Here is a 104,728-nt window from a genome sequence, read left to right as displayed (position 1 = left end):
CTGCATGGCGGCTGTGCTGCCGTGCTTCAACTTACAGCTCCAGCTCGCCTGCCTTGCTGAACAACCTTAGAAGAATGAATCGGATTTAGGAACAAAAAGAGTCACGTTACAAAGCACATTTATCTGGTATTAGTTCAGGCAAGGACAGAGGTTATTTTTTCAGCGGAGGAAGGGAAGCGGACAGCTTCCATGCTGACCGGGTAATTACACCTGGGCTCCTGAGAGCAGGTGGTTGCAGGGAAGTGAGTTGTATCTTCCCCCAGCCCAACACACTGGTGGGTTGATGAGGTTCCCAGACAGGCTGTGACTACAGGATCTGGTGAGCCTGGGAAGAAGAGGAGGTGTTGACAGCTTCTACATCCAAGGGCATCAGAAGAGGTCTCAGAGGAAGCAAGAAGACTGGGAAGAAGCTGCTCTGGGGAAGAGGGTTGTTTATTTTGGAATCGTGTGGTTTATCTGGATTTCTGCCACCGGCTCTCCATGAAGCATCTGAGATGCCTGAGAAGGAATCTCAGGGATTTTGTTAAATTTGGCCTTTGGCATGCTCGTTTTGCTGAAGAGGTAGTACCCTGAGGAAGCACAGCTCAATTTAACTGAAGAACCAAAAGCTAGCAACCCACAAAGTCTCCACAAATCCCTGTGGACCTAAAGGGAGGCACTGGAATTGAAAGAAGACCGTAAAACAGATAGCTTTAAGTTTAGTCTGGAGGCCTAGCCTTTTTGAGGACCTTGGACTAGAATTGTTCACAGATGTTGGGCAAGCTGAGCCCAGTCCTCCTGAAGATGTCAGTAGGAACTTCAGCTGACCACACAGCATCAATAAGAGACAAAGCAGCTTACCAAAAGCCTCACAAGAAGATTCACAGATCTCCGACACATGCCAAAAGCCATCCTAACACCAAAAGGGTGGCAGAGAAACTTGCTGGTTTGAGCAGTTCACCACCATCGCATGCGGGAATAGATGTCAACACACATTGCCTTTTCCTCCAAGGTTTGCCTCCTCCCAGATGAACCTTTCCAGCCACAAGTTTGACTTAATGCAGCTGAACTTCTTTGCAGAAATAGGCTGGAAAGCAGCAAGACAGCACCATGGTACATGTTTGCTGGCCAAATATTCAAGGCCCAGCAGCAGGAATGTAAAGCTCCCTACCTCTGTTTCTTTTTGCAGGCCACAAACAGCAGGATACCATCTCCAGTCTCAAATAACCTTATCAACTCGGTAGCTTAAGCGCGCACGTGTATATATGCCGTTTCCAACCCCTATCAGCTGAGCTACCAAATGCTGCTGTAAAATATAGATGCAGCTTGAGAAGAGAAAGCACCCGCTGTCTCAGTCATAGTTCAGACCTAAGGATATCCGTATCAGGACATCAGTAACATGGAAGGACATACAGACTGCATTATCTTAGAACAAGATTTTTGTTGCTGACTATGATAAATATTAGCAAGTTTTCGTGCTTCACTGCGTTTCTCAGTTTTAAGACTTTTTAAAAAGGTAACGGGAAACCAAACAGTTTGTAATTGTGCAGAATTCTAAACCAAGTGAGACTTCTCCAAAGATCTCCATGGTACAGGATTTGGGAAGTTTACATTAAAATCAGTTCCTCAGGCAGAAATAAACATTCACACAGTACCCCTTACCCCTTAACATCAAGAACAGCAATCAAACCAAGTCCATGGAAAGAGCCTGAGACATAGAAACAATGGCATTTGCTTGGGAGACAGCCTTCCGCTGTCAACGTGCTCTTGAACTCTCTCATCCCCTCTCCTCCTTTAAACAGCTGCGGGTTTGTTTGCCTTTTAAATTACTACCACCCCTTAAAAGCCATGTTTTGCCTTTTGAGCTGCTAGTCAATGTGGAATTTGGAATTTCGTCCAGCAGTCCCACACATTTTGGATTATTACCAACCATCAAAATTACTCCCAGCCCATCAGGTAAACATATCAAATGTATAGTTCAAATCACTGGGAAGACAGTATGCTTCTGAAGATCAGCAGGAAACTGGTGAAACACAAACTACTGTCATGCTGTACATCTTTGCTCCTAGATGATGTGAAGTAACTGTGTTTTGATGCTTCACAGGCCTGAAATATTTGGTTGGCAGGTCCTGCAAGATGCCTTGAAAAATGTAGATTTAAAATAGCCTATAGCTGCCACAGAGTTCTGTAGGGGTCCATACTGTCTGCATCTCTGGATATGCTTTATTCTGTGAAGGATCTCTCTCCTATCCTATTGCCACCAACTCCAGAACCGATACCAGCTTTGCCACACAGCATCTCCACATGAGAAGTGTGGTCGCCAAAGTTACGAAACTTCAAGGAGCGCGCGTTGCGCTCCCTGAGAGCAGCTGATATTCTTTTACAAGAAAGCCTATTTACATATATTTACTATTTACCATAAATACAGCCTCTGGCTTCCAAAATTATTCAGAAAGTTGGTATCCAGTCTAAAGCCTTGAGCTAGGTTCTCCTGACAACGGCAAGAGTTTGCTTGTCAGACCTTCCCTCGCCGTGGGGCCTCATCTGTACACCCACTTAGGTTGGGAACAGTCATGCTCCACCAGCAGCCCAGGTTTATCTGACAAATAAACTCAGACAAATGAATCCACCCTCTGTGCTACACTGGCAGTTTTTTAACCTTGCCATGGAAAACTAAGGGTTGTGACTGTGCCCCCTCTTCCCTGCTGCTTCAATAGCACAACTCCACTGCAGAGGAAAACTCACCATTTTCACTTGGCATGGACATACCAGAGACACTTGGATGTGGCGTCATCTTGTGAATGTTCCAGAAAGCAGGCTCCAAGGATGGGACTTTGCAGTGAGCAGAGCTCCCACCCAAGACCACTTACACAGTTCCCTTGTCCTAAAAGGTAACTGCACGAGCCCAACACCTGCAATATGGAAACCAGTAAGATTTTCCATGTGTTCCGTGTCATATTAATTAGCTGTCCTCCCACCGGTAAGCCATGAAGAAATTGGTGACTGTATAGCTCTGGGGCTAATGATTTCTCATTTGCATTTACTATTTAATTCTAATTGCAAGAAAAGTTAATGATGGGGAACCTACACAGTTTGGAAAGGAGAATGAAGCTGGCATTTGACGCCAAGGGTGTTCCCCGTTGCTGGCTCTGCACTGCTAAGCCAGCGCTTGCACTAAGAAAAGTCACTTTATTCCATGAAACTTTGGACTTGCAGATTGCAAAATCCAGGTTCAGACACCAATTGCTGGAACTCCTCTCCTTTCCCCTGCGTGCTGGGCACAGGTCTCCAGTGCACATCCCCTCTTCTCCGAGGCAGCTGGGCTCCATCTCACCAGTGCCACGCACTGACAGATGCTAGCGACTGCTTGGCTCCAATCTGGTCCTGTAACGAAGTGGGCAGACATTTTAAAGTGCTCGGCATCTCTTGTGAAAGTGTGGAAGTGACTTCACACTTCAAAACACGCTTCACTTCAAAATCTGAACCATGTCCAACAGGATAAAGTCTATGGCAGACGGAACTTCGTACCAGCCTACCTGGTGACAAGTAATACGCAGTAGGCACCTTCTACACCTTTTCAGTTATTTGAATACAGGATGAATCTCAGCAAACCTTTCTTCTGCCAGCTGAGGTCCTGGCCTCTTACATACCTCTTTTGGGGCTTGGCATGGCCCCTGATATTTGTTTCATTTCCTGGCTGCTTGCCATGAGGCGTATTTGTAGGACTTCCAGCTCCGTGGAGGCCCTGTTGCCCTGCCTCTGCCACCCAGCCACAACCCAGCTCGCGAGACGTGTCCTAGAGCTACAGATGCAGCTCGCTGGCTGATCCCGCCTGGATCAGGGTGAAGCGGGCTTGCTGTGGCCTTTCCATCCTCGAGGTGACAAAAAGATGCTGTGCTTCAGGAACACTGCGTTGTGGAAAGCAAGGGAGAAATGAGGTGAATTACCTTTGTGAGTTATTTTTACAGCTATGAAAGCAATCAATTGATAAAACACACCTTAAATACATTTTGTGTGGACAAAATGACTAGACAAACAGAGCTGTGTTTTTTCCTAGATAGATATTTCCTGCTGGTTTCAATCATTTCAGTACAGATTCTATACAAAACTTTTTAAAATATTTTGGTTTTCTTATCTTTACCTGCTTAAGGTATGTAACGGAGGGACCGTTCTGGACCCTAGCATAAATTTGGTTTGGCCACTTGTGTTTGGTATATTGCATAAGACCCAAACCACAATAAGCAGCCTGGAAGCTGCAACGTGTTTACTCCAAGGAGTATTAATGGAAAGGTTTGTTTGATTTACTCTGTTAAATCATATCAAAATAATTTTTGCAATGAATGGGTGCATGGTACACAATCACATTTCTTTTATCAGGAGAAACAGTTCCCTCTGGGTCTATTGAAGCCATGTAATATATCATGCCCACAGTTACGCTGTGGATCTATTCGATCTGCCCTGCTGTAACTGAAATTGAAAGCAGTAACATTCATGAGAGCTGGGTCTCTACAAAGTGTCACTTCGTTCTCTGGATCCACCCCCCTTTTTTTCTTTAAATTTTTCTGTGTGCTAGTTTCCTTTCGCCAACCACTGCTAAAGCTGTCCATACTGGCTTTTATTTCTCTTGTAATCAGAAAAGCTTGTCATTCAGAGCGCAGCAGCATACTTGCGTCGTTATAGTCTAGTTTTGCAAACAAGCAGAGCTTTTGGACTTCACTGAAATGACCATCCATCTTCCTCAGCACAACTCAACCTCCCCATGCAATTTATATCCGGATTTCATGCAGTACTATTCTGGTTCAAGAAACGTGTGATGTTTGCACATTTCAGCAACTCTCTATCCACTGTAATCCTCAGCCTCGAGCTAGCAATGTGCTGTACGTCACTGGCGGTGCTCCTGAGCTTGCTTTATGACACTCCAGGTCTGGATACTGCCTCTTCACCCTGCAAGTGAACTGGAGATAGAAGAAAACCACTGGTGATGTATGAGAATGTATATATATGACCCTCCACACCTGGGACCCGGTTCACTGGCTCAATGAAAAGGTATGAGGAGGTGAGAACAGTGGGCAAGTCAAAGGAAAGAAGGGGTCTCTCCTTTCCCATGAGCTGTGCTCCCCCCTTCTGCACTCAGGACTCCAAAGAAGAAGGGAGGGCTTCCCTCCCTTCTGTGACCACAGCCATTGCCAGCCCCAAGGTCTAGCTGGGAAACAGCCCAGGGCTGTTGTCCCTCGTCATTCAGGCAACAGAAGCGAGCACTACAGTTGCAAGTCCAAGTCCTGCTGGACCTTAAATACAGGCAAATGCTGTTTCTTCAAAAAGTGCCAAGGAGAGGCGTTGACACGAATGGGTGAGTAACCAAGCACTGGCAACACAGGGGATGCAATATTTCCAACTCTTCTAAAACCCCACTGTGACCTCCTGGGCCCATATAATACACTAAAGCCCACCCTATGGGACACCAGAAGGGGGTCCTCACAAGGAGCCCTTCTCTTACTCAGCTCAACAGAGCAGATAGAAACGAAGACCACAAGATCACTGTGTACAGAAGCAGAGCTAGGATTTCCTAACAGGCCAGTGGTTGGTTCCACAATGGAAATTATGGTCTTTTTCACTTGATACAGCAGAAGCTTTCCAAAGAGCTATCAACCCTCCATGGAAAGTCGGTGTTTAATTTCCTTAGAATTTATGATGGGAGAAGACCATGTCCTTAGGCCGTGACACAAGTCCTGTTTATCCCATAGAGTTATGCCTCTCATCCTTGCATGGCCCTCTCATTACGCTGCTGCGCCCTGTTACTGTGACATGGCTCAGTTCAGACCACGTTGTTTACATTGTGATTTCTTATCTTCTGTAATTTTTTTTTTTCTTACAGAAACGTGCTAAACCTCTTCTAAGTGCTGTGAATTCTGCACCACTCTCGGCGTGAAGGGCGTCAAGAGAGGTGTACGCATCTCCTCTGTATCTCTCAGTTTGACTCTAGGAGACTTCACCGTACCTGGAGACCCACAGTCCACCCCCAAGGAGCTAGGTGTGTCTAGCATAAACTCCGCATGAGTGCTTTCATAAATCAATATACCTTGATTAAAAACGTGCATGTTGCTGGGCTGATTGAAGAAAGCTTTTGTAACGAGGTTGTTCTGCGCCTTGGCGAGAGCAGGATATCCTGGAAGTTCAGCTGACGTCCGTACCCAGCTATTGTGCAAATACAGAGGCATAAAGAGACCTTGCCTTGCCTGGGCCGGAGGGGAGAGGCTGCAGCAAGGACACCCCCATTGAGGCGTCAGCAGGAGCTGCCAGGTGAGAGACCAGTTCCAAGAAAATGGCCCTTTATGGGACTGTCTTGTCTCTGAGGAGGACTGGGCATTCCTTTTCTGCCAGGGTACCTGCTCTTTGTGGCTGGGCTTTTGCTAGATGTGATTGCTGGTTATTACAGCACTGAACTCTACCCAAGTGAGGAGGACTGCCTGGCTAAAACAACTACCATGTGTAGAGATCTCACATGATGAAAGGGGCTGCTGATGGGACAGAGGGCACCTGCTGCCCCGTGGCTATTTCCGTCTGCATTTTCCGTGTCACCCACCAGGCTCTGAGTCCATTCAGGCCTTCAGATAGAGATGACCTGATCTGCATTGCTTCTCTGCCACCTTATCTCCCATCAAACCTAACGGGAGCTCTGGCTGATCCATGCTTGGCTGAAAATATAGACCACTTCATAGTGGATTGAGCAGCTTATCTCTGCATCTCAACGAGTGGTAGGAAACATGCAAACAAATGTGGGAATTCAGCTGCTAGGCAAGCTGCAGAGATAAGTGCAGACAGATACAGCTGGGTTTTCTTGATGAGCTCAAGCAGCGAGACAAACTCTCGGAGTCATTCCAAAGGCTCCCCAAGCTTCTGCTCAAGTGTCAGCCTTGAAGTCAGCCCATTTTTAGCAGGAGATAAATGTTTCATAGGCCTCTCTTTCCTTCACCTGAAGGGTTTTTTTCCTTCACCTGAAGGTTTTGGGTATTTGTCACATTCTGCCTGCCTGAGCTGACCCTTTCTCTCTCAGCTGTTGCCAGCTAGAAGCATGCACGCCTTTCCATTACTGTGTTTCCTCCTTCTCTGCAATGGTGTAATGCTGTCTACGCAGAAAAAGATCCAGAAGCTCCCTGATGAAGAGAAAGAAAGCCCTGCTCAGACACAGACTCTGCAGACTCTCTCTCGAGGTGAGTGAATGGGATGCTTATGGCAGTGCTGAAGCACCTGTATATCCCTCTGTCACAGCGACTAGTGTGCACCACCACACGTACATCCAGGCAGGGAAATGTCTGAGAGCAGCAGCTGGGAGATTCCTCCCCCGCCCCGTGTTCCCGTTCCGAAACAGAAGCCCAAACCTACCTTTCACAGGCGCCATTCCCACCGTGGCCAAGAGCACTAGTGCGTTCAGCAGGGGAGAATTCCTCACGCTCTCTGCTTGAGAACAGGTACAGGTGCTTTGCTCCAAACCCGGGCTGGGGACGGAGCCAAGAGCCAGGCTCTTACGCTGGCTGCTGATCAGCTGCTGGATCAGCTTTGCAGAGCCTGAGCGCAATAGGCAGCCCCACCAGCAGCCCCTACCCCTACAAAGGCACGCTCTGTATGCAGGAGACCATAGTCACGCAGCCAAGCTGCAGCTGGCTCAGCCCCTCTGCTGTCCAGTTTCCTGCCAGCATTGTAGGTCAGGCACGGGCAGCAGGCACATCCTCTTCCTCCCTGGGGTCTCCTTTGGGTGATGCAGGGCACGAGCAGGGTGCTGTAGCCATTGGAAGGGGCTCCAGACTCAGGTCCGAGCTTTGCTCCATCAAGTTCCAGGCACCTCACAACAAAAACACTCCTGCATCCCTACCCTCCCTACCCCCAGCCTGGCGAGCAATCCCTTATCGCAGGAAGCCATACGCAAGCAGCAAGCCTGGTTCGGCTCTTTGGGAGGGTGGACGAGTTCCGGGAGGAATCCTGGGCTCCAGCTTTCGAGTAGCTGGAAATACCTGTCTGGAATCTGAATCCACCACCTGAGCCCTAGCAAGGCTGGGGTTTCACCCCCCTTCCCTAGCAGCCATTTCTTTGCACCTTTCTGCTTGGGGCTCTCCTGGTACCCACAAATACCTTGAGGGTCTGGACACCCTGAGGGAAGGTGCCTAGTTTGTGCCACCCGATTACACGGGTGGCTCCAGCTCCCTGTTCAGCAGAACATCCTCATCCATACTGACCGGAAAATTAACTAAGGGTGCTCTCAACAGGCTGGGGAGATGACATTGAATGGGTGCAGACATATGAAGAAGGTTTAGCGCAATCAAAACACAGGTAATCCTCAATTCTTGCTATGCCAGTTCATATGTTTAACTGCACAGAACAGAGCTATGCTCTAACACAATGCTCAGACTGTGCCTTGTATCGATACAAGTTGTATTTTGCTGCATGGTACAGAGGCTGAACAAGATTTTGGTGAGAGCTCACCTTTTGGGAGATGAGCACATGCCCTTGCAGTGCCTCCAGTGTTGCCTTCTCAGCGATACGCCCCTCTGTACGTGACTGTGTCCACACCTCCCTACTAGCCCCATTGCTATTGCTCCTCACAACGTAAATATATCCCTGGAGCAACTCAGTGCCTTAACTCTTTGCAAGTGCTGTCCGTGAAAGGTCTTGAATTGCCTCCCCACTCCTTTCCTGCAATGTCGTTTCAGCAAGAAGCCACTGATGGTTATTCACCACTTGGAAGAGTGTCCTTACAGCCAAGGTGAGCAAAGCAAACCCTTCGAAACAACCTGGGGGATCCAAATCTGTCAGTGCTCATTCCTCACAAAGCATTTGAGCCCTTGGTGTGAAGCCTTTCCAGCACACACAGGGAAAGGTGGAGAGACAGAGAATCCACTGGGGACCCTTGAGAAGAGCTGGGGAATAAAGCAGGTGTAAAGTTCTTCTAGGCAGTAACGTGCTCTGGGTCAAAGCTTCCATGGCAGAGACACATGGCTACAAAACAAGCAGGTAGACACCAAGCTTTCCTCCTTTATCCTCTTCCCCACCCCGATCTCCTGTCAGTTCTCCTTCCTGCCTACTCCCAAGTCCAGTCCTGGGCCCCAGCAAGCATGGAAATCATCAGCTCACGTGATTAAAGCTTGGGGAAGTTGTATCCCCCCCAGAAAGAAGCCCTGGAAGTACACTGTGTCAAGCCAGCGAGGTTAGGCATCACGCTGCCTCTGTTGCATTGTTTTAAACCATGGCTTTCAAGTTATGGGTATCCTGCAAGCAGGGAGAGTCAGACACCGAGAAAATTATCTTTATAGCCTCGTATTCACCGATTCACAGGGACTGCAACATGCCTGTGGCAGCATATTTTCCTCTGCAGACAAGAACCTTAGAAGTGCAATAGTTTACAGCATTGGAAAGCTCAATCATCTTCTGGTATCTGCCACCATCTGGTTTATACACTTTCTTATGAGGCCTGCTGCCCGGGAGTGTGTCAGCCCACTCACTAGCACTCGATAACCTCCTCGGTTATCGAGAACAAAGTGAGGTTTGTCAGGGAAGTCTGGCCTCACCATTTCTTACGAAACTTCTGTAAGTATTTACTACCCCAAATGCCTGCAGCGTAAATCGTGCAGACAACTCCAGCGCTCTGTAGTGTGGGGCCACAGGTAGCCAAATAAAGCCAAGCCGTATGCATTCATGACCTGTTCTGCCATTGAGAAGGAAATACGTCTGTACACCGGCATTTCAGTTTCTCGAGAACTAAGCATCCTTTGCATTTTACTTTGCAAGAACCAAGTCCTCCAAACTTTGTGTGACGTGCACATCAGAAAGTAGTGCCCGTTGTTTACTGTTGGATTTAGGATCAATATAAGATGATGCAAAACCATGAAAAGCAGTGATGCAGATTTTTTTTCCCACCCAAATAATGCATTTCTCTTAGCTTTAAGGAAAGCATTTGCTTCTAGCCCAGAGATCCAGCAGATGGCTCAGGAGGACTTTATCATGCTCAATCTGGTGGTAAGTCTGAATTTTAAAATCTTAATTGAAATGTTTACCAGACAGTGGAATAAGCCACGTTAAAAGCAGAAATTGATTCACCTCACACAGTTTTGAAGTAGTACTTGAAATTCTCTTTTTTTTCCCACTTCTCTGGGGATGTACAACAGGGTTTGCAAAACACCAGCACAGTTCCTCCTTGGAGAGGGAGCAAGACTTGCCATACGTATACTTACTGGCACAGGAATACCATTTTGTATTCTCCAACAACAGGTCATATTCCGATACAATGAAAAATTACCCACTCATCGGGCTTTCTGAGTTACCTGCCTGGGGTGTCTGTCCTCATCCCCAAGCATCTAGCAGGGGACAACTTGGACAGAACAGGGAAACTGGGTATTTGATCACACCAGAATTGGTAGTTGTTGGTAGACGAGGCAAGCTCAGCTGATTCAGTCCATTTCTGGCGCTCGGACGGTGACCCGTCCCTAAGAGGCTATCTAACTCCGACAGCATTCCAGCAGCGATGACAACATGGCACCCGATGGCCATTACGTCCCTCGGATCCTCTTTGTGGGTGAGTCTCTGGGGTCAGGGGAATAATCAGGGCAGCGGTTTTTCTGTACGATCCCCATTGAATTAATGTTGCTCCAAGTAATAGCTCTTATTCTTTTGGGCACTAAAGCTGTAGGAATAACCCAGACTTTCAAAAGGAACAGCTTCAGCGGAAAAACCCAAATTGGGCCTTATTTCAGAGTACTTGTTTAGCAATCGGAGATTAAATCGGGCATCCAAAACCACCACCATCTTTTTAAAAACAGGACCGTGACAGTCTTATTCCACTAGTGGAAATGAACAGCATGTCACTGCTCTTAACTGCTAACATATATTCTCTAAGAGTTTGGTCCTGCCTGCGGGACACCATGCCACAACATCTGAATACAGCCTTTTACTCCAAGCCTGTCCTCAGATGAATGACAAACACTCTCTCCAAGGGCAGAGCAAAGGCCCATCACCGACCCTGACCAGCAACTCTGCAAAAGGCAAACTTACCATCAAACTGCAGGGTATGAAGGGGACGATGGGCAATAATCTTGAATCACCAGATGAGGCTTGTACGTAGAAGATCTACCCGTGATGGGTTTCACAAGTAGACTTCATTAACGTACAGCTGCTGAGAGCCTGGTGCTTCCAGATGCACCTTTCTGGCCAATCAACACCATTTTAAAAGGCTTTTATCCTCACAAAATTATTCACCATCGCCCCACTTCACAAAGCCGGAGTTGCTAATATCTTGTACTTTTTCCCCTCAAGATCCTTCAATGACAGTTCGAGCTGATCTAACTGGCAAATATGGGAACAGGATGTACACTTACGAACCAGACGATATTTCGACCTGTGAGTGAAATGGGCACTTTTCTGATCCCTTTTTAGCCATCTCAAGTTTATACAAGACAAATGTTGTTAAAGGAAGAGGGTGTAAGAGAATCTTGAGAAATGCTGGATCTATTTCTGCAGTAAGATCTGCTCAAAGCCCCTTATAAGCATGAATTAAGTAAATTTAGTGCAAGCGCCTTCTGGGGAAAAAACATTGCTGAATATTTCTGAAGAACTGGGCAGTAAAGTTGAGTTGTCCTCAGTGTCTGAACCCTGCTGGTGGAATTCCCAAACGCTGTGTAAGTTCGGCCCCAAAACCCCACCGCTTTGGTTCAAGGCATCTGCAGACTTGAGTGCACTGCTGCTCTGCTTCGTAATCCGAACTGCAGAAGTGGTTTCAATACCTCTCGCCCTAGGGGTAACCAGTGTTTAAAAAGACATATTCCGCAAGGACTGGAATTAATTGCTAAGGGTTGGTGTCTCTGCACTCCCTTCTCCTGGCTGCCCACTTTAATAACACTTAGAGAACTGTGTTTTCCTGAGGTCTCAATCCCCAGATCATAGCAAGTTGGGATGAGCCAGATTCAAAAGCTGTGGGTAACAGAACCACCCCCTTCCCACAGACGAGCAGGCTAACAACAATCCTGTGATTTGGGTTCACAGTCCTCTTTTCTAGTTTTTCCACTTCAGCAGCACACAGACTTTTGTCTGACGCTCAGACAAAGCTTCGAACCTCACGAGACGCCTGCAGAATGCAGGAAAGAGCACTTATACCACCTGTGAACTCCATCAGATGAACTCGGGTATTCTAATGGCACGCTGTCCCTGGAGTACCCATTAAAACACAGCGTTATATACGCCTGTGCCACCAACAGGAGTTAATAAAATAGTCCAAGAGAAAAGAAAAAAAAGAAAAAAAGAAACATTCTTCTCCCAAAGCAGCGGCTTAATATTTTCTAGAAGCCTATCGCTAATTCCAGTCAAAACCGGGTGCTGAAGTAAAATAACTAGTCAAAACTACTCATTAAAATTGGAAAAAAAATTTAAAACACCTTTTAAAAGTCTAGCTATCCAGAGTGGCTTTAATTTCTGACCTTAGGCTGTGTAGACGTAGGAATCTTCCTCATCATCTTTAGTATCTTCTTTCTTAGTATCTTCAGTGCTTTCTCCGCAGTGATTGCAAACATGAGACTGGCGAAGCTGCTCCTGCACCCAGAGCTCTGAGCAAGGGCCAGCACCGATCCACACACGCGGACCGAGACAACAGCCCCGGGAGTGCCGAGAGACACAGCACAGCACATGCGTGCCGTCCTTGCGCCTTCCCTCGCAGACCTCTTGCCAAGAAGCCACGGCCACCAGAACTCAGTGCTCCCCATGGTGCATTACATATCCGGGATGAGGCACTGCCCACTCAGCTTTAAGTAGCAGTTTGTCTTAATGACTTTATGATTATCATTAATAGAGAAGAATTTTCTTTGCTAGTGTTTACAAACTCTTCTTTACCCCAACTGGCGTCATTCTAAAAAGGATACTTAAGATTATAAACACATTTTTTAAGTTTGTCTTGTGTGTGCCTAGCTACCTTGTACTTGTTGCAATGATTTTTCCACAGCACAGTTGCTTCTTTTTTCTTTTTTTTTTTTAAGCCAAATCTTTTAGTTTGAAAGCCTTTTATAAAGTATAGTAAGAAGCAAAAGCATGCAACTATAGTCTATATTAAGATAGGTTTTGTATTTTTATTGCTTTGTGAATTGCCATGCTCACTAATGTGCATTTCAGAAAATGGTTTCATTATTACTCGTTAAAACTTTTGCTGTACAATTCAAACAACAAATATAAAGGACCAATCCATTTCCTTTCCAGATTCCCTTTCCTTGTTCTCCGCATTATTTTACATGCATGGCCATAATAAAAAAAATCAATACTCTGCAGAACTGAGCAAGTCCCTCTCATGACAAACCTGGCCGCTAAGCAAGTGCGGTCAGCCACCAGCCGTGCACGCTGAGTCTACGACAGGAAAATCAAGAATTTGTTAAATCACTGCAAGTAAATTCTGACTGAGGAATCTTTAATGGTGCTACACACCACCCCAAAGGAAGATACGCTCCATGTGTACCTTACAGCTGCAGCTCTATTCTTTCTGCAGCAATAATAAGTTTCTTAAGTTAATAACATGTTTATTATTAGACATTTATTAAGGCACAAACAGGTGTTAGCTTAACAGAAACGAGGGTGGCTGTACCTACTTACAATCCAAAACAACCACCAACAGCACAGCCTGTCCCTGTCAGGAGCATCCAATGGGAACAAACCAAACCACGCTAGCTATCAACTACCTTTCTCTTTAGGGGCAAAAGGGCTGGTGAGTGGGAGGGGGCTTAAGCTTCTTTAGGCGTCAAGAACACAGGTATCATTCACAGAAGTCGCCCGGGAGCTGTTCCAGAAGCGCAGGCTGCTGGCAGGGGCTGACAGTCAAAACGTGGCTCTGGCCAGCGATGGCAGCCAGAGGAGACGGGTGCGGCGGCAGAATTACACAGTGGTCTCGCCAGCTTCTGCACGAAGCACGGAAGACGGTGTGTGTTTAGAAGTGTTCAGCGATTCCCTGTGATCACCAGGAAAAAGGGGAATTAAAGAGGAATTTGATGACAAGACCTGCGGCAGATTGAGCCCCCGGAGAAGTTGCAGACGAGGCAAATAAAAGGGCAAATCAAGCGAGGGATCAGCTGTAGGGGAGAAGAGCAACCCTGGGGTTACCCAGCAGACAGGAGGGCTGGTACGAGCTCAGAGCAGAGGCGGGAGCAGTTCGGAAGCCACAGTGATGGGCTGAGCACTGCCACGGGCCGGGGCGCTGGGAGGGGAGCATCCTGGTGGGTACCCGCGTGAGGGAGGCTGCCAGCACAGAGGGGCAGCCGGCTCCTCAGAGCCCAGCCAGCAATGCCTGCCCAGGGCTCGGCTGCTACCCCAGGGTAAACGCACGCAGGAAATTAAATGCAGTTAATCCGTGGAACCAGGACCAGTTACTTAACTCCAGTAAAACGTGTCGGCAATGAAGCAAGCACAACGGCCTAAGGCCAGTTTTGTCTCCTTGTTTCTAAATATGTTTCTCCCCAGTGATTAGCAAGGACATTTTAGCAAAAGGTGGTGTTAAAGCCCTACCGACCACCGTCTGAATACAACCACCAGAATCAAAATCTGTTTGGGCTGCAGTTAAAGTTTATGGGAAAGCTTTGTCATGCAGGAATTTATAGATTTGTTAACCACGAAGCTGATACTCTCTTAGCAAGAAACCCAAGCAAGAAGATCAATGCTCTTACAAGGCACAAACGCCTAGATCAAACAGGAGCAGAAGCAGCGGTATTTGCAAACTCCATTCAATAAACACAGCTGATGGGCCTCCGCTGCCTGGCTGTAATAAAGATCCATGGACAGAGCTGTATCATTATCACGTCCTTCGCATTTATCTGCACACGGAGCTGCGCTGACCAAGGGTCAGCCAGAAAACAGAAAAATAAGAGTTTAGTAGTTAGCTTTCCAGCCACCGACTCGAGGGCTGGGAGCTCACACCCTCTTGGTCTCTCTAAGCTTGCTTGAAACTCAGCTTGGTATTGTTTCCTCCAGATGTGGTGGCCTTGGACACAGCAAGGACTGAAGATTAACTCCTCAATTACAGGCAAGTTTGGCAGAAGTATTGGCAAAATCCCAAGACCGCTGCTAACCACGCTGGAGGGCACCCCTGGCACCCCCTCCCCTCAGCTTCGGGGAAACAGCCAAAGCAGCCAGCGAGTCCCAGAACCACAGAGCTTCTCCCGAGCGCAGCCTGCAGCCTCTGTGCCATCGCTCGCCTGTCCACGCCATCGCTCCTCCTTCCTGGGGTTTGTACCTGCAACACCCTTCAGAACGTGACGGCTCTGTTCAGTGGCCGCTGGGGGAGAATTAAATCGAGCAAGAAGGACGTAAACTTTTTAAATGGGCCGCTTCCTCCTGCTCCGTAATCACTTCAGCAAACCGGAATGAGTTAGGAGGCAAACAAAAAGAAAACCCACCATTTTCTCATAATAAGATTCCCAGAGCTGAACACTTGCTCTTGCACAAGGACTGCACCAGGAGCAGATACAAGAGATGACCATTCCTTCGCAATCCGTGTTTCTTACTCTATGCAGAGCCACAGTCCTCTAGATGATTTATGCTAGTTCCCTTGAAAAATAGACCAGATTAATATATTTGTGCACAAATATGGACTTGAAGTAACGGGCGGTTAATACTAGACCATGCTTTCTGAAAGAGGAAAAACACAAGCTAAAAATCACTTTAACTTGCATCAAAATCCCAGTCCTCCAGCTGAAGCCAGGTCTTTGCACAGTGCAACCCCAGCCGGGTTGGGGAAGCTTCTCGCACAGAGATCTGAATGCTCTCTTAGGAACAGATTTGGAAATTAAAGCTTAACGAAGGTTGTGCCCCGTCCAATGTTAGAAACCAATTCGTGCCATTCCCAATCAATGTATCAGTGAGACATACATAGGCAAATCAAACAGACATACAGAAATGACTTTTTATTTTGTGAAGAACACTTGAAAAATAAAGATGAAAGCTTTTCCAGGCTTTGGAATATAACCATCATAAACTGTGGAATCACAAAGACTCCGTTTTAAAAAGGCGTTCCCTCTCCCCACCCCCATTTTTAATGAACTCTCTCATTGTGGAACGACGTACAATAGTTTTAAGGAAAAAATATGCATTTTGAGCCAACATTAGTAATAATCCAAGATTGGTTCAGTGCAGGCGCTGCTACATTACACTTTAACAAAGGCACATACTAAAATCCCCATGTTAGTACTTGTAATCCGTATTTCAATTTCTCCAAACTTTGTGTTTTCAAGAAGAGATTAAAGTTATTAAAGGTAGGTGGGAAGGCTGAGCTCAGGACAGCTGTCCAGCAAGGAACTGGAGGAATTAAAGTGCCAGCAAAGTGCGTGCAATGCGATGGAACAATCTGCAAACACAAACCTTTCTTGCCTACCTCGGTAATCAGCATGTGCGATCATTTCTGGCTCGCAAGAAGACTTGTTGATATGGAAGACGGCGATGCAAAATAAGATGGGGAAAGCAATTGGCTGCCCTCACCTCAGTGAGAAAAATCTATCCATAAAACCAGGATTTCAAGATTCGAGTAAAGCCTACCTACAACCGAAACAGTGAGAAAATTAAAATACCCCATTCTTGAATGAATCGGCCTAAGAAAGCACAGAAGCACCTGCTGAATTTTAAAGATATGCAAAGAAATAAACACTAATCATATGCTTCAAGGTGCTTTTGACTGTTTTTTGTTCTTTTTTTTTTTCTTTTCTTCTGATAGCTGAGAGCATCAGCTTTTGTCTTGAAGCTGTCTAAAATACCAGAATATTGTTAACCTACAAAAGGTAAATGAGAGATCTTCTCACATTAGCCAAAATTTTAGTAGTCTGCTGTACTGGCATCTTCTTTTACAGTATCTTCTACACGTACACAAAACAGGTTAAACAGTTACAGTAGCCCCCAAAAGTGACTTGTATTTTGTCCTCTCATTACCACAGTTCTAATTAAGTATACTTCAGGCTATGTTCAAAAGTTATTTTTGAACAATTGCTTTGCTCATTTCAGAACAGCTTTCCGGACATCCGTGCAGTTCAACAAGGCTCTGCAGTACGTTTGATAGCAGACTTCACTTGATACGGCAATCCGTTTGCACAGGTTCCCAGCCGTAAAAGGCAAACACATTAAATGCCACCAGCATGTGACTGCTGCACAGAAATGCTTGTGGGTTGTCTTCCACCGTTCCATTTTCACCTTATCATTCAAAACATGTTTAGAATTTGATTACAAACCATTAACTCCATTAAGAGTTTGGCTTAATTTGTCAGTACTAGCTGCGCTCAAAGAAAATTCTGAACCCGACGGGAAATTAAGTTGTGAATAGTCACGTACAGTGGGGGAAACACAGTTTCAGTATTGTAAGCGTTAGAAAAGTTTCGATAAAGATGCTGCAACGTCAGCTTCTGGTAAACCCCAGCCTCAGGGGTAAGAAAAATACGGTCTCGTCAGCTAGTTACACGTGTTCTCAGTCTTGAGATCCAATCTCACAAGCATTCAGTAAACATTTTACTTAAGAACCTTTGATACCAAGTTCAGCTGGTAGTCAGCCGCGTACATCCCCTTCTGTTACGGAGGCTGTAAATCAGCTTTGTGACACCAAGAGAAACTTCTTCTTTTTCTCAAATGCAACAAAGAATATTAGAACAATTGAAAAGATAAGAAATGAGGGAAAGTCCTCTGAATAAGAGTACTGAATATAAATACAAGCCTTTTTCCTGAGTACAATAAAACCCACTTAAGACCAAACATCAGATCTGCCAATTTTTTCTATCAGTTTTGTTTGTTCGTGAAGCTTATGGACAACAACAAAGCCCTAGAAACTTTAAAATATAAGGTTACTGCACTGTTGTTCCATATCACAAAAGGCCTTCAGGTTTTAGAGCTTGACAGATTCTGAACTTGCTCTTTTTTGAGCCCATTTGGTACACTTTGTCCAGACATTTCCACATTTCCTTCATTCCTGAAATCTGACTCGAGCTACTACAGACTTAGGTTATTATATAAAGGGACAAAAGCAAATTCTGGTATCGCTAGTAACTTCAGTGATCAGAGATGGAAAAAAAAAATTCTAAAGAGAGATGATTATGACTGCATTAAAAACCCAGCAAACTCTGTAGTGATGGTGCAAGACATCAGCATCTGACCAAAAAAAAAAGCATTTAGAGTGATTATAAAACAGTCACCAAAAGGTTATACAATATATTAATCAGTTTTCTCATGGATAAAGTGCATTTACTTAGCCTGAGAATAAGTACCACATTGATAAAGGGATGCTAAAGCACTTCCCCAAGAGACATTAGAAGAAAATCAGAGTTATCCTGAATCCTATATCCAGTTTGTCTCGGTGATTCTTGAAGACACTTCGGGAAAGACCCTCTTGCTGGTCCAGTTGAGGTACTCCACTCCCATCGAGTACATTGGTTGTATGGTCTGGTCAGCAAATCATCTCCTGGTGCTATCTGAAAACGCCCACATTGATAGAAAGAGCCACTTCTGGTTTACGGTGCTTAATATGCAGCTTCTCCTCAGAGAAAACATGGTCCTGTAAGCGTTGGGCTTGCCGACTATTACCAAAACAAAAATTAAGATGCCTAGTATTAGTGTTGAGCCTTAGCACCAACAGCAGCATGAACCTGGACTGGAACCCGATTTCCACTTAGTTGTAAGAACAACATTGCAAGCTCACACATACAAACTGTGCAGGGCCAGTGCAGCCAAGGAGTTCATTTTTCATCTCCAGAGGCAGTGACAAACGTTGCGGTGTATTGCAAGACAAAAAAACCTGAGGCTCGGTGTAGGAACATGGCACTTAAAGCCAGGAGTTTGAATTACCTGAGCACTTCCTTCAGGACTACGGGAATTGTGTGCTCTAAGAGCGCCCAGCTAGCAATGTCCCCAGAAATTATCCCGGTATTAAGGTAGTCTGAAAAGTGGCAAAGAACCATTTGCATATTTTAAAGAAAAATAATTGTAAATACTCAATACCTTTTCTTTTTTTCTAATGCAAGCTGCCTTTGTTTCTCTTTTCCAATGTCATCTCTCACTGTGCTGAAGTCCTTAGTGTCATCGAGGAGAAGATTCTGTTGTGAAAAAGGATTTGGCAGACAAAAATTATAAGCTCAAAACATATCCCACATGTTGCTCAGTTTACGCAGTTGATTTTCAGAGCATTTCCTCTAACTAGTTTTACAGCAATTAACTTCAAGTTAACTCAGTGGCAAAGCTTCAAAAAGGCAAAATAATTTTTTAGACTCCTCTGTTTAGTTTTTGTATTTAACAGTGAATTTCCCTTATTCAGAGATTTCTCTCCATAGTCTAAGGCATCAGGATAGGACACCAGACTTTTCACATACTGCTTTAAAACCATACAGCGAGTATGTTCTTTCAGAGGTCTCCTAAATAAGCCTTATTGCTAATTCAGAGCTCAATAGGCTGCTGTGTAATTCTTTTTTAAATTATGAAATAGATCGGTAATAATTCTTTGGAAAATCTAATGGGTTTAAATTTACAATATCATTTTTAAAGGGCACTGCTCTTGGATTTCACTCTGAGCTGGAAAAAAACAGCCAATAAAATTAGGGCAAGAAAAAACCCCGTTTCTTCTGGATAGTGTTCAAGCGTAGAGCAGAAACTGACTGCTTGCACTGGCTGAGAGCTGCACGAGAGCCTCTAAGGTATTGCCCTCTAGTGCCAGTACCGAGATCGAAGGGGAAAAGCATGAATTTTCCATCAGGTTGATAAAGAACAGGAGAAAAAGAAGAAAAAGCACCAGTAGCAAGAAATTTCCTATCCACACAACATACTGTCCAGGTTCACATACCAGTACTTTTATAGAGATGTAGCAGGGTGCAGGAAAACCAGGAAGAAATTCAGATACTGCAAAGGGGACAGTGTCTGAAGAATCCTTGTGCAAACAATTAAAGCCAAGTTAATTTACCTTCACCCCAATGATATCTCCATCTTTCAGGTGGTAAGGCGCCGACTGTAAACTCTCCTGTTTTTTCTTCCGTTTCCTCTTTGAAATTTGCTGTGTCTGAATAAAATCAAAGCAGAAGATTCGTACACGGCAGATTTCAGAAATCTGCTTAAATACGTATGCTCAAGAACTGCAGCACAAACCAACACATACTTCTCTCAAACAACTGTTGGATTCTGTCATTCCAGATCTTACCCAGCTAGAGATTGGCAGCCACTCAAATTTTTCAGGGAAGTATTTGGCTATTTCAATTTTATCTACAGGGAGACAATAGTGAGAAGCCACTCGTTGCCTCAGTGCCCAGGTTGTGCATTCTTTGGAGATATCCCACACCAAATCCATGGAGTCATAGTAGTCCCTCTCCCCTGGTATACCCATCTGGACTCGAAGCAGCAGTTCATGGGGGCTGTCATCAGGAAAAGAAAACAGACCGTTCTCCTGAGTCATGCTTTCAGAAACCAGAATTCCCAGTTTGCACTTCCTCCTGCCCTCCCTTATTTTTGTTTGTGGAAAAAAAAACCTAAGCTCCAAAGTATTCTCGCGTACTGACATCTGTAAACCTGACAGACAGTACTTAAGTTAGAAGCTGCTCAATTAAGCCTCATCTCAAATGCACTGCTGTAAGAAATAAGTATCTTGAGATCTTACCCCAAATGCTCTTCTTTTTGCAAAGGTTCAATGCAGATTTCCACTCTGGCACCCAGCTTATAGTCACTGAAAACAAAACAAAGATTATACACATTTCCAGTCATATATTCTAAGTTCCCGAGTAGAAAAATCACAGTTCTAGTCAAGTAGACCTGTGCTTATCTGGAAAACCAAAGCAAGAGGCTATCAGAACAAAAATGAAAAACTCAGAAAAGTACAAAAATTGCATTTAAAACCACCTAAAATAAAGCTTAGCAGAATAAGCATTGTATGATCTACTTATGCTCACACCTCCCCCTTCCACAGCTCTCGAGTTAAAAAAATGTGCTCGGCAAAAAATTGAAATAACTAGAAATGAGCTTTCTGTTGACATTCGGCTGAGCTGATTTATTTCTCCACCAATCCCTCCCACAATCTAGTCAACAGTCAGTCTGTTGCAACGCTACTTGCGCGTTCAGTAAGAAACCTACTTGAGTTGCTGCTTGTTGTTTCGTAAAAGCTTGCCTGGACGCTTACTGTCCACTGTCCACGCTCTGAGAAAGGAGGGCAGTGGGACAATCTGCTCCTGGCAGCATGGTAAGGTCATAGCCTGAAAAAAGAAACATTGCTTCAATAATTTTAGCAGCCAGTCTCCTTGGAAAAAAAGAAAACCACTTGATTAATTCTCAATGCAATACTGAAGCAATCAGAAATAGGGCAAAGTATTTAGATTTATTCCACACCAGCTGTTGCTTGTGACTTACAGGTAATGGCTATGATCGACATATTCGCTTTTCAACCTCAAAGCAAATTGACTTCACTCCCTCCCAACATTTCTCAACTTAACTTACATTTCAGAAGTACCAAATTTCTTTTTTTAACCAAAAATTGTATAACTGGGAGGGAATGAGGCTGACAGAATCATTGCCCCAATCTCTAGCCAAGTGCTGCGCCAGCTCCTTTAAGCCCTTATCAAGGACACGATACTCTTTCCATACTAAAACAATTCTCCTTGTTCACAAGATGAAAAAGGCCAGTTTTTCATAGCAATAGTTTGCTAGAGACTGAAACTGAAGTCATACCCAAAAGAGAAAGTGTTGGTATGGATCAGAATCTGATGAGATATCCTTCCCCATGCAATTTAAGTAGAACCACCAACTGGCTAAACAATAAAGAGCCTTATGATAGGATTGGTTTATGTCTTTTTGTGGTTTTGGGTGGGGGTTTTTTTGTTGTTTTTTGTTTTTTTTGTGTTTCGTTTGTTTGTTTGTTTGTTTGCTTTTGGGCTTTTTTTGTTTTGGTTTGGTTTTTTTTAGTGTATTAAAATCATACTTTTATGGTTAAAAAAAGCATGAAAAGGCACCTTAGTTTCTGGCGAAAGAAACTAAGCTATACCTTCCTGAATGACAAACATGACCTTCTGTGCATCGAAAGCAATTCTCTATTCATTAGATTCAACATACAAAAAAAAAAAAAGGACGCAGAAAACTAATACAGGAACAATGTGGAAATGGAAAGTGGCATTTTAGGAAGTGCTTGTATGTGTGCGCTTCTCATGAATAATTTTTACATTGTGAAATAAAGATAGGGCTGCAAGCCAAAGTTCCAGATGAAGTGCAACAAGGCCTTTGCAGGTCAGGACACATGACAGGTAGAATGGCAACTGCAGGGGACATACTAAGGAAGTCTCTGAGCTACATGCTCCAACTGCCTCTTGGTACTTACCACTGAACATGGCATATAAGCAAATGCCATATCAGAACATACTGGAGACAAGGGAAAAGGAAATAAAAAATAGGTATTAATAGAGCTCGATTAATCACAGTGTTGCTGTACATTTCCAATACAGGAGAACATCTAACCTGCATCTTCAGATCTTCCAAAGAAGCTTCTCCTGCTATTTCTATACTGCCAGCATAACAAAGATCCATGTCTGTGTGGATGTATTCTGGTGAATCTTTAGATGGGGGGGAGAGGGGGGAGGAAGAAAGAAACAACAGAAGAGTCAACATGACTTTGTTTATCGTCCTAAGAGGTAACAGTCACTTCAAGGTGAGATTTCACCTAGAGAGGGACCTGACCTCCTTTTTTTTTTTTGGAGGGCAGTTAAAGAAACAATATACAGTTGATAAAATACATTCTGTTAGTTGCCAAACAGGAAGAGTTCACATTGATCCTATACTGCATATTTTAAAACTAAGACCAGTTATTCATATTGGTAAATAGTCTTAATTATTGGTTATGACTCTGAAGTGTTGTTGAAGGAGCATGTTGCAAGGAAAGTTAAATATGCTCTTACCTATGCTACTGAAATCATCAGGGGAGAAAGTAAAACTCAGAAAAAGTTTGAGAGAAAAGGAGAGAAATGCAAATAAACGTTCTAAAAGGAGAGGGGTCCTGCTCTGCAACACAGCTCAGTAGCGAAGGAAGAATGTTATTTTTCCTGTAGCAAGGAAAATCGGTTTGTTTCCCATTTTCCAATTCACAGTTGTCGCCACTTCATTTTCTTCTTCCTTCTCAACCCTCACTTGATTTTCCTACCCTAGCTGGTTTTTGATTTGGATTTGACCTTTAGAAGAACAAATGCAGGGTAAAATACTGTATGTAACGTATTTTATTCTATGTAAGATTTACTCATCGCTTCTCAAAAAGCATCATAGCCTGAAATGAATTAAATGTGATATTAGCAGTCTGACATTTGAAGCCAATCACCTGTGTGCTCATTGAATAGATGCTTTACAATGCTGCCACTGCCTTGAGGTATGGAGAAGCCATTTTATTTACTGAGAAGTAAAGAGCCCCTGCTTCAAAATTTAGTGGAGGTCTTACCCTTGACCATATATAGCTAAGGAACATCAGAATAGTACCATCCAGCATTTGTGGCCTTGTCAAAAATTGAATCTGTCTCCCAAGTGGCTCCTTTCACCATAAACTTGCTGAAACGTGTACAGTCACTCATAGGTTTCAGAAGGATTTTAAGGCTTTGGATTAAAATGTTGGTTTTGACTCAAAGCCCTCAGTGCAATCACAATCAGGCCATACGATGCCTTTCAAAAACGGATCAAGCTCACCTCCTGCAGGAGACACCTGCAAGGCATCCATCTTGCAGGTCATCCCATTCACTTGGTCTTGTGCATTCTCTCCATGTTTCATATGACTTGAAGACTTGAACCACCAGATGGGTATTTTCAGGAAACCCTGCAAAGTGAACAGAAATTACTGGGTAGCTCACGTGTTCCAAAGTAGACAACGAACAATTTCACCTTCATCTCAGGAAGAAGGAAAAGACTAGTTCAAAACTGAGCTTTTGTAAAGGCACTAGCATTCATCTAAGATCACACATCATCAACTCTCACTTCCTACTTTTACAAGGACTAGAGTTTTATGTAATCCATACAGGGGGTAAAGATCAGATGCTTTAAGAGCAGTATTTGTGAAGAACCCCAAAATTTGCTGCATAAACTGGGAATCTTCTAACGCTGTGTCTCTGCAGAAAAGCTTTGGCATGAGAATCATGAAAGCACAATCTATGTGAAAACACAACTTCAGAGGGAAGGGGTTGATGGAAATGGAGACAGGCGTACCACAGCTGTCAAACTAGGTTCGGACTGTAGCTAGTCCTGCAACATGCCTACAGCAATAAGCAGTATCGGTGGCCTCCCATAACTCCCTCTACAACCATCCCTAGACGATACCTCTTGGCAATGCGCAACAGCTGAAGGTTGTCCTAGGACCTGACTGATGTTTGTGAAGACATTCACTTGCAAAGAATCCCTCCGACAGGCTCCTTGTGTCACGCCAGCACCACAGCCCTAAGGATGCCAGGCCCTCTCCTCCCCTCTCCCTTGGGGCTCAGTGCAGAAGAGATGGCACCTCTTCACGCTGCAGGGGCAGGGCCAGGGGACAGGGAAGAAGGGCCCATGCAACACTTGGCCATCGGCAATTCTTTTAGGGAGTGCTGGGAGACCTTGTGTAGGGCGGCTGCGCCTCCTTTTCCCGCCTGCGGGATCTCTGGATGCTTTGCCCCCTCTCAGCCGCTGTCGGGCACGGGGGGCTGTGCCACGTGCAGGGAGCCGGCTGGGCGGGGGCTCACTGAGGACCCCCGGCCCTCCTGGAACGCTGTTGCCACCATCTCATCCAGGGCACTCAGGCACGGGATGAGGAGGGGGCTGGAGCCCAGAGCACACAAGGCGAGGTGGAGGGCAGCCCCTGAGCCCAAGGGGCCACAGAACGGCCCAGGGGAGCCATCCCCAGGAAAGGGGCCCTCAGCTCCCCGGCCTCTCCTCCTTCTCCCACTTTAGGGCATCTTTCAGGCCACGGGCCCCCAACTCCCAAAACGGCCATGCTTGGCCACCCGCATCGCCATCACAGTGGCCTGCTGATGTCACAAGACACTGCCTTTGTTCTGGGCCCTGTAAATACAGGGACCCCAGCAGCCGGCCCACGATTCGCGCAGCTTCGAGGCCCTCTCATGCCAAGAATGCTTGGTGCCAAGAGGTCCCACAGCAGCAGGGCGGGCGGCTGCCCACCTCTGAGTCGGAGAGAACAGCGATGGCTGCAGGAGCCGTGGACGAAGAGGAGGCGGTGGCAGGGGGGAGGCACCATCAGCTGCGTGGTAGCGATGGCCGTCGCTCCCGCGGCTGATGGTGTGGAGCCCATGGAGGTGGATCCACCCAAAGACCAAGAAGAGCCGATGGAAGTGGATCCCCCTCCAGCACGGCTCCCCCGGCACCACTACACCGTGCCAGGGCTCCCCTCCGTGACACCGCGCCGACGCCAGCGCGGGAGCGCCCAGCCAGCGCCCTACCCTCGGCCCAGCCTCCGCGCCCGGCCTTAGCTGGGAGGCCCAGCCTCCGCGCCGGCCATCCTGCGGACTCTCCCATTCCACCTCCCGGCAATCGGCAATTATTTTGCCGATTGCCGCGGGCAGCGTGAGCCCTTCTCTCCCCCTCCCCTACCCCTCCTGAAGGGGTGCCACCTCCTCTGCTCTGAGCCCCAAGAAAAGGGGACCAGACGACATGGCTTCCGCCGGGCTGCTGTGCTGAGGCGACGGGAGTCCGCCCTCAGAGGGCCACCGAGGCCCTGGGGCCTGGAGGTGGGGTTTCTTCAGTCTGAGGACGAGGGTGGTTGAAGATGAAGCCAGACCCTCCGGGACGGCGCACAAAGATCAAGCAAAGAAGTTAGAGAGACAGCTGTTCCTCTGCAGAAGCGGAAGACCACGGGCCTGCCAGGAAGAAGTGCTGGCCTTCAGCACTGAAGTCCCTTCTAGCTGCCTCAATAGGAGCTCTTGGCAAGACTGTTTATTGCCTAATTTTAAAAAACCCAATAAAACAAGAAGAAGAACAGTAAAGATGCCTTCCTCCTCTCTTATCTGGTAACTGGGGCGACTGCGCCTGGACTCCTCTGTCCCCTCCTGGTCTCCCCAGCCCAGGATGGACCCTGATGGTGGGGTGTGGGCCCAGCCCAGGGCCTTGGAGACGGCGAGGGGCCAGGGCACACGAGGGCAGGCTGAGGGAACCGCCTCTGGCCGTGAAGGTGGTGAGACCCTGGAGCAGGTTGCCCAGAGAGGTTGTGGATGCCCCATCCCTGCAAGTGTTCAAGGTCAGGTTGGTCGGGGCTCTGAGCAACCTGATCTAGTGAAAGATCGGAACTGGGGGATCTTTGAAGGTCCCTTCCACCCCAAACTGTCCTATGACTGGAGAAAAGGAGGCTGAGGGGAGACCTCATCGCTCTCTACAACTGCCTGAAAGGAGGGTGTAGAGAGGTGGGGTCGGTCTCTTCTCCCAGGTAACAAGCCATAGGACAAGGGGAGATGGCCTCAAGTTGCGCCAGGGGAGGTTTAGACTGGATATCAGGGAATTTTACTTCGCTGAAGGGGTTGTCCAGCACTGGAACAGGCTGCCCAGGGAAGTGGCTGAGTCGCCATCCCTGGAGGTATTTAAAAGCCGTTTGGATGAGGTGCTTAGGGACATGGTGCAGTGGTGGGCTTGGCAGTGCTAGGTGAATGGCTGGACTCGATGATCTTAAAGGTCTTTTCCAAGCTATACGATTCTGTGATTCTGTGACATTGCTTGAGGTTTGTTAGCAAAGAATCCTTCCATTTGTATAACCATCGCTGACAAGAGGGTCTCCCAGCGGGGCCCTCCATTGTCAAACGCCATCCTCCATACAAATCTGAACTGAAGGCAAACACTGAAGTTCCTCTATTTTTATGCTTTTGTGAGGAAGTAGTAGCATAAGAGTTGTGCCTTCGCAAGAACCTTGCATGCCAGGAATACCGATTTCCTCCAGATCTGTTAACCTTAACACACTTCTAGGCAAAGAAGCTGCAATGGGCAAGCCTTTTACTACAGAAGTTGAAAGAAGAATAAATACAGACAGACTAAAAATATTACAAATGTTGGTTTAAATTTAAAAAGCTGTAAAACTACCACACAATCTCTCTCGGTTTACCTTTGGTGGAAGCTTTCCTTCACTTATAACCAGAGTATCTCCTCTGCAAACATTAAGTTCCTTCAGAGTGGCATTCTGCAGGAAGAGAAAGCACAGTATCCTTGTAAGGCTACATGTTCTTGCGCTTTGTTTCCTAAAGTATATGATGGTGGCTTTTTAAGCCATGCATGCCAGAGGTCCAAGGTGTTTTGCTTTTCCACCAAAGAGCACAGAAATATCCATTTAACATCCACCGCTTGGAGACAGCTTTGCAGCAGCACACAAGTATTGCACCTACAGGAGGCTGCTCTGCAGGAGTCCCTCCAGAGCATCCCGTTGAGCTGTGGATTTCCTTTGCACCTCCCCACCTCACCAGCTGACACCTCGTGCTTCTTTGTAGATGTATCTTTAATGCACGGTAAGCCTAGACTTTAGAAAAAACTATGGGGATATGGCTTAATCCTAGTCCCTGAAAATAAGAGGCAGGTGCACAAGATTTCCATTTTAACCACAGGTGTCCCAACACTGTCCTCATAAGGCCCTGTGAAAATAAAACCCTGTGTGTGTACTAATGTAGCACGCACAAAACCACCGCGCATTTGCTTTAATGCAGCTCTCTTCAGGGAAAGTCTCTAACGAACAATGGAGTAAATAAACGACCGCATGATTCAAGTCAAAAACAGGATCCTCTTACTTCCTGACTTAATGCTTCCCCTGCTTCATAGCACCAGTCAATCCTTCTCAAATGCCAGTTGTCACCTACCAAAAAACCAAACACATGCATACGGAAAACTAATTAGCCAACAACACTGTTTCAAAAAAAACATTACAAAATTCTTAATAAGTGCTAAGGTGTTCTTTTGCTTGGTTTTTTTTGTTTGTTTTTTAAGCACGACACTGACAAATTGAATGAAGTACCACCTTCATGTCCTTCTCCAGACCCTAGAAACACTTCGTTGTTTGGAAATGGTCTTCTCTTATTTGTATAAATGTCTCTTCCTCACCTACCTAAATAGTTTCCCTGGTTTAAGAGGAAAGTGAAGGAACTGGGTTGACAACACTTAGCCAAAAAAAAAGTACTACAGAGGAAAGAAAATTAAAATGTTGAGAGGGGAAAAAGAGTCTGGAAACACTGGGTATGAATTGATGGTGCAATTCCCATGTCAATATACCATTTGCATCAGTGACAGGCTCCTTAAAACGAAAACTATACTGCAAGGAAAAATCCAGCTTCCCCTCCCCAACTCTCTACCAGGAGACTTCACACTCGGGGGGGGCGGGGAAGATGGTATAGTCCAGAAACTAAACCACTTTATATTTAGCACCTATATATAAAGTGCACCAGGCACAGAAGGAACAAATACAATTGAACTTTCTAATTTGACCAAAATAACTGATGAAAATGCACTTTATTCTTTGCAAGGTACAAAATCTGACTTTTGCAACCAAAAACAACCAAGCCCAGAAGGAATCTCATCAATAAATTCGGGGGGGGGGGACCAAACCTTGCAGTCTTTTTAAACAACAAGAACATCAAAATCCACTAAGTCTGACATTTCTTTGAATGAGAGCTGCCAGATCACAAATCTCTGTACAAGGCCAAATTCAATTTTTCAAAAATGGTAATATAAAATAAAGCAATAAAAACAGAACCATTGTTTCTTGGCAGTAAACCTATACTATAGGGAAATGAAAAAGGTTAAGTTTGTATTTTCAAGACATTATTAACTACTTCAACTCATGTGTACATGTACACAAGAGCACAATACTTAATTTTCATTTGGGCTACTCAATGTATATTCTCACAGTAATGTGTTTCAGGTGAACTTTTACGGTTTTTGGAGCGTGGCTGAATTTGCAGCCATCACTCCACTGTAACACAAAATCGGTATTCAATGAAAGTTTAGAAGGAAAGCTGGAAAACAATGCCACTCCGAGTCTCTTCTCCTCCTTCCTCCCCATCAGCATCAACGGAAAGAGATGTTCAGCCAGGAGATTCATGTGTGATGCTAGTGCTGTCTACATCTCTCTCTTAATCCTCACATAAAAGCTTAGTAATGAGAACTGCTACCACTCAGATTCCCAAATACTGGCCAAACTGTGATGTCACTTGGAATAACTTGTTTTTGCAAAGTGACCAGAAATTATTTTTTACAGTTCATCTCATGCATTGGTTCCCACTATGATAGCAAATCTAGTCAGAACAGCCAAACACCTCCACCTGCATCCAAGCAAATAGTCTAGGAACTGTGGATTTTGCCATATTTTGATTAAACAGAAAGCATGAAACTGATTTTCAAGAGCAACTGCACAGCCAGCTTTTATCAGAGCAGGACTGCAAGTTTGTAATTCTTTCCTCTCCCCTCCTCACTTCACAATGACACACAGATCACTGTAACAAACTTACGCCTTCTAAGTTTCAGGGTAGCAAGAGCTGCCTTAGAAACCCAGAAATCCCTTTAAAAGACATTAAACAAGAATAGAATACAACTAACCTGATAATCCAGATTTTTCCAGCATTAAATTTAGACACTGAAAAAAGAAACATATGGTGAGACTTGTCTCAATACATAGGTTGGGAAAGAAAGCTTTCAGCAAATCTACACTAGAATTTTCTAACATAAAACTGACTGACTGATTCATCGTCAATTCCTAAAAGCAATATAATTACATAGACATGGTGTATTTGAGCTATATATTAAACCTTTCAAGTATGAGATTGTTTTCAGGCAAGAAATTTACTACATTGGGTGAGTCAGCTTTTACAAACTTAGAAAAAACCCACAAAAAACAAAAAAACCCACACAATCTGTGCTGTCAGTTTGTTGCTTGCTTGAACAAATTCTGTCCCAGAGTTTGCAAGTGCACCTTATAGAAATTAAACCTGCAAACTCAACGCTTTCCAGCCACTACTTGTAGACGTTGGCACTCTGTGCCAGAAGTCTGGATTGGCAGTACCGAGAACTGCTTGTCGCCCTGTGCACAGCTCCTCCTGACTCCTCTCACGCCAGTTCTGTGCATTCAGAGTCTGATGAACTACAAGAGAACTGTGACAGGGTCTGCCATGATTGCGTATCATTCCGAGGACTGCTGTGTATAAAAGGAGTGGCTAGCCAGGCACGAAGCATGCGGACTATGTTCATCCCTGGGAAAAAGCAAGGATGCCTCTCTACTACTTGGTGAAAGATCAAGGCGTTCTTCCCCGCTGGCCTTTGGGAGTTGAAACACTTCCTTTGCCTCCGTGTCTCCTGGTGACCTGAAGTGATGCAAGGGTATAAAGCAAAGTTCTCCAGGAGCAGCAGACCTGACCCAGGCATGACGAAAGCTTTTAGGAGCAGCTAGACTTACCTCTTTGACAGAGGCAGTCTCTTCCACAACTATCTCCATCTCAGGGCTTGCGTTTTGGTCACTCCCAACAATAAAATATAAGAAGAGCTAAAAAAGCAAGTATAAGCTATCAGAATACATATTTAAGTATGGAAATACTGTGAAATAACACCCCCTAATGCACACATACACCAGCTGTCGCAAGCCTGCAGTGAAACAAGCCTTCAAACAGCAGTGAAACTCCTTTGGGCTAAAGCAAACAATCTAAGCAGGGCAGAGAAGCACATGCAATTGAGTTATGGCCATCAGCAGAGCTTCATTAACCATCTGTACATGTCTGCTGCAAATGAGATAAAACCTGACGATAGCACTCTGATCTTTAGAAATATACAACTATTTTCTCTCTTGCATATTTACAGCTTGTAGATATCAAGAGCAATAGCCCCCTTTTCTTACTTCATGCTCTTTACAAAAGTATACGCACATCAGAGCACAGAAGCTGGACAACCACAAAGAGACGATGATAAATGATTAGTCAAACGAGCTGTATTAACTGGTCATGTATACGCTCTTGGCCTTCTGCAACTGAGATAAATGGCGTGAGCCTTCACGCTGATATGTACAATTCTCAGTGCCACCAAGCATTTTTTTCCATGCTGTTTACAACCATTACAAGAGTAAAGAGAGGACTACATGAAATACTGGGAAATGTAAACAAAGCATAAAAACAGCATGAGACTCGTTTCAGTCACAGCACTACTATACCTGAGTGGAAGTTGGAGCTTTCCCACGACACAGCCCTAGCAAGCTTCCCATTTTCAGTTCCGCTTCCTTGACAGTATAATCCTCAGGCACTTCAGGGAGGACAAAAACAAAGAGAACATCATAAGCTGCGGCTTCCTGAAAATATCCATTCTATTATACTGCTCTTTAGAGTAAGATAAAAATGTTCAGTGACATTTAGAGAACTTCACTTCCATAGCGTCGGCATCAGATCTGTAAGCCTCCTGTGATGAGAGCAAAGCAACACTTGTATAAAGGTTCCTCCCCACCACCCCTTGTATATGGGGTGACAGAAGAATTTAGATTAGAAGGGATCTTTATAGGTTGTCTGGTCCAAACTCCTCAAACTACTCAAAGCAGAACCAGCTCTGAAGTCAGATCAGTTCACCCTGGGCTTTTTCCAAGTCAAGCTCTGAATACCTCCAGGGATGGATATCTCCCAGCCTCCCAGGGCTCCCTGTCTATTGTTTGACCAGTCCCAGTGTGAATTCCCTCCCCCCCCACCATACCAACTGGAATTTCCCTCACTGAAACGTGTCTCTGCTGCCTCTGATCCTTTCCATGTGCTCCTCTGAGAAGAATCTGGCTCTGCCTTCTCTATAGGTCCACGTTAAAGAGTTGAAGATGGGAATTATCCCTCCTCCCCCTAAGCCTCTTCCTCTTCAGGCTGGAAAAACCCAGCTTCCCTCCTCTTTCATGCGCTCCAGCTCCCAAACCATCCTGGGTGCTCTCCTCTGGACTGGCTCTAGTTTGTAAGGACTTCTTTCTCACGCTGGGGAGTCCCCAGAATGGACACAATACTCCAGGTGCTGTCTGACAAGCACTGAACAGACGGGAATTCATCTCTCCTTGGCTTCCTGGCTGCGTTTTACTAATGCAATATATTAGCAAAATAGCAAAGACACAGAAAATGTTTCCCAGCAAGCACAAAGCCGATCCTCTCAGTTTCTCACCATTGCCCCAACAACAGCAAAAGCAAAGCTGAGGGTCCTTTTCTGCTGAACACTGGCGGTCAGGAGCACGGTTATATAGTGACAGGTGGTACTGCATGCTCATCTAAATCAAAGAGCAGGCTATGGCATGAACATGTTCCTCCGTTCTTAGGGAAGCAGAAATCCACACGTTATTTAGTGTGCTTCATCCACCACAGACACAAGTTGCCTTCTCATAGTAAACAAGAACCTAACAGTACTTCCTCCATCACCACAGGGCTCAAGTTTGCTGCTTAAGCTGTTCTGAAATCCAAACTTGCGCATCAATACTCTAACAAATATATTTAGTCTATTTTGTTTCAGGAAATAGAAGTTAGAAAGACATGGAACAATGACTCTACTTCCTGGAACATCTGGAAAGTTCCTCTGTAATGTATTAAATATGATTCAAAACAGATCATTCAGAGATTTTTAATTTATAAAATAAGTATGGGAAACAGAACTTTGTTAATTCCCACAGTCTTGAAGCACATGGCCAGTGGTCAATAAACAACACCAGGTATGCTAATCAGTTTTACTCATTAGGGATGCAGTAATAAAACCAAGCTGAACATTTAAGTTTAACCTCCAGCAGCTTTGTATTGCTACTGTTAAGAAACAGTAAAACTGGAACCACCCCCCACACACAACTGCTTCAGTTAAGCCTGGAAATTAGTGGAGTTACATGTGTGTACTTCTCCCAGGACAGGACAAAGTGAAGCTTAAAGTCTCCCAATTGAACTTCTTACAGAACAATGATTAAATAAATAAATTTACCTGGAGACAGAAGTTTCCCATTTCCGCTAACAGGTCTAAGACAGCTGTCATTTGCTGTAACAAAAAGGGCAGGAAAGAGAGATGGATATCTTAAGTAATTAAAATAAGAAGAAATTTGGCTCAGAAGTTTAGACAGATAACATATTTAAGATTAATTACAACAGGTTTATCTTAGAGGCCTCCCTCTGGAGGTATTACATCAAAAGTACAATTGGAGAGAGATTCCTAGAGACTTCATGAACAGTCTTAGTTTTTATCCTTTCAGTGAAAGATTAGTTTCTCTTTGAAGCCAGCTGTTAGTCACAATCCGTAAAATACTACAAAACTGACCAAGTGCTTCCAAAGGTAAAGGCATCAACAAGAACTTTAAAGAAAGAAAACTGGAGTGTCTTAAAGAAAGGAATAAGATTAAAAAAAAAATCTTCAATTCTAAGTGTAATACTTTAATAAGACGACATGATTATTCCTACTCAAACAGCTTCTGAAATATAAGAGCTTCATAAAATATATTTTAATCAAGACTTACACTGATTCACTTTTCTTAAGCTAGGAAAAACATAATTTAATTCAGAATAAGATGAATTTTAAGTCCTTTGCACCCTCTTTCTTCCCAAAAAAACTCCTAACAGCAATGGATTTGCTGTCTTGAATAGACTGATACAAAAAGCAGGAAGCCAGCCCGTAAATTCTAACGTTATCAGATCTAACAGTAAAGCAACTAAACACTTACCTAGCTCCTCCTCTAGCTGAAACTCCCGTATTGCTTTCATTTTGATATCTGACATCACCTAAAAGAAAGCAATATTAACACCTCTAATACAGAATGCCAGTAACACACCTGCTGTTCAAATGCCAGTCCACAAAAGGAAGCCTTGACTTGAAATGCATCCTAGTTATGTTCTTATTCCTGTTAACACTATACACAGCTGAGAAAACAGTTCTTTAACATTATCATACCAAATACATATAATAAATAAACGTACTGATATCATAACACATTTGTGGAAATTTTCCTGAAAAACAGTATTTCAAAGAAAAGAAAGTGGCATTTAATTTTTGGATTTATCAAAAGACTAGTATTTCACAAATAGTTATTTTGTGAGCAAAACTAAGTAGTACTTCATATTTTCTGTAACAGGAAATAATTTAAAAGGCAGAAAAGGTACCAGAGAGGCCCACCCCTTGGGGAAAACCAGCATTTTTTCCTATCCTATGCTGCAAGCAAGAAATAACACTTTTCTCCTCTTTTAGGTTTTGTTTACTGACATAGCCTCACCAAACATACATTTACAGGATGGTCCAAAAAGAAAACTGTTTCACACTAAAACACACTAACGTAGTCTGCACTGGTTTAAGTTACCAGCATTACAGTCTTATTACACAGCAGTCCAAATACTCCAGTAACAGTAAGTCCGAGATGCACACTATTTTCATCACAGAAAAACTTCAGCCCTGAGGCTAAATCCACTCCTCATTAATTGGCCCAAGTGCACTGGCCAAGCTTTTCAGGGAAACAGCCTGTGTTATATCCCTGAACAATCAGACTCCTTACTGTTTCAATAGTGGCAGTAATTTTCACATGTTTCTCTTCATCTTCTGTTCTGCAGAAGTTTTTAACTTGGAGCCAGCTGATGTCATATGTAAAAGCAGTCAAATTGCCACTTGACACATTCACGAAGCTGTAAAAATGAGCAGTGCAAAGATGGTGAAAGACAGGAAAACTACACATTGTCTGGGCTAAATTGCTAAATACCAAAGCTCTCAAATAAACCGATAATGCCCAAGTCATTAATAGTGATGGCATGTCACAGAGTAAGAGTCAGAGGCCTCAGGCAGCACCCAGGCATCTCTGGGCTATGTTTTGGTAACTAGCTTTCAACGGGACCTGAGTTTCTGAAGGCACTTCAGAGTCTAAGTCCCTTTCGGAGGCTGGATTTAAGGCTTCTGGAAAAAATATGGTAAAAGCATACCTAGTCATAACTAAAATTTGGGATTTTCTGGGTCTCTGCTACTGTATATAACCACAGAAACAGTTCTTGGTGAAGAACCCTCTCACTGCTTGATTTAATCTCAATTTTTCAGTACTGTTTCAACTAGGAAGTCAGAACGTATGTAACAAGCACATATACATGACTCCGAAAACAGGAACCTAACCTCAGGGCTATACACTGGGAAGCGAAATGAGACCAGAAATTTGCCCCTGGCAACTTCAGATTCAGCTGGGAGATTCAGCAGAGCTGCACACTCTTCTGATATTGCTCTGTTCTCTCATCCCACCAAGTCCCTCGGAAAACCACGCAACTCAAACTTCAGAAATTCAGGTTATGCCAAAGATGTGCCAGCACACTGGGCACAAGTTGTTCTCGCGAGGTTTTTCCCTTTACAAGTGTAACTCAAAGGATGCGACTGCGTCTGCATTTCAAGAGCAAAGAAATACCTAACAGTTGATAAGTACCTGATCTCCAAAACTTAAGATTACATTATCTTGAATTAAAAAGCTCAAAGTGACAATTAGTTAAAAGAATACATATGTATAGCTAGCACAATTTTAACTAAACAGATTTTGCCAAAATGGATTTTTTGTTTAATTATACTTCTAATCAAAACGGTTACCTCTGGTCATGGCTGTCTAAGATTAGTACTGAGCACCCATCCGTCAGACCAACACTTTTGACTGTTTCCTTCATATCTTCTTCAAGAAAAACTTCCCAGTTCTTGGTTTCTTTATCTGGTCCTGAGCCGTTCTTTAGGATGATTCCTCCTGACGGTGCTAAGGCTCTGCGCAGATCACCCAGTTTTGTGCTGCATGAAAAGACGTGCTGCGATTCTGTGAAATGCTGACCCTTCCCTCCTTCGTTATACTCTGCTAAACGAAGAACGTTTATGACCACAGGTTCATGATCAGGGCCTGTCATCACCTTTGTACCACCAATCTGAAGGAAGGAATGCAAGATTTATGCAGTGCTGATCAATAACATACAGAAAAGGCTGGACAGCAATAAATGACAACAATAAAATTATTGAAACAAAGAAACGGACCCTCTCTCCTCATTAGAAATAAACCACCTTTGACCAAATTCCTACTGAACAAACAACTACAGTAACTCAAAGGTGCTGGGAAGAGAAAGCGTAATGCTAAGGTCTGTTCCAAGTCTGCATGCATAGTAAATATATCGGTAATAGTAGCTGGGAAACCAGTGCACACTTGGTCTCCATCAGATTAATAATAGAGGAATTTAGCCCCTCAGGATATTAAAGAACTACCCAAAAGTGTGACTTAGGCAGATCAAGAGAGTTAGATTTAAAATCTGGCCTTTCTGATATTCAGCCTAGGCAAAGAATATAGTTCCTTGACAAAGGCAATTTGATCACACAGGAAGCTGGAGACCATACCAAGAGTACAACCAAGACAGGAATGACTCTGTTACTAGATGTTTTCTTTTGGTTTTGGAGGTGGTTTTTTGATAAATCAGAAAGAAAATGTATACTTTTACAACAAAAATCTTTTAAAAGTAATATTCTATTCCATTACAGGCATGGAATAAAATGCTGTGTTACATAACCACCGAGGCAAGCATTCGAAAGTTCAGCAGAAGCCTTAATATTAAAAGGAAGACGCAACACTAGAAAAGGAGCACAGTATTTCAGGGAGACCATACACAAAAGTAGTCACTCACAGGTCCCATTTTATATGTGGAATGATTCACTACAGGGCATAAGTTTTTGTTATCTCATTACTACCAACCGATCTCCTTCCAAGAGGCACCAGATGTTTTCAGAACACACTCCAATGTAACTGGCATTGGATATCTACAGGCACCTATCCATCTGTCCATATCGCATTCTGCGAAGTGTGATTCTATTTACAATCTTATCAAGCTGCACACTGTACCTCACTCAAGGTATACTGAAAAGCTGTAAAGACATAGTATCCCAGATGAGGCTGAAGCAGTGTCCCCAACAACAACATTGGTATGCCAGCAGCACAGCTGCAGAACAGATTGACTTTTCCAAAAATGTGTCTGGAGATTGCCTCTTATCTCTTCAGAACTGACAAGCAGAGAGGGTATTTGGTTCTTTTACCTCTTTCCCATTCCACACAAAGACGTCTGCTCCATCAGCCAGCCCAATGCCATCCAGTGTCAGCTCATCTCCTAAAAAGGAGCAAATCATCAAGTTCTTTCCCCCCCTCAAAGCAGACAAGCAGGGTCAGCTGGTAAACTGGAATATGCTAGCACATTCTGCTCTAGCTCAAGCATATCATTACAAAAGCTGCTGTGTGATCAGCATTGACGGTGGGTAATTTAGGGGTCACTCATGTAGCAAGAACACAAGTGGGTACACACCCCTACAGCACTCTCACTGACTAAAGAGGGCGGCAGCACGAAGGTTTCAATTCCATTTCCCTTGCAAACTGAGGCCCAAGTTAGGGCTTGGCAAAGCTGCTTGGTCAGGATTATCTACATGAGATTTAACAGTGAATCAATAGATTTAAAATTAAAAGCTTGGATTTAACAAACAAGTTACACACTGTACGTTCCAGTCCTATTCTTTGCAGCATGGGCATTAGTATTGCAGTTTCTTTTACCTTCCTACCATAAGTCAGACTCAGATTTTTTTAAAAGTCATTGTCATTTAAAGAAACGTACTAGCATTTGGAGGAATATTTACAGCAGCTATGAGTGCCTCTGTGTTTTGATGTCAACATCATGGAAAGTTGGGTTATGTTTTGGTAGAACTCTAATTTTCTAAAACAGACCACAAAGACTATAAAATTTAAAAATGGCTGATAGGCTTTTGAAGACTAACACCTAGAACTGCATAACAATGCAAAGCTGGAGACAGAACTCATGATTTTAAAATACTAATGTGCTCTTCATAAATGAAAGTACTCTTTATGTAAGCATTTTCCTTTACAAAATTCTTACTTCAGCTTAGGTCTAACCCACATTTTTCTTTGATGTCACCCTGGGTCTTCTCTTCTATCCTCTCCTCTACCTACTAGGTAAAAATCTATGAAAGCAAACATTCATACGCAGATCAAGGACAAAATACAGACTGATATATTTTTGTCAGCAAATGTGTTTAACTTGCATAAGATCTGCAGTCTTACTGCACTTCACAAAAAAGATTACATATAAAAGTCTCAAAAAACTTAATTTCACTAATAAGCGTGTCCTAAATACCTTAACGGCAGTGGACATGCACGTAAGTTTGAGTTTGAAGAGTGTTCAGTAATACACTTCTTCAAGATGTTTTACATATGAAATCCTCCATGTCTGCAGTAAATACAACATATAAATAACACAGAAGCCTTGTATGTAGTAGTCTTACCATCAAGTATCTGGTAAAGATGCAGTCCTGCTGGTAAAGGCTTGGCAATACTGAGAATCATGTCTCCTTCCCAAGATTCCAACATCTAATTGGGAAGAATAAAGAAAAAAAAATACATATATAACACACCAGCAACCACTAACTCACATCACTCAAAATTACAACTTTGCTAAAGCTGTTACAGCCTTAGCTGTAACAGTGGCTACGGAGCTCACTTTGACACTTAACGAGTCACAGCTATTTACTTCAACAAGGCCAGTACACAGAAAACAGTCAAGAGTTTAGGACTTGGCCTTTCAGGCTAATCACCAGATAGACAAAAATAACATTTCAACTGGACACTAGCCAAAGGTTGCAAGGTACAGGAAAAACAAACAGTGTTTCCTGACATTAAGTTAGCTTTGATTTAGTTTTCTATAAAAAAACATTTTACAAATTGCCATATTACTTTAACATAGTAGAGAATAAATGCAAAGATACCGCATTCGATAGCTAAGCTAAATAATTCTTTTAACTACTTTTTTTTTCTTAAACTACTCTGATTATTTCCTTTTAATTCCAGCTAGCTCCTTGAAAATACAAAGACAAATCTGTCACAAACTGAAATGTTAAGAATAAGCCTGGAGTTTTGCAAAGCATCAATCCATGCCCATGTACATGCTGCCCAAATATAAATAATTAGCTTATGAGAGCTTTGAAGTCTACATAGTTAAAGATTCATCAATTTCATGGCTTCTTCAATACTTTGAGAACAGACCTCAAACCAATGTTTCCTTCTGTGTAAACCCATATAGTTTTTAGCCTCCTAAAACACCATTTACTGTTGAAAATTTCTCATCGAGATAAAAATTGCGGCATAAATACATATGTAAATGTTGTAGCTCAAGTACAACTGAAGCATTTGAGTTGATTTAATATAGCAAATACCTGGAATACTGATTGTCGAAGGTCTCCGAGCGATTTTCTTCTATCAATAGTCAAATCCACAACACTCTCCTTCCAAGTAAGTAAAGGATGCAAAGCCCCATTGTGAAATTTATAACATGAGCTCAAATGGAGATGTAAATCAATGCCATGGTTTGCCGAGTCACATTCCGCTCTTTGAAAGAATAACACAATAATAAACCGGTGAATTTAACACTGACAAATGGCTAGCTTATTTCAGAGATGCTTCTGTGCAGCTGTCCTCGAATTGATACCCTCATGACTAAATTCACTGTCACATTCCCCCCCTCTATCAAGAGGTATGCAAAGAGGTGCTCAAAGATGACAGTGATTTCCACGTTGCCCAACACAGAGCTAGCATAGACATCCTCCACGTAAGCACTATAACAGTACGTTCTGTGTGTTTCTACACCTTGCTTCTCCCTTTCTAAACAGAACGGCAAACTTCATCTTTAGGGATGTGGAGACTGTAGGTTTTTTCAGGCTGTGTTCCCGATCACTACTCTGTTGAAATACAGAGTCAGAAAAACTGCATGGAAACTGAGTCAGGGCAGACATGGCCATGCCCTCCTCCTTTATACCTGTATCCAGTTCTATTAACTAAATGTAGCAGCAAATACGCCATTTAAAAAATAGAGGAGTGAAATTAGCACAGTACAGAGGTATCACACAAGACTTGTGTCTCTTGTGTGTGTCTATGCTTTGATAGATTAACTGTGATTCAGGCGTATCATCAGTTCTGCGTGTCCCTCAACAGAAGGAAAAGTTTCAACCAACCTGAATACTGCTAGCTCTTTCCTCTACACTTCTGGCAAAGGATACCATTTATCTGTTGTTTCACAGTAAAGCAAGTCGTTCCCCCCTTCTCCAATGGAGAACTCCCTCTATAAACATAATTAAGAAAATGTATTTCATTCTCCTTCCAGAATTGCACTGATTTTCACCAAAAAAATGGTACGATTATAAACTGTAAGTAAGTTCCCCTTGAAATTCTGTAGAATGCCTAGTTACGCCACTAACAGGGAGGCAGGGAACCACTAAAGGCAGAATGTGGGCATACCAGTTGTATTCCTTGATTAACCTCTACGACATTGAATCATTTTAGTATCTGAAAGAAACGCATTGAGTAGAGCCATTTTAAATCACTTTGGAGATCTGCAGATTAAGAAAGCTGTTTAAGAGATTGGTACAGTTACATTAATATACCTCATTTTTTGCAGCTCAGTATTAGCAGCATTCATTTCATTCAGAAGGTGTTCAGGAATTTGGTACCTTGGATTTCCTCGCGCTGCAACAAATAATATAGGCTAGTTTGGCCTCAGCTGCTTAAAATGTGTTTCGGCAAACAAGAAAAGTGATCAAGATGAGACATTACAGTATGGTAATCATTGAAAATTCAGAGCAATAATGTTGCATCCTTTCCTAAGAGAGAAAATTAAACGGCAAGATGATACAAAGAACAAACTAAGTGCTTTTACTTCTTCCCATCAATCTTTCCCTACGGGAAACTGATACATGAATGCCGTTAGCAACAACTTTTATTTGTTTCAGTAGGAGATGTTCTGCTAGTATGTGAGGCGTACTAGAAAAAAGTTAGTGTTAGCTATAGCCAATTAATCGGTCACTACCTCCTTGGAGGTAACCTCCATGTATCTTAGTTAACCCTTTTTTCAAATGATCACTAGAAAGAAAACTGTATCTTCAATTCTTTCAATTGAAGGAAAGGACAGAAATGCCCAACAGCCTTTGCCCTCCAGAAAACAAACTGTCAATGAAAGAAGACCCCAGAATATCAAGATGAGCTTTGTGTACCTTCAGGTGGTCTCTTTAACTGAGATTTTCGATAAAACAGCATGTAGGCACTCTCTTTACCCTGAAATTGTTTCTCAATGTCCTTCTCCTTGATCGGCTGGACTTTTGAATCATTCAGATCAAACCAATGGCAGCCAGCAGAACTGTCCCTTAGCCTTATAGGTTTTTTTTCTGAATTCCACTGGACACCATTCTTCTGAGGGTGGCTTTGGAGATCTTGTCCTTGAGAATCTGACTTAAACGGGAGCTTGTGTTTTTCCTTCAGACCAACCTTATTTTCATCAGGACTGAACTGAAATATCTGAGGATGATTCTGCAAATACTAAAAGGAAAGCAAGGACAAGATGAAGAAGATACCCAGTTTTAAATACAGCAGACTGCATTAGCTACTTCACCTGATTCATCCTCAAATTGATACACAAACCCCATCACTTCAAACTTGGGTTTTATGATGTTTCCTCATGTATTTCCTCAGTTTAGACAGAAAAATGTAATTTTCCTACCATCACTTATCTGCCTGATCTTTTATATGCTGTTGCTGGCTTCGTTTCTTATGTAACTTCAAATTAGCATGCAAGAAATTGCGAAAGAATTGTTTTTAACGCACATGCATCACAGAATTAAATCAGAGTAACTTCTGAATTTCAAGGATTCCTTGAGATGCTGGATTCCTTTTCAAATACTTCTCACAAGTGCATACTCCCTGTCCCTAGAAAGGGAGCATAGGGAGTGATGCTTTATAGGCAATTGAAAAGCCTCTGCTTTATCAGACACATAGAGTACCATCCCAACCAGTTTAGCCCTTTAACACCGGTACTTTCCGCTCCCTAGTCTTTGCAGAAGTGCTCCCTTCTGTATTTACCAGACAGGGATCTTGAGCTCCAATTCTGCTCTGCTGAATTGTACCTTACCCAAATTAATGCTGCCCATTGTGGCATCTCAAGAACTTGAAACCTACTCGTTCTGTTTTGCCAGGCTTATCCACTCTGTTCTCTACTTTCATTTTAGCAGCGTGCAGATACTTCAAACAAGCTTGGCGTCCAAATTACACAAAACAAAATCATGGCTCTTGAGGGATGTGGGGGGAAAGGAGGGCACCAACCACCCTCCAATCCCCCCACAAAACTACAAGAACTACCCAACCCCCTCAAAAAAAAAAAAAACCAAAAACAACCCCCCAAAATCTGAATTTCAGTTTTAATCATAATCAAAAACTCATTTGATACTTCAAAAAGCATAAAACAATTTACAGTTATTTCAATAAGGGAAGTCCTGCATTGATCAATGTGCTTTTGGTATAGATCCAGCACTTGTGAAAAGTCAGCTTTGGTAATATTCACCACAGCACTCAAACTTTGAACTGGTTAATACCGGGTTGCTCACAACTTGTTTCTATCTCTTCCCTGTCAAAGGCAGGAAAGCCTCTACCTCTGCAGAAGACTCACGTTCAGATTTCACAACTACGTTTAAATAACTATTGGGAAAACTGCATTGTTAGTTCTATTCAAAAAACAGTCAAACGATTTTTCCAGATATCTATAACACACATGCTAAAGTATTTTCCTTAAAGCATTAGAAAATACTGTAACCAATTGGACAAACAGAAGATTTTACTGTAAGTGTTAATTTTACGGACACGCCCTAATCAACCAAAAACTGGCATATATTTTCAAAACCTCACTTCTGTTATGACTGTGAAGAAATACTGCATTTCTTCTTTAATTCCCATCACTGCTTTTATGTTCAAGTGGTAGTAGTGCCGTTGCAGCTTCATTCACAGACACACAGGAAACAAGGTTCAGTAGGTAAGGTTAATTCTTTTATAGGCCAACCATACAGATGGGAAAAAAAGACAGAAGCTTTCAGGCAGACAATCCCTTGAGAATCTTGTCCATGTTCCCCAGTCTACTAATTTATCTTAGAAGCCTCTCTTACACATGCTCCATGTTGCTAGTCCAAGTGCCAGTATTTTCAATTACCATCCTACTGACTATTCAATAGGAATATAAATGTAAAGTTATCTTCACAGTAAAAACCAAATTAACATACATATATATTACCTTTCGTAATGCTCCATACTGTTTTCGGTATTTCTTATTCCAGGACACCCCTTTTTTCTCCAATAATTTCTGCCCTAGTTGATCCACAGGAATTTGGTTAGATTCTTCCTACAGAGAAATTAAAAACTAGGATAACAAAGGCTACAAAAGTCAAGGGATCAACACAAAAGCCAATTCTGAAGTGCTTAAACCATTCCTGTTTGTTAAGAAGCCAATGGAACATCACCTTTTGCAACAGCTTTGGCAAGCAACTTAAGAAATACTCAAAAAGAGCCGTTTCCTGTATGAGGAGCCACTATTAGTATTAAAGTCAGGTTAAGTTACAAGTTTTACATGCTTCACAATAAGTTCAGAAGAGTACTGTACACTTAAACCTGCCCACTCTTGCATATGCTAACCTCTTCTTCTAGGTTCCTTAATATCAAAATCAAAGCAATAAGCTCCTTACATACCATACCTCTGATAAAATCCCTTTCAACACGGCCAATGGATTTTCTACTTCTTTGGCGTTTTCAGTATCTCTTAAAGCCTTATCTTCAATCAGCCTATCCTCCTCTTCCTGTTTAAGAAAAATAAGAGACTCGCAAAAACTTGTTGTTTCACACACAGCTGGCGGTTTTCGATTATAGTCTATACTAACATTAGCATGCACAAATTAGAAGTGCGAAGGAAGTTCTGATAAGCTGCTTCTGCCACCCGCTACGGACTGTATATTGTCATACAGAATATCCACTATCAGTTTTTTTTAACAGAAAAGGCATTTGCATTATTTATAAACAGCCAGCCAGAGTTATCCATTAAAATGACTGTGCTAGTCTTGAGCAAAGACATTAATTCATTTTGGAAAGAAAAAGTGAGCCCAGTAACAGGAGATAGTTCAGCAGATTGGAAAGCTAAAATTTGCTACAAAATATTGATGGAGCTCACATACTGTGGAAAACTAGCCTTCTCAATGAGGTAAGAGACCAAATGCCTCACTAAAATATTCATTAGTTTGGATGTACATTTCATCCACTAGCTCTTAACAGTTTTCTGAAAAATGAGACATAACAAGCAAGGAAAAAAACCCTTTAGGACTTACTTGTAATTGCCAGTTTCCTAATTCATCCACATCTCTGATATAAACATGATAGTGTCCTCCATAGCAGCCACCTTTATGTATAATAACAGAGAAGAGCTCATACATGTACTCTGAATCATCCATTTCAGTCTTTAAAAAGAAAAACAATAATAACAACAATAATATATATCAGTAAGTCTTTCACACAAGGACAGTTTTAAACCATCACCGTAGCTTCATATATTTCTCAGTGTGCATTCGCACGTGCAGAGGTTGAAATGGTTTTTCAGTGCTGGGGAACACACGTATGGACTGACACAAACCACGGACCAAGGCACAGGCTTATGAAGCAACTTTTTAAGCACGACTGTCAACAATATTGGAAATTCAAAATTTAAAATAATGACATATTGATGCAAATAATAGAACATCTCAACCTGTTTGTTCATAACCAGGCTTATTTTGTTTAAAGGACCAGAGAAAAAACAAGCAACACATTTATACATAAACCAACTGAAAAAAAAGGCTTCCTCAAATACAAACACTGAGAAATTTCCAAGCTTGCATTGCAACATTTCAATAAGAAAAATGTTTTTTTTCAATAACAGTGCCTCTATTAGTATATTCTTTATATATCTTAAGGAACAAAAATTGTCATGAAGCACTGGTATAGCTCAGTTTCTAATCAAAATACACATACATGAATGCAAAGACACATTCTTAAGAAAAATGAAATAACTACAGGCACATAAAACATACATAGCTAAATTTATACATGACATTATCAGACATCAATTTAAAAAAACAAATTTAATTTCAATTTCCAGGTGATAATCTTCCTTTTAAGCAAATGTAAGATCAAGTTTTAGGTAATTATTATACCCTTTCCCCTTGTATAGCTACAAGGTATTTCCCACTCAGTTAGAAAGTGGTCTCTTGGAAATAAATGGGAATTCAAAAAATTTGGAATTGGGAACAGAAGAGAACCCCACAAAGTTTCTCAAATACTTTGCCCTGAAAAAATGCAAAATAAAAGATAATTGTCCTTGAGATACCGGTTCTCTGCAAAGTATATAAAAATTTTAACAAATATAACAGTACATACCTGCTCACAAAAAGGCCTCAGATTTATCTGGATAGGGAATGTATAGCAGCTCATCTCCTTGTATCGTTCGCACTTCTCAAAGTCAAAGTTAAATCTCAGGAGAGAAACGGTGAGAAAGGGTGGCAATTTGCGTAGTTTAGCAGACTGTAAAATGATTTAAAAAGTTGTAAGCACACAGTTACACAGAACAGTGTTTCCACTTTGCTATGGTCAACTCTTTACTTTCCAACAAAGCTTCGGTACCACTAGGCAGACATGACCAGTGTTTTCATTTTTAAAATGTCTTCCCTAATTCTCCATTTCCCTACTAACTAGACATCCTAAAAGCAACCAAGACCCTTCCCCTCTGTTAAGCCCTACACTTTCTTTGAATGGTGATCACCAGTCCCATACTTTATCCTTCTACAGAAAATTAAGGACATCGCTGAAATTCTAGTCAGTAATTACATTTCCATAGCCCACGTGTTCTTTGTGAAAAGGTTTTCTTGAATTTTATACGAAGAAGCAACTGTTTCAAACCCCTGGGTTTGTGCTTACGCATGAAGTCAACTACACAGCATCTTCCCAGCAACTTTGCTCTTGGCCCCTTGCACAGCACCTGCCGCCACCAGTCCCACACTGACCCTGGGAGCCCAGAGTAAAAAGCACAAACCCTCAACTGCTCCTGAAAAGCAGGCGCTTCAGAAGAGCGACACAGCTTCGTGGTAGCTTCGCCATTCCCAGATGAACAGTGGGGCGCTCAGCATCTGGCACGGGCCCTGAAGCCACCCAAAAAAAATAGCTATGAATGAAGCTCAGCCTACAAACATAGCCTACACACCTGCTTCTGCTGCAAGGAAAGGACCTCACCTGAGGCTGGGGCTGTTACTCTTCCGGCCCCTCCTGGTCATCTCCTCCAAGCACAGCATTTGGACTTCACCTGAGGTTTATTCCACAGACCACTGAGGTGTTTTCCAGTTCTTTGGGGTTGTGTGACCCCAAGTATAGGTCAGGGCTCACACAGGCACAGTGTTTTCAAATGTGGAAGTCAGAAGTGATCCTATCTGTAACATAACTAGCTTTGACAGGTGTATATTGTCCCAAAAAAAGAGATCACTCCCACATGTATTTTGCAGCCTGCTGCTGAGCGACTGTTGGGCTGCCTCCAAATGCAACAGAAATGGTCCAAAAAATGTCACCAGAATATATCACAGTGGCATCTTGCTTAAGATCTGCCAGGCTGCTTGAAGAAAAGGGCCTTGACTAAGATCTGTGGGCTATGGTAAATGAGCACAATGCTGTGCCTGAGCAGCATGGAGTAGGGTGTATCCTGGGAGACCCTACAGACAGCCACAGAACAACCAAGCAAGGGTTAAAGTCTCCCTCATTTATATGGAAGAGGACCTTCAAGGCAGGAAAGCCAACATAATACATTTTAGTAAGGAAGAATATTAATCAAGATTGAACAACTTGGTGTGTGAGCACATCAGGAACCCTGGTGCGAAGCAAAACCAACCGTCTTGTATCACCTCTGACTGTAAGTGTAGATTCAATGGACACGCTTCTGAGCCCTTCCAGTGTCTCCACCCAACTCTCCATTTGCAGAGCCATATCAGAGAGCCTCCCAGGAGCACACATATGGCGTAAGAAACTCCCTGAATTAGGTATTTAATTTGTGTCAATTGCGAAGACTACTGTGCAGAGCTTAGTGGCACAAAGGATTTTGCATGCTCTTCCAAGTTTAGAGTGATAATCAGACTGTACAATTAAAATTTCATAAAGTTCTGGAACACAAGATTCTTCTACTACTAAATTCTCTAGAGGCCAAGACAAAAAAGGGGGAAGAATAACATCTAAAGACCCACAGCGTACTAAAGGAAGGGAGGAAGAGAGTGGGTAGGTATGGACCATCTTGTCTTTGAAATAGGCAGGCGGTCGCACTGTTAGGCCGCTGCCTTCCTACTGCTGCCACCAAGCCTAGAGCGACTCAGCCAGCACCTCTCTTGCTGCCAGTGTTGAGTCTCACTGTAGTCTGCTGTGAGCACGCACATCGTGCCAGTGGGGCCACAGAGCCACAGGCAGCAGCCGTGCTGACCCAACATCCCTCCCTCCTGCTACAGCCCTCCAGCACAGCCTTCCTCTCTTGAGGTTGTCCATTCATACCCCGGCATGCCCTAGCTATGTGACTTTTTACCCCAGTTCAGAGTTCCCACTGTCTTCTTGTGTGGATGACCATATTTGAGAGGTAAGCAACTATTATCTCGCACTCCCTTGAACCCAGCAGAGTTTAAATCAAACAAGCCCTTATAACCAAGCCACATGAGGCATTGGCAAATGGTCCCGAACTCCTGAGTCACTGATTAACTTCACCTGTCCTGCCAGCCTTTGCACCCACTGCCTTCCACATTAAGGGTGCTCCAAGGTTTGGACCGCACTCATCCTGCTGCAGGAGAGAGCGACCACAGTAGGCCAAAGAGCTTCGCTGCTGAAGAGGGCAGAGTATGACAAAGGCAGAGTGCACTAACAGCCTATGTCTGCTTCCCCTTTACAAAAAATAGTGGGAGTAACAGGAAAAAGGAGCAACTTTTATAAAAAAACTTACAACATGAAAAACTAGCACAGAAGAAAACCAAACACCACTTTGTATCATTCTAGAAAAATGCAATTCAAAGACCTACAACTCTTGTAAAGCTCTCGCTGGGCTGCCCTTCCCTGGCCCTGGCTAAGGGGAAGGATGACAAGACACATAAAAAGTCTTAAATTCGTTGTGGAAACCCAATGTTGGGGAAACCAGTCCAAACTGTTGTAAACCAACAAACAGGGACGAGCTGTCAGCACAAGGATGCTGCTGCACTGGCATACAGACAGTAACCAGTGTTAAAAGCCATGCCACCATTTAACAAAGCACTCAGGGTCACATACACAACTCCTCTGGAAGATACCAACATCAATAAGTGTCAAGCATCTGAACCTTTCCCAAGGTGCCCGGGGGTGAAGGCAGGAAACCAGGCAGACAAAGGAGCACTCCAGTCTGGATGTCCCTGAGCTCCTGGGGATCACTCTCAATAAACACCACAGGCTTAATGTCAACAGTTCTCTGTTGAACACTGAGGAGCTCCGATGACTCGGAACAGGAAAGGGTCACTGCACTTGGCTTTACAAGTACTTTTTTTAAAAAACAACTCAAAGCCAACAGTTCTTACCCATAGCTGAGCACAGAACAAAGCAGTAAATTGTTCACTAGAAGATTATGACAAAGCAGCACAAGTCAACAGATAAACCTGTCGGCTTCCTTCAAAAGCATCTTCAAGCTACTGCCTGAAGAAGACTCTTTCACAGTCCGTATTCTGACCGCAGGAACATGACTTTGCAGCTTTGCTGTGCCTGGATTTTTATCCTCTTCCTTCCTGGCCTCTCAGATGGAGGGAAACTCCTGGATGCCCATGGATGGAAGCCACTGGCTTAGCATGCAGCAAGTGGCTGAAAAGCTCACCGAGAGAGGACACGAAGTGGTGGTGGTTATACCAGAGGTAAGCTGGCAGATGGGAACAACGCAGGCATACGCTGCGAAAACACACCCAGTGTCTTATACATTAGAAGAGCTGGATAGTTCCTTGCATGAATACATTCTTACTCACCTGAAGGCTCTAGAACTACAGAACATATGGAAAACACCTACTAAGGTGTTAATTTATCGCTGCAAGAACCTGTTCAGCATCAGGGAAGCAATGCAATACCTAGATAAACAGATTCCATTTCCCTGTGCAGAGTAACAGTTGTTCATTATTTTTCTCTCCCATTTGGGTTCTTCATGAGAGAATTTCCATAGTTTTCTTCATTACATGAATCTGTTTATTTTTTCTTTATGCACTAGCTTATCTTTTAGCCTGTCCTCTGAAATGCCCAAAGCCAGGGGCAGTAGAGGTGCGTGAATGAAGCAACACTCTTGAAACTACATGCCATGCCATTCACCACTGGCTAGATTAAAGACTGCAACAACATTCAAGTCAAGAAACAAGTCATATGAGCTTTTCTTGACATAGTTGCTGAGGTTTAAAAAAAACAGGTCAGATTTTGCATCCTCTTGTTATATACCGTCTGATTAAAGATACAGATTTTTTTTATTTTGGAGTTAGAGGGCAGACACAGCAATGTAAACAAAGTTTCTAAATGTTAGCAAACCGAACACTGAGAATCACCAATGCATTACCTTTGAAGCTTCAACAAGTTTATCACAGGCTCCGCATCGATACAAGTTGTCATTTTCAAAGTACTCTTCTTCTACATACATGTTCCACAGGGCCTCCTCCAAGCCAGCAACACCTTTTACCGCCACTGTTAGGTCTAAGAAATCTTCCTATGCAGAAGTACAACAAAAAAATAAGGTAGTAAGTGGTGTAAGTTCACAGTACATTAGAAAGATACTCATCCCATTCACCACAGCAGATATGAGCACTCATTTTGCTTTCATTGCTGATGGGGGGGGAACCACACCCCATATATCCACGTAACAGAAATTAATTGAAAAAAAAAAACCCAAAACAAGGAATGTTTTTTTTAAATTACAAAGTGCAGTAAAAGAATGTAAAGATATATTTCACTGTTGTTACCGCACTGTTCAGCTGTCTCGTAACTACATCTAGTAAAGGCAACGCTTGCAGACTCAGAAAATGCAGTAACACTTGTTTTTTCACCTCTGAGTCACAGCTTGATGTAGGTGGTTTAGAAAATGCCAGCCAAGACTTAACAACAAAGTCATGCATAATTTTCATATGTTTTCAAGTCTGCAGCACCCTAACCAATACATGCTACCTAGATTCAACAAGGCCACCAGGGACACTCAAGAAAGACGTCATTATTTTTGGAGTTTAAAAAAAAGAACGTTTAAAGTATCTTCAACAGACTGAACAGAAACCTATCCTGGAAAATCCTCTGGCTTTACCTGTCTCTCACTGATATTCTTACATTCTTTACAAACAATCTGGTTGACAACAATCCCATGGTACAATCGATTAATAAGGTCATGACCCGAAGTCCCCACAAGGGAAGTTTCCAAAGCACTGAACAGAATCCGATTTAATTCCTGCACATCGTGCTGCCTCATTTCCTGCAAGAGAAAAAAAAAAACAAAACAAAACCTTGAAGAAATAAAATAGTGCCATCTGCTTTGCTTATTGCTTAAAAACAATATATATTAAGTGTGACAAAGACAGCTGCCTCAATGACTACCCATATATTTACTACCTTGAGTAGTAAGTTACTACCTTTATTATTATTTGTTATTCTTAGTTTGGTTATGCTTTCTGAGTAGCTACAAGTACATGAACTATAACCCACAGAAGACACTTTCACTTGGGTAGATTTAGACTAAACTCTAAGATGAGTTACACAGTTCAATTTAGGTAAGAATCTAAGTACTTGAGGACAAGAACCCTAATCACTTTTGGAAAAACGCTCCTGTAAAAACAAAAAGAAAAGCTACTGAAATTGTATCCAACAGAACTATTTTCTTCTGTTGCTCGCTGTAAACAGTTGGCATGTACTTCATGTGGACATACAATTGTACACAATAATAGTTAACCCAATTCAATGCTATCTCCACAGCTTGAAGTATTTTAAGGTATTTCTTAAGTGTCAGACTTCAAAAAAAAATCTTCTCTATTCAGGAAAGTTTATCAACGATGGTGTCACTGATGGCGATTTGTACCTCATGGCTGTTCCACCCGAAGCTCTCGGTGAGGTCTGTTGTAGATGCAGCTTGCTGGTCCAAGAGCAGAAGCTGAGCAAATAACCGTTGAAGTTGTAATGGAATTATTCGAACCTAGAAATAAAAAACAAAATATACCCAACAGATCAGAAAGAGTCTTCAAACCAATCATTTCAATAAAAAGAAAAATAATCTAGTACAAAATTTTTAATAAACCACTACTGTCTATGGCTTTCATAACACAGGTTACTCAGTTCACACCAAAACATTAGTCAGACGTGGTTCCCAAAAATCTACAGTGCCTCACCTTACTCAGCCAAATACAGTCATGGAACACGTTTTGTTGTAAAGTAAAACTGTACGGATTAAAATTAAGCCATCACCATAGTAAAAAAGGACAACTTTCTTTGATATTTTTCATAATACTAAACCCTAAGAACTCAGTGACAAGACATCATGACATACAGATTTAACATGTGCTACGTCCTTGCTCAGTAAAGGGTTTGGTGGTGGGGTGGAACAGGATGGGAAGGAGAATGGTTAATGTCAACAAGCTTGATCAGCTACCTATATTTCTTTTTGACTTACAAAGAAAAAAATTTTCCAAGCAACCAGTTTTATCACTTCAACTCGAGAACTAAAGAATGAAATTCCATAGTCAACTTTAGTAGGCACTTTTTAAACCAAGATTAAATTCCTATCTCATACCATCTTCTGCATGGGTGGGCTGTTAAACCTTCAGAGAGCCTCAGTGCCATCACCTAGGTTGCACACATATTTAGATTTTTTTTTTCCTGGTGACAAATAAGTCTTAGCCCTGTAGCTTCAATTACAGAAGAGAAAAATCTAAAAAGGACTGTAGAGACTTCAGGATTGTCCTTTGAAGACAAAAGGATCTCCGCTTTCAAATTCAGCGGAAACAGGATCAATATCTTACTTTTGAAGCAAAAGCTTATGGCACTGAAAACTTACATCTGCGTGCAAAATCGAGTATCAGCCAACAAACTTCAAAGTTAAGCTTTCATTTGTTCTCATGAAAGGCTTCATGCAAATTGAAACAATATTCTTCCGAATCAACATTCAGCAGTGACTAATGACAAGAAAATTTTAAATACCTTTGCATCTGGTTTACTGCTATCATCCAGAGTCCCAAGTTCTTCAGGTCCTAGAGAGAACAGCGCCTCTGTAATTGTAAAGAAAAATGCCTATTTAAAAAAAGGCAATGTCTCCTCTTTAAAGATTTATTGTATTTTAACTATCAAGCATTATGATGCTATTCTTTTTGGCAAATTAAGATATTAAACAACATTGCTGAACATCAGTTATCCTCACAACTGCTTCAAGCTGTAACAATAAAGCATAAGTAAGCATTAAGGTGTTGAGATGGCAAAATACCTATTTTTTGGGGAATTGTAGCAGTTACATTAAAAAAATTAATGACACTTTACAGATAGCAATAACCTCTCTTATTTACACAAACTGTAACTGTCCGCCCGTAAGAAAAGGTAATGTTTACAATACTTACATTTTGTGCAGAAGTGACGACACTAATTATACAGACCAAGAGCTCTGAGTATTCTGTATTAACTTATTTGAAGTGAACTAAAATAAAATCTTCCTGAAAACAATCTGTGTTTGTGGTGTTTCTTTAATAAATAACTAGAAATGCAAGTCACTGTAAAATATCAATTCCAACATCATCTTAAGAAGATTTTGAACACATTACCTCTAAATTCAGGTGTGAAAAGCAGAGTCTGCAGAAGGGAATTGAGGTAGCAGGTCCCACCCTGATTTTTGATACCACTTAGGTTGGTGAAATCCCTGGGAGCTGGAGGCTCAGAATCTCTGGGCTTTGATTTCTTCCCTTTTCCACAATGATTGTTTGAAATAAAGGAAAAATCCTCTTCAAATAAGTCCCCAAACATTGTGAAGGCAAAACAGTCCTTTAAAAATATAAAATAATCTATTTACTATAAAAAAATGCAATTGAATCCACCCACCTCTAATCCTCCGAGATGAACTTCTCAGCCCTGACTGAAGAATTTATTTACAACTTTTTACGTCTTATTCCGTTCATTCTAAAAATGAATGTCAGATCCATACCAAAGTGTGCACTAATGTAACAAAAAAGGTGAATTAAAAGCATTTATGTTAGCACAGGTCTGAACAAACTTTTAACTAGAATCAAATACATCACATTTCAATTTTGCATCAGCAAAAACATGCATAGCAAAATAAATAGATCCTTCTAAACATCCACAATTAACTAGTCCTCAAGTTGCCCAGTTTCCTGCAGGAAAGGTATGCAAGGCCTCCCAAACTCAACAAAATCCCTGCACTGTCTCTCAACAAATCCATGTGCACAAGTAACCTATCTCTAGTATTGGCCGTTCAGAAGGGAAGAGTGTAATAAATAGTCAAAAATACAGTGATATTTTCATAAAATATTATCTTTGCTTCCAGATGTTTGAGCCAGAAACTCAATGGCAACTAATTCTTCTTACAGAATTTTTTTTCAGTCCTTTTTGGAAGCCTTGCAACGTCTTAGCACATACCAGGACTCCCAAAGCTAGCTCCTTTTTGTTTTGTACTTGCCACCCCATAATTTCATTTGCTATGCTGTAGCTCTTGCGTTAGCAGCGAGTAATCAATGAGTTATACTGAAGCAGTGAATAATCATTCCCCTACCTACCTTCCTTCCACTTGCAAGTTTACAGATCTTTATCATATTCCGCTCAAACAGCTCTTCCAGACAAAAGCCTCCACAAAGACGTATTCATTCCTGCAAATGAACTTGTTGCCCATCTTTGATTATCGTTACCTACCTCCTCTGAACCCCTTAAACCTCTCCTTTCCCTGTTTCTGAGATCAGAGAACCACATCTGCCTACAATGTTCAGTGTGCAAACCACAGCTATATGTACATATATTATTTATATATTTATAAATAATAATGCTCTGGTTTGTTCTCTTTTTGTACAACTGCTGAGCGCTACGCTGCTTTAAGCAATGTTTATTACTACCCCAAGGTCTCATCCCCATATGTTCACTTCAAACCCCACCACTACGTACACACTTGACATAAATACATGTATATATACGTAACCGTAAGGTTGTGATCGTCTCTGCGCCATGCTGCATCTCTTTGCACCCACCTACAGTTAATATTACCTGCTATTGTATCACTCAGCCACCCATGAGCGTGAAGAATGCTCCACTGACGGCACTTGTCTTTACCGCAATATATCAGTTGATTTCACAAGAAAAATTAATTGCCTCAGCATTCACTGTTTTTTTCCTGATAGTTTATGATATGCTGAACACAGGCCCTAGCAAAGATATAAAGAAACTCCCCCTCACTCCCCTCTGTGCCAGCTGATCTTCTATTTCCTATCTTTTAGATAATTATTTACTCAAGCAACAACAATCTTCTCCTGTGTCAGCTTAATGTCTTTAAGAGCCTTCAGCAGCAAACCTTATTGAACGCCTTTTGAAAATCCAAACGTAGTTGATAGCCCCCCATTCAACCAGCCAGTAGTTCCTCGGGCATCTCCTAAAACTCTTTGTATAGAACAGCATTACATTCAGCCCATTTTAGTCCTTCCCACAGCAGAGCAGTTTTTAGGCAAAAGGCTATGCTCAGAGCTATGAAGCAGCACGGCAAGGTTCGCTCTGCTTGTTCTATAACGCTTCCTCAGCGGTTCATACAAGACATATCCCCTTATAAGCCCCCATGAAATAAAATTATGTGGCCGGACATCCTTCTTAATGAACGCAGACAGGAAAGAAATAATTTTGATCTCTTTGCATTAGGTTTTTTTCTTCTGAATGCAGCTCTTATACCTTGGTTGCCTAAAAAAACTCCAAAGACTTGTAAAGATCCAACCTGCCATGCTTCAAGATGTAATTACTAGGTTTAGCACTCTTTCCAAACGGTCTTGCAGCCTTCATTCATTTTTCCAGTTAGGCCTGCTGCACTTTAAGCACTTAACCATCCAGAGATTATGACCCTTCCCATTTTCCTCGTCCGAATACATGACAGCTTGCTCCTAATAGATTTGTTCACCATAAAAAGGCACATATCCAGGATACAGCAATCATCTTACTGGAGGCTGCTGTACCACCCACAACTCCCGAGAAGTACTTCAGCTGGACAGTGCCAAATCCTCCCTCGCTCCTTATTTCAGGATCCGCAAAGCACTGCTGCTAGCAGCTTCCTTCCCTCAAAAATCATACAGCAATACAGATTAGAACAAATCTCTGGATGATGTCTCTGGTCCAACTCCCTCACAAAGCAGGACCAACTTAGAGCACATTGCTTATTAGGGCCTTGCCCTGCCAAAGTTGGAAGAACTCCATGAAAGGAGACGCCAAAAACCCGCTAAGCCCCTGCCCTATATTCCTTACCTGTGATGGGAACCTCCCATGTGGTAACTTGCGTCTGGCACCTCTCATCCGGCCCCAGTGCACCCCCTACAAGACCCAGGCTGCACCTATGCCCCCCCGGCAGCAGTACGATCTCTACCTCGCCTTCCCTCCTTCAGGCTGAACTCACCCGGCTCCCCCTGCCCCTCTCCACCTCCCATATGCTCCAGCCCCGCAGCCCCCACGGGGCTGGGCCCGGTCTTCAGGCGCGGTCCCACCGGTACCGAAGAGAGGACGAAGCCCGGTGCCCTGGGCCTGCCCGCAGCGCGGGGGCTGGCGGCGCACGGCCCCCCGCCGCCGCCTAGCCCGACTCACCGCTCAGAGCCAGCACCTGCAGCCGGGCCGGCGCCTACCGCCACGGCCCCGCGGCCGCCGCCATGTTTGTTGTGGCGCCGCGCAAAGCACGCTGGGACCCAAAGGCCGCCGCGGCCCCGGGACTTCACGCACCTGGCCAAGCCCCGGAGAGAGAACAGCGGCGTCCCCCCGCTCCACCCGCTCCACAGAGCGAGGGACACCTCCTGCACGGGGCGGGAAAGAACCGCCGGGCACAGGCGCCGATGCGAACCGAAGACCGGCGGGCAACGCGGCCCCGGGGCGGGCGGGCGCGCACAGCCTGCTGGGAGTCGTAGTGTGGCGGGGGGAGCCGCGCTGCCCGCTGGGAGGACGGGCCTCCCCGCAAGGCCTTCTGGGGGCTGTAGTTTCCTGCCGGCCGCGGTGCATGCTGGGAGTCAGCCTGCTGGTGACAGGGGTGCCTGTCGCGGGGGTGAGGGGGCGAGTGTTGCCATGGAGACCGCGGGGCCTGCGCTGCCTCGGCAGCCTGAGGGCCTGGAGGAGGCCCGGCCTGCCCCGGCCCTGCTTCTGCTGGGCGGTGGACCTGGCAGGGGAGGAGCGCAACACCGCTCCGCCATCACCCAAACCTCTCGGCCCACCGCCAGGGACAGGCCCTGCAGAAGCCTTCTGAAAAACGTGGCCGGGGATGAAGCTCGGCGTACCAGCCTTGTAGCACAAAGGCTTCTGCTGCAAGGAGGAGCCCACATGGAGGCTGGGGCTTCTTCTCCACCCACCCCTCCTGGTCCAGGTCCCTCCTAGGCCTCACATGGCGCCATCAAGTGTAGGCCAGCGCTCGTATCAGCATTGGGATTGCAAATACAGATGAGCCTGGCCAATAATCAGAGAAGACCAGCTCCCTCTTTGAAACCAGCAGGTGTTCACAGATGCCTTCCTACTGCTGCCACCAAGCCTAGAATGACCCAGCCAGCACCTCTCTTGCTGCCAGTGTTGAGTCTCACTACGGTCCGCTGTGAGCACACACGTCGTGCCAGTGGGGCCACAGAGCCACAGGCAGCAGCCGTGCTGACCCAACATCCCTCCCTCCTGCTACAGCCCTCCAGCACAGCCCTTCTCTCTTGAGGTTGTCCATTCCTCCCCTGGCATTCCCCAGCTACGCGGCTTCTTACCCAAATTCAAAGTTCTCACTGTCTTCTTGCATGGATGACCACGTGTGAGAGGCAACATGTGAAGGATACGAGCACCTCTTATCTCACACTCCCTCGAACCCAGCAAAATTTAACTCATTAAGAAACCCCTGCCAGATAACCAAGCTAATTGAGGGAGTCGCTGGCAAACTCTCAAACACTCGGAAACGCCTCTGAGGTACTGATTAACTTCACCCGTCCTGCCCTTGCCTTCATGCCCACTCTCTTCACATTAAGTGTGCTGAGAGGTTTGGATGGCAAATTTGTCCTGCTGCAGAAGGGAGGGGAGGGGATGGCAGGACATTTCCCTACCAGGTCTCTGCTTACTCCTCTTCAGCAAATAGAGGGTGACAAAAAAAAACTTAAAAAAAAAAATAAAATCAACCTTTTAGTGAGAAAATGCTGTTTACTAAAGTGGTCATCTTCCCAGTGATCATTTTTAAGTGTGTTTTATATAAATCTGGAAATAACAGCATGTTTTAGTTATTATTAATCTTTTTTTCCTGATAATAACATAAAGAATTCTGAGAGTATTTTTTTTCACTTTTACCTCAGAGCTTCTCCCCCTACACTGAAGCTCAAATATTTTGTTTTCTGACAAGTTATCAAGTGCCTGAAAGAGAACTGCTTTCTGCCACTCATTCAGTAGTTTCCCTACACAAAGAGAAAGTTACAGGCATTGTAACTTTTGGGAAAAAGAAATAAAAAGACTGATAGGAAAACATGAAGAAAACAATATGTAATTAATTTCATTGCATTGACCATGGTACAGAAGTGAGAGAAATATTGTTTCTATATCTCAGTTGTGCGCCTGAGGGACAGAGGCCGCATGGCTCTAAACATCCAAAGTTTCATTATTTTTCCACATCACGGCGCTATTTAGGCATCTAATCGTTTCGGCATCGATAACATCGAAAGCAATGCTGTGAAGGTGATGGCTCTTGCAAACCCACGCTTGAGCTGAAGCTGCTCTTTTAAGTCAGGTCCGATACCTGGGCTCACACCTGAGTCTCTGCTGAACAGTCCAAGCCATACAGGGAGTAGTAGTCATTAAAACACATTTAGTACATGTCTTATATCTGGCCTCTACTTGATGTATAGGCAAGTGGTGAGGAGTTTTCAACTGCCTGAGGGCCATCTCGTAGGCTGTGAAACAACTGCATTGCTGCTCTGAAGCAAGAACCCGGGCTTCAGCTTCACAGATCTCTGCCTCGGCTGCCAGGTCAGCCTCTCTCAGTGTCTCTTCTTAGTGTCATTGTAGACTGTTGAGATTCCTGATAGCTCAGAAAAGTTGGCTCTTTCCTGCCCTTTCCCCTTATCCTGAGGGTCTCCTCTTCTGTCCTCAGATAAATTATCTGAACATCCATGAAATTTGTTATAGCAAAAAAAAAAAAAAAGATTTTTTTTTTTAAATCAAAATTATTTTGATTTTGTGCCAGCCACAATGAAGGTTGTTGAGGCTGTTTTCATTTGTTACTGTGGTGTTGGAGTTGTTCACACCAGACTTGCCTTCCCTGGCCCTGGCCAAGGGGTAAGACAGGACACATCAACAATCAAGAGAGAAGTCCTCTGAAAGGACTAGCATGCTGAGGAGCTAGTTCTCCGTTGAACACCGAGGAGCCCCAATGACTCAGCACAGGAAAGGGTCACTGCATTTGGCTTTACAAGTAATGAAAAAAAAAAAACCCTAAATCAACCCACAACCCAAAGCAGTGAATCATTAACTAGAAGATTATGACAAAGCAGCACAAGTCAACAGATAAACCTGTCGGCTTCCTTCAAAAGCATCTTCAAGCTACTGCCTGAAGAAGACTCTTTCACAGTCCGTATTCTGACCGCAGGAACATGACTTTGCAGCTTTGCTGTGCCTGGATTTTTATCCTCCTCCTTCCTGGCCTCTCAGATGGAGGGAAGCTCCTGGTGGTGCCCATGGATGGAAGCCACTGGCTTAGCATGCGGCACGTGGTTGAAAAGCTCACCGAGAGAGGACACGAAGTGGTGGTGGTTATACCAGAGGTAAGCTGGCAGATGGGAACAATGCAGGCATACACGGTGAAAACATACCCAGTGTCTTACACAATAGAAGAGCTGGGTAATGCCTTTCATGAGTACGTTGCCACCCACCTGAAGGACCTGCCTTTCCCGCTGAACGCTCTAGCGCTGTACAACAGCTCAGTGCACGTTTTCCGTACGTTCTTTGTTCAGTGCAGGAACCTGTTCAGCAGCAAGGAGACCCTGCAGTACTTGAATCAAAGTGGCTTTGATGCTGTCCTAACAGACCCCGTTTTTATGTGCGGAGCGACACTTGCTAATTATTTTTCTCTTCCGTTTGTGTTCTTCATGAGAGGATTTCCTTGCAACTTACACTATGAAGCACCGCAGTGCCCAAGCCCTCTGTCCTACACCCCGAGGCTATTTACCTTCAACTCAGACCGCATGACCTTTTTCCAGAGAGTGGAAAATGCACTGGTTGCCCTCCTGGAGCTTGTGTACTGTAACGGTTTCTATGAAGACGCAATAAAGTTTTCCTCTGAAGTTCTTCAGAGAGATGTATCCCTGCTAGACCTCCTGAACTCTGCTTCCATTTGGCTTCTGAGATTTGACTTTGTGTTTGAGTACGTCAGACCAGTGATGCCCAATATGGTCTTTATTGGAGGTATAAACTGTGCTCAGAGGAAACCACTGTCTAAGGTATGTTCTTTTTCCTCCAAATTATACATTTTCCAATGAAATGTGATTACATAGTTTCTGGAAGTTTAGTGCTATTGGATTTTTTTAATTTCTGGTGATAACTTAATACAACCATGTTTTGACAGTTGTTTTCCACAGGCTGAAATCAAATTACCTTCATGGAGGCAGATGAGTTATTTGAATTAATGAGTATTTTCTAAGAAGTCCAACAAAAAATGGACTTCATCTGCCAGCTACAAATTACTGTCCTCTGTGAATGTATATTATTCACCAACCAGATGCAGTTTTGATTTAATTTTCATGGACTCTGACATATATTTCTTTCACCTGCCCAAAAACCCAAAGCCCATGCTCTGAGAGTTGTCTTTTGTTTTTAACTCTAGGCTCAGCAAAGTAATTTAATTTGCTTTGGTTGTGTTTTCATGACATCTGGTTTCCAAACTGGCTGTCTATGTTAAGTTATTTCTGTTTGTAGATCATGGCAAAACATAAATGTCATGTTGAAATGGGAAGAATTGATCTAAAATAGTGTATTCAGTGAAAGGCACTTGTACGCAACCTCACATAAGTTTTCATACCTATTTCTTCACATTTGCTTTTACCAGAATCGTTCTGCAGGGTTTTTAAAGCTAATCTAGAAATTTAAATCTATTTTGATAGTTACCATATAGTCTCTAAAACAATTAATAGCAGTGGGCATTTCTTTCCAGGCACAACACAGGACACAAACATCTTTCCTTTGTAATCATTCCCTCACTTCTGAATTGTGGTCACACAATATCACTGCACAATTGCAATACAGTATCTTTGAGCTGAAGGTTTTTTTCTTTCTTCTTTCAGATTTCTTTTATACTCTTTGATGGGTTTATGCAGAGTCCACTGAACTCAATAAAGAATAAGGCAAATAAAGAGTAATATTATAAATTAGAATATTGGAATAGTATTATAAATAAGGCATTCTCTCGCATTAGGCCCAGGAGAGTGGCACTTCGTAGTTTGAGATTTAAGAGGCAAATTCTTGCTGGTTGCATGACATAAGTCTTTACTTTTATATCTTGAAGGTCTCAGAGCTACAAACAGTTTGTAGCTTGCTACAGGGGTAGAACCATCCTGCCCGTCTTGGCAGGATGGCATGTCCCGTCTTCACACTGACACTTGTCGTTTGGTGGAAATCGTACGTTCCTAACCTTGAAAAACCTCATGTGTTCCTCCTGTCTTCAGTCTGGCTGTTCTAGCTACATTTTCTACAGACAGCAGAGGAATTTCTCCTATTTCACTTTGACCAGTGCCCAGCAACAAGGCAAGAATGTAAACAAATGTGAAGTGAGTCATATAGGAAAAAAAGATCTACCTATCCATACACAGTAGTAAGCCCTGGGTTTATCATTACTGTTCAGAAATATACTCATAGGATAAGAACAGATAATTCTCTGAAACCCGGTAGCCCATCACTCAAAAGAAAAGAAAACGAAGAGTTAGGACAACTAGGAAAGGGAGAGAGAACAAGAGATTTAAAATGTGGTTTATTTTCTCAGATGAGGAGCTTAAGCCACAGACCTTTCTGTTACACCACTTTCCATAGTTTTCCACAGGCAGAAAAAGCGGGCATTGTGGCCGCATTCCAGAAGAGGGCTCCTTTCTGCAGTATCTCACATGGTCCCGTGGAGTACCTGCTCTGGAGTTGAAGGCATCAGGGTGCTGAGGAGCTTGTGCTTTTGCAGAACTGGGCATATAGTCCATCCAGCACAGAGCTGGGAATTAAATCCCAAGTTCCCTGACCTTCCTGAGCCGTAAGCATTGTCCACAGACTGCAGTCTCGGAAAGGGAGAACATGCGACCACACGACTGGGCCTGGGGGAAAACAAGCTGCACTTATTCATTGACTAAGATAACCACACTGGCTGCCTCGGGCTGGATTTCCTCTTGCCCTGCACTTCGTATAGCCATCCATCTCAGTATCAATTACATATTCATTAACAGATGCTGGTCCTGTGCCAGCGTCATTCTCTAATGACTCCAGAAGTTTCTGAAGGCTGGCATGGTAAGTGGTCCCTCATTAGGGGCACACTGCAAATGAACTCAGACTGTGAGCCCTGAGATACTTTGATTAATATCTCATCTTTAGCCAAAGTTAATGCAAAGTTGCTTTTTTGGGCAGCTCCTAAAAACAAAGTTCATCTGATTTGATCAAAGCAAAGTTCAGAAATGTAAGCTATAACAACCTTTCCAAGTTGTTCCTAGTTTTTTTGACGTAAAACACCTATTACTTTTTTTAACCTAAAACACCTATTACTTATTTAAACAACTGGTTAACCTAAAACATTAAAATAACGCCAGATTCAAGTAGGTAGTTACTCAAGTAAAGGAGAAGTGTAACTGAATAAAGACCTTGTGGTTTGTCCCTCCAGCACAAGGATTAAGAAAACAGGTCCTGTTCTGAAACCCTCCTGCCAGAGCCAGCAGCATTTGGGAAGCTCTGATAAGGAGACATTTCTAACTGGTCCTTTGAAATAGGCAATTAAAGTGGAATTCAAAGACTTTGGCAAGAAGCCAAGGAACACAGTAAGCAGTACCAAAGCGCACACACATACCTGGTACACAGAGACACACTTTTCAAAAGCCTGCACAACCCGAATGTCACTTCGTGTGACCTCAGAAGGGATCCTGTCATGTCTGCGGGTACTGTTAATTTGCTAACATGGGTAGCTAGGATTAGTACAGCTATAGGGGAACTCTTCATTTTCAGCACTGAAGCAGTAGTTGTCACGCTGTTCGTGAACCAAATTCTAGGGTCGCTTTTTTCATGCAATATTCAAGGTATTGGTGAACCTAGTGGCAGTTCACAGCAGCCCGATATCACGTCAGCATCTGTGTATTATGCCTTTGTAAAGGATGTTGAGCACCTTTAAAGCTGACAATAATGTTCATGGCAAAATACACAACACCAGGCAAGTAAAAGCAGCACTACTTTTGAAAAAGAAAGTTTAACCGTCATGCATTGTACATCTTCAGTGCACAGTATGCATCAACCTGAAACGGCTGTGCTAACCCAACAGTCCATCTCACTGTCCTCTTCAGTTTGCTTTTGTCCACATCCCTGTGCCTCCCATATTTTGAAGAAGAGATATTGAAGGAAGCTGTAAAACATAGTTCTTTCGACAGAAATTCCGTCATATCAAATGGAACTACTGCCTTAGTTTCCCTTTCCACGGGAAGTTTGTCTTCTGGTTAAATTAAAACATGTTCTCTAATGTAAGTCTAAAGGTACCATATTTGAAAAAAGTCTATGCACAAAAATCTAGAAAGGTTATAAGACTATTGTATTTACAGATATCAAACACATCTCCCTACAAAAGCTAGGAAATGTTCCAATTACAGTTACCTGGGCAGCCTTAAATGTCACCTGTCTTTCTATCAGGATACAGTCATTAATTTCAGGATCACATACTATCGTTTGCATATGATTTCTATTCACTGCTTAGGAAAGGGTTGCCCTAGAAATGATCTGTGTTCTGTGATTTGCTTAGCTGCCTGCTGCTTCTTGATACTGCAAAGACTTAAGAGTAAGATTACTTTCCAACTTGCAGTCAACGTATCACCAGTTTTATGGGTTGTTTTTCCTCTGAAGTCAGCTAGCCAAACTATGTATTATCTTATCCTGTGCAGGTGAATGCCAGTGTATCTCCATAGCTGTGTAAAATGCAAGGGGGGAATCAGGCAGGTTCATGTTAGCAGCTACCAACCTGCATTTTACTGTAATCCTTTTGCCTGACACTGTTTAGCATCAAAAAAAAAAAAAAAAAAAGTGGGTTCAATTACACAATAATTCCTCCAAGTATAAGCCTGATCCATCATCCAAAAACCTGGGAAATTACATTACATCACTATTTGTGCATTTGAGCTACCTGTTCCTGTTTGCAAGACCCAGAGCATAAGGGGGTGAGCAATCTCATCTAACGATAGGAAAACAAATGCAGTAGATGAAACCAACACTTCCAAGCTGCCTCAACAAACATTTGGTTTTAGTTCTAGTTTTAGTGCTGCTCATGTAACAAGTAGCTGCTGAGGTAGCCATTTGCTATCCCCTTCCCTTAGTGGCGCTCACTGTTTGCTGCTCAGGTTAGTAGAAATCCACATCACAACCAGACCAACTCAGAGATAAGCAGTTTGAGAGAGTTTTAGTACCTTTTCCAGCTGGAGCAATCATAGGGTGAGGGGTAAGCACACCTGCACCCAAACCCCTCAACATGGTTGTGACTCAAGGGCCAAGCAGTCTCAACTCCTCAGAGCTGCTTGTGTGCCAGTGCAGCACTGCTCCATCACAGCAATGCTCCTTGCCAGCTCAAAGGGACATCCTGGAGGAACCCACACGAGCCTTATGGTGAGAGATACTCCTGGGAAGAGAATAAATCTGCAGTCTTGAGTCACCCAAGCTTGAGCTTTGTTTACCATAAAATATCTGCCCTTCAGTAGCCAGTGGGGAAGCCTTTCCTCCCAGATGTGAGGAGCTCACACATGGCTCTCGCTCTTTGAGGCATCTGTTCCTCAAACTACTCTGTGGTGCTCGTCTGCACATACAACAGGAGATGGTAACGAGCACCACACCCTTCAGACCTGAAAGGGTGAAGGGTCTAGGTGCCCTTTGCTACCGGGTAATGAACAACAAACACATGTAAATCTACCATGTTATTTTGAAAAATGAGCCAGTCTGTTAATTTTCTGAATAATAATTACCCAGCTTAGATCTGACCTCAGCTAATTCTGTGCTAACCTAAGAACTTCATCCTTTCTTTGTCTGTTCTCTGTTTACCTCTAATTTATCTTTTTTTTAATTCTGTCCTTCCTGTTGCTGCCTCACCTTTTCAACATTTGTTTTCTCTGATGATCTGGTACAAAAAATAGGTAGTCTTTTGAGTCCATAAGAAAGTGTAGCCATACTAGCAAGAGACTTGTGCTCATATAGAGACTGGAAGATTAATTTTGTATTGGCTGTTTACAGCCAACTAATTTTGCTGTTGAAGGTCATATCCAAGTGCAGAGAGAAAACCACACCAAACAGCAAGTTCCAAATGGGTTTGGTCACTTCTTATCACAGCACTTGCAATGCACTCTTTGTCTCCGAATCTCCAGCATTCAATCAGAATTATTTGTAAATCTGTTCCGTCTCACGCTTTCAGTCTGTGCCTTTCGAAACTGCCTTCTGCCTCTCACTCCCCCATATTTGGCCATCTCTAGAAATCTATTCTCCATGTCGAAAGCTGGTTCCTCCATGTCAGCGTGACAGCGTGAAGCTATACAGAGCAGTGCTAGCACCCTTTGGGTGTCTACTGAGACAAACCCCATTGCTGTAAGGGTTTATTTCTCCATACTGAAGGTGCTGGGAATCCCACCACCACTTAGAAGAGCAAGGAACAGGAAAAACTTTGTGCTGCTTATAGTTTTGCATCAGCTCTTTTCTTCACAAGGACCTCTTCCTTAGCACCATCCAAAAGACTTTTGGTCTGGCATTGCTTTTACTTGCATAAAGACAAAACATTCCTCCAGCAAAGTCCTGAGGGCCTCTGTTCACTGCACATTCCCAGAGGACAGGAGTGAATGCCAGCAAACAAGGGGTCACACCACCCTAGTAGTGCTTTCTTGGGAAACCCAAGCTGGGGTATTACCACCTAGTTTTTTTTATAACAGCCCAGCAATCAGATCCTCCCTCAGGAAACTCTAGGGATAGCTCGTGCCCCCCTGTGAGCGGATTCAAACCAACAGGTCCAACTACCAAGCTCCTGGCTAATTTAATCAAGAGAGGATCTCTCTTCTCATCAAAGTTGGGCTGCTGCCCAGAAGGGAACGTGGAAGAGGAAAGGCGATTTTGCAGCTCCATCAGGGCTCACAGCTGAAGAGGTCCAGGAGACACCTGTGTGTGGTTGCTTACGCTGCCGCCTGTATCTGTGAAGGGAGGGGATCTCAGAAGCCTAGTTTGCTTGTTGGGGTTCTCTCTGTGTGTGTTATCAGTAGGATTAATAAAAGATATCATATCTCCTCCTAAATTTTGTCTTGCTCACAATGTATAAAAAGAGTTTCAGAGACCAAAGACCAAGGCTCCTTCTTTGTGTCCCAAAAGGTCTACACTGGCCTCCTTTCCCTTCACTTGCTCTGAACCCATCATGTAGTTCCTTTTTTTTTGTGTAGTACCACGGGGAGAAAAGCCAAATGGGATTGTTCTTCTCCTCCTCAGATTTTGGATTGCATGGTACATCCTGGGAGCTATGATATATTCGTAAGACATGCAGGTTTCACTGCTTCTGGGAAGTGGGAATTTAACATCAGCCTTCTACATACTGGTTAGGTGTTCTCAGTTAGGCTAGTCCATAAAAGAAATGGTGTTGCAATTTCCATTCATTCTGCTGCGTGTATTTTAAAGGTTGCCTTTTGAAAGCAAAACCAGGCTTATTTTCTCACTGGGTACTTATCATGTCAATGGTATTAACCACAAGTATTATTACGAGGTGATATCCTTGGTCTTCTTAGTTTCATGAAGGAAGGAATGTGCTGACATACTTCCAAGCTTAAAAATTAACAAAGTACAAAGGGGGACATCTTTTTTCAAGAACAGTGTGCTCCCCTTCCCTGTTATATGAACAATTACAATATTGAAGGATAACCACAACAATATTGGGAAGTTAAATATTTATTTCTGCAATCAATAAGTTCCCTCCAGAAAAGTTAAAGATTGCATGGACCTTCATATAAAGGACTGTGTCAGATGCCACCAGAGCAGAACTCTCCAGTTTACTTCCACCGAAATGGCTCTTCTGTTTTAGTGTTTTTACCAGCGTACTTGGATGTTTCTTCTTCTGACATCATCTTTAATCTTTGCTGAAGGTGGAAAGATCCTGGTGATACCTCAGGATGGGAGTCACTGGCTCAGCATGCGCCCTGTGGTGGGGAAACTCCAGCAAAACGGACATGAAGTTGTTGTGGTTGTACCATCAGCAAGTTTGTATATGAAGCCAAAGGAGCCTCAGAATTATACAGTGAAAGTATATCCAATACCTTACACAGAGGAACATTTAGCTGTTGTGCTCAAGTCATTCATTAATGCTCATTTTATTGAACAATCTGTTTTGAATATTATTATTACAATGTATCAAAGCATATTGGAAATTTCCAGGTTCTTTTTCACCAACTGTGAGAGCCTTTTGCACAACAAAGACATGATGCAGTATTTAAGAGAGAGCGAGTTTGATGTGCTTTTCACAGATCCAGTGCTGATGTGCAGACCGATAATTACCGAGTATCTTTCAGTTCCTTCTGTCTCCTTCTTGTGGGGGTTTCCTTGCGGTATGGATTCTGAAGCTACCCAGTGTCCAAACCCTCCTTCCTATGTCCCCAGGCTCTTTCTAAACAATTCAGATAGCATGACATTTGCTCAACGCATGAAGAACATGCTGGCCCGTATGCTGGAGTTCGTTTACTGTAAGCCTATATTAACTCAATTTGAAGAACTTGCATATGAGATTTTTCAAAAGAAAGTGACAGCTACAGACCTTCTAAGCCATGGATCTATTTGGCTAATGAGATATGATTTTGTGTTTGAGTTCCCGAGACCAAACATGGTTTTTATTGGAGGGATAAACTGTGATCAGAAGAAAAAACTGTCTCAGGTATAAAATTGTATTTTGTTTTTATTGAAAAGGCAAGAACATAAATGCTTAAGCATCCTTACATCAAAACCTAACTGACGACACCTTGGTATTTAAAGATAGAAAGCTAATGAGAAATCTTGCATGATGCAGAAATGTTATTTCCTAGTATCCAGCCTTCAAATTAAATCATATCCTGGCAAACCTAAAATCTTATCAGATATGAAGATTTAAGTGACATGTAACTTTTATGCAAATGCTAAGCTGCTTTGTTGAACTGAAGCTCACCTGAATTTTGGTGAGTTGCAAACTTTCCTTCCCAATAGGAGCCAGACCTGGTAGCTTCCATTTCATCTAAGTTTCTTATGCCATGTCCATCTCCGTAAGAGCTGTCCCTACAACCAAAGCCAGGCTTGGAGGACTTGGCTATATTGGTCTGAAAGAGCCTGAAGAACATCCATAAGCATAGTCTGCTCTCTCTCTGCCCCATGGTGTCGTCCCTTTCCAGCTGTCTCATGGACTGTCCGTCCATACTTCTGTACACCCATTCTCCTTTCATAGACATTGAAGGTTCTAGGACTTAAGATTTTAGCTATTCATCAGTTCTTCTTCTGGCACGTCCATCTGCCGGATTGATTCATTTACATCTTTCCCGTTATGTCAAGCTGTCAATATCTAACCCCCAAAAGAAAGCCTTTTTAAAATGTATCTTCCCCTTCTTTCATAGGCTATTTAATTAGGTTTTAAGCTTTTCTGGGCGTGGATGTCTTCTGTAAATTCCCATTCAGGTTTTTGGGTACCAACCAGGTCTCTGAATCAAGTACAGCATATTCTATAGCAGATCAAAAGCAGGAAAGGGATATTCAAGTATTGCAAATTGTGAGTGCCCCTGAAACAGAGCAGTGTACAAGAAAGCCCTAATACCCTCCCCTTTTGTCCAGATAAGTATGTTTAGTGCTTGTGTTGGAAGCAGCAGAGCCAATCCTCTTACCAGGACAGTCTCTAGTGCCACTTGGTTCACTCTAACTGGTTATAGATGTTGGAATGAGGGAAAAGGAGTAGCAGTTCCTTACAAGGGGTTGTGCTCAAAGGTTTGAGCACAAGTGCTCAAAAGGATGTGGACTCAGAGTGGGGAAGATTGCTGATCAGAAATTAAAGACCCAAGCAGATGTCTGTAAATACCCCACATGGGAAATGCATGACTTTCTTCATCTGTCAGTCTAGCTTGAACGCATCTTCTTCTAGTGTTCATTTGACAGCCTTTTCAGAGGTTATGAGCAACAGGTCTGTTTCCGTGCATCATCTTCTCCTGAGCCATTTCAAAATTCCCATTAAGTTAATCCTGTGTCATAAACTACCAATATGGGGACAGTGCGGGTGATGGAGCTGGCTGCTCTTTTTGGAGGGCAGGTTCTCAATAAGGTCAAAGCTTTCCCACCAGGCTTGAAAATAAGCATGCAGAAACTGCACGATAAAGAAAGATCCACCAGTGATGTAGAGCCCTAAATGCCCTGGAGGAGCAAATTGTATCCCAAAGGCACCTGCCCAGCTACCTACTTACAAACTTTTATGGTGAGACATTATCACCCACGTTTAAAAACCCAGCAATTTACAACCAAGAAGGATCTGGCCCCACAGAGTTCATGAACTGAACTGACAAGGGCCATGAACTCGTGAGTTCATGAACTAGAAGCCTGTTGTTGGTTTATGTTACCTGAGGTACAATGTGAACTGCTGTTTTGCAACTTAGTTTTATACCCGATAGGATGAGGGGTTAGATGGAAGTTATATGTAGAGATGGGGAAAGATTTTCTGTTGGCTGCTTATCATCAAAAAAAGCAGGTTTGCATCAATGAAAAAAAACTCCTAATTTTTCTCAATTGTACCAACTGGTTTTGGTTATCAGAACAAAACAAAACAAAACACAAAACCCAGGTACTGCAACACTGATTTTTCATATTTATCTTTACTATAAGTTATGTTTCACTGTACTGCTTGCCTCAGTTTCATTAGAAAAGAAAAAGCTTATTAAAAAAAATACCGAATTACTACACTCCGTGACAACTCTGACAGCCTTCAGTGGCACAGAGGACTCCAACACTAGATGGAAATGAGTAATTTTGCTGCACTCTTTGTAGACCCAGTATTACCATGTGGGGTAATCCCAGCAATGTTTCTGTCCATCCACTCTGTGGATGCATTTCTTTCATGGATTCCCATGTACCTTAGAGCATGCTGTCAGTAAATGTCAGTAAGGGTTGCTGGGTTGCTGATGGTAAGAAGTATCATGAGGCTGTGGTCCTAGTATGGGAAGAAGAAAAGGCTGAGGCACTGAGCTGTAGTCTCAGCTTGGGCGAGCGAAGTGTATGATAGGAGACACACCTTTCTCACGCTCATGCAAACCCGCTTTTGAAGTACAAACATCATCTCAACCTTTTGTAATCATTAATCACCTACCATGACTTCCGTTGTGTGCAAACTTGTGAACACCTGAAACGCGAGGCAAGTCAAAAAGGCAGAGCTATCATTAGAAAGCATTGCCAAGTGGTGTGTTTGCGTAGGTGGAGCATAGCTCTAAAAGCTTGCAAACCGCCCCGGCCTCTCTCGTGCATGGGTTCCCGTCCATCCAACTCGCAACGTGCTGGTGGCAGTGCTGCTCCCCTTCTTGTGCTGCCTGAGTCCTGCCGCCGCTGGGAAACTGCTGGTGATCCTGATGGAGGGCAGCCACTGGCTGAGTGTGAAGGAAGGCTGGCTGAGCTGAGCAAGAGAGGGCACGAAATGGTTGTCATCACACCGCACAGCAAAATGCTGATAGATTCCTCGGGGATATATGAATTGAAAACGTAACCTGTACCTTTCAAAAAGGAAGAGATGGAAGAACTTATGCGCTCACTTAGTGCAAACTGTTTTAGCGAGGAGCCTTTCCTGCCGAGATTTTTGAATACCTGGGGTAATTTCAGAAGGAGCTCTGCCATGGTTCAAGCTTGCTGCAGTTCCTTACTGTACAACAAAGAGATGAAGAAATACATCAAAGAAAGTAAATTTGATGCCATCTTTACAGATCCTCTGACACCCTGTGGACAGATAATTGCTTTGCACTTTTCTAGCCCTACTGTTTTCTCCTTGCGGGGCATCCCGTTGTTGTCTCACAAATGGAGTTCATTACTTGGTGTGCAACACCCAATACGCACACAGAGCCAAGGTATCGATTTATTTCTGGTCTTGCGCAAAACCAGGTGCTGGGTGGTAATTCCACAAAGCTAGCACCCCGCTCGATCATACAGGTGCAGTATTTATACAGTCTAGTTATACATATGCATAAGTAATTACACAAAACAGTTTTCTATTGGTCTACATTTTCTTGTCTTACTCTTAAAGCTACAGTACTACTTTAATATTCTGTGCATGCCCAAAGGTGAGGGTCTCTGCTTGGGCCGGGTTCTCCAGCTGAAGGGGTGTGACTTTTAGTATTATAATGAGGATAGTTCGTGTGAGGGTGCTTCTTATGACACTTCTAGCGGTAGCTTCAGATTGTTCCCAAAACATCTTAATTAGCCAGGATGTGTTTCACTCCCAGGGACAATAATTTTTGATTAGACGTTCCACGTTCCAATCTGAATCCCCCTTATCAACTTTATGTAAGTCCTGGCCTTCCACCAGCTCCTGATTGACTACACTGTGTGCTACAGACATTCATGCTGCTCAGAGTCCGGACCCACCACCCTACATCCCACGAATGTTCTCATTCAATACAGATCGTATGATGTTCCCTCAGAGAGTGAAGAACTTCCTGATCAGCCTTTCAGAGTCTTTCACCTGCAGTATGGTCTTTTCACCATTTGAAAGCCTGGCTTCAGACTTTCTCCAAAAGCCGATGACAATTACACAGTTTTGTCATGGATCCATTTGGCTGAAGAGACTTGACTTTGTCTTTCACTATCCCATGCCTGTAATGCCCAGTATGATTTTCACCGGAGCCATAAACTGCAGACAGACAAAACCATTATCTCAGGTCAGTGACTGGCTGGGAAAGGTCTAACAAGGGAAACGTTCTGGCAGTCATACACCTGCATGATCTGGGTGAGGTCTAATAGTGTGTTTGATACGGACATTTCTTACCTAAAGAGATAATTTAGATTAATGCTTTCTGTATAGCTAGTCCACATGAAAAACAGAGTGGTATAGTTGACCAGGAGAACATGATGTGATTCCACCTCCTTTCCTTGGGTCTGCCCAACACGGGGATTTTGTTCAGTGAGCGGATCACGTGCTATGCTGTGTTTAATTCCAGCTGAAGTCAGGTACACAAATACCACCTCGCCCAGGAAATGCAAAAAGGGCAGGTGAATTATAACAGCTTTTCCAAAAATTCTTTGCCTCGCATAAGAGACAGTAGAATATTTCTTCAAGAGCATTAACTGCTTATTCTGTCAGAAAAGTAACTTGCTGAGTTATGTGCAATAGCATCATGTGCTCTCTTCTGTAACGGCAGTCTTGTTTTTGAGTCGAAGGCTAATATTTTGTGGTGAAGGTTTTGGTCTAACAACAGCTTCCATCACAAAAACTAGGTGGCTGGATTCTGAACAGCATTTATAGGAGACATCCAGTTTGGGTAGGGAGATGTTGATGGGTAGTTGCTTGGGCATCTGTGGTCTAAACAGCACTTGCTAAAGGCATGCATGTGATGTTTGTTAGCTTGTTGCTGCATGTGATGCATATTCTGGCTTGCTTGTGCTGTAAGTAGAACAGCCTCATGTGAAGCCAGAGATTAAGTGGAAAAGGAGATATAGGAGGAGACAGCTCTCCTCAGCAGATGATGAATCTGTAGTTAGTGTCATCCAGCCGTTTCAGCACTAAATCACATTGTTTCCTAGAAAGGATAAAGCTCTATCCTTTGTGAACGTTCCTCAAAAATAAACAGACTCTCCTCTATTCTTCCCTTGAACTTTTTTCACTTGCCAGCCTTCCCTGAGTCTTAGGGAATGGATTCCTCCTGCCGATCACCACTCTACCTCTTCCCCCAAATTCATAGGCCTTTGTGAACATGAATGAGTGAAGCTTCACAAGAAAATAGATTTGCATTTTACAAGCCTGGCACATCTTCCCCAGAGCCAACCTTAACTGCCCTCAGGCTTTGCTTTACTCCTCCCGGTGCTTCATCTGATGCTGCCCATTGAAAGTACTGTTTATTGCTGTTGAGCTGCTAGTGGTCAGATCTTGCTTTTTCACAAAAGTCTCTTTCAGATTGCCGTCAACCCCCCCACATGGCCACTTTTATCAGGGTAGTGCTTTTTCCTATCTGGTCTGTCCATCGGAGCTGCTTAATGGCTCCTCAGGGACAAACCCAGGCAGATCCTCTGGGAAAGCAACCGGATGAATCCTGCCTGCAGGCAAGGCCATGTGGCAGCTCCAGCTTAAAATCAGCATCTCCTCTGAAGACAAAGCTCAGTCTCACTCTCATCTTGCTCAGGGGCTAAAGATCATAGTCCAGCAGCAATATTTATTGCAGAAGTACTGCTTCTTCAGTCCTGATTTCTTCTTGTCTTCCGACTATGCCTCTGAGTCACACAGTTACATCTAACGGCAAAATATAATCCCGTGGGCTGACAAATTTATCTTAAGTACTTGTTAACTGCTCAGATACGGTATCTGACTTTTAGTTTTTCATCTGAAGTAATGCCACCACCTCCTGCCATTTAAAATCAATTCCTTTCCTGAAACAAGAGGGCTGTTACTGGCTACTTCTGTCCAGGCTTTCCTGTATTTAATTAGGTACAAGGGCAACTGAGTGGCTTTTCCTTCCTATTGCTCCTGGAAGAAGAAAATGATCAAGAGAGGGTCAGAGAGATAGGTCAGGATGAGAACAAAGAAGTGTCGTGCATGACAGCATGGATTTGGTGGTTTTCCTTCGCCGATGCAAGCCTCTGCTGCAGTGTTGCTTATTGTAATAAATTTGTACCTGGTATTGTACGTGGCCCCAGTGCTGAGCTGTATGTAAACCACAGAGCCTCCTCCTTAGGATCTGCACAGATATCATGCTGTATAGTGGCATAATTTTATAATTTGATTTAAGCATACACTTGACAAGCATTCCAGAACAGCTGTAAAATGCTTATCAAAAAGAAAGAAAAGAAGGAAAGCAAGAAAGCATTTTAACACCTGCTTTCAGCAAGCCCAGTTACTTCCAAGTGCCAGCACTATTCAAAGACTTGGGATTTTGTTTTTGCAAAGTCTGATTTTATTTTCAATCTAACATCAATCAGCAACCCATCCCAAGGCAGCCTCAGATACCAAGCCCAGTTCTGCCCAACCCAAGTTGATTTATCACGTTCCTTAAATGATTCATCAATGCCTTGAATGGTTACTGGTGACTGGTTTTGCTGGAAAAGCCGGATCGTTAAGGGGGAATGTGAGAATCTGGCAGGGGGCTGTGGGTCTATTTAAAATCTGTTAGGTCAGGGCAGATGAACAGACTTTGGATTTCTAGGAACATGGCTCATGTAAGTAAATACAGTTACTTAGTTTCTGCAGGGGTTTTGGTTTTCCTGTCTCTATTTTGCTTGGCTGATGGCGGAAAGCTGTTGGTGGTGCCAATGGATGGGAGTCACTGGCTCAGCATGCGCTCAGTGCTGGTGGCCCTCAGCCAGAAAGAGCACGAAATTGTCGTTGTCGCACCAGAAGTAAACTTGAACGTGAAGGCATCTGAATATTACACTCTCAAAACGTATCCGGTGTCTTTAACTAGGGAAGAACTGGGAGCAAGCATGCATTCATTTGCTAACGATCTTTTTGAGAGAAGACCTTTTTTTCAAAGAATTACTGCACTTTATGAAAAAGTTCAAGTCATCTCTAGTCTCTACGTCTCCTCCTGTACCAGTTTGCTGCATAATAAGGATCTGATGCAATGTCTTGAAGGGAGTAAATTTGATGCTGTTCTCACGGATCCTGTTGTACCATGTGGACAAATACTGGCTCTGCATCTCTCTATCCCATCTGTTTTCTTTTTACGGGGACTCCCCTGCAGTTTTGATTTGCAGGCTACCCAGTGTCCAGATCCCCCTTCCTACGTCCCGCGAACATTTACAGACAACTCAGACCACATGACATTTATCCAGCGTGTGGAAAACTTATTTTTCAAGTCATCAGAATCCTTTCTTTGCAATTTTGCCTATTTACCATTTGAACTTCTGGCCTCAGATGTTCTCCGCAAACCAGTAACAATGAAGGAACTCTTAAGCCATGGATCCATTTGGCTTAAAAGAATGGATTTTGTTTTTGAATATCCCATGCCAGTGATGCCCAACGTAGTTTTCATTGGAGGTATAAACTGTGGAAAGAAAAAGCCATTATCTCAGGTCAGTGATTTCCTTGATAAAATATATTAAAGTTTGAAGGGGAAAAGGCTGTTTGCAAATGCTCTGTGTGTATATAAATGTATACATGAGTTTGTGGGATATATACATGCAGTAAGGTATACTGTAAAGACATAGAAAATAGGTGAAAAACTGGGTTGATTTTAATTCTCTCTCACTCTTGCAGGTACTCTTCTAGCAGGATCTAAGCATTTTTGCTTACACAATTGTTTTCTTTGGGCTAGGTGGAAGTAGTTTATCACTACACTCTGGCTAACGAGGCACATATCCACCAGTGAGGGTGATCCCTGTCTTACCAGGCAGGTCTGCTGCCTGTATTTGCCAGATCGGTATTATTACCTGAAACTATTTCTTTTACTGTCACAACTGATTTCTAAAAACAATGAATCTTTTCGGTTAATAGAACCATCCTTTCGTAATTTAGAAATAAAGTGTCATAACGCATCAGTTGGCAGGTAATGTCCTGGTTGCTTTGTCAGTCTAGGTTTATCCTTTCACCGCATGGATTTCTTACAAAATTTTTGCAAAACTGTTGGAGGTTTATGTAGCTGCTAGCCAGCACTGAGCATCTGCAACAGCTTACACTGCCTTCTGAAAAGTTTCTCTACAAAAGGGGTACCTAAAGCTGCAGTAGGTCGGTAAACGTCCTTAAAAAAATTCTGGTACATACTATTAACCTTCATAGTAAAATACTGTATGGTCAAAATTACTTCTGTGCCATAATTTTCATAATTAGGGCTGATTGTCTGCAAATCCTGTCTATGCATTAGTGTTGTTTGCTTTCATGGCCCTGGGGCATGCTCTTCCCAGGCTGATCTAGAATGGTGTTTCTGAGTTGCTAATCCAGTTTTAAATATATCTGGCAAAAAATATGCCTTTGTCCTTGCTCCTTCCAGCCCCTACTTCATCCTTCCAAAAAGAAGCCTTTCTGGGAAATGAACTTTGATAGCCAATTTTCCATTTTCATTACAATGTCAAGATATAAAACTGATAAAGAAACCAGACCATTTCCCATGTGAAGCATTAAGATTTTTCTAATCTTTTACAAATAGAAAATGATTTGGACTGGCAGGAGCAGAGGAGTTTTCTTATACTGAAAATTCTTTTTGGAAAATTAATGATCTGCTAATCAGCACTTTTGAGCAGACCACTTGTTGAAGAATCCCTTATTTCCTTAAATCCCAGTGTCCTCCAGTACAAAGAGGTGGATGTTTCCCAGTCTAGCTGCTGCTCAGATTACTGTCTGCCAAATTGGCTGCACTTCAACACCTCTTATTCTGTCTTTGCCATACTCATGATTATACATTTACCACACAGCAAATAAGTCTAAAGATCATCCCAAGAAAGCATAGCACAGATTGCTTAAAAACGTGGAGCTGGGAATATTTTTTCTGGGCAGCACTCACCAGATTTCTGCAGAAATGGCCCCGGTGCTCAGTGCTCATCTGCAAGTCACGGCGGCGCTGGCTCTGCTCCTGTCCGTGCTCAGTTTGGCTGCTGGTGGGAAGCTGCTGGTGGTCCCGGTGGACAGGAGTCGTTGGCTCAGCATGCGGGAAGTGTTGGACAGTCTCAGGCAGAAGGGACATGAAATAGTCGTCGTTGAACCTGAAATAAACATACATATAAAACCATCAGAGAATTTTGTTATGAAAATGTACCCAATACCCTTCACAAAGGAAGAGGTGGATAGAAGTATCCATTATTTTTCACAGGAGGTATTTGAAGAAGGATCATTTCTGGAAAGATTTCTTAAAGTATACCAAAGTATGAAAAGCATCTCTGCCATTACTCTCTCTGCCTGTGCAAAGTTACTGTACAACAAAGAGCTTGTCAGATATCTTGAGGAGAGCAAGTTTGATGCCGTCCTTACAGACCCTGTACTACCCTGGCAAACAAACCTGGCATCATGCTTCCATGTTCATCAGTCTTGTCAGTCTAGAAACCATCTTAAACAGCTCTTCCACATCTGCTGTGGGGCCATAAGCCTCCTAGACATGAGTCTTCAAGGAGAGAGAGAGGGGATGGGTCGTGCCCAGGGGGAGGGAGCAGCCTCTGCTAGGCTGAGTCGTGATGTGGATGGGACACATCTCCTGCACTGCAAAAGGTTCAGCCAGAGGGAGGCTATCAGAAGTGCAGTTCCACCCAGAACCACCCCTGCCTCCTCCCTGGGACACCCTTTACTCTTCCTCTACTAGAAAGAGATGGGAGTTACCTGGTGCGTCCACCACATACCACCCGCCTGTGGACTTGGCTAGAATTAATGCTTATGATGCAGCCTTTTATCAAATGAATGATTATCCATTTACCACACAGCAAATACCTTGAAGGAGCAAAAGTTACGTTGTAGCACAGATTGCTTAAAAGCGCGGAGCTGGTGCTATCGCTTCAGTGCTGCCAGTGGTTTTCTTTCTGGGCAGCACTCACCAGATTTCTGCAGAAATGGCCCCGGTGCTCCGTGCTCATCTGCAAGTCACGGCGGCGCTGGCTCTGCTCCTGTCCGTGCTCAGTTTGGCAGCTGGTGGGAAGCTGCTGGTGGTGCCGGTGGACGGGAGTCATTGGTTCAGCATGCGGGAAGTGTTGGACAGTCTCAGGCAGAGGGGACATGAAATAGTCGTCGTTGCACCTGAAATCAGTTTGTACCTAAAGCCAACAAAGGATTTTGTTATGAAAATTTACCCAGTCCCTTTCACACAGGAAAAGATGGATGAAAATTTCCGGGCATTTTTACAAGATGTACTTGAAGAGGGATCTTTTCTGGAAAGATTTCTTAAAGTGTACCAAAGTATGAAAAGAGTCTCTGATTTTGCAGTCTCCAGCTGTGAACACTTACTGTACAACAAAGAGCTTGTCAGATATCTTGAGGACAGTAAGTTTGATGCTGTCCTTACAGACCCTGTACTACCCTGCGGGCTGATCCTGGCTGAGCATCTTTCAGTCCCTTCCGTGGTTTTTTTGCGAGGAATACCATGTGGTTTAGATTTTGAAGCCACTCAATGTCCCAATCCCCCTTCTTATGTCCCCAGGATATTCACAGAGCATACCGACCGCATGAACTTTCTCCAGCGGGTGAAGAATCTAATCTTTGACATCCCAAATTATTTTCTCTGTGATTTTGTCTTTCAACCATACGCAAAACTGGCTTCTGGGTTCCTCCAGCGGGATGTGACTGTGCTGGACCTCTTACGCCAGGCTTCCATTTGGCTCATGAGGTTAGATTTTGTGTTAGATTATCCAAGACCTTTGATGCCCAACATAATTTTAATTGGAGGAGTAAACTGTGCTCACAAGAAGCTACCTCAGGTGAGTCATGCTCTATTTTTAAGTCTTGCTCTGATAGACTTCTGTGTTTACAAGTGTGGAATTTTGTATTGGAGATAGGAATCACGTTCCCGTTTAGGGTGAGTTAGGCAAATACTCATGAAAGAAATTATTTTTCTCTCACTTTCTTCCTCACTTTCCATTTTCTGTGTAGCAGCTATACCTTTTCAGTTATAAAGTATGCTGAGCTGTAGAGAAACTCTACGCTCTTCTAGTGAAGGTCTGTGATGGGACATTGTATCCACCAGCGAATGGGATTGACAGTGTTTCTAGACGGTAGGACAAAGTGCCGGATTTGTCTTATGAGCAGCTCCCATGGGATGGCCCACAAAACCTTAAAAGCTCTTTCCAGGCTCAAAACCCCAGTCCTAATGAATGGAGCCATGGAGCAGCTCTGCTTTGACACTTCCAGCACAGCATGTCTAGCACTGAGGGGATGGGTGCAGCCTTGGTGATTATGCTAACTTTTCAGATGTGGCATGTGCTTTGGGTGCCTCGGACGTAGAAGATAGCAATGCGATTCCTACTGGAGAGCCTCCTCTGCTGCTCTGTGGGAGAGCCTGGAGAGGTGTGCTATTCTTTTTGGTGCCCTGGCTTTCTCTTCAGTCGTATTATTTAGGACTTGTGTGCCGTGAGGTGAGGCCACCAAGCTTGTGTGGCAATTCCACCCATATCCAAGTAGCGGAGGTGGCTGTGGCATCTTACAGACATCCTCATGCACACTGTAATTTGCCACCTGAGCATTCATGCAACTCCACCGCTGCTGGACACGATGCAAGATTTGCCAGTGACAAAAAAGAAGCCAGAATTAGGCCCTGAATCGTTTTGTGGAAAGTCCCCCTCAAAGAGTGTTCAGACATCTCTGCTCTGTCCTCCGAGCTCACAAAGCCAAGCCCTCTATGCCCTGAGGCAGGTCTCAGACACTGGAAGTACCGCTTAGTGTGGGTGATGTGTCTTGCTGACAAACCTGGCATCATGCTTCCATGTTCATCAGTCTTGTCAGTCTAGAAACCATCTTAAACAGCTCTTCCACATCTGCTGTGGGGCCATAAGCCTCCTAGACATGAGTCTTCAAGGAGAGAGAGAGGGGATGGGTCATGCCCAGGGGGAGGGAGCAGCCTCTGCTAGGCTGAGTCGTGATGTGGATGGGACACATCTCCTGCACTGCAAAAGGTTCAGCCAGAGGGAGGCTATCAGAAGTGCAGTTCCACCCAGAACCACCCCTGCCTCCTCCCTGGGACACCCTTTACTCTTCCTCTACTAGAAAGAGATGGGAGTTACCTGGTGCGTCCACCACATACCACCCGCCTGTGGACTTGGCTAGAATTAATGCTTATGATGCAGCCTTTTATCAAATGAATGATTATCCATTTACCACACAGCAAATACCTTGAAGGAGCAAAAGTTACGTTGTAGCACAGATTGCTTAAAAGCGCGGAGCTGGTGCTATTGCTTCAGTGCTGCCAGTGGTTTTCTTTCTGGGCAGCACTCACCAGATTTCTGCAGAAATGGCCCCGGTGCTCCGTGCTCATCTGCAAGTTACGGCGGCGCTGGCTCTGCTCCTGTCCGTGCTCAGTTTGGCAGCTGGTGGGAAGCTGCTGGTGGTGCAGGTGGACGGGAGTCCTTGGTTCAGCATGCGGGAAGTGTTGGACAGTCTCAAGCAGAGGGGACATGAAATAGTCGTCATTGCACCTGAGATAAATTTACACATAAAGCCAACAAAGGATTTTGTTATGAAAATGTACCCAGTCCCTTTCACACAGGAAAAGATGGATGAAAATTTCCGGGCATTTTTACAAGATGTACTTGAAGAAGGATCTTTTCTGGAAAGATTTCTTAAAGTGTACCAAAGTATGAAAAGAGTCTCTGATTTGGTAGTCTCCAGCTGTGAACACTTACTGTACAACAAAGAGCTTGTCAGATATCTTGAGGACAGTAAGTTTGATGCTGTCCTTACAGACCCTGTACTACCCTGTGGGCTGATCCTGGCCGAGCATCTGTCAGTCCCTTCCGTGGTTTTTTTGCGAGGAATACCATGTGGTTTAGATTTTGAAGCCACTCAATGTCCCAATCCCCCTTCTTATGTCCCCAGGATATTCACAGAGCATACCGACCGCATGAACTTTCTCCAGCGGGTGAAGAATCTAATCTTTGACATCCCAAATTATTTTCTCTGTGATTTTGTCTTTCAACCATACGCAAAACTGGCTTCTGGGTTCCTCCAGCGGGATGTGACTGTGCTGGACCTCTTACGCCAGGCTTCCATTTGGCTCGTGAGGTCAGATTTTGTGTTAGATTATCCAAGACCTTTGATGCCCAACATAATTTTCATTGGAGGAGTAAACTGTGCTCACAAGAAGCTACCTCAGGTGGGTCATGCTCTGTTTTTAAGTCTTGCTCTGATAGACTTCTGTGTTTGCAAGTGTGGAATTTTGTATTGGAGATAGAAATCACATTCCCGTTTAGGGTGAGTTAGGCAAATACTTGTGAAAGAAATTATTTTTCTCTCTCTTTCTTCCTCACTTTCCATTTTCTGTGTAGCAGCTATACCTTTTCAGTTATAAAGTATGCTCAGTTGATGCATTTTATCATTATATGTATTCAAAGCCATTTTGTGTAGCGTTGAGTAACTTGGTACCCTATTCCTTAGTGAGTGATGGATGAACAGCAGGCAAGTCTGAGGGGCTGTCAAAGCCTTGCAGTTGGGTATAATCCATACAGCTTTGCAAATGGTTGTAGTAGGGTCTGGTATTTACCGAGAAATGCACATCAGGCTTCTGTCCTGGGGCACCTTTGCTGCTTTACCGCTTCTTTTTGTCAATGAATTTGTCTGCTCCTTCACATGGGTATTTCCAAAGCTGGAATCAGCAGGAATGTTGCAGGTTGTGGACTCTCAGGCTAAGAAGCACTGTCTCTGTTTACAGGCAGGCCTCTAGAAGATTTTGCCTTGGTGATGCCTATGTGAGATCTGAGAACAAAGTCAATCTCAATGAGCGTGAAGGTGCTACGGTGGCTTGGCAGAACCTGCTGAAAAGCAGTAGAGCTGCCAAAGCTTTTCTAGTTGAAACAGGTGGGGTTTATCTGGTGCATCCACCACATTTACCACCCGCTTGCGTAGGTTGCTGAACTCTATTGCTCATTATCCAGCCTTTTATCAAATCAGTGATTATCCATTTACCACACAGGAAATACTTTGAAGGATCAAAAGTTAGGCTGTAGCACAGATTGCTTAAAAGTGTGGAGCTGGTGCTATTGCTTCAGTGCTGCCAGCGGTTTTCTTTCTGGGCAGCACTCACCAGATTTCCGCAGAAATGGCCCTGATGCTTACTGCTCATCCACAAGTTACGGCGGCGCTGGCTCTGCTCCTGTCCGTGCTCAGTTTGGCTGCTGGTGGGAAGCTGCTGGTGGTCCCAGTGGACGGGAGTCGTTGGCTCAGCATGCGGGAAGTGTTGGACAGTCTCAGGTAGAAGGGACATGAAATAGTCGTCGTTGCACCTGAGATAAGTTTACACATAAAGCCAACAAAGAATTTTATTATGAAAATGTACCCAGTCCCTTTCACACAGGAAGAGCTGGATGAAAATTTCCAAGAATTTTCACAGGATGTATTTGAAGAAGGATCTTTTCTGGAAAGAGTTGTTAGAATTTATCAATGGTCAAAAAAAGCTTCTGCCATGTTCCTTTCTACCTGTGAACACTTACTGTACAACAAAGAGCTTGTCAGATATCTTGAGGACAGTAAGTTTGATGCCATCCTTACAGACCCTGTACTACCCTGTGGGCAGATACTGGCCGAGCATCTGTCAGTCCCTTCTGTGTTTCTCTTGCAGCAAATACCATGTGGTTTAGAATTTGAAGCCACTCAATGTCCCAATCCCCCTTCTTATGTCCCCAGGATATTCACAAAGCATACAGACCCCATGAACTTTCTCCAGCGGGTGAAGAATCTAATCTTTGACATCCCAAATTATTTTCTCTGTGAGTTTCTTTTTCAACCATACACGAAAATGGCTTCTGAGTTCCTTCAGCGGGACGTGACTGTGCCGGATCTCTTACGCAAGGCCTCCATTTGGCTTCTGCGATTAGACTTTGTGTTCCACTATCCCAGGCCATTGATGCCCAACATGATCGTAATTGGAGGAGTAAACTGTGCTCACAAGAAGCTAACTCAGGTGGGTCATGCCCAATTCTTGTTCTCTTAAGTTCCTGTGTTCACTAGAGAAGTTTTATCACAGATTTTGTTAGAAAGGTCTCTTCAACTGAATAATAGTAAACTGCTTCAAACTGCTTTTGCTTTGCCAAGAGGTGCTGGTACTCATTTCAGTGAAGATACCTTGTATCACACTACAAAAATGGGGGTGGTGTTTTGAATGAGTATAGCCCTACTGAAGTCCACGTACATTTGTGGAGGTCTGAATCTGATCACTTTGCTCAGAAACCTCGCCCCAAACACCTCCTGCCACTAACTGATGAATTCAACTTCTTTGCTAGAGCTAGGAGAAAGAAAAGATGGTGGGAAGGGCATCAGATGCTTTGATATTCATGAGAACACTGTTTATAGTCACCTATGAAAATCCCAGTTTGCTCTTTCACATTTGTCTTTACTTAGAGGATGATTCTGTGCTTGTGAGCCTTGTCTCACTGTCTGCCAGTAGGAGAACAATCAATTTCCTATGGCAGATTCTTCTATTGACTTGCTGTGGCAGCAAGAGTCCATGGCAACGTTTGCTTTGTGAGCCACCTCCTCCTCCTCACACTGATCTTGTGGACACTGCTGCTCATATTGTGTTTCTGCTTTGTGTGAATTGCCCATAGACATAAAGCTAGTTTCTGGGATCTAAGCTGCAAGTTCTGTGCTGGTATTTAATTCCATTATCAGGTTTACAATGCCTTGACAGAACCTGCTAGGTCTCAGCTGTGGCATCCTGATTAACTTTTACAATGCATTTTGCCCAGCTTGAGCTGATGAGCGTCTGAGCTACAGCAAACATCTTCTTTAGAACTAGTAACCTTTCACTGCCAAGTACCCTCCAGAAAAATCCGTGTTTCTATTGCTTTATGGCAGAAGATTCTTGTTTTTCAGAGGTATGAATGAGAAGGATTTTTTTCTCTCAGCCTTGGGTCCTGGTTGCACCAGGACTCTGTCTTTCCCAGTGTTCCCCCAGGATGGAGAAGCCTGTTACAAAACCCAGTAGATGGAAGTCCCTCGTCCAGCATGAGTCAGGCAGTGGAGCTGCTCATCCCAAAGGGACATGAAAAGCCAGATCTTCTGCCAGAAAACAGTTTTCTCATGAGAATACCAGCAGGCACCAGTGATCAAAGCATCTCAGGATGCAGGGAGATCTGAATGTGCAATTTCAGGCCATTGGTTAAGGCGTATTTGATAGTGTCCACTCTGGGGAAGGGTTGACAGCACATGAAGAGCTTTCTTGTTTTCTTAGACACCAAATAGTTCATACTGGAAAGGCCCTCAAGAGGGCATGTGGCCAAACTGCCCAAAACCAGGGCAAGTTTGCCATTCAGCAGGTTGCTCAGGGCGTTTTTGAGAACATCTTCTGAAAGAGAAAGATTCATTTGAGAAGTCCTTTACTGATCTTCTGTTCTGCCTTATGGATTAATCCCTGCAGAATTTCCTCACATTCCTCAGCCAATTTTTTTTCTTTTAAGAAGGTTTTCCTGTGGTTTGGAATATGGTCGACTCAAAAAATACATTCCTTTGGAAGGTGCCATCAGTCACCAGAGTGCTTGATTTGCAGATGGATATAGTCACAGGTTAGCAGCGTATCTCATGAATTCTATCAGATTTGGCAAGGCACAGCTTTTCAGTCATTCCTCTCTTTGGCTGAAGAAATGTTAACTTGTTTTGCTTGTCCTAGGCCAGTAACGATCCTCAGTGGAAGCATCAGCATTGCTATGTCACTGTAATATAAATGCTTTTAACTTCCTGACAACAAGAACTGACAGATTATCTGTGCATCCCTCAGCAGTTTGGTTGAGAAGGTGCCACTTTCTTCCCTAATCTCAAATCACTGCAGGGCTGATTCTGAGGCCCCTTGCCCCACACCAGGAGCTGCTTGATGGTGCTGCTAGACAGGAGTCAGTGGCTCTGTGTGCTTGCAGATGAGTGCAGGCAGAAGTGGTGTGAAATAGCTGGCCCTGCATCTGGAAGAACAGGTCTCCCACTAAAAGTCAGGGAGAAAAGGAAGGAGATGGACCCAGCACAGTCCCAAAATAAGACATTGATGGACCTTTCCCATCTAGGAGGTCTCAGAGGAAAAGTCATTCTAGAAGAAGTCTTAATAGGCTGAGAAGGGAATAGCTCTGTCCTCCAACTCCGCCAGCTTTCGTGCTGGGCGTGGGCACAGTCATTGTGTAACAAAAGAACGTACCTTCTGCACCAGCCTCAAGAGGTTATTCTGAGTCCAGCTCTTCAGGCTGTCACACATCTCATGGGGAAACTTCATCAAAATCCTCATTCATTTATGCCTTTGCCGGAACTTGTAGTGCTTCCCTGATTCTTAACATATCATTTTTGTCACACTTGCATCTTCATCAGTCTTGTCAGTCTAGAAACCATCTTAAACAGCTCTTCCACATCTGCTGTGGGGCCATAAGCCTCCTAGACATGAGTCTTCAAGGAGAGAGAGAGGGGATGGGTCGTGCCCAGGGGGAGGGAGCAGCCTCTGCTAGGCTGAGTCGTGATGTGGATGGGACACATCTCCTGCACTGCAAAAGGTTCAGCCAGAGGGAGGCTATCAGAAGTGCAGTTCCACCCAGAACCACCCCTGCCTCCTCCCTGGGACACCCTTTACTCTTCCTCTACTAGAAAGAGATGGGAGTTACCTGGTGCGTCCACCACATACCACCCGCCTGTGGACTTGGCTAGAATTAATGCTTATGATGCAGCCTTTTATCAAATGAATGATTATCCATTTACCACACTGCAAATACCTTGAAGGAGCAAAAGTTACGTTGTAGCACAGATTGCTTAAAAGTGCGGAGCTGGTGCTATCGCTTCAGTGCTGCCAGTGGTTTTCTTTCTGGGCAGCACTCACCAGATTTCTGCAGAAATGGCCCCGGTGCTCAGTGCTCATCTGCAAGTCACGACGGCGCTGGCTCTGCTCCTGTCCGTGCTCAGTTTGGCGGCTGGTGGGAAGCTGCTGGTGGTGCCGGTGGATGGGAGTCATTGGTTCAGCATGCGGGAAGTGTTGGACAGTCTCAGGCAGAGGGGACATGAAATAGTCGTCGTTGCACCTGAAATCAGTTTGTACCTAAAGCCAACAAAGGATTTTGTTATGAAAATGTACCCAGTCCCTTTCACACAGGAAGAGCTGGATCACACTTTCTGGAGAACTAGCCAGAATGTATCTGAAGAAGGATCTTTTCTGGAAAGAATTGTTAAAACATATGAAGGAGTGAAAAATGCTTCTGCCATGTTCCTTTCTACCTGTGCACACTTACTGTACAACAAAGAGCTTGTCAGATATCTTGAGGACAGTAAGTTTGATGCTGTCCTTACAGACCCTGTACTACCCTGCGGGCAGATCCTGGTCGAGCATCTTTCAGTCCGTTCTGTGTTTCTCTTGCAGCAAATACCATGTGGTTTAGATTTTGAAGCCACTCAATGTCCCAATCCCCCTTCTTATGTCCCCAGGATACTCACAGAGCATACAGACCACATGAACTTTCTCCAGCGGGTGAAGAATCTAATCTTTGACATCCCAAATTATTTTCTCTGTGATTTTGTCTTTCAACCACATGCAAAACTGGCTTCTGGGTTCCTCCAGAGGGATGTGGCTGTGCCGGATCTCTTACGCCAGGCTCCCATTTGGCCATGAAGCTAGATTTTTGTTTTATACTACCCCAGACCATTGATGCCCAACATGATTATGGTTAGTGGATTAAACTGTGCTCACAAAAAGCTAACTCAGGTTGATCGTACTCTGTTTTTTCTTGTCATTCTTGCAGGCTTTTACATATTCTGAAAAGTTGTAACACAGGTTTTGTTAGAAAGGTCTTTTCCTGTGGGTAAAAGGATTTCAAACTGCTTTTGCTTTGCAAAGAGGTGCCAGTACTCCTTTCTGTGAAGTCATCCAAATATCACAATATAAAAATGGAGAAAGAGTTTTAAATGAATTTAGCTCTGGGAAACTCCCCATTGGTCGCATGCCTCTGCTCAAAGCCAGCTTTGACATTAGAGCAGATTGCTTAGGGCCTCTTTGCTCAGTACTGTTGATGTGGTGCAAGGCAGACTTTCATTTGAGGAGACCTTCGCTCATCCTGCAGTCCACCTTGTCATTGCTGATTTCCTCTACGTTCCTGTCTTTTTTTCTTTAAAGAAGGATTCTCTGTGTTTTGAATTGTCACAGACTCATAAAATACTTAGGTTGGAAGGTCATTTGCAGGCCTCTCAGCCAACCTCCTTGTCAAAGCAGGTCCAGTTAGTTCAGGTTGTTCCATTCTATGTCTTGTCAAGTTTTGAATATCTCCTATCTCCTAGTGAAAACACTGTATTATATCCAATTTATTATTATATCCAATTCAAATTTTCCATGTTGCAGCTTGTGTCTGTTGCCTCTTGTCCTGTCACTGTCAATCTCTCTTTGTCTTCTTTATGGCCTTCCATTAAGGTAGTTAAAGACAGTTATAAGATCTCCTGTTAGCCTTCTCTTCTGAATCCTGAGCAAGCTCATCTTTCTCAGCCCCTTTTTGTACATCATGGTCCTCAGCTCCTAACCATCTTCTTGGCTTTTGCTGGACTTGCTCCAGCACATCAATATCTTTCTTGTACTGGAGAGCCCAAAACTGGGTACGTGTCTTCAGATGTCTCCCAAGCGTTGAACAGAGGAGAAGGATCACCTCTCTCAGTCTGCTGGCTGCACTCTTACTTGTATAGCCCAGGATGCTATTGCCTTTGTGGCTGCAAGGGCACACTGCTGACTCATATTCAACTTTTTGTCCACAAGGACCCTGGGTCATTTTCTGCAGAGCTGCTGTCTGTCCAGCTAGAGTGCAGCCTGTCCTGTGGTATGGAGTTATCCCATCCCAGCGGCAGAACTTTGCTTTTGCCTTTGCTGACCTTCATGACGCTCCTGTTGGCCCATTGCTCCAGCTTGTGGCATTCTTTTTGCGTATCCCAGGCCAGCGATGCTCCTTATTTAAAGTATCAACTGGCATCAGAAAAATAAAGTATAAGTTAGGTTACTTTAGTCTTATAAAATGAATGTTGTATTTATTTCAGACTTTTTTTAATGTGCATTCAAATATATTTTGTGGTTTGCAGAAGGTTATCATAGCTTCTGTTTTTAGAAGTATCTATTCCTGTTAAGTAAGTTTTACAGATATTGACTTTGCAAAACAGTGGAATAGGGCTTATTTTTCAGAAAAAAACCCTGAATCTCACACAGTAAAAATGAAGCATTTTTAAGAGGATTCAAATTTGGCACTCAGTCTAGAAAAGCAGAGATGGAATAAACCATGTAGCTAAACCTATGAAAAGAACTATGACAGAGGATCTGTGACAGAGGTCTATAAAATCCTGAAAAAGTGTAGCGAAGGTGAAAGGGGAACTGATGTGCGGCTTCTCCCAATACTTGACCTATGACTAACACTGAAATGTGGCGGCAGCCAGCTTAAAGCAGACAAAAGGGAGTACTTTTTCACACCATGCACACCCCCCCCCTCGCCTCTCAACACCAGCAGATTGTTTTTGTAGACAAAAACCTATGAATTTTAAAAGGATTTGGGTCGTTAATAAGAGGGACATTCTGACTGCCAGGATTTGTAGACTTACAAAAGAGGTAATCATGGATTCCCCTAACTGGGGATATTTGCTGTACCGTTTCCAGCGTACAACCTTGGCACTCAACTCTGTACTTCAGCTTTACTTTCTCCTGATAGGTCTCTCTTTTCACCCTTGCCTTTGGAATGGGCTGAACTTGTGGACTTCAGTCTCTGGACTCATATACACGTGAAAGGGTGTTTGTGTGTTGCTCAAAATCCAGTGACACAACTTTTAAACTCTTATGAATGTGCCGTTAGCCTTAAGGGTTTGGTTTGGGTTTTTTTACCTCTTTAATGTTTGATAGCATTTTATATTAGTGTTACACAGATAATACACGTTTGGCTGAAATGTTAGCAGAACTTAAAGACTACATGGAAGTGACTATGTATCAAATTGAGATTTGAGGGCCCGTTATATGTTAGCATAGGGTAACAGTACGTCTGCAACTCCGGGTTAACTACCTGAGTGTATACTGCCAACCTGAGGGCATATGTCATGCTGCATCGCCTTGTTATGTCAGATCTTTTCCTCTTTATTGCTTAAAGGTGAAAATGCACACGTCGGTACTGCAGCTAACTCTCTGGCATGTGAGAATAGCTTCTCTCCACCTCCTTTAGGTTTTGGTCTTTTAACACCACCTCACTCTCAGCTTGAGAGAAAGTTTTGCTTAAACAGGCTGCAGAATGGGACTGTATTGACGTCTGAAACTCCTTCCTCTTTAATGTATTTCCTTAGATGTTACAGTCCTTCTTGCTGGCTTATGAAAATCCCTTTTTTTAACATGCCACATGGAAAACCTCCTATCAAAATAAACTTTTTAAGGACACAGTATTAGCCTTGGAATGTGCTTATCACACCTAGGTACCTTTGGCAAAGGTAGCCATTTCACAAGCCAGATATCCCATCACTCCTACCTGCACCAAGACAACTCTTCGAGGCTGCTGCACTGCGTGAAGAAACCATTCAGAGCTCTCTCCAATCAGGTGTGCTTGGTTGGGGATCTAAAACAGTCTCTCTTCTCCACCCAGCAATTGCTCTTGTTCAGCCTACCATTCCTGTATCTTATTTTGGTTTTGTAAACTTGCAAACTTTTGGCATCCACCTTTTCCCTTTCCATGAAATATGCCTTAATGGCAGATGAGATCTGCTTCGTCAGGTATTTCTTTAAGCACAAACTACAGATATCTGCTTTTCTAGGTTTATCTTGAAAGTTTTCATGTACCTTTGCATGTTCTCCCTATCTAAGGACATTGCTTTGTTTATAGGCGCCTATTTCATTCACCTGTCTACCCATTTCCATTGCATTGCATCATTTGCTGCAGCTTCAACCCAGGTTCTCAAGAATAATTAGGCACTTAAATCCCATTTGAATCAACCTGATTTGGATATCTGAACAAGTCCTTGGAGTGGGACTGTCTTCCACATCAGATCACGTCAGCCATGCGGTTATACAGGCAAACTTTCAAAACCTCAGAGGTAAAAAGCTTTTTCCAAATCTTCAGTCTGAATCTCTCAAACTGCCATTTGTGGCCCTGATTATACTATTTACTGCTACCCAGAAATGTTTGGCTCTGTCATCATTGTTACTCCCCATCGAGTAGCTGTAGGCTGTGGCTGAGTGTTATAGAGAACAGGACTTCCAACATGGTTGTGGTTTTCTTTTTTTGCCTTAAAAATCGTATCATAGCACATGCAGAAGCAGCTCAGAAACTCTGTTCTTCCCTTCTCCTGGTAAGCACAGGACACAAGTGTGGACTTCCCATTGGCGCATACCCCAGCCAAGCTTTATTAACTTATTTTGAAAAGTAGCTATTATTAAGAACTTTCAAAAATGTTTAACCTGTAGCCTCTCACCTATGAACTCTTATGGCCCCTCTTGACCAAGGACCACATATTCTGCTGCATCATTGCTTTCAAAAAGATGTTTGGCCTCCAGCCACTCACCTACGAACTCTTATGGCCCCTCTTGAGCAAGAACTGCATATTTTGCTGTATCATTGCTTATATAAAAAGGCGTTTGGTTAATATGTTACCCAAACTTTGGTGACACCACTGCTCGGCATGCCGGCTCCTGCCTACTGTGTAGAACATTGTGTGTGAACTCCAGGCACCTTTCTGAGCAAAGGTGTAAGAGAGAAAGTTGGAGGTTTAGGTCTTTCATGTCAACAGTGCAACACACTTCTGGTATTATAAGCTCTCTGGAAAAGCTCAGTGGCCGTGAAAGTTGGGAAGCAGTACTCCTGACTTTGATCTGCCACAGGACAGTCAAGTGCATAGTGAATCACTTCAAATAACCCTGATCCAGAAAAATCCCTTTACAAACAATTGCTACCTCTGCTAATCAAAGACCCTGCTAATTGTTCTGAATCATTTAAGATAACATAAATGCATGGAAATGCTTCTTGCTTTAGATCCCTCGATAGCCCTCTTATCAATGCTTTTATCACTGTTTAAAATGTGATCTTTGAACTCCAAAAACCTGTCTTAGCACACATTTTGAGGTAAAGATTAAAGACCATCAAGTTATACATGAGGTACAACTATTTTTTGCTTTCATATGCTGCTTGGAAGAAGTAAGAAGGAACAGTTCATTTCTTTTCCTGCCGACAGCCCCATGACAGTTATGTGGAGCTACCAGACATACGCTGGGCTTGTTCTTTTTCTTTCTTTCTGGAGTTTGGCAGAAGGCGGGAAGCTCTTGGTCGTGCCTCAGGATGGAAGTCATTGGCTGAGCATGCGTGTGGTTCTGGAGAAACTCTGGGAGAGGGGGCACGAAATCATTGCAGTGATTCCTGACGCTACTTTGCTCATGAAAAACTCACAATCTTTCACCATCAAAACATACTCCATGCCTTACACACAGGGGATTGTTGATAGATACTACCACTCCATTGGTGAAAAAAGTTTTGATAACCCTCCCTTTCTAGAAAAAATTACGTTTTTACTCAGCAATATATCAGAACTGATCAACATGTTCTCTTCTACTTGTCAGCATCTCTTATATCATGAAGAACTAATGAAGTACCTCCATGACAGCAAATTTGATGTCGTTATGATGGATCCTGTGTCGCCCTGTGGACCAGTTGTTGCTGAATATCTCTCTCTCCCTTCAGTGTACTTCATGTGTGGTCTTCCATGTACCTTAGACTACAAAGCCACCCAGTGCCCCAGTCCTTTTTCTTACATGCCGAGGACTCTCACATCCAGTTCTGATCACATGACATTTATGGAGCGTGTGAAGAACCTCCTAGTTGGGTGTTCAGGCATTTGTTTTGCTATCTGTTTTATTTAAAATATGAGAATTTAGCTTCTGAGTTTCTTCACAGAGAAGTAACAGTACTGGAACTGTTTTAGCAAAGCATCCATTTGGCTGATGAGATATGACTTTGTTTTGGAGTATCTGCGCCCAATAATGCCAAATATAGTCTATATTGGAGGCATCAACTGTAAGCAGGAGAAGCCATTATCAAAGGTTTGTCATTATTTATGTTGAGGGTATTATAGCATTTATTAGCGATTATTTAAGATTTTCTTTTTTAAGTGCTTCCTATAGTAGTATTTGTGCTTGAGCCAATATGTGATTGAATACCGGGATGGCATGATTTGGAAGTCGGAATCTCAGGCTTCGATGGATGATCACAAGGCTTGCACTGCAAACAGCTGAAGGGTTTCTCTCCAGGAGAGCTTAGGTCAAGTTGTCTAAGCTATGTAGCTGCCTAGATATAGCTTAGCTTGTTGTAAGCATAACACCATAATATTAGACGATCATGGCACATATGCTATACCTAGATAAATGACAAAATAATTCTAGGTCATATGATTTAATATCCCTAACAGTTGTGGAATACTGATTAATTGCAGGAGACCCCACTGGACAAAAAATGGAAATGTGGAACTATCTCTGTGTATATACCCAGGCACTTACAGCGTGCCATAGAGATTGATAATGCGGATGAATATTCCAAAGCCAGGGGTATGCAATCAAAGATGGTAGAGGGAGCAATTTCGCCTCTGAATTTGTGCAAGAAGCAATGTAAGATAGCATATAAGAGGATGATTAGAAAAAAGAAGCCTTCAGGATTGTAACTATCTACCCTCCCTCCCTAGCTTGTTTAAATCTCCCTGGTGGGCTGTGCAAACAGTGCAGATGTCAGTTGTTTATTCTGTTTTTCAGACCGCAGTGGTGTTGCAACAGCAGAAGTTATTGCTAAGCTTGCATCATGTTTACTACTGTAGACTGAGGGCTTTCACTTTGGTAACTGGTACAATATAGAAACAAATCTGAAGATAAACCTTATCAACCCACTGTATATCAAATCTCTGTCAATCATTGCTTCTTGTTTAGACTCTGAGAGCTCAAGGTAATCCAAAGGTCAGACTTTTGTTCCAAGTTTTGTGTCCAATCAGCTGAGCAGACTCAAGGCAGGGAGTTCATCATTAACTGGATGTTAATAAGATAGTGATTGCTTGGTCAGGTGTTACCACCTCCCATTCATAACTCTGTTCAGCCTTTCAGTGCGACACATGGCCAATTGCTTGACAATTCTCCCTCGAGCATTTGAATCCTCTAATGTTAATTCAAGTGTTCAACTTTACCTTGCAGTGCCCGGTTTCTTAAAGCCTTCACCGTGTGTACAGGTTATAAACCCAATCTTTACCCACAGTTAAAAATTACCCTCATTTCTGCCCACCAACATACAGTCCGTTAAAAATTAAACACTTACCTTAGCTAAGATTAAAGTGCAAAGTACCCCATGATTCACTCCTCATCCCCTGCAATAGTTTTGCGGCCGTTTAAAACTTTGCTGACAACACAAGGAAAATGGCTTCTTCAAATCCAGGATTTAATTGTCTTGCCTCCTGGGTTGTGTTTTTCCTGCTCCCGTGGACCTTTTCTGAAGGTGGAAAGATTTTGGTTATACCTATCGATGGCAGCCACTGGCTCAGCATGCGGCCGGTTGTGGAGCAGCTCAGACAGAGGGGACATGAAATCGTGGTGGTTGCGCCAGAGATCAATTTGCGGATAGGTTCGTCGGTGCATTATATCATGAAAACATACTCTGTGCCTTACACCAAGGAGTATGTGGAGGCAGAATTTAAAAAGCTGGGCTATAGGAGTTTCACACGTCAACCCTTCTTGGAAAAATTCTCAAAATTGGCAAATATTACAACCATGTTCTTTGATTCCTGCAAACGTCTTCTGTCTAACAAAGAGCTGATCGAATACCTTGAAGAAAGCAAATTTGATGCTGTCTTTATGGATCCTTTTTTTCCATGTGGACAGATAGTGGCCGAACATCTCTCCCTACCTTCTGTGTACCTCGTACGGGGACTGCCGTGCAGCCTAGATTTCCACGCTACCCTCTGTCCAAATCCTCCTTCTTACGTTCCTAGGTTCTTCACTCACTACACGGACCGCATGGCATTCCTCCAGCGCGTGGGCAATCTCATAGCTAGCCTGAGCAGTTCCCTGGCTTGCAGCTTTCTTTATTCACCATATGATCGTTTGATCAAAGAATTCCTCCGACAAGAGGCAACAGTGCTTGAGCTGTTCAGCCACGCGTCTATTTGGCTCATGAAATATGATTTTGTGTTTGAGTACCCCAGGCCCCTAATGCCTAATATGGTCTTGATCGGAGGCATAAGCTGCACTCAGGAAAAAGCATTATCACAGGTTAGTTACCTTTTTTCCTCTAGTTTAGCTATGGCTGCACTGTTTGCTGTCACCACGAGATGGAATTCCTGGCAGTAACAAATAGTAACAGGCAAAAGAGCGAGGTGGAAGTGGCTAGGAAAGCACTTGGCACCTCTGCATCCCTCGTGCACTGAGGAGTATGTTACTTTGTGGGAGACCTCCGGTTTCCCAGACAAGCATGCATACAAAGCTGGGCTTTTCCAGTCCGTCCGTCCGTGTCCCCCCAGTGTTTTCTGGCTGCCTATTTCCAGTAATTTTGTTTTGTATACCTGTTTACAAGACTTGGTGCTAGCTAGCGTAACGCAGCAGGCCAAATCATCCTAGTCCTCTGCCCTTGAACAGAGGACTATTTCTGCAGGAATTTCAGACAGTGGCAGACCTGAATGAAATCCGCACCACCCAGTGAAGCAGCAAGCGATCTCCTTTTGTATAAAATACTCTGTCCCAGATCTGGACTGCAACTGTATTTTGCTTGAACTATGCCAAACTTCCTAAATATGGGATATCTGCCACTTTCCACTAAGAAATCCTCCTAATTATTAGTGCTTTCTCTTATTTTTCAGTGAGTGTCCACTGCAGGTATTTCATAAAGGTCGTGAGGAGCACCCACCGATACAAGCAGCTGCTGGTTAAAAAGACTTTACTAAAATAACCCACCTATTCCCAAAGCAGGGCTGCAAAAAGCTTCATAATGGTAGTGGCATTCCTGAGCAGAAAGTCAGACCTTGGCACACAAAAACATTGAAAGAACAGAGTAAAACTGATATGAGTAGTCCCACAGAAAATAAATAGGGCTAAATATGCCCTGAAATAGCTGTATCTGTTCCACTGCGTCAGGAACTGCCAAAGAATTTTGTACCAAAAGCACATTTGTATTTTGGGGAGGATTTTGCAGTTCCCCAGTCTGTGTGTTTATACAGAACCGAGCCCTGAGTTCCCAACCAGACATCTATGATCCCTTAATGGAGAGCGTGTCTTCCGAGAAATCTGGTAAGACAGAACCAAGCCCTGAAATGAGAGTTACATTTCACCTTGTTTGACCCCAGGAGAGCATCAGGTCTGCTGTTCAGGGTGCAGCTATCAGCAAACCTTCGATGGCGCCTTCTATTTGGGATCCAGTCCAAGTGAAGGGCCACGGCACTCTGGTCAGCCACAAAAATATGTAACAGAGCGTAAACTAAGAGGGTCAGTCTTGGTTATCCCCTCAGACCCTAGAGATAATGTTTCAATTGCCAGACTTACGGGAACATTTATTTAATTTTATTCCACTCATTTAACTCTGATGCCCACAGCAATTCCCTCCAGTTTTGTCTTTCCTTCCCTGGAGTTACCAAATATTTTTCTATGGCACAGGATTTTTGCTCCAGCCTTCAGCTGTTTTTATGCTTCATCAGAATCCTTTTGTTCTTAGATTCCAGTGACAGATCTCCTAGTCCTTCCTTTATTTAAATCAAACAAACAAAACAGGTAAAAAGATTGGCAGCGGTTCAATATTATCATACTCAAAGCAGACCCAATAAATCCAGATATTAGAGCTATCTGCTGTCAGAACACTTTTCAAAAATCTTAATTCTCTCTTGTAGCTGCATGGTTTGAAAAGAAGAGCATCAACTCTACTGCCAGTGCATCTGACTTGCAATAAATGTGAAAACAAACCACAATGTATTCACTTGGGGATTGGTTGCCAGCAAAAGTATGATGATGAATTGATCTCCTTAATTGGTACAGCATCTTTTTTACTGCACAGAAACCAATGCCTTTGAGCAGGCAGGCTTTGCTACACGACTGTTTTAAAGTAAATTTTTTCTCGTGTCCATACTGAATCTTGGTTCGGGCTTCAATTCTGCAAACATTCACACGCCTCCATAACTTTGTTCATACACCTGTGCCCACTTTTTCCCCCTGGGACTCATTTTCATATAGATAACTAATTTTCCTGATCATAATTTTGTTGTGTTGACTGTTCATTTTATTGCCTTTCCAGATAGTTTTGTGGGAACGTGACAGAAATTACAGCATATGATGTGGAAGGGAACTTGACTAAGGATGTGCTTTGTGTTGGCAGGAATTTGAAGCTATTGTGAATGCCTCTGGAGAACATGGCATTGTTGTCTTCTCGCTGGGCTCCATGGTCTCTGAGATTCCTATGAAGAAAGCCACAGAAATCGCAGATGCCTTGGGATCAGTCCCTCAAACGGTATGGTTTCCCTCTTCCCCTTCCAGCACAGCAGTTCAAGACTGTTTTCAAATACAGTATAAGATTACCTTTGGCTTTCAGTGTGCTTTGTCCTCCCTTCTTTCTCCTGCTCCCTGATGCCAGAAGAAACTATCACCCCAGCTGCTCTGCGTGACGAAACAGGTTTTGTGCACCATGGATGTTTTCAGTTGTGCTTTTCAAACCCACTGAGGAGCAGCAAGAGGCTGGTTGCTGAGAACTGACATTGTGTTTACTTCTCTTGAAAGGTTTTGTGGCGATACACGGGAGAGGTGCCCCCCAACCTGCCAAAGAACGTAAAGCTTGTCAAATGGCTGCCACAGAATGATCTTCTAGGTAGGTCTGAGATAGATACCTTGAGTGATACCAGCGTGTTTCTTTTAATCTGATAATGCTGTTGTAAGGCCCCCTTAAGCATCATCTGCGCTGACTCCCTGTATCACTGTGGGTCATAGGACTTTCTTACAGCCTTTGCTGTTTGAACCAGAGCTCATCTTTTAGAAACTTGCCTGATTGCAACTTCAAAATTTCCGAATTATAAAACAACACTGTTTGGAAAGGTGTTCCAACACTTGACTACCCTTACTGTCAAAAGTGGGGGGTCTATCTCTGACTAGCCAGTCTCAACACCCAGCCATGGGGTTTTGTCATGTTTTTTGCCTATTTTTTTGCCATTTTGGACTGAAAAGAAAATTTAAGGTCCTGAATGAGCATTTCCAGACAGGTTGTCGGGCTTTTCAAGTGGTAAAATTGTACATGCTGTTGCCAGGAATGCATTTGTTGGTTAGACAACAGGGCTTGGCTGTGGGAGACCTGCAAAACCAGCAAATGGAAGACATGGTAAAAAAGCAAGCAATGGTAACATCCTCTTTAACCTCACTTGGCTCTGATTTCATCCTAAAATCTGAGAAGCTTTGGAGGATTATCCAAGGCTTTCCAGAGATTACCCAAACCAAGACAGAGGTCTACAACCCAAGGTTCATTCAATCCCCTGTCAATCAATGTCCTGTTCTCTGCAGCCCTAAGTCTGTCCATAACTAATGATGCACACGACAGCCCAAAGTTCTTGATTTATACCTACCAGTGCCATTTTTGTGCAAGTTTTTCCCCAGGGATGTGTTACTGTGACTCTACAAATCAAATAGCTAAGCAAGTCTTTCTTTCCTCCACAGCTCACCCTAAGACTCGTGCCTTTATTACCCATGGAGGCTCACACGGTGTTTACGAGGGCATATGCAATGCGGTGCCAATGGTACTGATGCCTCTATTTGGAGACCAGATGGACAACGCCAAGCGAGTAGAGTCACGGGGAGCAGGACTGACACTGAATATACTGGAAATGACTTCGAAGGACATATCCACTGCCCTGAAAGCAGTTATTAATGATAAAAAGTCAGTAATAGAAGCACAGCCTTTCTCCTTCTACTGTTGTGTAACGCCAGTACTCTAGCTTCCAGCTTAACAGAATACTAATCTGTTCTTATATGCCTTCTTATATCAAAGTTACATCATTGAGAAGCTGATGCTTGCCCTGGGCTAACCTCATCTTGCCCCTGTAACAGCACCGTCCTTCTCACTGCCTGGGATTATAATAATTAGGTGACAAGAACTGGCTGATACGAGAGGATGCAGGTATCAAGAGAAGATGGGGTATAAATGCAATAGAAGAAATCAAGTTGCCAAAAGATGTGTCACGTGCTTAAAGCCTAATTTACCAGGCAGTGATGTTGAGGGCTTTGACACAATGTGGTACAAAAGGCAATCGGTGAAGGGAGATGTGGCAAACTGCTTTTGTTCCCCAAATCAGTGGCGACGTGAGTCAGTGGGGAGCCTGAAAAGGTTGAAAGGCTCAGCTGCCTGGCTGATTTTCTTAGCATGAGGGTTGCCCAGAGATGCTGTCTGCACAGCAGCAGGAGGAAGGAGACAAGTGGCAGTGCCTCGGTATAGTCCAGAGGCTGTACTGCATCAGGAACCATTGCCTCCCAGCTGGCAGGGTTTACTAAACATAGCTATTATCACTCATTTATTTTACAGACCAGTTTTCTGAGTCATTTACCCCCCACCTAGTGTTCATAAGGAGCTGTATGAGCACAGTCAGCTGCTGCCTGGCTCACCAATGCTGGCCAATTCCAGCACAGAGCAGGAGGAATATGCGCGGATACACTGAGGCCGTACAGGGAACCACGCTAGACATCATAGTATTGCAGTCAACATGCCCAAGGTGTTTTAAGGCGTCACAGGGAAGGGGAGCTTTACGACATACCCTCCTCTTCCCCGCTCCCTTTCTCTGCTGTCACTAGGGCCTCTCAGTTCTTGGCATCCTCTTCCCCATCATGTTTCTGAAAAATGGCACCTTATTGCCATTGTTTCCTAACCACTGTTCTCATAGCAATTTTAATAATAACAACAGTAATAATAATAATAATAATAATAATAATAATAATAATAATAGTAATAATAATAATAGTAATAATAATGCACCTTGATCTTCAGCTGGATGGCTTTTCTACACCCAGTCTCCCATTTCAGCCAGATACCTTCACCCCAGAGATTTTGCTGACAGCTCAAACTAAGCTTTTTCTTTCTTCTTTTCTAATACCTTTCCCTCTTTTTTTGTCATTGAAAACAGCACTTTTCTGGGCCCATAACTTTGCCATTATCCTTTTCATGGGGTGGTGGTGTTGGGGAAACACCACCAGAGAAGCTCCCAGTGGACCATCAGACAACTGACACCGCATCTTTGTTTTCTGGGGACTCAGTCTCAGCAGCACAAGTCATTGAAAACACCAAATGTCTTTTCTTGGCAGGTACAAAGAGAACATCAAGCATCTCTCTGACCTTCACCTCGACAGACCCATCCACCCCCTGGACCTGGCTGTGCACTGGGTGGAGTTTGTAATGAGACACAAAGGGGCCCCACACCTGCGACCTGCTGCTCACGACTTGAACTGGATCCAGTACCACTCCCTGGACGTCATCGCCTTCCTCCTTGCCGTGGTGCTCCTCTCACTCTTCATTTCTTTGAAGTGCTGCCTGTTCTGCTGTCGCAGGTGCTGCTGTAAGAAGGGAAGAACAAGAAAGCCAACCAAATCAAAGTCCCACTAGCAGATGAAACCAGTGGTAGAAGATAAGGCCTCTGCTCCAGACCAGAAGGATCTGAGAACATCTCGAATTTCACTAAAATAATTGCTGACTTTCAGTCAAGAAATAATAGCATTCCTTTAAACTAGCACCATGGGAGGGGTTGTTTCACTGATATAATTTTTGCCTTTAATTAAGAATCGATTGTTAAAAATTATTTGTATAGGAGTGCTTCAGTCACTTGGGAAGATATTAGTGTGAAGTCCAAGGCTCCTGGCTTCCATGTCTTGGTGTACAGAGGACTCATCACGGTGACATTTTTTTTTTTACCTCTATATGCAATGGAGATATATAGGGAGATTTCATAAGACTTTGCTTGAAGGGCTTTAGGAGAACCATTTACTCTAGTGTACGACTGTCAGGTTTATCAAGCACTTTGAAATCTTTGTATAGCTGTTGTTATAGAAGAGGCAAATGTTTTACACTGACAATATGTGTCACATAAGCCAAGCTAGACGCACATCTTAAATGGGTTTTGTGTGTGTTTACAATACCCTGAACTCAATTAAGGTTTCGTCAGGGAAGTGGTTGTAAAGCCACTGGTGTTTCACCCAAGTTCCCCATCAGGCAGAGTGCTGTGTCTGGAGCTTACCTGTTAGGTGAGGAGACCTTTGTAAGCATTGTTTATAAAAACCCAACTGATTTACTCTTTGTAAGTGATGTTCAGGTAAAGACCCAAACCCCAACCCTATAAATAAATCCCCAATAGTAACAATAATGGCTCTTATGTTTTCTGACTTGAGATATATGGGGCTGGACGCTTGTTTGATCATGGAGAGAGAGCTGGAGAAGGGAAAAATTCAATGCCCCACAGTGTGAAAGCCACCTCAATGCACAAAAGCCAGTTCTCAGCATTACTGTCTCACTGCTTGGTGAGTTGGTCTTTGCTGAGAGGTTACATCCTGAGGCTGCCACAGTCCCCACTACTACGTATAGAAAAAAATCAGAAAAGAGCTTAAACATAAGTTAATATTCAGGGCTCAAAACAGGCTGGGGTATCCTGGTACGTCATGGCAGCACAGGTGTCCTGCTAAGTACCTCATGCTGTTATTTTCTATTGCTGTTTGAAAAAGCATGTACTTTAGTGAAAGCTGGTTAAGTTCAAGACACCAGTCCCTCTGCTCCTCAGCCTGTCCCCATTGCAGTGCCCGATTCTCGTGGGCATCCATGCCACCTGCAACCTGTCCAGGGCCGATGCTGACTGATGCTTTTCATCCTCTGCCTTTCCCTCCCCACCTCCTGCCCCCCGTAAACAGATGGAAACCTCTTCCTTGGGACACGCAGAGAGAGTCCCCACGGTGCATGAGAGCTGACCTGCTTTTAAAATGCAGCTTCACATGTTCCTGAAGTGACAGCTCTGGCTGTCCCCGTGGTCCCAGCTGGAGCCAGGTGACAGCAGTGCATCTGTGCAATGGTACGCAGTGCCTCTGGAAATGAGACCCAGCAAGACCTCGCAGTGCCCATCACACTACCAAGTGCGGTGGTTTCAGTCAGCTCTGAGCACGGGGCTGGCTTCCAGCAGCTGTCTGATGCCAAGAGCACTTCAAAATGTCCTTACGGAGAAGCTGTCCGAGTACCCTGCTGCAAACAGGCTCTGAATCGATTCACTGACTTTCTCTGCATGGACAAGAGAAAACCCCTTAATTTCAGATCAGATGAACAGAATTTAAAAAAAAAAATCCCAATTGCAGCTGTTCAGGTTGGTTTGTTTGTTTTGTTTTGTTTTTTCAACTCAAAACCTCTTGTGTAGGTGGAGGAAAGGAGCTAAGAGAAAGGGAGGAGGACACAAAGTGCCCATCCCATGGCTTTCATTTCGGAAAGATCTCTAACAAAGCTGAAGAGAAACAGCAGCAGAAACCAAGTATCCTCCTCTTCCTCTCCTTTTCCTTTTGCCCTCCTTAGCCTCAACTAGTTTGTCCCGCTCTTTATTTTCCCTTGGCTTACCAGAAAAATAAGGAGGAGAGAGGGGCCTTAGGGGTCATGTACAACCGTCATGTCGTGTCCAGTTTCAGCTGTGCCCAGCAGAGGACACTACGATATCGCTAACAGGAGGGAGCAAGGAAAAGGCCATCCTTCCCTGCCAAGCCAGCCCAGGTGGGCCGGTGGAAGTCGATGGCGACTTATTTTTCCGTCTGTGCTCCAGGAATACGGACCCTGCTGCAAAGAGATCGTTTTCAGAGTGAATTAGGAGCCAAACTGCGTGGGACAAGCAGCTTCGGTGCAGAGGAGGGAGCCGGAGGGGCTGCAGTATCACCACAAGACAGCCTGCCCAACCCTTCTCAAGGGAAGAGTTACCCTGGGGATGCCGTCCCCTCTTATCACCCCTGAATCAGGTTCCATATGGAGCCCTGCTGCCCCTAGGGCAGAGAGCGCAAGCCCCTGCTACCCTTACTGGGAGAAGGAGAAACCATTGCCACGATGCATTTCTAAGCAACAGAGCCGAGATTGGGCCACTTCCCAAAAGGGGAAACTGAGGCAGGGCCAGCCATTGCTCCTCTCCCTGAGCTGCGCAGATTCCACATCGCCCCAGGGCTCCAGGCACCGCAGCCTGAGCTTTTCCAGCCAACCCTCCACAGCTCTGCTTTTACACCCCTGCCATAAGACAGCAGCCCAAATCCCTTTGCTGCCCTTGCAGAAAGGAGGGGCACAAATACCTCCCACCTCTGGCAGCCTCTCAGCATTGCCGAGCGCTCCCGTAGCTCCCCTGCGGAGCTGCGAAAGGAGAGGAGAGCTGCTGACCACCCAGGGACTTCCGCTCCCACCCAGGGACTTTTTTAGTGTTTATTTTATTTTTGCCTGGATTTTAACATCCAGGCTTGCAACAGTAGGGCTGGGAAAAAAAAACCAGCAGTGCAAGCCAGTGCTGCTCCTGGCTCTTCTGGTGACCCTCGGACACCCTTGGCTGCAAAACATGGGTGAGAGCCTCCTGGGCTTCGGGACGGGGGGTGTCCTGGGGACACAGCAGCCCTGGCTCCGGTGGGAGGGTGCAGTCAGCATCTCTCGCCGCTTCCCACCAGCCAGACCGCGGGAAATGACAGGAATTGCTGACATTTTTCTGCAGCCACAGGGTTTCTGCAGCCTCACCCCAGCCCGCCAGTCCCCAAGGGCAATGGCGAGGTTTTTCCACTGCCATGGGAGCTCCAGGCAGCTCTAGGGCTCCGCCACCTCCCCGGTGCATGGGCCCAAGAAGACCCCTGGCCCGCAGGGACGGAGCGCTCAGAGGGGACTCGCCCCCTCGCAAGACACGCTGAGAAGTTCAATATGCTCCTTATTCAAGGGCAGAGCAAGAAACAGCAGCGACCTGCAAACGAGCACTCCCTCCTCTTCCTCCCCTGCGCAGGGGTCCCAGGGCCAGACACCTGCAGATGGGTCCCCGGTGCTGCCTTGCCCCGCGCACTCCCACTCGGATGCTCGTGCTCAGACCTGCAATTACTTTTTTTTTTTTTAAAGATCTATCTTTTGGGTGGCTTTGTAAGAAGTAAATCCTTACTGCTGCCGGCAGCCAGCCATCACCCCAGTTTGGGGGGTTTCACAGGAGCTCCCAAACCCCCTCTTTCAGCCTTGTTTCCCACTGTGGGGAAGCACTGAAAGAGCAAGATGAGCAAATGTGGTGTGCATGCCCACTTCCCTGAGGAGTGCAGATGAGGGATGCCGACCTGCCAGGAGCAGCACCGGCCTCATTTAAAAAAAAAATAAAAAAATAAAAAAAAAATCCCCAAACCACGTGGACCCACAAACAAGGCTGCTTTGGGGCTGCAGACACGATGACTGCGATGGTGTCCAGAGCCCTGCCCTCCTCCCCGAAAGCCTGGGGAGCAGCGCAGGGGTAATGCCGATACGGGCGGCACCACACAGCCCCCCCGGTCCCTGCGGGAAGCGGCTGAGGTTCCCCCACCACATGCCTGGGCCCCACATCGTTCTCCAGAGCTATCCCAAAGCTGGCTCTGCTCCCTGCAGCATCCCAGTGGGCGAGCTCTACCCCGCAGCCCCGGGCTCGGCACTGGAGATGTCCCATGCCGTGGCACGCCGCGTGACGGCCGGCTCTGGTTCCCAGCACTCGAGGATGGCAGGGAGCTGCCACTAGCAAGCCAGGTACGTTTGGCTGGAGCGGCCACGCAGCTCTCCAATTAATTATCACCTGCAGAGGTGTTTTTAGGAGTTATTTATAGGTGAGCGTGATGAAACCTGGGGAAAGCAATTGCCAAAGTGAACCAGGCACAAAAGGCAGGACAGCCTCTCCCCTCCCCGGGGAGGAATGTGCCCTGCTGAGCCCAGAGAGGGAGCGAACTGCTCCGGCTTTAGCATTTAAGCTCAGTGAGCCAGGTTAAGCCCATGTGGCAGCTGGGCTCAGTCCATAGCTTGGTCCATAACCCTGCTGCTCCCAGTGCTGCAGGCTGCCGGCATTTACCAGGCTTACAAAGGAAAGAGAAGACAAAATCTCCATCCACAAAGGTTTCCTCGCCACCTGAGCCAGCTCAGGATGCTGGTATTTCCAGGAGAGGTGATGCTGTCTCCAACCTCATCTTTCCCAGAGCGAACTCCTGCCCTGCCTACGGCGGGTGTCACGCCTCACCCTAACCGTCACGAAGAAAGCTGCTGTCGCGCGATTCTGCTTTGACAGGTGCTAGCGAGTGCTCCCAGCATCAATTCCCTTCCTATTAAGGATGAGTGAAAGGTTTCATACGCCAGATCTGATTGCTTACGATGATAAAAGCGAGTCATCAGCACAGGCTGTTCAGGCATCAGCAAATCCCAAATCCCCCCCCAGCCAGATACTGGCTGGCTTATCTAACCGCATGACCTTTCTTCAAAAGCCAGCCTGCACAAATGGAGCAGATTTCTTCCCTGCACTGCGACCAGCCCAGATGATCTTGGGGGGGGACATGGTCCCCCCCTTCGCTGGGGCAGATCCAAGCAAGCTGCATCTGTTACCAAGCATCGCTCTCCGACTCATCGCTTCTCCCAGCGAGGGACCGGACCGCATCCCAGTGACTCGCTTTGTACCAGATGAGACTTCACAAAGTGTCTGCTGGAAGCTTTAATTAACGTTCGGTGGGGGGTAATCAAAGCAGGGCAGGAACCCAAGGTTCGTTATCCTCCGGAGGCTGCTGAAGAGACGGTGGGGCCGTCCTTTGGGTTTTGGCCACAAATGGTTGGTCCGAACGCCTTGGAGGGGTGGGTGCGAGATGATTTCAGCATACCATGGGGGAGGCTGCGGGATGGATTTGGTGATGGGCAGGGGAAGGAAGGGGAAACCACAACCAGCGGCGCTCCTGACGTCGAGCGAGTCTGTTAAACAGTGACAAAAATAACACGTTCATCTCCCCAGCCAGAGGCTCCTTCCTTTTCATGTGGGACGTCAGGGTCCTCCCACCCCAAATCAAGCAATCAGTCGCCCCTTGCAGAAGTAACCACCCGGCAAGCGAAGCTTGCCCCTCTTTTGGCCAGGTTTCGCTGCATACAGCCTTTGGGACAAACACACCTTTAGATTCTTCTTCCCCCCCCAGTTATAATAAAAGAGCCCAAATGTGTCATTTGTTGCTTGGAAGTCCCTGAATTCCACTGATGGATTAAGCCTGCTGAGTCGTGAAGAGGCGAGCCCCAGGGGATGCTTCGTGTAAAGCCCGTCATCCAAAAAAAGGGCTTTTGATCAGAGGCGTGAGCGGGTCATGCCGCGATGGGAGTTACATTTCCAGAGACAATGTCCATCTCCGTTAACTTACAGTCATTCAAGCCCACGTTTTATGAGGGATCAAGCCTGATTAAGTTGGCTTGGGTTATTAAGGTGGGAAGGTTATGAGTCCAGCAGACAAGGAAACCCAAACCTGGAACAGGACTGCTGAGCCAGATGTGCCTGGGATGCCGGCGGAGCCCAGCACCCAGGGCAGAAGTCCAAGCGATGCATCATGATCCTCGCTGAAGGTGTTCTCTACCATGGTTTTCCATAAAGCAAACCATCGTGCCTCCACCTGCCATGGGGGATACGGCCATCAGAGGAGGGCGGAAGCAGGAGACAGCACTGGGAACGATGGCCTTTTGGTGGCAAAAGAAACCTGCCAACAAGAGGAAGACATAGGAGCGGCCCTTTAACCAACTCCTCTCCTCCAA

The 104,728-nt window shown here is 44.0% G+C and overlaps 8 protein-coding genes and 1 pseudogene across 14 annotated transcripts; 8 read left to right on the top strand and 1 right to left on the bottom strand.

Annotated features, from left to right (window-relative positions):
* The first annotated feature begins 6,198 nt into the window (after positions 1 to 6,198).
* LOC140657589 (anterior gradient protein 3-like) lies at positions 6,199 to 12,881 on the top strand. Its single transcript, XM_072874862.1, has 8 exons — positions 6,199 to 6,279; positions 7,034 to 7,190; positions 8,241 to 8,304; positions 8,685 to 8,737; positions 9,911 to 9,987; positions 10,480 to 10,543; positions 11,281 to 11,364; positions 12,518 to 12,881. Exons 2-8 carry the CDS (start codon positions 7,052 to 7,054, stop codon positions 12,565 to 12,567), a joined length of 531 nt encoding a protein of 176 aa, XP_072730963.1. The 5' UTR covers positions 6,199 to 6,279; positions 7,034 to 7,051; the 3' UTR covers positions 12,568 to 12,881.
* Positions 12,882 to 15,884: 3,003 nt separating this feature from the next.
* Positions 15,885 to 55,872, bottom strand: USP40 (ubiquitin specific peptidase 40). Of its 7 annotated transcripts, none has more exons than XM_072874448.1 (32): positions 55,739 to 55,872; positions 52,594 to 52,810; positions 51,983 to 52,050; positions 50,868 to 50,981; positions 50,103 to 50,267; positions 49,371 to 49,517; positions 45,182 to 45,325; positions 44,098 to 44,226; positions 43,474 to 43,575; positions 43,017 to 43,124; positions 40,957 to 41,278; positions 40,351 to 40,432; positions 39,127 to 39,298; positions 38,200 to 38,284; positions 36,949 to 37,019; positions 35,479 to 35,798; positions 34,418 to 34,544; positions 33,596 to 33,653; positions 32,866 to 32,919; positions 31,100 to 31,188; positions 30,356 to 30,442; positions 29,503 to 29,539; positions 27,702 to 27,766; positions 27,029 to 27,103; positions 23,647 to 23,773; positions 22,438 to 22,532; positions 21,067 to 21,185; positions 20,597 to 20,662; positions 20,144 to 20,354; positions 19,910 to 20,005; positions 18,958 to 19,052; positions 15,885 to 18,536 (listed from the first exon to the last, which is right to left on the bottom strand). In XM_072874448.1, the coding sequence occupies exons 2-32, from the start codon at positions 52,790 to 52,792 to the stop codon at positions 18,428 to 18,430; spliced, it is 3,738 nt and encodes a 1,245-aa protein (XP_072730549.1). In that variant the 5' UTR covers positions 52,793 to 52,810; positions 55,739 to 55,872; the 3' UTR covers positions 15,885 to 18,427. The 7 variants fall into 7 exon arrangements, 4 of the variants coding, with proteins under 4 accessions (XP_072730549.1, XP_072730550.1, XP_072730551.1 ...); XM_072874449.1 differs by lacking the exon at positions 55,739 to 55,872 and adding an exon at positions 55,607 to 55,686; XM_072874450.1 differs by lacking the exon at positions 55,739 to 55,872 and adding an exon at positions 55,422 to 55,598.
* Positions 55,873 to 58,582: 2,710 nt separating this feature from the next.
* LOC140657318 (UDP-glucuronosyltransferase 1A9-like) lies at positions 58,583 to 99,234 on the top strand. Its single transcript, XM_072874143.1, has 5 exons — positions 58,583 to 59,457; positions 95,330 to 95,461; positions 95,728 to 95,815; positions 96,652 to 96,871; positions 98,287 to 99,234. Exons 1-5 carry the CDS (start codon positions 58,612 to 58,614, stop codon positions 98,582 to 98,584), a joined length of 1,584 nt encoding a protein of 527 aa, XP_072730244.1. The 5' UTR covers positions 58,583 to 58,611; the 3' UTR covers positions 98,585 to 99,234.
* On the top strand, positions 66,294 to 67,730 carry LOC140657606 (UDP-glucuronosyltransferase 1A1-like). Its single transcript, XM_072874885.1, has 2 exons — positions 66,294 to 67,115; positions 67,656 to 67,730. The coding sequence occupies exons 1-2, from the start codon at positions 66,294 to 66,296 to the stop codon at positions 67,728 to 67,730; spliced, it is 897 nt and encodes a 298-aa protein (XP_072730986.1).
* Positions 73,586 to 74,645, top strand: LOC140657602 (UDP-glucuronosyltransferase 1A1-like). The gene is made up of 2 exons (XM_072874882.1): positions 73,586 to 74,449; positions 74,634 to 74,645. Exons 1-2 carry the CDS (start codon positions 73,586 to 73,588, stop codon positions 74,643 to 74,645), a joined length of 876 nt encoding a protein of 291 aa, XP_072730983.1.
* LOC140657601 (UDP-glucuronosyltransferase 1A1-like) lies at positions 76,865 to 79,109 on the top strand. Its single transcript, XM_072874881.1, has 2 exons — positions 76,865 to 77,767; positions 79,050 to 79,109. The coding sequence occupies exons 1-2, from the start codon at positions 76,907 to 76,909 to the stop codon at positions 79,107 to 79,109; spliced, it is 921 nt and encodes a 306-aa protein (XP_072730982.1). The 5' UTR covers positions 76,865 to 76,906.
* On the top strand, positions 79,252 to 82,521 carry LOC140657600 (UDP-glucuronosyltransferase 1A1-like). The gene is made up of 5 exons (XM_072874880.1): positions 79,252 to 80,154; positions 80,714 to 80,855; positions 81,128 to 81,248; positions 81,681 to 81,957; positions 82,441 to 82,521. Exons 1-5 carry the CDS (start codon positions 79,294 to 79,296, stop codon positions 82,519 to 82,521), a joined length of 1,482 nt encoding a protein of 493 aa, XP_072730981.1. The 5' UTR covers positions 79,252 to 79,293.
* On the top strand, positions 84,814 to 85,770 carry LOC140657599 (UDP-glucuronosyltransferase 1A1-like). Its single transcript, XM_072874879.1, is given in 1 exon segment — positions 84,814 to 85,770. A coding segment is annotated over 1 exon segment (915 nt). The 5' UTR covers positions 84,814 to 84,855.
* Positions 88,700 to 91,062, top strand: LOC140657598 (UDP-glucuronosyltransferase 1A1 pseudogene; annotated as a pseudogene).
* Positions 99,235 to 104,728: the final 5,494 nt, after the last annotated feature.

This window comes from Ciconia boyciana, chromosome 10 (assembly GCF_034638445.1).
Source record: "Ciconia boyciana chromosome 10, ASM3463844v1, whole genome shotgun sequence".
In the NCBI taxonomy this organism is placed as follows: domain Eukaryota; kingdom Metazoa; phylum Chordata; class Aves; order Ciconiiformes; family Ciconiidae; genus Ciconia; species Ciconia boyciana.
Note: the sequence above shows the minus strand (reverse complement) of the source record. Positions and strands in the feature narration are given on the sequence as shown.

Coding starts and splice junctions, on each gene's coding strand:
- LOC140657589 (XM_072874862.1), top strand. CDS start 7,052: ATGCACGCCTTTCCATTACTGTGTTTCCTCCTTCTCTGCAATGGTGTA. Junction 7,191..8,240: donor TCTGCAGACTCTCTCTCGAG/GTGAGTGAATGG, acceptor TGCTCTCAACAG/GCTGGGGAGATGACATTGAA. Junction 11,365..12,517: donor ACCAGACGATATTTCGACCT/GTGAGTGAAATG, acceptor CTTTCTCCGCAG/TGATTGCAAACATGAGACTG.
- USP40 (XM_072874448.1), bottom strand. CDS start 52,792: ATGTTTGGGGACTTATTTGAAGAGGATTTTTCCTTTATTTCAAACAAT. Junction 52,051..52,593: donor TTTCACACCTGAATTTAGAG/GTAATGTGTTCA, acceptor TTACAATTACAG/AGGCGCTGTTCTCTCTAGGA. Junction 35,799..36,948: donor TTGTGTGGAATGGGAAAGAG/GTAAAAGAACCA, acceptor TCCTTCCTTCAG/ATTGGTGGTACAAAGGTGAT.
- LOC140657318 (XM_072874143.1), top strand. CDS start 58,612: ATGACTTTGCAGCTTTGCTGTGCCTGGATTTTTATCCTCCTCCTTCCT. Junction 95,816..96,651: donor GCCACAGAATGATCTTCTAG/GTAGGTCTGAGA, acceptor TTTCCTCCACAG/CTCACCCTAAGACTCGTGCC. Junction 96,872..98,286: donor GCAGTTATTAATGATAAAAA/GTCAGTAATAGA, acceptor TTTTCTTGGCAG/GTACAAAGAGAACATCAAGC.
- LOC140657606 (XM_072874885.1), top strand. CDS start 66,294: ATGTTTCTTCTTCTGACATCATCTTTAATCTTTGCTGAAGGTGGAAAG. Junction 67,116..67,655: donor AGAAGAAAAAACTGTCTCAG/GTATAAAATTGT, acceptor CTCCTTTCATAG/ACATTGAAGGTTCTAGGACT.
- LOC140657602 (XM_072874882.1), top strand. CDS start 73,586: ATGGCTCATGTAAGTAAATACAGTTACTTAGTTTCTGCAGGGGTTTTG.
- LOC140657601 (XM_072874881.1), top strand. CDS start 76,907: ATGGCCCCGGTGCTCCGTGCTCATCTGCAAGTCACGGCGGCGCTGGCT. Junction 77,768..79,049: donor CTCACAAGAAGCTACCTCAG/GTGAGTCATGCT, acceptor TTCCTCTACTAG/AAAGAGATGGGAGTTACCTG.
- LOC140657600 (XM_072874880.1), top strand. CDS start 79,294: ATGGCCCCGGTGCTCCGTGCTCATCTGCAAGTTACGGCGGCGCTGGCT. Junction 80,155..80,713: donor CTCACAAGAAGCTACCTCAG/GTGGGTCATGCT, acceptor GTTTACAGGCAG/GCCTCTAGAAGATTTTGCCT. Junction 81,958..82,440: donor CTCACAAGAAGCTAACTCAG/GTGGGTCATGCC, acceptor GTCTGCCAGTAG/GAGAACAATCAATTTCCTAT.